General features: G+C 37.9%; 1 protein-coding gene across 13 annotated transcripts; it reads left to right on the forward strand.

The window, feature by feature from the left end:
- The first annotated feature begins 7519 nt into the window (after positions 1 to 7519).
- EDEM3 (ER degradation enhancing alpha-mannosidase like protein 3) lies at positions 7520 to 97669 on the forward strand. Of its 13 annotated transcripts, none has more exons than XM_089909948.1 (22): positions 7520 to 7891; positions 12206 to 12251; positions 25290 to 25390; positions 25919 to 25958; positions 29566 to 29678; positions 30862 to 31015; positions 35703 to 35837; positions 36522 to 36692; positions 38554 to 38659; positions 50911 to 51008; positions 52626 to 52751; positions 52954 to 53037; positions 54116 to 54199; positions 54740 to 54864; positions 58867 to 59032; positions 59291 to 59445; positions 60742 to 60898; positions 63026 to 63217; positions 64525 to 64690; positions 66773 to 66958; positions 93521 to 93951; positions 94549 to 97669. In XM_089909948.1, exons 1-21 carry the CDS (start codon positions 7731 to 7733, stop codon positions 93928 to 93930), a joined length of 2976 nt encoding a protein of 991 aa, XP_089766074.1. In that variant the 5' UTR covers positions 7520 to 7730; the 3' UTR covers positions 93931 to 93951; positions 94549 to 97669. The 13 variants fall into 13 exon arrangements, with proteins under 13 accessions (XP_089766074.1, XP_089766076.1, XP_089766070.1 ...); XM_089909950.1 differs by having other exon boundaries at positions 94572 to 97669; XM_089909965.1 differs by adding an exon at positions 12753 to 12857 and having other exon boundaries at positions 7823 to 7891; positions 25265 to 25390; positions 93521 to 97669.
- The last annotated feature ends 46510 nt before the right edge of the window (positions 97670 to 144179 follow it).

Consider the following 144179-nt stretch of genomic DNA (forward strand, 5'->3'; position numbering starts at 1 on the left):
TACACCTGAAACTAACACAACATTGTAAATCAACTATACTCCAATATAAAATAAAATTTTTTTTAAATTACAAAGTCCATTAATCTTCAGCCGTGGACTAGGAATAGTTCATTTGCACCCTTGAATCCTACTCTGAAAATGGCAAATTTTCTACTCCATAATAATGAGACTATCAATAGCTATTATTTATTGAGCTCTTTCAAACTGTGCTAAATATTTTACACACATCATCTTAACAACACCCTGATAATGAAGGTATTACAACAATTAAACAGTTAAATCCTCCTAAAAAATGCGGGGGTAGGTACTATTATTCCCATTTTACAAATAAGGAAACGAAGGCACAAAAAGTTGTGTAATTTGCATATGATAACATGGCTAATAAGCAGCAGAGCTGGCTCAGAGTCACCATTAAGCTACCAATGCAAGCTGTGCAGAATGTTGTTGAATGGTACTGACTTAAAACCTTGTGGCCAGACTAACACGTGAAGTAGAAACTAAATTGGTAGTACAAAATGTGGACTTAGGAGAGGGGCCAGAGGCAAGATGCACTTGCTTGTGAAGAGCCATGTGACTTGGAGTTGTTTCTGATACATGAAGTACATGAAAAATGGCTACAGAATGAGAGACACAAGCACAAGGGTGAGATCAACCTTAAACATGCCGTAGGAGAAAAACCTCTTCTTGCCTGAGAGAGCTGGTGCAGGTGCCACCGAGAGAAGCGAGATAATAATCTGAAGCTGAAGCAATGTGGAAGATCTCAACTCTGACTGAGAGGCGGAAAAAGCCCTGGGGACATCTCTGGGGGCAGTGAATCATTCAAATTTCCCATTCTCTTTCTTGGAATTTAGAAACCTCAGTCAGAGAGCCAATAATGGAGTCAGGCCGCAACATTCACCGAGTACCTTTTTCATGAAGTACTCTTTGGTTGTAAATGTAGAATAAGTACTGTCTTTATTTATTTAATGTTTGCAAGACTGAGTTCTCAGAAAGAAAAATGTTCTGTAAATTCCATACATTCTCAAATAACAGGAAAAGCAATTTGAAGAATGACAAAATCACCACTCCCAAATTCTACACTAGAGTTTTAGGAGTAATTAGATCTGTCATACTGAAGAATTCAAGCCATTTAGGACCTGCTGCTATAGGTCAGTCTCCCACAACTGGTCGCAGCCTCCTGGGACAATTCCTCAGCCATATTAAAGTGGAGACTCTCCTTTATGTTTGTGAATGCATATGATTCTAACCAGGGCTCCAACCCCTCCCTATTTCCTGATTCTAACCAGGGCTCCAACCCCTCCCTATTATTTCCTGATTCATCCACGCAAGCAAGTAATGAGAACACCAGGTGAGCATACATATTTACATAAGCTGCAAGGCTGTGCAAACAAACTCTTATCCAATTAAAGGGCATTTTATAAATGGCTCTTATTTCCTACAATTTTTAATGGGCTTAATGCATCTAAAATCTCTTCCATAGTCTTTAAAAGTCCTTATCCCTATTCTCTTTAATGCTTTCCACCAGTGTTTTTCCTGTATAACACACCAAAGTCTCTCGTTTAACTCCTATATGCATTTTTTAAAAACATCTTTATTGGGGTATAATTGCTTTACAGTGTGGTGTTAGTTCCTGCTGTACAACAAAGTGAATGAGCTGTATGCATACGTGTATCCCCATATCCCCTCCCTCTTGCGTCTCCCTCCCACCCTCCCTATCCCACCCCTCTAAAGTTGTTGCAAAGCACCAAGCTGATCCCCCTGTGCCATGCAGCTGCTTCCCACTAGCTATTTTACATTTGGTAGTGTATATATGTCCATGCCACTCTCTCACTTCGTCCCAGTTTACCCTTCCCCCTCCCCATGTCAAGTCCATTCTCTATGTCTGTGTCTTTACTCCTGTCCTGCCCCTAGGTTCATAAGAATCATTTTTTTTTTAGATTCCATATATCTGTGTTAGCATACGGTATTTGTTTTTCTCTTTCTGACTTACTTCACTCTGTATGACAGACCCTAGGTCCATCCACCTCACTACAAATAACTCAATTTCGTTTCTTTTTATGGCTGAGTAATATCCCATTGTATATATGTGCCACATCTTCTTTATCCATTCACCTGTCGATGGACACTTAGCTTGCTTCCATGTCCTGGCTATTGTAAACAGTGCGGCAATGAACACTGTGGTACGTGACTCTTTTAAATTATGGTTTTCTCAGGGTATATGCCCAGTAGTGGGATTGCTGAGTCATATGGTAGTTCTATTTTAAGTTTTTTAAGGAACCTCTATACTGTTCTCCATAGTGGCTCTATCAGTTTATATTCCCACCAACAGTGCAAGAGGGTTCCCTTTTCTCCACACCCTCTCCAGCATTTATTGTTTGTAGATTTCCTGATGATGGCCATTCTGACCGGTGTGTGGTGATACCTCATTGTAGTTTTTATTTGCATTTCTCAAATGATTAGTGATGTTGAGCATCTTTTCATGTGTTTCTTGGCAATCTGTATAGCTTCTTTGGAGAAATGTCTATTTAGGCCTTCTGCCCATTTTTGGATTGGGTTGTTTTTTTGATATTGAGCTGCATGAGCTGCTTGTATATTTTGGAGGTTAATCCTTTGTCAGTTGCTTCATTTGCAAATATTTTCTCTCATTCTGAGGTTTGTCTTTTTAATGGTTTCCTTTGCTGTGCAAAAGCTTTTAAGTTTCATTAGGTCCCATTTATTTATATTTCCATTTCTCTAGGAGGTGGGTCAAAAAGATCTTGCTGTGATTTATGTCATAGGGTGTTCTGCCTATGTTTTCCTCTTAGAGTTTTATAGTGTCTGGCCTTACATTTAGGTCTTTAATCCATTTGGAGTTTTTGTTTGTGTGTTTGCGGCACATGGACCTCTCACTGTTGTGGCCTCTCCCGTTGCAGCACAGGCTCCGGACACACAGGCTCAGCGGCCATGGCTTACGGGCCAAGCCGCTCCACGGCATGTGGGATCTTCCTGCAACGGGACACGAACCTGTGTCCCCTGCATCGGCAGGCAGACTCTCAACCACTGCGCCACCAGGGAAACCCCTGGAGTTTATTTTTGTGTATGGTGTTAGGAGTGTTCTAATTTCATTCTTTTATATGTAGCTGTCCAGTTTTCCCAGCACCACTTATTGAAGAGGCTGTCTTTTCTCCATTGTATACTCTTGCCTCCTTTATCAAAGATAAGGTGACCATGTGTGTGTGGGTTTATCTCTGGCCTTTCTATCCTGTTCCATTGATCTATATTTCTGTTTTTGTGCCAGTACCATACTGTCTTGATTACTGTAGCTTTGTAGTATAGTCTGAAGCCCAGGAGCCTGATTCCTCCAGCTCCGTTTTCTTTCTCAAGATTGTTTTGGCTATTCGGGGTCTTTTGTGTTTCCATACAACTTGTGAAATTTTTTGTTCTAGTTCTGTGAAAAATGCCATTGGTAGTCTGATAGGGATTGCTTTGAATCTGTAGATTGCTTTGGGTAGTAGAGTCATTTTCACAATGTTGATTCTTCCAATCCAAGAACATGGTATATCTCTCCATCTGTTTGTATCTTCTTTAAGTTCTTTCATCAGTGTCTTATAGTTTTCTGCATACAGGTCTTTTGTCTCCTTAGGTAGGTTTATTCCTAGGTATTTTCTTCTTTTTGTTGCAATGGTAAATGGGAGTGTTTCCTTCATTTCTCTTTCAGATTTTTCATCATTAGTGTATAGGAATGCAAGAGATTTCTGTGCATTAATTTTGTATCCTGCTACTCTACCAAATTCATTGATTAGCTCTAGTAGTTTTCTAGTAACATCTTTAGGATTCTCTATGTATAGTATCATGTCATCTGCACACAGTGACAGTTTCACTTCTTCTTTTCCAGTTTGGACTCCTTTTATTTCTTTTTCTTCTCTGATTGCTGGGGCTAAAACTTCCAAAACTATGTTGAATAATAGTGGTGAGAGTGGGCAACCTTGTCTTGTTCCTGATGTTAGTGGCAATGGTTTGTTTTTTACCATTGAGAACGATGTTGACCATGGGTTTGTCACATATGGCCTTTATTATGTTGAGGTAGGTTCCCTCTATGCCTACTTTCTGGAGAGTTTTTATCATAAACGGGTGTTGAATTTTGTCAAAAGCTTTTTCTGCATCTATTGAGATGATCGTATGGTTTTTACTCTTCAATTTGTTAATATGGTGTATCACATTGATTGATTTGCATATATTGACGAATCCTTGCATTCCTGGAGTAAACCCCACTTGATCATGGTGTATGATCCTTTTAATGTGCTGTTGGATTCTGTTTGCTAGTATTTTGTTGAGGATTTTTGCATCTATGTTCGTCAGAGACATTGGCCTATAGTTTTCTTTTTTTGTGACATCTTTGATTTTGGTATCAGGGTGATGGTGGCCTTGTAGAATGAGTTTGGGAGTGTCTCTCCCTCTGCTATATTTTGGAGGAGTTTGAGAAGGATAGGTGTTAGCTCTTCTCTAAATGTTTGATAGAATTTGCCTGTGAAGCCATCTGGTCCTGGGCTTTTGTTTGTTGGAAGATTTTTAATCGCAGTTTCAATTTCAGTGCTTGGGATCGGTCTGCTTATAGTTTCTATTTCTTCCTGGTTCAGTCTCGGAAGGTTGTGTTTCCTATATACATTTTATCACTAAGTATATAAGTTCTAAAATACTGTGTGTAGGTTTTGAAATAATGAATGTCAAACTTTCCTGGTGTTCACAAAGTGCCAGTGAGCTAAGAATTTCTATTATTTCCAGTAAGGGGTTTAAATGGGTTCTTTTTTGAAATGCACTTTGTTAATATATTTTTATTTCACTTCCACAGGCTCCACTTTAGATACGTTAACTTGCAATGCTTTTTAGGCCACAGCTTTTATCCTTATGGTTTTGCAGAGATTAGTGAAAAATGGACTCAACCATTGGCTAGAAATTGAATTTCAGTAAGAGAGAAAAAGATGCTTATTATTTAGCAAGTCAACAAAGAATATGTTCTGTGTTATCATTATACACCTTTAAAGTGCAGTGTTAGCTTAAAAACAAATAAGCCAAGGGGAAAAAAATCCCAGAAAATGCTACACATTAAAAGCCAGTACTTTTTCTTTTTGAGAACATTGTTTCTCAGTGACAGTTACTAGTCAATATTGACTTCTTATAAAGGATTGGAACATCAGGAAGGCAAAGAAGATTGACCACATTTCAATATAATTGAAGGTCGCTGACTGTTTTTCTATTTTCTTTGTTTCTAGTTTTCAAATTCTGAATGATTCGTGTTGACCTTTAGCTTGCCGTGTTCTCTGTGCCAGAGCCAAGAACAATTCACAGGTATTATTTACCTAGCTAACTTCATCATTAAAGCTGCCAAAGAGGATCCAGGATGGGACCAACATAGGGTTGCAGGTCTGTACAAAGGATAAAATGAAATATTGTACAGAAGTGACCTCATGTGTTTTCACAGCCTCCATGTAAGTAGATAAGAACTATTATTCCCACTTTATAGATACGGAAACTGAAGGGATAAGGAAACAGGTAAGTATACCCAACATTTATTGAGCATGTGTAATATGAGAGGCACAGTGCTGAGTTTTGGAACATACATATAAATAAGGTAAGGTCAATACCCTCCATGCAGTCACAATGTAGTGGACATGGCTGACTGTGAAAAACACAATAATAAGGACACAGAATACAATGGGAGGATGATGTCTAATGGCTGGAAGGTTTTGGAAGGATTTTGTGGAGGTGGAATCTGAGCAGAGACTTAATGGGTAGTGAGTATTCTACAGACAAAGATGGTGGGACAGCAGAGGGGATGGTAACAGCAAAGGCATAGGAAGGATATAGTATGAGAATCTGTTAGTTTTCTCATAGGACTTGAGTGCAGGGCAGGGGTAGAAGGGAGATAACATGTTCAGAGGGTTTGTACATGTCCTTGAATGCCAACTCTGGTAGCAATGTAGAGAAAAGTTAGGGTGGCAAGGAGATAATTTAGGAGGCTATTGTGATGGTTCAGGAAAGAGGTAATGGAGGCTTGAACTGAGCAGAAGCAGGAGTAGAAAGAAAGGTAGTGATAGCAGAAGTAGAATCTATGTAATTGTCAAGTGATTGGGCATAGACTGTGAAGGAGGAGGATGAGTTGAAGATGATTCTGACATATTGAGTCAGTTAACATTATTATATTTGAGCTTACCCTTGGGCCAGACAGAAGGGAATTTCTATTGGAGAGGTGGAAATGTGGGTCTGGAGATCAGGACAGACACTGAGTTAGAAATCAACCACAGGGATATGATGGTACAAAGAGAAACCGACGAAAAGAAAACCTTAAAATTTTAAGACAGAGAGGGGTAATAAAGGCCGAGGAGTCATTGGTGTCACCTGAATGGTCGGTCTGATTGGGAAGCAGAGGATGTAAGATGATAGAAATCAAGGAAGAACAGCTGAGCTGCTGAGGGTAAGAGTAAGCGATTTCCTGTGGTCACAGAGGTCACGACCAAGCTCCTAAACTCCGCACCTACCTACTGAATTATTACACAAGAAAAACAGTGTGGTTTTTCAAGGGGATTTTACTCCTCATTTTCCCTCGGCCATCAAAATTAATTGCAAGTTCCAATTTTCATTAAACTTTCTTTGCAGCTCACACTAGCTTCCTTACATTGAGCTTTCTAGATGACTATTATTAATCAAGTACGAGGCCCCCCCGTGCCCTCCTTCACTCTTGTGGTTACATGCAAGGGCTTCCAAGTCACAGAGGCTGGTTGGAATCTAACCCAGCAGTGTGACGAGGCTCATTACCTAACTTCTCTGGCCTCGGTTTCCTCGTTTGCAAAATGGGGGCGGTGGTGGTACTCACCTATTAGAGTTGAGAAGAGTGCATGAGAGAATGCAAGTAAAACTCTCAGCACATTGCCGTCAAAGGCTCAATTCATTTTTGCTGTTACAGTATTGAAATCTCCCTGAAGGTAGAAGACTACTCCAATAGGACTACTTTTCCCTAAGGCGTGCAGCACTGATCTGAGGCCGTCTGAGCCTCATCCTGCCAGCCCTCAGCGAAACGCACACGTAGGAAGAGGGATAAAGAGCTGACGGGTTCTCCGGGACTCGGCAGCCCACGGAGTAGGGCGGCTGGCTGCAGGGAGCCGGGGGAGGAGGGATCGCAGGAACCGCCCGAGCCCCTCGGGGGACCACACGTCACAGGGTGCAGCGCGCCCACCCAGAGTGGAAATTTAGCCCGGTGGAGTCGGATTGCGAGAGAGCCGCGGAGGAAGCAGTGCACGCTGGGAGCGGTAGTTTTCAGGCCTCAAGTTCACGGGTCGGAGGATGGCCGAGGCGAAAGGTCCATCCCCGGTCCCGCCTTTTGTCCACGTCTCACTTCTCCCAGCCAATGCTCTCTCCTGTCCCCCGGGCCAGCCCCTCTCCGATCCGGCCCCTATTGGCCTTGAGGCTCAGCGTCTTGGGCCCTACCCGGAAGTAGCGTTTGGGGAGGTGGTTTCCTAGACTACGACACCGGAAAGCTGGGGGAGGTGCTCTGGGCTGCTGAGAGCGGAGGGCGGTGGCAGCGCTGGCGCTAGGGACCGGCTTAGTGGCTTCGGGAAGCAGCTCGGCGACGGCGGACGCTCGCGTTCCTCCGCATCCCGGCCTCGACACGGCTCGCAGCTCCTTTGCCACCGGCGTCCGGCAATGTGTCCCACCGGCCGGGCGTAGCAGCTGCGCGTGCGCGGAACCGCGGGGCCATGAGCGAAGCCGGCGGCGGCCGGGGCTTTGGGTACTCGGTCCCCCAGCGAGCGCCATGGAGCCTGGTGGCGGCGACGGCCGCGCTCTGCCTCGTGTCGGCCACGTCCGTGTGGACGGCGGGGGCCTCGCCCATGAGTAGGGAGGAGAAACAGAAGCTTGGGTAAGGGTGCTTGGAAGCCTGGGGTGGGTTTCCTCGTGAGGCTGACCACGGGCGAGGTGCCTGTCATTGCGACCCGGGCGCCCAGTGGCCTCTCCTGTCGCGATTGGGACGGCTGTTACCTCGAGAGAACCCTGGCGGGGTGGACAGGGTCCGGGAAAGTGGGGGTCGCCGCCCGCGATGCTACCTCGCGGGACTGTCGGGGTGTCGCCCGGGCCGTCTGTGACACGTGCAGGCTCCTTAAGGCCAGCCGCGGTGTGTCAACGCGGCTGCCATGTCACTGGCCCGTGAAGGGGGCTACACACCGTTTCCCTGCGCGCGAGAGTTCCGAGGTTGCCTTTCATCAGAGACGTGGTTAGATTTCTTGCACAAGTGAGCTCCCAGGTGGGAAATGTTGCTGATCTCACAGCAGTTAAGGAAATCATGTTTACACCTGTTACGGAATAGGGGGCGTTCATTGGAACTTGAACTTTACACATTTTACCATTTCCTTGCAGTGGTTTTTTGCACTGCATTTTCATAGTAGAACAATATTTGATGGTAGTATTCAAAAGCCTCAATTAAATATACCTATTCACTTTACTCAAAGTAGTTTTATCAGTCTTGAAAGTCATAAAATCATACGTTATATGTACAGCATTTAATTTAGAGTAAGTGTTCCTAATACACACCAGGTCCCACAAATGAATAAGGAAAAAGCCAAGAACCAGTAGAAAATGGGCAAAGGGTGTGAAGAGTTAATTCACACAAGAGGAAATGCAAATGGTCAATAAACATGAAGTTACTCAACCTCATAAATGTGAGAGATGCTGACTAAAACAATGAAATAGCTGGGTTTTTTGCCATCAGGCTGGTAAATACAAAACACAATACGTGGATGGAGTACTGACTGGATAGTTGAGGTATGAGAAGAAACTTGGTGGGAGTGTAAATTGCTGTAATTTATTGACAGTCTCCTAAAATTTAAATTGTATGTATTCTTTGATTCATTAATCCCATCTCAGGGAATCTATCCTACAGAAATAAAAGCACTATTAAAGTAGAGATAGGTGTACAGGGATGTGCATTTTGAAAGAACAGAGCTGTTCCTTGGAGCATCCATATTATGGAATAATATTCAGATACTAAGGAGGAGTTAGGTCATCGGAAGGCTACCCAGAATATACTCCCAAGGCCAAAAAGATGTAAGCTGTAGAATACTATCTGTAGTATCCCATATTTTAAAAAAAACACAAAAAAACGGAGAAGAAATTGTTTAAGCTCAGAAAAACATGGAAAGATGACTACCTCCTGGAGTTACAATGGAGGTGAGGTCAAACCATCAGGTTTTATTTTATCGACATATACAGACTTCCATATTGTTTAAATTGTTGCAAGAGTCTTGTATTAGTTTTTAAATAAAATAGCAATAAAAGACACTTGTTGGAAAATTTAAAGTGTCAGTTATCAAAACAAAATTACCAGTAAACTCTAATAAGTGTCTTAAATTTTCTCTTTGTGAATTTAATGTATCACTGATAACTGCTTTACTGAATACCCTACTCTGTGCCAGGCACTTTACATATACTATCTCTGTAATCCTCTCTACTTCTTAATGAGGTGGATGCGATCCCCATTTTGCAGATGAGGAAATTGAGACTCAAGGTTGACTTGTTCAACGTTACAGAGCTAAGTAAATGTTGGAGCCAGTATTCAAACCCGGGTCTGTATGACTTCAGAGCCTGTGCTCACTCCACTCTGCTACACTTCCATAAGACTTGGAGAGAGAAGCTTCAAGTCTGTTAAGGACAGCAAGTATTTTTATTTGATCACAACTCCCCTTTCTCCTTTTTTTGTTAAAAATTTTTGTTTGAAGAAAAGTCATTGGATAACTCATTTTTGACCAAAATAAATTTTTAACTCTAGAGCTCCAACCAAATTGGCTTGAGATTTCAGCTCAAATTTTGAGATCATTTATGAAAGTGAAGTTACAGTTATTTAGGCTTGTTAATTTAGATTGCCTTACTCTAAGGTAAGAGTAGAGTAAGAGTCTATAGCTACAAACCACAAATACACGTTGCTTGACTGCTTTCTCATCCAGGAATTTTCAGGAAACGGAACTATGATTTATTAGGTTTACCTGTACAATTTTTTTTGAAAATCCAAATAATGATTTATGATAAAAAACAAAATGCCTATCCCTTTCCCTACCCCCCGCCCAAACTAAACTGATGATAAAGACTGAAATTATCATGAATAGTAAGCAATTGCTCGGTTGCTTGCAGTTTATAGTTTATGGAATTATTTACCTGGTTATATGTAGTCTTATACTTCCTGGAATTCATTTTTTGTTTTTGTGTTTTAAATGTTACAAAAGTTGTTAATGTTTTTACTTAAAAAATGAAGTATAAAACAGTTCAATTTCTGTAGCATGTTGGCAAGCAATGTAACTATAGAAAAAGCTGATTTATAGATCTAATTTCCAATACATTTTTATCCAGTTGTTGAATAGATATAAAACCTTATAGAAAAAAAATCTCTATATAATATAGTAATTATTCTGCCATTCTGTATTTAAATGAGTGTTAGGACTTATATGTGTAATTAGGAAAGAGAGAGAGCTCAACTGGATATTAAATACCTCACTTTGAAGTATTTGTTGTGAAATTTGATGATCATGTGCTGCATGAATGTAAGGATTGGAAAATAATGTGTCCTTGTTTGCAGTCGTGATTTATTCATAGTCTTGAAGCTTGAATGCTTGCAAAGTTGGGTTAACAAGTTAAAGCTTATGTTACCTGTAATACACGTGTCTAGGCCCTACTATTACCAGTTACAGAAATTTACTTCTTGACAACAATTTTGTATTAATTCTATTTCAGGGGAAGGAAAAGAGAATTTCCATATTCCATTTATTGATATCAGTGCTTGAAGGGAAAATTTGGCTCCTTTTTTTTTGGTTTGTTTATTAGCTAATTTGAGAGCTCTTTATCACCTGCAATATAATAAAAAAAAGTCTAGAAGGATTTTTTGAGATACTCTGTAATTTTCTGAGATAACTTGATCCATATTCTATCATACATATAAACATATAAAGAATTAGTGTTTTGGCAAAGTGACTTATCACCTTGTTAATGATTAGGTGTTTTTAAATGATTATTATTTGTAAAAAGTTGTCAGGACTTAGCTTGTTCAGTTCACAAGTTTGAGTGTACTTGATTCTGCTGGTTATTATAGCCAGGATCTGGAAATTAGTCCTTTTCTGTCTGCTAGCTATATTATTACCAGTATTTCATCATCTGTGATTACAATTTTTAAAATGATAATTGCAATATAACAGGAGGTAAAGTAAAAATATATCCAGCCATTTTCTTTAATATTCTCTTCAATTCTTGCCATTAGTGATTGGAACTTTGGGAATAATAGTAAGAATTAATAAAAGATTATTAAAATATTTTTCTTCTGCTAATTATTGAGAGACTTGGCCTTGCCTAGCCATAACATTTTTTGCAGTTTTTCCTATAACCCTCACTCCCCCAATTTGAGAGTGTTTAATTGAAAGACTGATTCCTTGGTCCCAATCTTACAGATTTTGACTTAGTAAATCTGGCGTGGGGATCAGAAATTTCCATTTTACACAGCCATTTTGGGGATTTTGAGAAACAGAGTTAGCCAAAATACACAGATCTCTTTTCGAGAATTAGTTTTCTCATATCAGGGGTAAATATTGTTTATTTGACTTTTGACAAAGTTTTTTAAAGGAGCCAAAGGTACATCATAAAATGTATCTTTTGGAAATATGACAGACATAAACAGAAATGTGTTAAACTAGGCATTAGTGATCTTATTCATTTAAGGGGAAAGGCAGAGGCTTCATAGAGTATCGTTATTTCTTAGCAATACACACACCAACCCCTTTCTTTTGGTAGAATGTATAGTATAAGCAATAAATGATAACAATTATTTCTTTTGGGTCTCTTCAATATTTTCCCCTTTCAAGACATTTATGTTAAATAATTTTGTTAAGAGGTAATTGTTTTTCATCATCAGATTTTCTTCTCTGCATGGCATGTATCATTCAGCAGTTTTCTTAGGAAATATTATAAAATGACTTTTACATAAATTGCTAGAATAGGAAAAGTTTGGCTCATCTCTGCGTGATTCGTGAAAGCTTGCCTACTAACATGGGTGTATTTCCTGACCCTGTTTGTGTTCCTTCCTAACTAAATTTTTCTTTTGTTTTTTATTGGTATATGTTTATGAAGGAGCATTAACTTTTTGAAAGACAATAAATAGAATATACTTAACTTTTTCCCATTTCTGCTCTTTTAAAATTAGGAATCAAGTACTGGAAATGTTTGATCATGCTTACGGTAACTACATGGTAAGTAGAAAGCTTATCTTTATATACCATTTATGAGAGCTGATTATTATGTGAGCACAGTCAACTGGGAATTTTAAAACCTGAATTAATATGTTTTATTTCCTTTAAAAAATTGTTATTAATTTTTTTTAAGGAAGTTTTTAAAAAATAGTACAAACATAGACTAACAGAGTATTCCTGATAGTGGTTCTTAGAGAACCAATTTATTGAATAGGTAAGAATAAATTGAATTAGATTATGAAACTTTGTATTTAAATAGTTTCCTTTGATGCTATCAACAGTGTTTATTAAATATATAGTTAAGGTGGATGTAAACATGAATAAGATGTTATCTCTGGCCTTAAGGAAATTGATTCTCTTAATTAAAAAAAAAACTATTTACAAAATTACTTTATTCACTCTGAAAAAAACAATTGCTTAAGAGAGTCAAACTGTCACCTAGTTTCTGTCCAAATTATATCCTCATAGTATGCCTTGATTTGAATATATTTTGCTTTCTAGATATGCTGATCCATATTGTTTTAAAATGTCTTAGTGCTCACTTGAGATGAAGTAGCAAGTTCAGTTTTACAAGATGAAAAAGTTCTGGAGACCTGTTGCGCCATGGTGAATATACTTAACGCTGCTAAACTTACACTTAAAGATGGTAAATTTTCTGTTACATGTTTTGAACCACAATTAAAAATTTAATCCCCCTATAGTACAGGGGTAGGAGGTGGGGAAGGACATCTGTAGCTGCTCCCCCGCCCTGGCCACCTCTTGCCACTCAATAAAATGATCTTAAACTGCAAAAACATAGTGATAATAATTTTTAAAAGATAACTAGCCAGCAAATTTTAGAGTTCAAAACATAATTTTACATGTAAATTTGTGTAATTTTGAAGAGTTTAATCAAATTATTCTGAGAATTACTTCTTATGCCTTGTTATGTCAGCAGATCTTCTTTTATGATTAAGGCCTATAAAATGTAGTTGGGAAAAGTTTGGCAGAGCACTAACTTTAATTGATTCTGCTTTAAGAATTTTTCAACTGATTCTGAGTCTATTTTTCTATTACCCAAAAATCTTTATATATTGACATTATCTTTATGAACATGTAAGTACCTATGCTTTTATGCATTTTTGTATTTTTTAAACATGTCTTATATTTGATAATTCTTATTCCCTTTTATACTGTACAGTTTTTAAGAGCACATACTGAGTTCTTAAATGTTTTTAGGACATGATGGAGATGAAGTTTCAGGTATTTTTAACCATGTTGAAAACACAGTTTTGAATTCATTTCTCGAGACTCAGCCATTCCCTTAACATTTCTTTCAAAATCATTTATCCCTGGTTAATTCAGTTTGGGCAAAGCATAATTTAACAAATCTAAGCTAGTAGTTTGAAGGTGGCCAAGTGGGTCCAGGATACACCCTCAAACCTAAGCCATGTCATAAATGCATACTTTTCGTTCCAAAGTTGAATGCAGTGGTGTACAGCTGGATTAATTCAATACATCTCACTCTGAATAGGATCCTCTCTTTGTAAAGCACGGTATCTTTAACATCTTGTTCCTTATTAGGTAAACAGCTGAAAGTTATATCAGTACATTTTTTCCTACTATAGAAATGGGTTTCTGACAGAGCAGGTACCAAGGGCAGCCCTCAGAGGACTTCCTGGTCCAATTCCTATTTATTGGACCCTAACTGGGTAACTTTCTATTATACCCACCTGCCTATAAGATCTAAAAGAGAGGGATTTCAATTCCAAAGACTGGAAACTCCTGGAATTAACACCCCTCTCCATTTTTCCAGTGGAGTCACACCCACCTGCAGTCTACTGCAATATGTATTTTAAAATATTCAACTGTTTTACAACATGAGTGACTCTTGCAATGTACTTGTGCTATGTTCAATTTATGTGAGGTTTGTAACCCAAGATTTAGTCTAGAATTCACACTTCCCCTTTTCAAGTTCTCAACTAACATGAAACAGTTCTAAAATATTAAACAGAGACCAGGTGCCCTGTACTTGTTATATGAAGTCAGCTGAAAATTTTTTCTAGTTCCTATACTCAGAAACACTGTTAGCTTGCTGTAGAGTAAAAGTGTATATAGGTTTTATAGTGAGACGGGTTTGAGTTCAAATCCTATCTCAGCTATTTAGCTTGGACCCTAAACAGATCATTTAATCCCCCTGAGCAGTGTCTTCCTATGTAAAATGGGGATAAGTACAAAGGATTATTGTAGATTCTAGGATTTTTGAGAACAAGAGACCATTTTCTTTAATTTTTAATAAATTCATCTTCTGTGCCTGTGCCTAGCTAGCATCATGCCTGGTACATAAATGTTTTATGTTTTGGTTTTTTGGTTTTGAAAGAACTGAACTGAATTCTTGTGAAGGTGTAATCGGATTGTTTTTTGCATTTGATTATTGTGATGTATCTTTGCCTTTTAAAATCAAAGAAATCATTTAGTAAATTTTATTAAAAATACAAGTTAATGGTAAATTTGGGGATCTATAACTCTGTTTACTTTGGTGTAGTCAGTTGCCTCCTATGCTAAAATGTAAAATGCCTGGCACGTGGTAGGCATTTAATAAATGTTGAAAACTTTTCATTTCTTACTAGTTTTTAAAAATATTTCTCTCCAGTCTAGTATACAATTACAGCAATTCCTTTTAACTTTCTTGGTTCCCGGGAAAACACTGTTATTTTCCAAAGACAAGCAAAATAATATGATTAAGAGCAAGAACTCTGGAAATGAAGCAGGACACCCTGAGGTGGCTCTGCCACCTACCAGCTGGGTTACAATGGGAAAGTTACCAGATCTCCCTGTATTTCTTCATCTCTCTAAAATGGTTCACCTGCCTCACAATGTTGTTGCAAGGATTAAACAAGTTAATACAATTAAAGTGCTTAGAACTTGTGTCCAGCAAATAGGAAGCACTGTGTAAGAGTTTACTGCTACCAACTGCTGCTGCTACCATCACTGCTACCAGTAATTCATTCTCTACCTGAGATTGAAATTGCCCTCCTAAAATTTGTCGAGGCTTTAACTCAGAACTCATTCCCCAGATTGTGCATAGAACTTTCTTCAAACACACTCATTCTTTCCTTGTTCTAGGCATGCAGCCTTTGAGCTTTTTTTTTTTTTTAATGACTCCCCAGGTTCTATTAATGCTGTTTTTCAATAACAATGCCCTGCCAGCCTTAGTTAGATTACTGCATCTCTACCATCTCTTGGTGTTACATCCAGGAATTTTCTGATTTTATCAATTAATAGCATAAGTACTGACAATCGTAACAACTGTACTTGACAGATCTCTAGCCCCAGTTAGACTGCAGTTTATCCACAATGAATTGCACAGATGGCTTTCTCTTTTCCCCAAATAGCATGAAATTAGATGTTTGTTTTGGCAGTTCTTGAGTGACCTTATTTACCTTAGACCACAGCTACTTTAGGGCTTCTATTAGCATGTTTTTAGTATTTGTGCTGAGGTCTGTTTGCAGATTAATTTAGATGACAAAATACGTGTATTTAGGCCACCAAATAACCATTTTGGATCTGAGCTCTCTGATCTGATCTTTGTCTTGTAATGTTTTTCCTGTCTACTGTAGATAACTCAATTATTCACTGTTATAAGCAGAAACTACTTTGGTAGAGCCCTAAACATTATAAATAAACTCTAAAATCGTTGGTAAGCACAGTTTCCTTTAACTAGTAGCATCATACCAATAACCACTTTTAAGCTTGATTTTGTGAGTGCACAGTTCAGAGAAAGAGATCAGTCTTTATCATTTAAATAAAAGGAACTGTTTTAAAATGTAACTTTCTTGTGGATTTCTAGATTTATGTAAGTTTTCTTAGAATTATTTTTTTTCTAATTTTTTAAAAACATTTTTTATTGTGGTAAAATATACATAACATGAAATTTACCATTTTAACCCTTTTTAAGTGTACAGTCCTATGGCATTAATTACATTCACATTGTTGTGTAAATATCACCATCCATCTCTAGAACTTTTTCATATTTCCTTTTTGAAACTGTGTACCTAATGTTTCTTTTTGATAGTTTCTTCATCAAAAAGAGTACTTGCTGTAAATAAAGTAGTTTAGAAGTGATATTAATAGTTGGGAGGAGGGAAGATATAAATGTATGTACATTTTTTTGCATAGACGATTGTAGGACTACCTTTTATTAACCATTGTTCCTTGGCCTCTACTTACAGAACATCCTAAAAATCTGCCAAAACGACTTAAGAAATTCTCTAGTATCCTCTCATAGTTTTTGTTTTTTTAAATCACACTCTGATATTCCATGTAGGATTTTAATAGAACCAGGTCTTTCTATTTATTTAGGTAGAATTTATAGAGAAAAAGATTTCCAATTTCAAATGCATGGTTCTGAGTCAGACAGTTGTATATAGTTGTTTAACCACCACCACATTTATGATCTAGAACATTTCCATCACCCCAAAAAGCTTCCTCATGCTCCTATGCAGTCAGTTCCTTTTCTCCACCTCTGACCTCTAGCAACCATTGTGATTGGCTCTTTGTCACTAGTTTTCCCTTTTCTAGGATTTCATATCAATGACATCTTAAAATATGTATGTAGTGTTTTGGTTCACATTCTTTCCTGTAGCGTGCTGTTTTTGAGATTTGTCCGTGTTGTTGGAGATATTGTAGTTCCTATTTATTGCTCAGTAGTATTCGTTGATTTGATAGAACACAGTTTATTTATTCATTCACCAGTTGATAAATATTTAGCTTGTTTCTGGTCTTTGGCTATTACTAAAAGACTGCTGTGAACCTGTGAATGCAAATTTTTATGTGGACATACATTTTCATACTTAGGAATGGGATTGCTAGGTCATATGGGAAGGTTAAGTTTAACTTTTTATAAGAAACTGCCAAACTTTTCTAAAGTGACTGTAACATTTTGCATTCCACACAAGCAATTATAAGAATTTTAGTTGCTCCACACCTTCTCCAACACTATGTATTTTCAGTCTTTTTAATTTTAGCCATTCTAGTGGGTGTGTAGTGGTATTTTGTTGTGATTTTAATTTGATTTTTTTCTGATGACTAATGATGTTGAAAATCTTTCCATGTGCTTAGTAAATCTTTTTTTGGTGAAACATCTGTTCAGATCTCTTGCCATTTTAAAATCAGGTCATTTGTCCTGTTATAACTGAGTCATAAGAGATATATATTTTCTGGATATCAGTCCTTTATCACATCTGTGTTTTGCAGGTATTTTCTCCCTGTCTGTACTTTGCCTTTTAATTTCTTAATATCTTTTGAAGTGCAAATGTTTTAAATTGTGACCAAGCCCAATTTATCCTTTTTCTTTTATGATTCATCTCTTTTATAGCCTACCTAAAAAAATATTTGCCTGGCCCAGGGTCACAAAGATTTTCTTGTTTTCTTCTAGCTGTTTTATAATTTTAGCTTTTTCAATGAGATCTATTACCCATTTTGAGTTAATGTTTGTATATATGATGTGAGGTAAAGGTTTCTTTATATATATATTTTTTCTATGTGGATATCCAATTATTCCAGCACTATTTGTTGAAAAAAGTATTTCCTTGCCCCACTGAATTACTTTGGCACCTTTGTAAAATCAATTAGCTGTATATGCATGGATCTGTTTGTAGACTCTGTATTTTTTTCCACTGGTAAATATCTATTTGTACATCAATATCACCCTGTCTTGAGTTACGTGATATTAAGTCCTGAAATCAGGCAATGTAAGTCTTTCAGCTTTGTTCTTTTTCAAAATTGTTTTGAATATTTTAGGTTCTTTGCATTTCCATGTAAATGTTAGAATCATGTTGTCAATTTCTACAAAAAAAAGCCTATTGAGCTATTGATTGGGATTATGTTGAAATCTATAGATCAATTTGGAGAGATTGACTTCTTAACAGTATCAAGTCTTTCAATCCATGAACATGATGTCTCTGTCCATTTATTTAGTTCTTATTGTTAGCAATGGTTTGTACTTTCCAGTGTACAGGTCTTGCACATCTTTTGTTAAATTTATTCATAATTACTTCACATTTTTTATGCAATTGTAAATGGTAGTTTTTCAAATTTTAATTTCCAATTGTCCATGTTATACAGAAATACAACTTTTTTCTGATAACCTTAGATCCTTGCTAAATTCACTTATTTCTAGTAGCTTTTTTGGTAGATTCCTTAGGATTTCCCACATGGTCAATCATGTCATCTGCAAACAAAGACTTCTCGTTCTTCCTTCCTCCAAACTATGTGCCTTTTATTTCTTATTATAGCAGTGGCTAGGACTTACAGTATTATGTTGAAAAGAAGTGGTGAGATCCTTGTCTCATTCCTAATCTTATGGAGAAGGCAGTTAGCCTTTCACTGTTAAGTATGATATTGGCTGTAGGTTTTTCATAGATGCTCTATATTAAGTTCCTTTCTATTTCTAGTTTGCTGAGAATTTTCATCATCACAGGGTATTTACTGAATTAAGTCAAATGCTTTTTCTGCATTATTGATAACAATCTTCCTAAAACAATCTGTTGGTAGCAGAACTTTATTTCATTATAACATCATTTATTATCATTTATTTCATATAATATTATTTCATAAGTTCAATTAACTTTATCATTGATCAAAACCAAATTGATTAACATATATTGAAGAATTTGGAAACTTTTGTTCTCATCGTATTTTGATTAGAAACTTTTAAAGCATGCTAACACTCTACTCTGTTGTGATTAATTTAAAATTTTATGAGACAACTGCAGTTTTGTTACTTATTTCTCCTCAGCACTGAGAAACATTCCAGAAAATATGTTACCTCCAAGGATCATATGTTCAATGTAGAAGTATTAATAATTTAATAGTTTAGATAAATGGAATCCTTAACACCTGAAAAATGGTTTAATAAGTGAGTATAAATAGTGAACAAAAGGAAAAAGGAAAATTTGACTTGGAGTGAAAAGAGAACTGAGAAATTATGCAAGTTCAATCAGTAATTAGCATATGCTATCAATATATGATACATCTATCTTTTATTAAGTATCATTTAGTTTTTATTTTAGGAAGGAATACCTTACCTGCCTCAAGGAGGGAGGTGTTTAACAATAAGGATCTGGAATAAACCATTTGAAATGTATGTAACTTTATGGGAAATTAAATAGATTTGATATCTTCAATAACTCACTATTATAAATAATACTTTTGTCTTATTAGTAGAATAAAGTCTCTTCCCTTTGCCTAGTTTTTGGGATTGGTTTTACTAAAAAGTCAGTTTTGGATGCCACTTTGATTTGAGTGTTTTGAAGCAGAGTTATATCAAAGTGGCAGTAAATTTAGAATCTGATGTGGAGAGTCTACTATGTTTTGTTTTATTTTATGTTTTTGCTCTTACTTTTAGCTAGGCACCTGTTCTACTTAATTGATATAGGACTCTTTTATCACATGAGTTTTATTTTGAGTGATAATTTTTAAAGGTTTTTTTTTTCTGGCTCTGAGTCATAGCAGTATGAATTTCTTATCCTTTGTTTTGGCAATACATTGTGAAGAGAAGGCATTACTGTAACCTCAAATAGCCAGGATGTTTGAAGTGTAATACAGCTGTTTATGTGCCATGTATGCATTTCTCTGAATTTATGCAAACCAACTGTAGTTAGCTTTGTGGTTAACCCAAAGAAAAGGCTGTGGTTTTGTTTCTATCGTTAATGTTGAAACGGGGACATAAAGTATTTTTACACCTGGTTCAAAACTCCCTTATTTGATTATTCTGGTTTGCAGTTGCTATTAATATTTTTCTTACCTGGATGAGCTTTGGGTTTGAGTTTATTTCAGACAAAGGTGTTTGTGTATGTTTGTGAGTGTTTTGCAAAACCCTAAAAATAGTAGTATTAAGCTTTATAAGCAGCGGTTTAAAAAGTCAAGAGCTCTTTACAATCAGATTAACATTTGAATGATCTCTTACAAAGTACCTTGCAAAATATATCAGCAAGTTTTAAAAAATATTATTTATCTTGAGTTACTTCTAAGTGTTGTTTATATGTGTTAGATATAAAACTATAAAGCAGGTGGGATAGGGAGGGTGGGAGGGAGATGCAAGAGGGAGGAGATATGGGAACATATGTATATGTATAACTGATTCACTTTGTTATAAAGCAGAAACTAACACACCATTGTAAAGCAATTATACTCCAATAAAGATGTAAAAACAAAAACAAAACTATAAAGCAATAAAAACATTGTGCATTCTGATAAATCACGGTTCTATTGGAATTAACTGAAAAAGTAGTTAGGAACTTGACATCTAAAAGACACATGTAAAAGTAATTAGGAATTTATACTAAAAATATATAGTATTAATATTATGAAATATTGAATTCAGAATTTAGTAGCTGCATGTGGATTCTAATTATATCAAAACATTTGTTGCCTGGAATCCTTTCCTCAGGAAATAAATCATTGTAGAGCACAAAACTTTTTAAAATACCTGAAGGATTGCAGTCTGCGGTGCTTTTTGTATTTAGTCTACTTTAATTTAAAAAAAATTTTAATTAATTTATTTTTGGCTGCATTGGGTCTTTGTTGCTGCGCACAGGTTTTCTCTAGTCGCGGCGAGTGGGGGCTATTCCTCGTTGTGGTGTGCGGGGCTTCTCATTGTGGTGGCTTCTCTTGTTGCAGAGCACGGGCTCTAGGCACGTGGGCTCTAGAGCGCAGGCTCAGCAGTTGTGGCACATGGGCCTAGGTGCTCCGTGGCATGCGGGATCTTCCCAGACCAGGGCTCGAACCCGTGTCCCCTGCATCGGCAGGCGGATTCTTAACCACTGCACCACCAGGGAAGCCCTTTAATTTAAAAAAATTATTTTTGATCTTTCCCTTTGTGTTCACCATGTGTTTAGTGTTCCTGACCTCTGTTCTGTTTTTCTGCTGCTAATGTGCTGTGAGTTTGGAATCTAGATAATCGAGTTTAGTGAGAGGCAGTAGGATAGAGTTGGACATTGGGAATCAGGAATATTTTTGCTGAATTTTAAGAATTAAGAATCATGTGGACATACAGGTATAGGAGGAACAAGTCATCTTCAAGGTACAAAAGATCAGACTAGTCTTAGAAACTTTGCCAAGGTGATACTTAATGAACAAGAAGGGTGTGGAATAGTCTTTTCAAATTTCTGAAGGAAAGAACATATGTTGCAGGCATTTTATAACCATTCGATTGTTCTTCAAGTATAAGGCAAGAGCCAGCCTAACCCAGAAGTACCAGAAAAATAACAGTACTGATGACACTATTTTAAAATAACTAAACAAAAATAACTTACATGAGAACAAAGTTCAGACAACCAAGAGATGAATCAAAATAAAAACTCAAGAATGGAGAAGCCAAAGAAAAATGGTGTGTGTTGACTCCATTTAAGTAGAATTCTAACACTAGCAACTGTGGGAATTATAGTTCCAGACCAGAATACAAATGTTATAAACTTTTTAAAATCTTTGTCAAACATTAAAAATTTTCTTTCTGATGAATATAAATGTACAGAGAAATTTTTTAAATAGCTGAAACTATCATTTAGTATACCATAATTCAAAATATTAGAGACTTTGAAATTTAAAATGTTATTTCTTTGCAAAAACTTCACTAAGTTAGAACAGTGCTTGCCTTGCTTGCCTTCTTCTCATTGTATAACTCAAGATATGGACCATACATCTCTGCTATACCTTGTATAGAAGGTATAAAAATTTCAATATTTGGATCAGCTTCAAAAATTTTAGCCTTTGCCCTCTGTGTCATGAAATATCTCTGGGAATTCCTTTAATGGGGAGTTTTCTGCAGGCAATATTTCCTCTGCAATGTCTTTATCCTTTTATGTCACAACCAGTTTTTTCATCTACGTGGATAATTTGGCCTTCACTAAATTCCTCTGGCTGCATATCTAGATACTGTTTGAATGGCAGCAGTATCAACATTCCATGGTCAGCTGTTTCTTCTATAACCCCTTTTATGTTCAATTTGAATTTCACTTACAGTGTTATCACTTTTCATTTCTTTGTGAACTTTCATCCTCGTTGGTTAATTTCCTCTTTTGATTATTTATTTTTATAAATTGTCAAACTGTCATGTAGGATTATCACTAGGTGACAAGGAGGCACATAACTTCATGCTTGCTGTCTGTGAGCTAAACAATAGATACACAGTGATCAGTCACTAATTCCACTTTGAAAGGAGTTGTGTGATTGATCACTGATTATTTACATAGTGATCTGTGGATTGAAGAACAAGCATCAAAGTTTGCATTCTGTGCAATTGCTTAATAATACAGTGGCACCTGAGATTTGAACTATGTTTTCGAGAGTTTATTTAAGTAAATTGTGGATCTCAATTTTTAAGTGTATAATGAAAACATGCAAAGTGAAAACTGCCTATAATAATATAATTGATAAAAATCCTGAGTTGAATTGGGGAAAGGTAAGAGTATATTAATCCTATTATTCTTGTCAAGTAGTCAGTAAATATTGTCTAAAGTTGAAATATGTAAATACAGTGATTCTAGCTTCTAAATGTTTCTCATAGTCACATTTTATTAATTTTAGAAGAATCTTTTAGGGACACTCCCCTGGTGAAGAAAATACAAACTTCAGCAGGTTTTTCTTATTTCCCTCCTTTTCTGTTAAGACCCTCAACCAGTAGGTGGAGATATTCTAGTCCAGTTTCATTGAAGCAACTACCCAACTTAAAGAACCTACTTCACTGGCTTATGGCCATGCATGCAGGGCCAACAGCATCAAATCTCATACCCTTTGGGCATTAACATATTTCCCACTAAGGCCTGTCTTTTTATTCCTAATGCCCATGTTGTGGTCAGTGCAACTTCACCTTCTACACTCAGCTATTCAGTTTTAGTACTTGAACATTTCTTTCCTCATTCTCAAGCTCAGCTATGTATTAAAAAGAATTTTAAAAATTTATACAACATTTCACTGTGTGTAGTAGACAGGAGGGAGGATTCTTGCATGTGCTTCATTATCACCTAGACTAGAAATACTGTGTCATGATCATTCATTAAAAAAATCTATTCAATAGTATGCCAGACTATAAAGTGCCTATTAGTTGAATCACTCTGTTGTACACCTGAAACTGACATAATTTTGTACATCAACCTATTTCAATAAAAAAGCACCTATTAAGAAATATGTGAGACCTATATGAGGAAACTGAATTCATAAAAGAAGATCTGAATTAATACATTGATGTAGTATTCCTAGATTGGAAGATTTCATTGGTAAAGATATCAATTCTCCCCAATTTAATCTCTTCCAATTAAACTCTCAATGGAATTTTAAGGAAATTTTAAAGTTATCCAGAAGAGTAAACTTGAAAAAGTCATTAAGAAAATTTAGAAGAAAATAATTGAGGGGAGTGAACTGCTTAACCAAGTAGCAAGGCATGTTGCAAAGATAGAATGATTAAGATAATGGTTTTGAAGCAGGAAGTAGGTTTGTGGAACAAAGTAGAGGCTACACAACTGTGTGTTTGTGTAGACACTTTTGGACTAATAAGCTGTATTTCAAGCAATTAGGGAAAGGATGAATATTTTAAAAGGTGGTATGTAAGAAATTGGCTATTTGGGGGAACAAATACAGTTACATCCCTATTTCACATCATAAACAAGATTAGATTCCAGGTGGAGTAAAATATCTAGACATAATAAAAATAAAATTATAAGAGTACTGTTTTCAGAGACTCAAGATAGCCTTCTTAACCATACCTGAAATTTAGAAACTATGAAGAAAGAGACTAATAGATATAACTACATATATAAAGCTTAAAGTAAAAAATACCATAAACAAAGTTAAAAGCCAAATGAAAGACAGGAGAAAAATGCTTACTGTGTATAACAGTGTGTAAGGAGTCTCTTGGCTAATAAGACAACCAATAGAAAATGAACAAAGGGTATAAACAGACATTTCAAAAAAAGAAATAGCAATGGCTAATAGAAAAAGATATTTATCCTCATTAATAATGAAACTTGAGATACCATTTTTTATCCACGCTATTGGCAAAATGTAAACTATTGATCATCTCCTATGTTAGAGTATTGTAGGAGTGTAAATAGGTGTCTTCAGTTTGATAGTAGCTATCAAAAATTAAATATCCATACCTTTGACCCATTGGGTCTGGCTTTAGGGATTTAATCCGTAGGAATACAAGCATATGTACAAAAGACATGGGCATATAGCTGTTTATTGAAGCATTTTTTATACAGTGAAAAATTGAATTCAACCTGCACATTCATCAATAGAGGAATAAATAAATAAATTTTAGCATATTCATTCCTTGGAATAGAATATGAGGAGGAAGTACTATGAAGTAAGTGTATAGGCTCTGGGGTCAGGTTGCCAGGTTCTAATTCTGGATCCATCATTTACTAGTTGCATAACATAGGCTTACTTAACTTTTCTGGGCCTCAGTTTTCTCATCTATAAAATGGAAATAATTGAATCTGTTTCAGAGGGTTGTGTGATAAAGTATATAGAACAGTGCTTAGAACATAAGTACTCAATAATACTAACTAATATTAAATTATCACTTTGCAGTTATTAAAAAGAATAAAATACATCTGTAAAATTCCAGCATGGCAAACCCCATAGTGATTTAAGTAAACAAATTTTAGGACAGTGTATGCATATGGCATGAGTACCTATTTGTAAATGAAATTTTTAAATGATATATGTGCATGTATTTCAGTGTGTGTGGATAAATCTGGAAGGATAAATGCCAATTGTAACAGTAATTATCTCTGGGGAGTGAGATTGGGTGGAGGGGAAACGGATTGTCAGATTTTCAAAGAAATATTTTCCTGTATTTTTTTTCCAAGCAGGTATTGTATTTATAGCTAAAAAGTTTTTTTTTTCTTTTAAGGTTCCATACACTGTAAGGATAGTAGAATTTTTGATTAACTTTTATTTTACTTAAAAAAAAAAAACCTGTGAAAAGTTGTGTTATCTAAATGATGGGTGCTTTCTCTTGTTTTCCTTAGTGACTCACTGAGATTTTCCTTGCAGGAACATGCGTACCCAGCTGATGAACTCATGCCTTTGACCTGCAGAGGTCGAGTTAGAGGCCAAGAGCCAAGTCGGGGTGATGTTGATGATGCCTTGGGAAAGTGAGTATTAACAAAGGGATGGCATGGCATCTGAGAGTTCCCAAGTCTTAAGACATCTCAGAGGCAGTGTACAGTTGTGTATCTGGGGATTGGTTAAATTTCAAAGACTGCTTTAAGTATTACATTAAGTTCCTTTATTCCTTTCTGTTATCTTTTGTAAAATATTAATCAGTTTACCTCTTAGATCAGTGAAAAGTTGAGTAGTTAAGATGGATGTAACTTTTAGAATGTATATAAAGTCATTGATGTGTTATAAGATGTTGATGCTTTAGTATTTTTATTTGCTTTTAAAAGAGCTAATGAATATTTCTGTTCATTTTGAAAGATATGTAGTTACGCTGAACATAAATGTGATGTTAAGGCTTTTCAGGTTCTTTCAGTGTTTTACAAGTTACACGGTACTGTAGATGCATGGAAGTACTAGTTAATGGAAACTTCCAGTCAGTAGGATGTAGATATGTCTGCTTATACATTCATGGATAAGATATTCAGAATTCTAATGTATATCTTACTATACTTGTTTCTTAGATTTTCCCTGACACTGATTGATTCTTTGGACACTCTTGTGGTAGGTTTGATTCTTCTTGAATTATTTTATATATTTCTTAATATGTGCACACAAGTATTACGAATATAATCGTTACACAGTAAGTCTGAAATAGAAGCCTTCAGAATTTAAGATGATTTGATCTTTGCTTCTAAATAAATCTTTCACACTCTTGAATTGATAACGTCATGTGAATGTCAAGTGAAATTATGTAGAATCATGGAGATACTCAAATAATTTATAGGTATTGTCAGTTTATGTGATGGCCCCTTAATCAGGAAAGTTGTTTCCCTTTGGACAAGGAGGTTGATGATATTGGAAGAAAGTAATTCTAGAAAATGCCCTTGATATTCTTGTTCCAGAAAGGCGTGCCACAATCATACTAAAATTGTTTAATTAGAATTTTTATGTGTTATGTTCATTAAAAATTAAATTTTTTATCAGAAGTGATTTTTAGCACCAAGTGATCACTACTTGGCACTCCTTTTAAACCTCATGGGATACAAAATCATTTAAATTAATTCTAGTTGGGGACAGTTTGTGATGGCAGAGGGGAATGATTGAATTCCAGATGTCATGATTTCTAAAGGTAGTATCTTTCTAGTTCTTCACTCTCAGATCATTTATGGTATAAAAATTAGGCTTGTTTCAGGATTTTCCTTAAGGCATAGTTCTCAACTTTGAGTTAATGTCTGAAGTATTGATCAATATTTTTTTAAAAAGACAAAAAACCTTTGTGGTGGCAGAAATTTTTCAGAACCAGGGTTTTCTTCCCAGTATTGATTCTACATTCTTCTTTCACTGGGTGATTCTTTTTTCTTTTTCTTTTTTAACCAGAGACTGTCAACTATATCAGCACCTTGGAAATATTACCTGTGAAGTTTTAAAAAATATACTTCTCTCCCAAGTTACTCTGATTTAATTTTCCTGGAGTGGGACTGGGCATTATTATTTATTCCTCTAAAGCTTCTTCTTGCTTATAAAATTCAGCCATGGTTGAGAAGACCTTTTTTGTTGAGAAGACCGTGGTTGTTTAGACCTTTTTAGCTGTATCAGGGTTTTGAAAGTTGTGACTTCATTTTTCAGAGATTAAAGGAATGTGAACCATGTTATAATGGCTATGAGAATGAGAGAGAATATTGTGTACCTTATTTTTGGTTTAGTGGTCTTATTTTTGGTATAGTGTTCTGCTGTAATAGAAGAGAAAAAGATAAACAAGTATCCCAGGAGGCACAAATTACCACCCTGGGAGAAACTAAGTGGTGTTATTTATTTATAAGTATAGCTGGATGATGCACATCAGCTCGATCTTGATATGGTAGGGTGAGTGAGGAGCAGTAGCTGTGTATTAGGAAAGACCATAGGTGGACTTAAGTTTGTTTCTCATTCTGTCATCTTGGCTTTATCCTTATATACAGTAGGTTCTCCATCATCTCTCTGTAAGCTCTTATTGATTTTTATGAACATGGACCTCAGATATTCTCTGTATTTTTAAAATTTTTATCAGAAATGAAGGAGAAAATGTGGTTCTAGGCTGCCTAACTTTCCTATATTTAGAAACCTATTGGTCTCTAATTGAGCAGCCATTATTATAAAGGTTCTATTCTGCTTTGAAGTTATACCACTTCGACATTGGTTCTCAAAATATGATTCCAGCACCACCAGCAACAGCATCACTTGGCAGCTAGTTAGAAATGCAAATTGTAGGGCCTCATCCCGGACATTATTGAATCAGAAAGTCTGGGAGTACGGCCCAGCAGTCTGTTTTTTTAACAAGCTTCCAGATGATTCTAACGTATGCTAAACTTTGAGAACCACTGTGTAATAATGCAGTGCTTTTTAAACTTCAGTGTACCACAAGTCATCTGGGGATCTTACTGCTAAAATAAAATGCAGATTGTGATCCAGTAGACTGAAGATGGGGCCCAAGGACATGTGTTTCTAGTAAGTTGCCACTTGGTGGTGCTGTTGCTGCTGGTCCGTGGACCACACTTTCAGTAATGTTTGGTGTAACTTGAGTTCTAACTCCTCGTAGCCGGGAGTACCAAGAAGTGATCACCTAATATTGATATGTGACCTTGGCCAAATTATTTAGCTTCTCTGGGCCCCTGTTTTCACTTCAGAAGGACCTAGATTAGATATCTAAGATATCTATCAATAGATATCTATTTAAACAGAAGTAGTAGAAGAAATTAAAGTAGTTTGGAAGTTGTTTCCTACGTTTAGAAGGAAAGTTATCTTGTACATTTTATCAATACAACTATTAATATTTCTAATTTACTTTGTGATCTTTTTTTTAGATGTTGGGGGTAGGAGTTTATTAATTAATTAATTAATTTTTGCTGTGTTGGGTCTTCGTTTCTGTGCAAGAGCTTTCTCTAGTTGTGGCAAGCGGGGGCCACTCTTCATCGCGGTGCGCGGGCCTCTCACTATCGCGGCCTCTCTTGTTGCGGAGCACAGGCTCCAGACGCGCAGGCTCAGTAGTTGTGGCTCACGGGCCTAGTTGCTCCGCGACATGTGGGATCCTCCCAGACCAGGGCTCGAACCTGTGTCCCCTGCATCGGCAGGCATATTCTCAACCACTGTGCCACCAGGGAAGCCCCTGTGATCATTTTTTGATTTGTGGTTTGTTTATTTGAAAATCTTAGAGGACATATCACTTGGGACAGGATGCAACCTTATTGTTTTTATTTTGGTCATACCATAATATGTTAAGTAGAACTTCTCTTGTCATAGTTTGATCTTTCAATTTAAACTCTTGTTCATAATTCTAGCCATCTAGTTTCTATTGATTGTAATGAAGTCAAGCACTAAAACTTTAAATTTACCACTAAATTCAACATGGCCATGAAGTCTACAGAAAGAAAGATATTGAACAAATTAAAGATAATGAGTTCTTAACTTAGGATTGTAGACCCTCATGGTAATAATGGTAATAATAGTAATGATATCAAGCACTTAACTAAGTCAGGTGCTCTACTAAAAGTACTTTACATACATTACCTCATTTAGGAAAACAAACCTATGAGAGTAGGTGTTCCCTCTTTTTGTAGATGAAGGAATAGGCTCAGAGATAGAAGTAAGAACCACAATTCACATCAGGGCTTGGTCTTGACCCCAACATTGCACTGCCTCCTTAGTTAGGGGCTGCGGCATCCATGGGTGAAGACGGCAAGTGGTGTATGATTTAGGATCAGCTGAAGGATGTGCTTTCTTCTGAGACTAAGCAACTTTTTAAATGATGTTTGGTGAATAGGGCGGTTTTTGTTTTGTTTTGTTTTGACTTGGAAGCCAAATCCCAGTAGACCTCACCTCTTGTAGCTCTAAGTCACGGGTCATACACACCAGCTAACAGTTCGGATGATGACTGTTTTAAAGTCCTAGTGATATTTCAGTGTGTCTGAAAAAAGAAGTGTGTCTAAATAAAGGTTCCTTGCAATATAAATAAGCATTTAATTTTTTTCAGTTTTCGATAGTATCACATTTTTGTAATAGGTTTAAGAGAAAAGTTTTTTGTATGTGTTACTTTTTAGAGTCTTAAGGTATTGCTATTAGCAGCTCATTTTGAGGGTATTTCTCTATGTCTTGGTCAAAAAGGACTTTGTTTTCAATAATTTTCTTCTCCTAGGTATTAAATAAAACTAAAGAATTTGAAGATGCGGTGAGAAAAGTTTTAAGAGATGTTAATTTAGATAATGATGTAGTTGTATCAGTCTTTGAAACAAACATCAGAGTTCTTGGGTAAGTATGTGAGACACTAAAGCTCTAACTTTAATAACAGAAAAGCCAAGGGTACACTCTTTATTTCTTGATGGTAATAAAGCAAGAAATTTCTTATGTTTAAAAGATAAAAGTTGGGGTATTATATAAACACAGAGGCTGTGGGATGACCCTGCATTATATGAGGCACAGAGAGCAACAGGCTTTGGGAATAGTTGTAGACTCAAATCAAAGGCAATCTTTGTTTGTTGTTAAAAAATGACTGACTATAGGTCGAATATTTGAGTATTAGCTACGTCGCAGGTTTTTCGCCAGATTATCTAGTTTACTAAGCTTAAGCAGCACCTCTTCAAGCCAAATGAAACTGAATTTATAGGATTACCTTTGAACTAAACAGTTTGAAATATTCTTGGAACACAGGAATTACAGGATTTATTAATTCACGTTTCAATATGTAGTTTTATATTTAATGGTTACTTTTGTGTTATTGTAACTCATTTCCTTTTTCAGACAAAGTGAATCTATTCTTCAGTTAAATTTAAGAAATAGCTTTGTAGTTTTTCACAGAGTGTATTAGTCTATTACATTTAATACAGAGTGGGGAGTTGTTTTTTTTTAATGTTATGCTAAGAGTCAGAGATTTCATGATACTATAATTAAATTTAAAATTTCTTAAAATCAAATCTGTTAAATTTGTTAAGATAAATGATTTCTAGGATTTTTTTTTTTTTTTTTTTGCGGTACACGGGCCTCTCACTGCTGTGGCCTCTCCTGTTGCGGAGCGCAGGCTCCGGACGCGCAGGCTCAGCGGCCATGGCTCACGGGCCCAGCCGCTCCGCGGCATGTGGGATCCCCCTGGACCGGGGCACAAACCCGCATCCCCTGCATCAGCAGGCGGACTCTCAACCACTGCGCCACCAGGGAAGCCCAGGATGTTTTTTATTTTAAGAAAATTTAAGGTATTTAAGAATGCCAAACACTTTACAACAAATAAAACATCTGATTTTTTTTTTTTTTTTTAATACTGGCTATGTAATATGGTTTGCCACAAAATGAGTATCCAGAGTTAGGGAAAAAGTTAAGTTCTTCTGTGATCTTTGCTTATGTACTCTAAATTGTTGATAATAAGATACCCACATCTTTTTAGGTGATGATGTTTAAGTATCTGTACAATGTGGCTAATGTTTCACCTCTGTGATTTTAGGGGTCTTTTGGGTGGACACTCATTGGCCATCATGCTGAAAGAAAAAGGCGAGTACATGCAGTGGTACAATGATGAACTTCTCCAAATGGCAAAGCAATTGGGTTACAAACTTTTACCAGCTTTCAATACTACCAGTGGCCTTCCTTATCCAAGAGTAAGTAATTCTGAAAAATATGGCAGTCTTTGTATACTTCTTCACTATTGTAAAAAAATCAATTTTTGTGATCCAGCCATTGTTCCTCACCTGCTTGAGGCTGGAAAAAAAATTCTTCAAGCTATATAAGAAATTTATATTGACATTTCAGTTAGTTTGCATTTGAATGGTGTGAGAATTTAGATTAGTTAAAGCCTTTTATGTGTCATTGCATAACACAATAGATTATGCTGCGGAAGGAAGAAACAGATGCCAGACTGGAATTTGGGCACAGAATTATTTGTGCAGGAGATACGGTGGAAGCGTAAGAGTAGGTGTTAACTCTCCAGAGGAGAGGGTATAAAGAGAATATAGAACAGAGAGGAATGAGGAGGAAGTAGAGCAGTGAAAAGGAGATTGTTTGGAGACTGAGGAGGAGAACCACAAAGTAGTGTAAGGTATTATAAATTCCTAAAAAGAGAGTTTCAAAAGGAGATGTTCCAGCAAACATTAGGAGAATTAGGTGCAAACAGAGCCTTGAAGGATATAATGTGGCAGAATAAAGGGGGAAGAGGGATTCAAAGTAGGTGAAAGGATAGGACCATTCATTTTGAGATTTCCTCTATGTTGGTAGTTAAAGAGAGTTGGCAGCAGAGTCAGTTGAGGGAGTTTTGTTGTTTTCTCCCCAAGAAAATTGTATATTTAAGGCAGAGGGAAAGAAGCCATTGAGATGGAAAGAACGCTCTCCTGGTATATTTCATTCTTTATTAACACTATTACTCTTACCCTCTTATCCAGGCCAGACACCTCAGCCGTTACCAAGCTCTATTAATTTTTTTCTCTTCCTACTGCTGCTGTGCTTGTTGAAACTAATATAATTTTATTCCTAAGCTATTATAAATACCTATTTTACTCTTTTCTCTCTGGTTTTTGCTTCAGAGACTTAAAAAATTAATCTTACTAAAACATAACTTTTATCAAATTACACTACTCTCAGAATTTTACTGACTCTGCCTGTTGCACTGAATGTCCTTTAGCTTTCAGGTTTCTTTATGGTTTGGCAGTAGACTTTCTTTCTGAAGTTCTTTCATACCCCATACTCCAATGAAATGAATGTCCCATTTCAGCCAAAATAATCTATTTGTGTTCCCCAAAGCACCTAGGGATTTTTTGTTTTTGTTTTTGTTTTCATTTCCATGCCTTTTGGCTTGCTGTAGTAACTTCTCTACCAATATAAATAAGACTCATTTCCTCCATCAAGAAATCTCTGACTGGAGATCCAGCATGATATAGCGTGCTTTTCAAATGGGGAGGTCACAGCTCATTCGTTTACCCATTGATTTAGTGGATCGTGACCAACACCATTTTTTATTTTTTTTAAGAAACAGACTAGTATTAAATTTCTTATTTAAATTTCTAGTTTGTGATATTTTTAAACAGCTCTTCTTTGAATATCCTTATATACATCTTTTTAACTTATTTCTCCCTTAGGATAAATTACTAGAAGAGGAAATAATAAGTCATAAAACAGGGAGAGCTTTTTAAGGCTTTGTGTACTTACTGATCAGTTGCTCTCCAGAAAGGTTCTACTTTTATACTTCCTGTGTTGTGTAAAAGTGCATGTGTCCTACTGCTGCCCACACTGTATATTATCATTCTTTTGCCAATTTAAGGAGGAAAAAAATGGAAACATGTTCTAATTTGAAATTTCTTTGCTTGTGTGGTTTAAAATTTGAAATTTCTTTGCTTATTAGTGTGGTTTAAACTTGTTAATTGTTTTGTTTTCTTAGCATATTAAAATTGAAAGCAAAGTTATTTTAAACCATCTGATGTTTATTTAATTAAATTTACTTTTAGTAAATATATTTAGTTTTTGTTATAAATGGAGGCACTGAATTTTGAAGAATCTGGCATGTCTTCACTTTTGCCAAAACATGAGAAGCAGGCAAGAAATTGAAACAGAAGCTACTAAGAGCACTATAGTAAAACAAAGAAAATTGTATTATTTTCTTATCCTCTGAAGTATCAAGAAAAATTTTTTTTTATGAAACTCAATTTATCTTTTTTTATTTTTATTTTTTTTAACACCTTTATTGGGGTATAATTGCTTTACAATAGTGTGTTAGTTTCTGCTTTATAACAAAGTGAATCAGTTATACATATACATATGGTCCCATATCTCTTCCCTCTTGCATCTTCCTGCCTCCCACCTTCCCTATCCCACCCCTCCAGGTGGTCACAAAGCACCGAGCTGATATCCCTGTGCTATGCAGCTGCTTCCCACTAGCTATCTACCTTACATTTGGTAGTGTGTATATGTCCACGCCTCTCTCTCACTTTGTCACAGCTCACCCTTCCCCCTCCCCGTATCCTCAAGTCCGTTCTCCAGTAGGTCTGTGTCTTTATTCGTGTCTTACCCCTAGGTTCTTCATGACATTTTTTTTTCTTAAATTCCATATATATGTGTTAGCATATGGTATTTGTCTTTCTCTTTCTGACTCACTTCACTCTGTATGACAGACTCTAGGTCTATCCACCTCACTACAAATAGCTCAATTTCGTTTCTTTTTATGGCTGAGTAATATTCCATTGTATATATGTGCCACATCTTCTTTATCCATTCATCCGATGATGGACACTTAGGTTGTTTCCATCTCCGGGCTATTGTAAATAGAGCTGCAATGAACATTTTCGTACATGACTCTTTTTGAATTACGGTTTTCTCAGGGTATATGCCCAGTAGTGGGATTGCTGGGTCATATGGTAGTTCTATTTGTAGTTTTTTAACAAACCTCCATACTGTTCTCCATAGTGGCTGTACCAATTCACATTCCCACCAGCAGTGCAGGAGTGTTCCCTTTTCTCCACACCCTCTCCAGCATTTATTGTTTCTAGATTTTTTGATGATGGCCATTCTGACTGGTGCGAGATGATATCTCATTGTAGTTTTGATTTGCATTTCCCTAATGATTAATGATGTTGAGCAGTCTTTCATGTGTTTGTTGGCAGTCTGTATATCTTCTTTGGAGAAATGTCTGTTTAGGTCTTCTGCCCATTTTTGGATTGGGTTGTTTGTTTTTTTGTTATTGAAGCTGCATGAGCTGCTTGTAAATTTTGGAAATTAATCCTTTGTCAGTTGCTTCATTTGCAAATATTTTCTCCCATTCTGAGGGTTGTCTTTTGGTCTTGTTTATGGTTTCCGTTGCTCTGCAAAAGCTTTGAAGTTTCATTAGGTCCCATTTGTTTATTTTTGTTTTTATTTCCATTTCTCTAGGAGGTGGGTCAAAAAGGATCTTGCTGTGATTTATGTCAGAGTGTTCTGCCTATGTTTTCCTGTAAGAGTTTGATAGTGTCTGGCCTTACATTTAGGTCTTTAATCCATTTTGAGCTTATTTTTGTGTATGGTGTTAGGGAGTGATCTAATCTCGTACTTTTACATGTACCTGTCCAGTTTTCCCAGCACCACTTATTAAAGAGGCTGTCCTTTCTCCACTGTACACTCCTGCCTCCTTTATCAAAGATAAGGTGACCATATGTGTGTGGGTTTATCTCTGGGCTTTCTATCCTGTTCCATTGGTCTATCTTTCTGTTTTTGTGCCAGTACCATACTGTCTTGATTACTGTAGCTTTATAGTATACTCTGAAGTCAGGGAGCCTGATTCCTCCAGCTCCGTTTTGCTTTCTCAAGATTGCTTTGGCTATTGAGGGTCTTTAGTGTTTCCATACAAATTGTGAAATATTTTGTTCTAGTTCTGTGAAAAATGCCAGTGGTAGTTTGATAGGGATTGCATTGAATCTGTAGATTGCTTTGGGCAGTAGAGTCATTTTCACAATGTTGATTCTTCTCAAGAAAATATTAAAGATTACTTTTTTAGAAGAGGACTACAGGTAGAATATAACTGCCTTCCCATCCTTTCTTAAACACGCTTAGGAAATACTTCTTTTGCTCATGAAAATTTGTACAATCAACCTCTCGGATATGAATACATAATTGATAGCATTTGCATTAATGGGTTTAACTCAGAAGTGTTTGCTGGATAGAAATGCTACTGTAATTTTCAATAGTCATTTTTAAAACTCACATAAAACCTTAGAGCTAGTTTCTGGTCAGGTTGGTTTTGGTTAATCCAGGTTTATATTGTGGTATTATTTGGCCGGCTGAAAAATTTTTCTTTGTGTTATTTGTTAGTCTATCAGCAAGGTAATATACTCTATATTTCAAAATTATTTAAACCTGTAAATAAAATTTTAATCTCCTTTTAAATATATACTATAACTTAATTAGGTTTTTCTCTGTGAAAGACTATTTAATATAGTACTGCTTTTTCACAAATTCTCAATTAAACCTAATTTCTTTTAGGACTGGTATGGTTTCCTATTCTGGTACTAACTAGTTCAAACTGTCCAGAGAACAGGATTGTAATAGAAGGTATTTCCTCTGTGTAATTATTATAATGATATTGAATTTTGATATCATTGAGGAAGGAGCTAAGTGAAAACTTATTTATCCCATGAATATTATGTGCTTAGAATGTACTTCCCTAGATGTTAATTGGGTCACAGTGATCATCAGATAAAATTTCAGTGTTTAGTTATTTTATCAGTTATTTTCATGACTTGATTAAAAGTCTTGATTGAAAAATGGTTTCTTATCCAGAAGTCATTATCTCTTGATAATTGCTAACGATAATCTTCTGATTTTATTTAGATTAATTTAAAGTTTGGTATCAGAAAACCAGAAGCTCGGACAGGAACTGAAACAGATACCTGTACAGCTTGTGCAGGTACCTTGATCCTTGAGTTTGCTGCTTTAAGTCGATTCACAGGAGCAACGATATTTGAGGTTTGCTTTTCATAGTCTTTGATTTCCTGGGTATTGGGCATAACTAACTTTATAGCTTTTCTTCATTGATCAAGTATTAAGATAATGAACTGGATGATTTCTGTTATTTTAGTGAACTTTTTGTCTAAATTCCAGCACATAGTTTTTAATTTTGAAAAACATAGAAGTTATATTAAGTACAACTTTGCTTTTGTTCACGAACTATAAAGTAAATTTTTAGATTTATTCTTACAAAATGTTTTAGCCATATTACCTATATGAAATTTGATATCACAAATGTCTTACATGAAATACTATCTGTGTTTTATTGTTAGACTTCTAGATGGTCTATTTCATTTCTGAAAACTTACTTATCTTCTAAAACATAGTGAAATTTTTGCACTTAAGTCTCATTGAATTAGTTTTTTGCACTTAAGTCTCATCTGTAAGTTTGTTTACTCCAAGGGGAAATATTATTCATCATCCAAAGACTTAATATCCCCCAAATAGTTTGCTGTGGACTAGGTATGTCTTGCAGTTTTTATTTTAGCTAATTGTTTAACCATGTCATTGGAGTGCAATAGTAACAGCCAATTTTTAAAACATATAACTTAGAAGAATTTCTTTTTTTTCTTTTTTTTCTTTTTTTTTTTTTGCGGTACATGGGCCTCTCACTGTTGTGGCCTCTCCCGTTGCGGAGCACAGGCTCAGGACGCGCAGGCTCAGCAGCCATGGCTCACGGGCCCAGCTGCTCTGCGGCATGTGGGATCTTCCCGGACCGGGGCACGAACCCGTGTCCCCTGCATCGGCAGGCGGACTCTCAACCACCGCGCCACCAGGGAAGGCCTAGAAGAATTTTTTAAAGTTCAGCAAATGGTACACATAGAACAATCAGAAATAGGGACTATATACTAGCATTAGAGACCTTGGATCTGAGTGTAAATAAAATAAGTTAAATGGTCTTTGTGTGGTTGTATGTTCAAAGTATCTTAAGGACAAGTTTATCTTGTTTGGTTTAATTTTTGTTCTCTAACTTGCTGACTGATATTTTCCCTTCATTTACAAAAATGTCACTTTTGCATACTTTCTAATTTAATTTGACCTACAAACTCTGAGATACTGATGCATTTACATGTGAGCAAAGTGAGGTTCAAAGATATTTGACTAAAGGGTGAATGAGTGGAACCAGAATTAGAATCCATGCCTTTCTGAATTCAAAGCCCAACCTTTTTTCACTGGGTTATTTTATATTTTAAAACTGTGATTTTTCTTTAACTTCTTGAATATACAGTGATTTATTATGAGAGAAGCAACCTAATGCAGTTGACAGAGACTCAAGCTAATACAGGGCTGGTAAACTACAGTCTGAGGTGAAATCCACCACTGCCTGTTTTTGTAAATAAAGTTTTTTTGGAACACAGCCATGCTCATTTATTTATTTTTGTCTATGGCTGTATTTTATGCTACAGTGGCAGAGTTAAGTAATTGTGACAGTGACTGAATGGCCCATAATGCCTGAAGTATTTACTGTCTGGCACCTGTCAGAAAAAAGGTTGTTGACTTTTTGGTCTAATATATTGCTATTTAAAGAGATCTGAATTCTCGTATTAGTTGTCCTATAATTCAGTTTTAAACTTTTGTTAATTCTTTGATTTCACTGGGCCTCTTTCCTTAGCTATAAGATAGGAATAGGGAAATGTAATCTTTATGAAACTTTCCAGCTCTGAAATTATACCATTAAGTAAAGTTGCAATCTGCTTTGTTTAAAAAATTCAGCATAAATAGTCAAGAATTAAGACTATTTTACATCCTATTCTTCAATCTGCAGAGTGACAAATTGGTTTAATGATTTCTTTTATAGAAGTACTTCGGCAATGCTGAGTAGATTCATGCTCTGAAATTAATTTTAACTTAGAAACTCTTTTGTACATGTTCTTTGCTTTTGTTTTGTAACATCTTTTCATCCAAAGCCAAGAATTTGACCAGAAATAATTTTAATTTAGTGTCTGAGCAACAAAAATAAATGAAAAAAGAAGAGAAAAATATTATTATAAGGTTATAATTTTGGTATTGTCAAATGAATACTAGTTGATTTACTTACTCTTCACTAATGAAGTTGCTGGCTGTTTAAAATGTAGGATTTGAAATGTCTATTCTGTTTCAAAGATGGCATACCAACTTTGAAATTCTCTTCCAGTTTTGTAAATTAGAGTATCTAAGGAGATTTTTACTTTGCATTTGAAAGATAGAAATTGAGTCTGCCTGCCGATACAGGGGATGTGGGTTCGTGCCCCGGTCTGGGAGGACCCCGCATGCCGCGGAGCGGCTGGGCCTGTGAGCCATGGCCGCTGGGCCTGCGCACCGCAAAAAAAAAAATAAAAAAAAATAAAAGATAGAAATTATTTTAATAAGTTAATTTAATTATGCCAGTTCTTTTTACTTTAATAATACATGTGTGTGAATGCAGACCTGTACTACAAGAGTAGATGAACAAGGATGGTCTCAAAGTGAGATCATTGGCACTAAATAGCATTTTTAGAGTCATTCTTTTTAACTAAACTCAATTGGCTGAAAAAGCCAGTAGTTTTGACTTGCAAGGAAATTTAATGTATGTTATAAGTATCTTTGGAATTTTTCTTAATCCTTGAAATATACTATGGGCCTTTGATTTTTGTTTCGTTTCCTGTTTGCCAAAGATATGCAATTCTTCAAGTATGCTTTTCTTTTTTTGTTATAGGAATATGCAAGAAAAGCTCTTGATTTTCTCTGGGAGAAAAGACAGCGAAGTAGTAATTTAGTGGGCGTGACTATAAATATTCATACTGGAGATTGGGTACGAAAAGGTATGTAAGTTGGGCTTTTCAAATTAAGCCTTGACATCCTCAAAATGGTTGGGAAATAAAGGATTTTTATTTGTTAAAATAGTCTTTATGACAGTATAAAGCATAGTTTCTCAACAAGATTGCTAGAATTTTAACCAGTGTAGCCAAATTTTCTTCCTTGGTGCCAAATAATAATAGCACACTTAATCTAGATGGCTAAGTGTACTATTTTATGCCTTATAGCATTATAGATGAAACAATAGAACTAATTTCTTTGAAGATGAGAGGATCAGAATACCTCAGCCATCTCATATCAAGGTGTAATTAAGTGGAAATCTGTATTTAATAATATTATCACCAACACTTACGTTTTTTCTTCCTACCTCCAGAAATAGTATATAGCGTGGTAGCTAAGATCATAGACCCTGGATTCATATTGTTGGAATTGAAGCCATGTGATCTGGGGCAAGTTATTTAACCTCTGTGTGCCTCTGTATCTGTAAAATGAGGACAATATCATAGAGTTATTATGATTTTTGTTTTGTTTTTTTATATAATCTTTATTGGAGTATAGCTGATTTACAATGTTGTGTTAGTTTCTGCTATACATCAAAGTGAATCAGTTAGAATTATGATTAAATGAGTTAATGTAAAGAACTTATAACAGTGCCTGGCATATGTTACACTTACTATGAAGTAAGTGCTCACGATGTTAGTTCCTTTGATTAATAATTTCACTTTTGGGAATCTAGCCTGAGGAAACAATATAAAAGGTAGAAAATCATTTGTTCCCAAAGATGTTAATCACATAAAATTATTTGTAGTAGTGGAAAACTTGGAAACAGTCTAAGTGATCATCAGTAAAGAATAACATCAGTGTTTGAGAATTATTTCACATCAGTGTTGAAACAGTAAGTTTTTAAATTGAATCGGATCAGGGGACAAAGCATATAACAATGTTTTATGAACAAACAGGATGTAAGATCATATAAAAAATATTTTATCTTTATAAGACACCCCTATAAAACAGGCATAGACAAATGGAAATATACTAGACTATTCCTAATGAGATTTGATTGTCTAATTTACACATTTCTCTGTTTTCCTAAAGGCTTATGTTATATATAAAATAAAAAATAACTGCATATATTTAAATGAATGAAAATGATATAAGTATTAATTTGAACATATTAAAATTATTGCCTCTATTCACTAATAGAGGCAATATTGTCTAAATTTTTCAAAGTGTTATCTAAATGGTCCCTTCCTGAAACTGATCTGAATCCTGGCTTCAGAATTTTATAATTTCTTTTCTTAATTCTTATTTCACTCTCCTCATTGGCCCATGCATGGCCTATTTTATTTAGTCATTTTTAATAATGTAGTAACCACCCACAGATGGACCATCCATTATAAAAGCAACTAACTTGATAACATACTACTTCTGCATATGGTCCTTGACTCTCCATACCTCTGTAATCTCATACCTCTGTCTCCAACTGAAATAACCATCATTCTGATATTGTATTGATCATTCCCTTGCTTTCCTTTTAGTACAGTTTTATTGCATCTATATGTATTCCTTAAAAATATATTTTTTGTTTTGATTTTAACTTATAAAAGGGCATCATGTCATATGAGACATTTTGAGACTTTTCACTTAAAATTATATTGCTAAAATTCTTGCACATTGTTGCATGTAGTTCTTTCTTTTTTGACTGCTGCATAATATTTTATTGTGTGAATAAACCATTATTTATGAGCATTTAGATTGTTTCTACAATTTTACTCTTGTGAACCCTAGTGCCGCCGTGAATATTTTTGTTTCTTCTGTTATACGTGTGTAAACGTTTCTTTTGTCTGTATATCTAGGAGTAGAATTTTTAGGTCATAGGATAAGTTAAAGTTCAACTTCAGGAGACATGTCAAATTGTTTTCTAAAGTTGTTTCACCACTTTACACTTTCACCTGCAACATAAAAGAGATCCTGTGGATCAGCATCCTCTCCCAACACTTTGCATTGTCATACTCAAAGATTTTGCCAATCAAATGGGTGTACAAATGATTTCCCATAGTGGTTAGATTTGTATTTCTTTGATCACCAATGATGTTGAACACTTCTTCGTATTTATTGGCTATATATGTTTCCTTTTTTTTTTTTAATGTGGATGTTCTTATATATTGTCCATTTTCTGTTGGGTTACTTGTGCTTTTAAAAAATATTATTGATATTATATGATACTTACGATCTATGTGATACCTATACCTTTGAAATTTATTAAGGTTATCTTTTTGCCCTAGAACATGGTCAGCTTTCACTTGTGCTTAAGAAAAAATATATATTTTTTCTAATTGTTGGTTATAAAATTCTGTATATGTCAGTTTGTTCAGTTAATAATGTTGTGCAGGTCCTTGCTGATTTTCTGTTTGCTTGACATATCAAGAATTAAAGAAGGTAGATAAAATTTCTGACAATGATTGTGGACCTATTAGTATCTCCTTGTAGTTGTATTTTTGCTTTATATATTGGGTGCATTCATTTAAAATTGCTGTCTCTTCTTAGTTGAACCTTTCATCATTATGCAGTGACCATCTCTAATAATACTGTGTTAAAGTCTATTTAATGTGTTGGTAGTGCAGCTACATTGGCTTTATTTTGCTTAATATTTGCCTGATAAGTCTTTTTCTGTCCTTTTACTTTCAATTTTTGCAGGTGCTCATGCCATAAGTGTAACTTCTGTAAAATTTATAGATTTTACAGATTTACTGACAAAAATCCATTTGTCAGTCTTTGTCTTTTAATTGGTAAATTTAGTCCATTCATGTTTATTGGTATTTTTAATATATTTGGGTTTATTTATACTACCTTATTATTTCAGTGTGTCTCACCTTTTCTGTTTCCTTTTAATCCTTTTGTTTTTAATTGAAAGCTGTATTTACCTTCTAGTGAGACATGAACTTTAGCATGCTCTCCCATCCTTTTGTTTCCCTCTGTTCCAACCCTCATCCTCTGTTATGTTGATATCATATAGATATTTAGCTCTTTTTGATTATGAATGTTTTCTTTTTTTTCTTTTGGTCTTAGTGCTGCCCCCTCCCTCTTTCTTTAAAGATAATAAACTTTAACAAGGTATTTTGTCGCCTGTACTTTGTATATTTCTTGCAGCATCTCTTAGATTTGCCTCTCTTCTTATATAAGTATTTATCCCAAACTGTTTTCAGTAGCTTTTAATAGCTTCTGAGGCCTTACATGTCTAACAATAATTTTATTATGCTTTCTTATTTGAGAGACTGTTAGGCTGTAAATAATTTTCTGTTCAAGTTCTTTCCTTCCAAGTCTTTGAAAATATAACTCTATTGTTTTCTTACATCCTGTCAAAAAATCTGTTATTCTGATTTTTATGCCCTTATTTGTGATCTTTTTCTCTGGAAAATTAAGAATATCAACGACAAAGAGAAATTTCTGAAAATGTCACAATAATTTTATGTGTAGAATTTTCTTTATCTCCCCTTCTGGTATTCTGTGGGCCCTTTCAATTTAAAATCTGTGTTTTTAATTGCTGAAAGTTGATCTTTTTTTAAAAGTTATTTTATCTCTTTCATTTTTATTTATCTCTTTTTGCAATTCCTTTTATTACATGCAGTCTTATAGTTTGCTAATTTGTTCCTCAGCTGTATCCTAGATGCCATGTATCGCATCTATTATGGAATTTTGTTACATTTTTATTCCATAATTTCTTCTCAATTAATGATTTATTTTCTTCTCCTTTTGTGTTGCTGATATCTTCCCTATCTCTTTAGTGTGTTTATTAGACTAATTTTATTCTTTTAATTTATTTTTATTTATTTATTAATTTTTACCTCTTTATTGGCGTATAATTGCTTTACAATGGTGTGTTACTTTCTGCTTTATAACAAAGTAAATCAGTTATACATATGTTCCCATATCTCTTCCCTCTTGGATCTTCCTCCCTTCCACCCTCCCTATCCCACCCCTCTAGGTGGTCACAAAGCACCGAGCTGATCTCCCTGTGCTATGTGGCTGCTTCCCACTAGCTATCTATTTTACGTTTGGTAGTATATATATGTCCATGCCACTCTCTCGCTGTGTCACAGCTTATCCTTCTCCCTCCCCATATCTTCAAGTCCATTCTCTAGTAGGTCTGTGTCTTTATTCCTGTCTTACCCCTACGTTCTTAATGACATTTTTTTTCCCTTAAATTCCATATATGTGTCTTAGTATACGGTATTTGTCTTTCTTTTTCTGACTTATTTCACTCTGTATGACAGAGTCTAAGTCCATCCACCTCATTACAAATAGCTCGATTTCATTTCTTTTTATGGCTGAGTAATATTCCATTGTATATATGTGCCACATCTTCTTTATCCATTCATCCAATGATGGACATGTAGGTTGTTTCCATCTCCGGGCTATTGTAAATACAGCTGCAATGAACATTTTCGTACATGACTCTTTCTGAATTCTGGTTTTCTCAGGGTATATGCCCAGTAGTGGGATTGCTGGGTCATATGGTAGTTCTATTTGTAGTTTTTTAACAAACCTCCATACTGTTCTCCATAGTGGCTGTACCAATTCACATTCCCACCAACAGTGCAAGAGTGTTCCCTTTTCTCCACACCCTCTCCAGCATTTATTGTTTCTAGATTTTTTGATGATGGCCATTCTGACTGGTGCGAGATGATATCTCATTGTAGTTTTGATTTGCATTTCTCTAATGATTAATGATGTTGAGCAGTCTTTCATGTGCTTGTTGGCAGTCTGTATATCTTCTTTGGAGAAATGTCTATTTAGGTCTTCTGCCCATTTTTGGATTGGGTTGTTTGTTTTTTTGTTATTGAGCTGCATGAGCTGCTTATAAATTTTGGAGATTAATCCTTTGTCAGTTGCTTCATTTGCAAATATTTTCTCCCATTCTGAGAGTTGTCTTTTGGTCCCATTTATGGTTTCCTTTGCTGTGCAAAAGCTTTGAAGTTTCATTAGGTCCCATTTGTTTATTTTTGTTTTTATTTCCATTTCTCTAGGAGGTGGGTCAAAAAGGATCTTGCTGTGATTTATGTCATAGAGTGTTCTGCCTATGTTTTCCTGTAAGAGTTTGATAGTTTCTGGCCTTACATTTAGGTCTTTAATCCATTTTGAGCTTATTTTTGTGTATGGTGTTAGGGAGTGATCTAATCTCATACTTTTATATGTACCTGTCCAGTTTTCCCAGCACCACTTATTCAGGAGGCTGTCCTTTCTCCACTGTACGTTCCTGCCTCCTTTATCAAAGATAAGGTGACCATATGTGTGTGGGTTTATCTCTGGGCTTTCTATCCTGTTCCATTGATCTATCTTTCTGTTTTTGTGCCAGTACCATACTGTCTTGATTACTGTAGCTTTGTAGTATAGTCTGAAGTCAGGGAGCCTGATTCCTCCAGCTCCGTTTTTCGTTCTCAAGATTGCTTTGGCCATTCGGGGTCTTTTGTGTTTCCATACAAATTGTGAAATTTTTTGTTCTAGTTCTGTGAAAAATGCCAGTGTTAGTTTGATAGGGATTGCATTGAATCCGTCGATTGCTTTGGGTAGTAGAGTCATTTTCACAATGTTAATTCTTCCAATCCAAGAACATGGTATATCTCTCCATCTATTTGTATCATCTTCAATTTCTTTCATCAGTGTCTTATAATTTTCTGCATACAGGCCTTTTGTCTCCTTAGGTAGTTTTATTCCTAGATATTTTATTCTTTTTGTTGCAGTGCTAAGTGGGAGTATTTTCTTGATTTCACTTTCAGATTTTTCATCATTAGTGTATAGGAATGCAAGAGATTTCTGTGCATTAATTTTGTATCCTGCAACCTTACCAAATTGATTGATTAGCTCTGGTAGTTTTCTGGTAGCATCTTTAGGATTCTCTGTGTATAGTATCATGTCATCTGCAAACAGTGACAGCTTTACTTTTTCTTTTCTGATTTGGATTCCTTTTATTTCCTTTTCTTCTCTGATTGCTGTGGCTAAAACTTCCAAAACTGTATTGAATAAGAGTGGTGAGAGTGGGCAACCTTGTCTTGTTCCTGATCTTAGTGGAAATGCTTTCAGTTTTTCACCATTGAGGATGATTTTGGCTGGGGGTTTGTCATATATGGCCTTTATTATGTTGAGGAAAGTTCCCTCTGTGCCTACTTTCTGCAGGGTTTTTATCATAAATGGGTGTTGAATTTTGTCAAAAGCTTTCTCTGCATCTACTGAGATGATCATATGGTTTTTCTCCTTCAATTTGTTAATATGGTGTATCACATTGATTTGCATATATTGAAGAATCCTTGTATTCCTGGAATAAACCCCACTTGATCATGGTGTATGATCCTTTTAATGTGCTGTTGGATTATGTTTGCTAGTATTTTGTTGAGGATTTTTGCATCTATGTTCATCAGTGATATTGGCCTGTAGTTTTCTTTCTTTGTGACATCCTTGGCTGGTTTTGGTATCAAGGTGATGGTGGCCTCGTAGAATGAATTTGGGAGTGTTCCTCCCTCTGCTATATTTTGGAAGAGTTTGAGAAGGATAGGTGTTAGCTCTTCTCTAAATGTTTGATAGAATTTGCCTGTGAAGCCATCTGGTCCTGGGCTTTTGCTTGTTGGAAGATTTTTAATCACAGTTTCACTTTCAGTGCTTGTGATTGGTCTGTTCATATTTTCTATTTCTTCCTGATTCAGTCTTGGCAGGTTGTGCATTTCTAAGAATTTGTCCATTTCTTCCAGGTTGTCCATTTTATTGGCATAGAGTTGCTTGTAGTAATCTCTCATGATCTTTTGTACTTCTGCAGTGTCAGTTGTTACTTCTCCTTTTTCATTTCTAATTCTATTGATTTGAGTCTTCTTTCTTTTTTTCTTGATGAGTCTGGCTAATGGTTTATCTGTTTTGTGTATCTTCTCAAACAACCAGCTTTTAGTTTTATTGATCTTTGCTATTGTTTCCTTCATTTCTTTTTCATTTATTTCTGATCTGATTTTTATGATTTCTTTCCTTCTGCTAACTATAGGGGTTTTTTGTTCTTCTTTCTCTAATTGCTTTAGGTGCAAGGTTAGGTTGTTTATTCGAGATGTTTCCTGTTTCTTAAGGTGGGATTGTATTGCTATAAAGTTCCCTCTTAGAACTGCTTTTGCTGCATCCCATAGGTTTTGGGTCGTTGTGTCTCCATTGTCATTTGTTTCTAGGTATTTTTTTATTTCCTCTTTGATTTCTTCAGTGATCACTTTGTTATTAAGTAGTGTATTGTTTAGCCTCCATGTGTTTGTATTTTACAGATCTTTTCCTGTAATTGATATCTAGTCTCATGGCGTTGTGGTCAGAAAAGATACTTGATACAATTTCAATTTTCTTAAATTTACCAAGGCTTGATTTGTGACCCAAGATATGATCTATCCTGGAGGATGTTCCACGAGCACTTGAGAAAAATGTGTATTCTGTTGTTTTTGGATGGAGTGTCCTGTAAATATCAATTAAGTTCATCTTGTTTAATGTATCATTTAAAGCTTGTGTTTCCTTTTTTATTTTCATTTTGGATGATCTGTCCATTGGTGAAAGTGGGGTGTTAAAGTCCCCTACTATGAATGTGTTACTGTCGATTTCCCCTTTTATGGCTGTTAGTATTTGCCTTATGTATTGAGGTGCTCCTATGTTGGGTGCATAAATATTTACAATTGTTGTATCTTCTTCTTGGATCGATCCCTTGATCATTATGTAGTGTCTTTCTTTGTCTCTTGTAATAGTCTTTATTTTAAAGTCTATTTTGTCTGCTATGAGAATTGCGACTCCAGCTTTCTTTCGGTTTCCATTTGCATGGAATATCTTTCTCCATCTCCTTACTTTCAGTCTGTATGTGTCTCTAGGTCTGAAGTGGGTCTCTTATAGACAGCATATATATGGGTCTTGTTTTTGTATCCATTCAGCCAATCTGTGTCTTTAGGTGGGAGCATTTAGTCCACTTACATTTGAGGCAGTTATCGATATGTATGTTCCTATTCCCATTTTCTTAATTGTTTTGGGTTCGTTATTGTAGGTCTTTTCCTTCTCTTGTGTTTCTTGCCTAGAGAAGTTCCTTTAGCATTTGTTGTAATGCTGGTTTGGTGCTGAACTCTCAGCTTTTGCTTGTCTGTAAAGGTTTTAATTTCTCCATCAAATCTGAATGAGAACATAGCTGGGTAGAGTAATCTTGGCTGCAGGTTTTTCTCCTTCATCACTTTAAATATGTCCTGCCAGTCCCTTCTGGCTTACAGAGTTTCTGCTGAAAGATCAGCTGTTAACCTTATGGGGATTCCCTTGTGTGTTATTTGTTGTTTTTCCCTTACTGCTTTTAATATGTTTTCTTTGTACTTAATTTTTGACAGCTTGATTCATATGTGTCTTGGTGTATTTCTCCTTGGATTTATCCTGTATGGGACTCTGTGTGCTTCCTGGACTTGATTAACTATTTCCTTTCCCATATTAGGGAAGTTTTCAACTATAATCTCTTCAAATATTTTCTCAGTCCCTTTCTTTTTCTCTTCTTCTTCTGGAACCCCTATAATTCGAATGTTGGTGCATTTAATGTTGTCCCAGAGGTCTCTGAGACTGTCCTCCATTCTTTTCATTCGTTTTTCTTTGTTCTGCTCAGCAGTAGTTATTTCCACTATTTTATCTTCCAGGTCACTTATCCGTTCTTCTGCCTCAGTTATTCTGCTATTGATCCCATCTAGAGTATTTTTAATTTCATTTATTGTGTTGTTCATCGTTGCTTGTTTCATCTTTAGTTCTTCTAGGTCCTTGTTAAATGTTTCTTGCATTTTGTCTATTCTACTTCCAAGATTTTGGATCATCTTTACTATCATTATTCTGAATTCTTTTTCAGGTAGACTGCCTATTTCCTCTTTATTTGTTAGATCTGGTGGGTTTTTATCTTGCTCCTTCATCTGCTGTGTGTTTTTCTGTCTTCTCATTTTGCTTAACTTACTGTGTTTGGGGTCTCCTTTTTGCAGGCTGCATGTTCGTAGTTCCCGTTGTTTTTGGTGTCTGTCCCCAGTGGCTAAAGTTGGTTCAGTGGGTTGTGTAGGCTTCCTGGTGGAGGGGACTAGTGCCTGTGTTCTGGTGGATGAGGCTGGATCTTGTCTTTCTGGTGGGCAGGTCCACGTCTGGTGGTGTGTTTTGGGGGTGTCTGTGGCCTTGTTATGATTTTAGGCAGCCTCTCTGCTAATGGGTGCGGTTGTGTTCCTGTCTTGCTAGTTGTTTGGCATAGGGTGTCCAGCACTGTAGCTTGCTGGTCGTTGAGTGAAGCTGGTGCTGGTGTTGAGAATGAGATCTCTGGGAGATTTTCGCCGTTTGATATTATGTGGAGCTGGGAGGTCTCTTGTGGACCAGTGTCCTGAAGTTGGCTCTCCCACCTCAGAGGCACAGCACTGACTCCTGACTGCAGCACCAAGAGCCTTGCATCCACACAGCTCAGAATAAAAGGGAGAAAAAGAAGAAAGAGAGAAAGAGAGAGAGAGAGGGAGGGAGGGAGAGAGAGAGAGAGAGAGAAAGAGAAAGGAAGGAAGGAAGAAAGAAAAAGAAAGAAGGAAAGAAAGAAAAGGAGGGAGGGAGGGAGGAAGGAAGAGGGCAGGAAGGAAAGAAAGAAAGAAAACAAAATAAAGTAAGATCAAATAAATTTATTAAAATAAAAAATAGTTATTAAGAAATAAATTTTTTTAAAGAAAAAAAGAAAACCACCACAAACAACAACAACAAAAAGGTCGGATAGAACCCTATGACAAATGGTGGAAGCAAAGCTATACAGACAAAATCGCACACAGAAGCATACACATACACACTGACAAAAAGAGGAAAAGGGGAAAAAATCATAAATCTTGCTCTTTAAGTCCACTTCCTTAATTTGGGATGATTCGTCGTCTATTCAGGTATTCCGCAGATGCAGGGTACATCAAGTTGATTGTGGAGCTTTAATCCGCTGCTTCTGAGGCTGGTGGGAGAGATTTCCGTTTCTCTTCTTTGTTCTCACAGCTCCCGGGGCTCAGCTTTGAATTTGGCCCCACCTCTGAGTGTAGGCCGCCGGAGGACGTCTGTTCTTCACTCAGACAGGACGGGGTTAAAGGAGCCACTGATTCGGGGGCTCTGGCTCACTCAGGCTGGGGGGAGGGAGGTGTACGGAGTGCAGGGGGAGCCTGCGGCGGCAGAGGTCAGCGTGACGTTGCACCAGCCTGAGGCGCGCCGTGCGTTCTCCTGGGGAAGTTGTCCCTGGATCCCGGGACCCTGGCAGTGGCGGGCTGCACAGGCTCCCCGGAAGGGGGGTGTGGATAGCGACCTGTCCTCACACACAGGCTTCTTGGTGGCGGCAGCAGCAGCCTTAGCGTCTTATGCCCGTCTCTGGGGTCCACGCTTTTAGCCGCATCTCGCGCCCAGCTCTGGAGCTCCTTTAAGCAGCGCTCTTAATCCCCTCTCCTCGCGCACCAGGAAACAAAGAGGGAAGAAAACGTCTCTTGCCTCTTTGGCAGGTCCAGACTTTTCCCCGGACTCCCTCCCGGCTAGCCGTGGCGCACTAACCCCCTGCAGGCTGTGTTCACACCGCCAACCCCAGTCCTCTCCCTGCGCTCCTCTGAAGCCAGAGCCTCAGCTCCCAGCCCCGCCTGCCCCGGCGGGTGAGCAGACAAGCCTCTCGGGCTGGTGAGTGCTGGTCTGCACCGATGATCTGTGCGGCAATCTCTCCGTTTTGCCCTCCGCACCTCTGTTGCTGCGCTCACCTCCGCGGCTCCGAAGCTTTCCCCCTCCGCCACCCGCAGTCACTGCCCGTGAAGGGGCTTCCTAGTGTGTGGAAACCTTTCCTCCTTCACAGCTCCCTCCCACTGGTGCAGGTCCCGTCCCTATCCTTTTGTCTCTGTTTATTCTTTTTTCTTTTGCCCTACCCAGGTACGTTGGGGACTTTCTTCCCTTTTGGGAGGTTTGAGGTCTTCTGCCAGCGTTCAGTAGGTGTTCTGTAGGAGTTGTTCCATGTGTAGATGTATTTCTGGTGTATCTGTGGGGAGGAAGGTGATCTCCATGTCTTACTCTTCAGCCATCTTCCCCTCATCCCCCCTATTAGATTAATTTTAAATTCTTGGTTTGCCTGTTCTAATATTTTCTTCCTCTGATAAACTCCTACTCCAGTACTTTCTTCTTCTTTTCAAAAAGTCATGCATCTTAAATGTTTTTGTCCTTTAAGTTCATATTCACTTGTCACCTACTTTGTGGGGAGGTCAAATTCCAATCCCTATCAGCCCCAGTTATCTTAGGGATGAATTCTAAGAAGTTTTTTAAAATACCAATGCCTTGACGCCTAGAGATTCTGATTTGATTGGCCTAGAGTGTGCCCTGAGTATAGGGATTTCTAAGGTTGTAATTGTAATTATAATTTAGATTGTGATTCACCAGCCTTAAGAGTTTGGAGGGGAAAGGGTGGGGAAGAGAATGTCTAAAATTAGTTCCCACCTCTTTTTGAGTTCAGTTCCTCACACAGGACTTCTGTGGTGCCCTGATTTTATTCCTGAGGCTACCTGGAGCATAGATCTGAGTTGTAGCAGGCATGGGAGGAGACTTTGTATCTTAAGGTAGTGGTAGGAGAGAGGCAGGAGCAAAGCTCCAGCAGTTTTTCTACTGTTTGAGCCTTCCATAGCTATGCCTGGCTGCTTCTGCTCCAGAACAAAGCCCTCCCCCTCCATCCCCCACCAAGTTCTTAACAGTTTTCTTCTTGTTATTTTCTTTCTTTGGTCCTCTATGATGATCTTAGAGGAAGAAGCCAGCAGTTGTGCTAGCTTCAGTAATTAGAACTGTCATCTCCAAACAGCAGCAGTGTTGTTTTCATATATATTATAACTGTAAAGATTGATGTCTAACTGATTAAGGATCCAGTAATTGCATAATAATACCTGCTAGTGCTTCCTCTTTGAAGTTCCTCATTAAGAAAATAAGCTTTAAAAATATTCTTAAAACTAGTATCTTCTGCTTTTAAATAAGACTTTAAAATAAGACTTCTGTAGCCAATTTTGCAAAGCAAGATTTTTTTTTAACATACAAACTATTGTCAACAAAGGAACTATTATTCATATAGTAAGGTTAATATTTCTGTAAATGTGTAATTTTTACTTTCAACAATTTCATGTTTAGACTAATTTTTCATTCTTAGTGTACTAGTACCTTTACTATATTCTATGAAGAATTTTTAAGACTTGTTTAATAAAAAAGTCACATTTATATGTATTTTCCATAGATAGTGGAGTTGGAGCAGGGATTGATTCATATTATGAATATCTGTTGAAAGCCTACGTCTTGCTTGGAGATGACAGCTTTCTGGAAAGATTTAATACAGTAAGTTGTTCCAATTTTGTATTAAGTTTAGAGCCAATTTAATTTGCCAGATTTTGATAGAAACTCAATCATCTAAGAGACATTCTGAAAAATTATTTTTAAATGTTTAGTAGTTTTTTGGTCAGTATTCCCTGATGATGTTGGACAGGGACAGGGTAAACACTACATACATTGCAAAAACTAGATTACAAAGTAGTTTTATTTTCATCTATCATCAGAAGTTTTCAAGATTTTCCAGTGAGTAATATGTAGATTTGAGTTTTACCTAATCTTTTACACAAGGAAGGGAATTTATTGAAATCCAAAGCCTTCTCCTTTGGATTTTAATTCTTTTTGGAATAGTTTGGAAGTTTGGCCTAGTCCTTGACCACACCAAGTGTGCAGGGCTTTGGAGACTTGAACAAACCAGTGGGTATTCATTTCAAAAGAAGGTCTGTCAAGTCTTAAGTGTGGATCAGACTCACAGGCATGTTTTTAGGGGAGAAGGGAGAGATTATTGAACCCTATTGGATCGCCTTTGTCTGTAATTAAAGCAAATTGAAGTTAACTGTAGTAAACTCATCAGCTGTGTCAGTACATTCTTCTCAAAATAATTTACCATTTCTTTGCACACCCATGAGTTCACCCACATTATTGTGAGATAGTACAGTATAGTGGTTAAAAGTATGAGAGTTCTCCTGTGCGGGTTTAAATCCTGGTTGTGCCACTGGTTTTGTGGCTTTGGGCAAGTAACTTAGATATTTTCCTCTGTTCCTTATCAACAGAATGGGGATGCCAGTACTGTTTATTGGGAGGGTTAAATGAGCTAATGCACATGAGCTGATTAGAACAGTGCTTTGAGATCTACCATGTACTCAGTAATAGTTAACAAATAGTAGATGAGTTAGGGAAAAAACCTGGTAAAAGTCCTAATAAGTCATCACTGAGTACTTTTAGAAACACTATTACATATATCATTTAATATATCATTTATTAGATTATAACAAGATTTTCTTGAGGTGCATGAGGACAGATTTTTTTTTATTGGTTTTTTTTATCAGTCATTGACTCTGACAGCTCAGCCTGTTGTCAAGGCTGAGAAATATCTAGGAGAAGATAAAAGAAGGGGCAAGAGTTTTTAAGACCATAAAAGGCAGAGGTAGTGGACCGTAAGAGTGGCAACAGTGATGGGATGCATTAGTTTAGGTAGACAAGCACCAGAATGTTATGTTAGCTGCCTAGGGAGCAAACTTCCTAGACAAAGGAGAAAATGAATCTAATTCTGTGATATAGAAGCCTGTAACTATATTTCAAGAGGACGTAAGAGCATCCTTGGGTCACAATCCTGCAGGATAGTGATGTTCAGGTCTATACCCTTCAGAAGGTCCCATTTTATCTATAGTTTTTAGTATTCTGCATCAGAGTTTAAGAACACAGGGGAGTATATATCGTATATTTTACAAAGATTTCCATCTAAAGGAATTTAACTATTTCCATAGTTAATTAACAGTTACTTAGTAAATTTATTCATACGTAAATTGGGGTTTCATTTCTTCATATATTTAATGATACGCTGTGTTTAGAATAGTACAGCTTTTTTCATCTACTTTCATGAACACATATTGTGATCTTTTTTAGCACTACGATGCCATAATGAGGTACATAAGCCAGCCACCTCTTCTACTTGATGTGCATATCCACAAGCCAATGCTGAATGCTCGGACTTGGATGGATGCTTTGCTTGCCTTTTTTCCAGGTTTGCAGGTAAAAAAACCTCTTTTATTTCTCTTAATATTAAAGTAAAATGATTATAATTCAGTGCATTTGTGATCTCTAAAATTGAATTACCAAAACAGAGTCACACTTCAAAATTGTATTAATCTACATTTTTCTGTTTATATAATGATTATAGATAAAGTCAACTCATATTTTACTGGATAATTCTGTTGTTATTGTTGGTTTCTAGGTCTTAAAGGGGGATATTAGACCTGCTATTGAAACTCATGAAATGTTGTATCAGGTGATTAAAAAACACAATTTTCTACCAGAGGTAAGCAAATCATCTTTGGAATTCTAATTTACATATACTATAGATTGCTAATTTAAAGGTAGAAAATGCCATCTTCAAGGTTGGTTTGTTCTTTTTCATTTTTCCTGGTTAAATAGCTTATTTAATATATTTTTGGTTTACACAGTATTGTATATGTATTTCCTTTTCCTCGTGTATTAAGAGAAGTCTAGTTTAGGATAATGCTGATAGTTTACTAATTTAATGTTAAAAAAAAATCCCAAATTGGTATTTCTGAACCTTTTCTAATCCATGCCATTGCATAGTGTCTCTTTCTAACTTTTACACTTACCCACCAGCTAGGGAGACTTTTGTACTTTTTATTTTCTAAAGCTTATTTTATGAAAACAATATACATTGAACATACTCTTGCTGATCACTCATGCTCCCTGGAAATTTGGAAATGTTAGCTCTTCTTCACACTGCTTAAGAATTATTCTCCCTGGTTTTTATATGTTAGTAATAAGTATTCTTGCTAGCTTGATACCATAAGATTTTAATAGCATACCTTTTGGCTTTCCAGAAATGCACCATTAAAAATTTCCAAATTCGTGTATGGCCTTGTTCTATCCCTACTTATTGACTACCCTCTGTGAGATATCTAAGCTTCTCACCAATTTAGAAGGCTTCCTAAAGTGTTTGTTTCAAGCCACAGAGGATTTGAGACTCATAAAAAAGCATATGCTAAAATAGAAATAGGAGAGTGAGAGACTTAATAATTAAGAGAAAAAAGTGGAGATAAGAAAAAAGAAGAGAACACAATTATGCAGACAATGAGGACCTGTGTAGTGGCATTACTGAGGTCATAGCTTTTCCTAAGCTTCCTAATAGCCAAAGTGATCACTTAAAAAAGGAATTCCATTTAATTGGTAAAAATAACAGCCTTCACAAAAATGAATTGTGATTTTAAGCAGTGATAATTTTCATTTTATAGATGAAAATTGTTATCAATATTTTAACTTTTTTTTTGTTTGTGATCTAATTTATATACTATATATTCTAGAACTACTTATTTTTTTAAATCACATTTTTATGCCTATTTGTGTGTTGTTTTGTCTAGGCATTTACCACAGATTTCAGGGTGCATTGGGCTCAACATCCTTTAAGGCCAGAATTTGCAGAAAGTACCTACTTCTTGTATAAAGTAAGCTAATTTAACTCTCTTTTTGCTATTTAGCTCCTGTTCTCTGTTGGATAACTCACTATCTTATAGTAATAGTATCGGCTTTTCAAAGTTCTTGTTTAATATTATAATGGTTGGATATATCATGGTTCTTATTCACCCAGTTCATAGAGTTATTGAAAGATGCAAGAATTGACATCTAAGTTTTATGCCTTTTCAAAAGACTTACGAAGCATTTCTTTAAAGAGAAATTTTATATTCTAGAGCTGCTTTCTAAAGCATGTCTCTTGCCTTCCTTTAATCAGGCAACCTTTCTGGGCATTAGAAATTTCATCCAAAGCCTCAGATGTACAGTTGTGCAGCCTTCCAGTTGTGTATTTAAGAAATTCATAAAGCAGATCCATGGCTTACTTTCAGAACTAGGTTCTATGTAACATGTGTTCTAGTGCCTGATATAATGCCTGGCACCTGGTAGGTACTCAATAAATATTTGATAAATAAATGGTTATATGGTACTATGTAAGCTATGTATATGTATACATATATTCTCCTTTTTAATAGGCTACAGGAGATCCTTACTACCTTGAAGTAGGGAAAACACTTATTGAAAATTTAAATAAATATGCTAGAGTGCCTTGCGGATTTGCTGCCATGAAGGATGTTCGTACTGGAAGTCATGAGGACAGGTAAAACAATTCCTAACCTCCCCTTTCCTCAGGGTAACTCTGAAACAACACAAAATGTTATTAGATTTCAGATCAGCTTAATGCTTTTACAAAGGGTATTTGAAGATGCAAACCTTAGTTCATTGTGCTTATTTTTAAAACTCTCTTGAATAGGCTTATTTTAAATTGTTTGAAAAGTCTGTGTTTTTACCATAGTGCCTGACATATAGTTGGTGCTCAAATGATTTTTAAATAGATGAATAAATGATTGTTAAACCTCAGAACCTTGGTCTTTGAAGTATTAGGAAAGTTGGGGTTTTCTTCTTTGTTAATAGTTTTTTATATTATGTAAAATGTTAGAAATTATCAAGATGATGACTAATGATCTGGATTATGATTCCTGTTCAGTCAAGAATTCATCAAAAGGAATATCGTGGTTAATGTGTATATTCTTATTCTGTTGCTGATTTGGAGAGCTGGGGAGACCCATTGGCAGTTTCTATTTCATTGGATACTGGATAGATGTTGTTGACGTGGAGTATTCAAGATATGAAAAGCACCCTTTGGTTAATATGATATTCACTAACATTCCAGTTATTCTGAGATCATTTGATTCTGTTATTTTAACTGTCCAGAACATAGCAACACATTTCTAAATGAACACTAAAGTTTGTTGGTTCATTTGGTTAGCAAGTGTTCATTCCACAAATATTTACTGAGGTGTCTTATGTGCCAGAGTTATACTAGGTTTTGAAGATTAAAGATAAAAAGACATGTCTTTTCTATCATTGAATCACTGGGGCAGGCAGATAAACAGGCTTTAAAGCATTGTATATGTGCTATGAAACATACTAAAGGGACGTGAAATGCAGATTGGGATATGACAGTCACTTGAGCGTCCTGTGTCCTGAAGGATCAGGACTAGAAAACTAGAAAAAGGAAAGTAGTAAAAGGAGTTTCCGGCAGAGGAACTAGGGACAGGTGAAATACAACACTCATTATCTACTCACAGAATTGACCCTCAGTCCTTCTCTTGGAGCATTTAGATAATAGTTAATTAGGCTTGGGACCTCCTTCCCCAACCACAGCTGATAAGAAATGGATAGGTTTCTGGAAGCAGACACACAGAAAACAGCAAGAAATGAAAGCAGATAGCTTTTGTATTTATCTGTAACATTTACTGGCTGCTTCCTACATTTCAGGCACTCTTCTAATTAAGCACTTTCTATGTTTAATTCATTTGATCCTTTACAGCCACCCTCTGAAGTATAATTTCTATTATGATCTTCATTTTATAGATGAATAAACCAAGGCACAGGGAGTTGGGGAGCTTGCCTGAGGTCACACAGTTAGTAAGGTTAATTCTAATCAAGGCAGATAGGCTTTTGACTATGTGCTCTACTGGCAGCTCATTCAAGGAACAGTAAATTAATCGCCCGCTCTGCGCCAGACGCTGCACTTGGGTAAGAGGATGAAAAGATAAATTAGAATCAGTCCCTGCCTGCCTGTGACTTATGGTCAGTGAAGAAGATAGGTATGTAAAGAAGTAACCACAGCCACGTGGTGAGCGCTAGAGCAGAAGGAAACATAGCAGGTGGAGGAATTACAGAGGAAGACATGATTTGCTCTGTTCAGAGAGTTCCGTGTTTCTAAATTCAGCGTCCTTCCTCTTCCTCCTGCTGAGTGTCCCTCCCGCGGTGCTGTTTCTGGATCTCTGACGGCCCGTGCCACACTCTGGTTGCGCAGTCCAGTGTGCAGAGTGCCCCTTGAAGCATCACGTCCAGAGTTAACGATGCCCAAGGTGCACTTGGTGCATCAGCGCTGTTGCCGTCTGGGTCCAGGCGCAAGACGGGTCATCTTCTGAGGGGCTGGTGGGCTTACACCCTTTCTCCACTTGAGGATCACCGCTTGGTCTGCTCCCTGTTCCTCGTGGTAGTGTTGCGTCTCTCACATGCATTTGGCCCAACAAAAGGTTGAGAATTCCTAATCTTTGTCTTACCACGTTCTCGGATGTGCTTTAGCAGCTTTCTTACGTTTAACAGACAGTGAACTTGTGGCCAGTTGACCTCAGATACTTGACAATGACTTGCTGACAAATGGGTGTTCTCTACCCTGCTCTTAAGAAACTGATTGATTTTTTAAAAGTGCAAACTTAGAACTTAATACTCATCCCAGCAAAATTTCGTTTTGTTGGGTTTTTGTGTGTGTGTGTGTGTGCATTTCTAGACCAAAAAGAAGGCTTAAATTTCATCTCAGTCATCTAATGTATTAGCTAAATTACTGTTTTCAGGAATCTAGGGTTTAGATAATTATGCCTTAAAATTTTCCATGTAATGCTCTTTGCATTCGGTTGCTTGTTCCCCTACGGAGCTACCAGTGCTGTTGTCTGGCTCACCAGTGTCTCCATTCCCTGGCCCCCCACACACAGTTTTCAAAAAAGAAATATCTGTATTTTTCTTATAATAAATGATCAGTTAAAGAATTTAAATGGCAAAAAAAATATGAAAATCTTCCCTATGTTACTTTCCCCACTTGCCATCCTAAGATAATCACTGTTGGCAGTTTTAGAAACAGTCTTCCAGACATTTTTCATACCTGTGTGTTTGCATTTGTGTACATATTTATGGTTTTAAAGTACAAAATAGATTATGTGATACGATACCCAAACTTGCTAGCTTTACCCAACTCATACTGCAGTGATCTTACCACGTCTCTAGTCTTTTCTAAACATTTACAAATCATCTGTTTCGTAATCACTTGTGGAATTTGCCAAAAATCAAAATCTTGCACATCAGTTTACAGTTCTTAAGCTAACATTTGCTTATGGTAATAACCGTCAGTCCTCCAGAAAAAGTTAAATTACCGTAAGTGTATTGCAGATTGACAGGGAAGTATTTTATCCGTTATAAAATGATTAACATCCAAAATGTTCAAAGAAGTGTTGAAACATTACAGTTGTTGTTCCAAAATAAAACATCATTTATGTCTGGGAAAAATAATGATAGCGCTGTTTTTGAGCTCATACGCATGCCGGGTGCTATGCTAAATAGTTGACATTATAGTATGTCATTTAGTCTTTGCACCACTGTTAGGCATGTATTGTTATTATGTCCTTTCAGAATAAACTGAAGCTCACCGTCCTTATATAATAATATCCTCCTTGGTCACATAGCTGGTCATCAGAAGTTCTTTTCTATTTCCAAATCCCCAGCTCTTTACCGCTATGTCCAGCTGCCTCTCCAGTTCATTCTTTAGTAATGCTGTTTAAACTTGGATTCGCAAACATTTATCAAGTGCCTGCTGTGTGCCAGGAATTGTGCTTGGCCAGTTGCGAAACTATGCAGCCTGTCTAGTAACTGCTAAAAGCTAGGATGCTTTGGGAAGTAGCACATATAATTAAATTCCTTGTTATTGTAACTCCATCTAACGACTGTGCTCTTTTCCTACCACTTTTTATAAAAGCTTTCCTTTAAAGTGTTTATTAAAACGTTATAACATTAAATCATTTGTAAAGTCACACTGGGCAGGTATTTAAATGTTTACAAAGTTATCATCCTAGTCCATGTGATTCTGTGTTGTACTTTTTTCATGTAACTTTTTGTAAATGATTACTTTTAAGCCTTCTTGATTATCACTTAAATGGCTGCATCAAAATCATATTACTTTATCCAGTTCAATTAATATTAATTGAAGATTCTTATATGGTCCTCAGTAGTAAAGATCATCTGTGTTACCTTCCTGCTATTGGTTCCCTGTAGAAGAAATGGAAAACTCTCCCTCAGAAGGTCCATAGAAAAACCTTGTCTGCAGTACTGACAAGATTTAGTGCACCTGTGTGGTAGGCAGCCCTTCTGGTCTTTTTCATTTCCTTGGAATATGCTTGGAGTCAAGGCTATTACCACCAGGGGATAGATACATTCTATAGTTCTTTGGATGTTTATTGACCTTGATTCTGTGGCTTTCAGAGAGTTGACATTTGGATATTTTTATGTTCTTAGATTTATTTGTAACCTTTTATTTTAGAATGGATTCCTTCTTCTTGGCCGAAATGTTTAAATATCTTTACCTGTTATTCGCGGATAAAGAAGACATTATTTTTGACATAGAAGATTACATTTTTACAACAGAAGCTCATCTGTTACCTCTTTGGCTCTCTACTACAAATCAAAGAATCTCTAAAAAAAACACAGTAGGTTATGTTTTTCAACTAAATGTCTTACTCTCTTTTTTACTCCTATGTGTTTGTTTTGTTTTTCCAAGGAAAAAGTAATCCATGACTAGAATTCTATAAATATAGTGTGGTAGGAGAAGTACCCTTGATGTTTTCTTATTTTGTTTTCTTGTATTACATCCTGTGTATACTTACATTTCACTTAATGTTTCCTTTGAACAAACTATAAAGTAAAATAATTATTTTTATTTACATAACATTCTTTTATATTTTTAGACTTCAGAATATACAGAACTGGATGACAGTAATTTTGACTGGACTTGTCCAAACACTCAGATTCTCTTCCCTAATGACCCACTGTATGCTCAGAGCATTCGTGAACCCTTGAAAAATGTGGTGGACAAGAGCTGTCCTAGAGGCATCATCAGAGTGTAAGATGTCTTATTTTATATTTGTTAATATCAAAATTAATTCTTAGTAAATGACAGAGAATGTAAGGAACATATAACAGCCAAGAAGACATTCATTTAGATTTTAAAAATATTGAGTATGTACTTATCACTGATTAAAATTAAAAATTGGTGAGTAAAGTTAGATAGCAAAGTTTATTCTGCAGTAATGTCTTTTTATTATTATGGAAATTTTCTGTGTATCTTTTGTTTAATGAACCAAGTAATTATGGCAGCGTATGATAGTTTGTAACTTCCACAGCACATTTTTTTTTTAACATCTTTATTGGAGGATAATTGCTTTACAGTGGTGTGTTAGTTTCTGCTTTATAACAAAGTGAATCAGCTACACATATACATATATCCCCATATCTCCTCCCTCTTGCATCTCTCTCCCTCCCACCCTCCCTATCCCACCCCTCTAGATCCAGAGCACATTTTTACACAACAGTTTCGTCAAATATTTCCACGTTTTGTATATGTAGAAAATATTTTTCCTTTCATCTGTAGTTTCTGTATAGGAAAAATAACTGTTTTGATTTGATTTTTTTGATGAGGTACTTATTCTTGGTTGTTGAATAAAACTTTTTGCCTTAATGAGTGCATTTTCTTCCAAATAGTTATGTTAGAAAAACCATTACTAGGAAAATTTAAAAAATTATTTTTTCTTAAGTGAATGTTATTGTTCACTGATACAAGTATTGTTTTGCTTTTAAAATATTGAGAGAAAAAAAATATTGAGAGAAACATCTGGTTTTTTTTGGTGGGGGGGTTGTTGTCTTTTTGCATTACGCGGGCCTCTCACCGTTGTGGCCTCTCCCGCTGCGGAGCACAGGCTCCGGACGCGCAGGCTCAGCAGCCATGGCTCATGGGCCCAGCCGCTCCGCGGCATGTGGGATCCTCCCGGACCGGAGGAACCCGGTCCCCTGCATCGGCAGGCAGACTCCCAACCACTGCGCAACCAGGGAAGCCCCAACATCTGATTTTTGAGGGAGAAATAAATAGTAATAAATCTCTAAGCCAACCTATTGTGTACCTTCAAATAATTGTAATGCTGTTGATTAATACTGCCTTTAGATAATATACAAGCTTTTGTAACTGTAAAGTATATTTGAAAGCTATAACACTTATTAAAAACCTAAGTTATATGTAGGTAAGTAACTCTTTCTAGTTATTCCATTTTTCACTAGTTTAAAACTAGCAATTCGTTTGCCTTATGCTTTTTTTCCCAATTCTGACTTGTGGGTTTTTTTAAGCCTTGCCTATAATTACTTTTAGCAGAGAGGAGAGTTTCAGGAGTGGAGCTAAACCCCCTCTGAGAGCCAGAGATTTCATGGCCACTAACCCTGAGCATTTAGAAATCTTGAAGAAGATGGGGGTGAGTTTGATTCACCTCAAAGATGGGAGAGTCCAGTTGGTTCAACATGCAATCCAAGTAAGACATCGCTGTACTAATTAGCTACCACCTCTGTCCTCTTTGGTCTCAGTAGCTTTAATAAGATAATGACATTTGGCTTTTTAAAAACCTTCAGTGTGTGGTTTAAAGTCAGAGTATCAGAATTTTAGAACTTGGAAGTATTTTGGAAAGCCATCTGATTCAACCCCTTTGTAGTAAATCAATCAAGTCACAAGTAGGTTGAGTAATTTGCTTACGTTAATATGGTCAAATATAGGACTCAGATCTAAGTTTTCTGTTTCTCAGTCGCTTGTCTTTCCACTATTTTATTTAGAACATAATCTTAAAAGCTAATAATTCATTTTAATATTTATATCTCTATTTTACACTATTTTAGTTTCCAAAGAGCTGAATTTAAATACTTTATTCATTATAGAAATCAAAATATGCATTTATTTATCTATGCCTAGGAAACATAACATACCTCTTTGGGAAATTTTTATTGATTTTTGCTTTAAAAGCTTTCATAACCCAAGGGCTTTAAATTATTCACCTTATTACTGCATTAATTCTGAGAAAACTACAGTTTGAGAAATAATTTCAACGTAGAACCATATTCGGATACCCCATAATCTCGGATTCAGCCTTCCCACCACCTTGCCTTCCCCTCACCTTGCCTTCCCCTCACCTTGCCTTCCCCTCACCTTGCCTTCCCCTCACCTTGCCTTCCCCTCACCTTGCCTTCCCCTCACCTTGCCTTCCCCTCAGGTTTCTGTCTCATCCCTATTCTTGCCACATCATCCCTCCTTCCCTAACAAGACTCTGTCTGCTTCCTTACGTTTCCCTCATCCTCACTCCCCAGCGGTGGGAATGACATCCCTGATGACATTGCTTTCACATGGGTCACCAGTGACATAATTGCCAGCCAGTAGCCCCTTAGTCCTCCTCTGATTGAACTTTTATGTAACTATTGGCTGGCCTCTTCTTAAAACCTACCCCTTTCTTGGCTTCCAGGGTATTCCAGCAACACCTTTCCAAATACTCTGTGCAATATTTTGTAGATTCCTTTGCAGCTCTTCTCGGCACGACTCAGTGTAGGCACTACCAAAGAATCTGGATCGTATGTTTTTCTTACTATACTTCAATAGTGTCATCTATTTCTACAAGCTCTGCTGTCATCTTTGTACACGTGATACATGTATGTAATCCTGATTTTACTTTACTTCTTAAACCCAACTTTACTTTACTTTTTAAACCCAGCTATAATCTACCTGTCGTACATTTCTGCATCTCAATCTCAATCTGTCCAAACCTGTTCTCTCTCCCTGCTCCCACTACAGTCTGTCTCTCTGCCCTTTCGTTCTCCATCTCAGTCAACCCTATCATCATTCTCTAAGTCACCAAAACTAAAAATCTCAGAATGGGCTTGCATTTCTTTCTCCCAGCTCCTTTCCATTCTCCTCTATCCTCTATCCCTTGTCAGGTTCCATTGACTTTTTCTATAAGGTGTTAGGAATTCATCCTTTTCCTCCTGTAGTCAGGCACTCTTCAACTTTTCCTCTATTAAGATTCAATTTGAATCATTCCAAATATTTCCCAGATACACACTGACAGAATCAGTCCTTCCTTTGTCTATGTTACTAGTCCACTTTCCCACTTGAGAAATTTTATCATAGCTAATTTTACATGTCTCTCTCCTCTAGATACAAACTTCTTAAAGTAAAAGATTATGTCCCTAGTGCCTAGTCAAGTACTGAGATGTGATAGGTGCCTGATACTTACGTTTTGAATTTAATCTGGTTGTTGGTTCACAATTTCGAAGAAGGAGGGGAATATGGGTCAGTTATGAGGTTTATTTCTTAAAAGGGCAACCAGAGGAGAGAACAAGCAAAGTGAGCATTTAGTGGAAGTGCACTTCTCAATTTGTATCAAAAGTGGTTTATAGGACAGTGAAAGAGACATTAATAAAAATTACAGATGTTATATTCAGAAAATATTTCCAGAAATAATATTTTTGAGAACAAATAAGGCCATAAATATTTGGTAGAGACCAAAACTGATAGGATAAATTTTAGAGTAGAAAACTATAGTGCAGTAGTATTTAAGAAATCAAAAAGTTGAAAGTTTCCAGAAAGAAAGGATAAAATTAATTTGTTTCTTTCCTAGGCTGCTAGTTCAATTGACGCGGAAGATGGTTTGAGGTTTATGCAGGAGATGATTGAATTGTCAAGTCAGCAACAAAAAGAGCAGCAGCTACCTCCACGAGCTGTACAAATTGTTTCTCACCCATTTTTTGGCCGGGTAGTGTTAACTGCTGGTCCAGCTCAGTTTGGGCTAGATCTGTCTAAACATAAAGAGGTATGTACACCTATAATATGCTTGTTGAAATTGAACTCAAATATTATTTAAGTATTGTCTAATTTCTTAGTCTCTTTTCTAATTTAGTAGTTTTAACTTATTTAAAACACCTAAATATTTAATCTCCCAGATTAAAGTAAATTAAAATTAAAAGTGTATCTTGAAAATGTGGAGTCATAATTTATGTATGCAGTATGGTTATAGAATTTTACTTAAAGTGTTCAGATATTGTTCTCTAATTCAATGCCTTTAACTTATCTAAAAATGGTTTTCAAACTTTTTAACTACTGAAACCTTTCTTTGAACAAAAATCTAACTCAGAGGCTTAATGTAGGGAACAGCTAAAGCAGAGGTGCTCCGGACAAGTGGCTGTGGAGAGCATCAGACACTGAGGTTCCACTGAGCAAATTTGGAAGGCCATTAAGCTAGTCTATCGTATTAGTTTTACTGTAGGAAATGAAGTTCACAGGTTCAACTGTCTGACTAAGTGGTAGCAAAGCTAGCCACTAGACCAGAACCCAAGTATTCTGATCATCTAAAGCCAGTGGTCTTTGAACTCTGTTACCCCCAATTTAAACTTTTTCTAGTGTATATTTTAAAGCTATGTACGTTTATAGTTGATTCATTTATTCAATAACTCTTATTCTAGGTAGTATTTTAGATATTTGCTATGTATCAAGTTTACAAAAACCAGTGAAGATTTATGCCCTCATGGAGTTTACCTTCTAAGAGAGAGAAGGATCTTAAAACATCTTTACACTCTCATCTTTATAATCAGTTCTCTGGTGGATTTAATTTTTCTAGGAAGAAGAACTGCTTGCAGATTCATGTAGATTAAATCCATTTTTCCCCTCTTTCAAAAATTTTTCCTGTTACCAGTGATGGTTTAAAAATGGTTCCCAGCTTCTTGTAAGTGTAGGTATGGGTACGTAGTGAGTCAGCCTGAGGTTCCAACTTTACCACTTACTAACATAGTGACTTTGAGCAAATTATGTAAACTGAATCTCAGTTTTCCCGTACGTAAAATGGAAATATTATCTGTATTACTTCACTCAGAGTCATTATAAAGATCTGGTTTAGTAATTTACGTAAAAATGCTTCATAAACTGCAAAGCACAGTAGAAATATTGGTTGGGTACTATAATATACAAAATGTTCAAAACAAAAATTTATGCTAAATATATATTGTATATGTTATCATTAGAAAAGAAGTGAGGTCTACTTAAAGCTCTAGATATTGAATTTTAATGACTAGGTAGTGATTGGAGAAGATAAAAGATTACTTAAGTTACTTTTATTTCTGCCAGACAAGAGGATTTGTTGCAAGCAGTAAACCGTACAATGGTTGTTCAGAGCTTACTAACCCTGAGGCAGTGATGGGAAAGATTGCTTTGATACAAAGAGGACAGTGCATGTTTGCAGAAAAGGCACGCAACATCCAGAATGCTGGAGCCATTGGTGGCATTGTTATTGGTAAGTAAGCCTCCATGTCATTGTGTTGACTAAGACATAATTTTTAGGATTTTTCCTTTCATTTTCCAAACTTTTATCAGAGTTTGGCATTATTTTTACTTCACTAGCCGGCATAATGGATAGGTAATCCAATGACTCTCTTAAGAATGTGTATATATCTCATATCTTGTTTGAAAGTCTAGATTTGGGTTTCTGTATATTAATGCCAATAAAAGTACTTGGGGTCCGGTGTGAAGGTGCAGTAGGAGTGAGTGCTAAAAACACCCAATACCATGGATAAAAAAAATGGGCCCACGAGATCCAAAGCCCCCTAGGAGCAAGAATTACACCCTGCCACCTCCAGTGGGGAGTCACTGAAAGTATCCATGACTCCACATAGGTGCCGGCTTTGGAGTCAGACACGTGGGGTTGTAGTTCCTGGCTCTACCACAAAATCATGGTGTAACCTTGGCCCAGCTTTAGTTTCTTTATCTGTTTATTCCATAGCGTATTTTTTAGCTCCAGTGAAAATGGTAATAAATATCCTTTAGGTGGTTGTAAGGTTTGAAGATAGTATATATAAAATTTCCTAAAATAACTGACATATCATGGGTATAAGCACTAGTTGCTAGCAAGTTTTTATCTCCTTGGGTCTTTTTCCACTGAAATTATAAACTTCAAATCATTTTACGCATGTATTTCAACCAGTGTGTTTGCCTTTTCATTTTCCACAGAAAAATCACTGATATCCTGACAAGCAGGGCACGACTATCAGGGAAAATATAAATTTTTCTATGCTTTAAGTAAATATGAGTTTACATTCAGAAAGAACTGGAAAACCTGAGGTCACATCCTATTTGTGAAGTTAGTTCTTCTGTATAGATTGTCTCCCAGGGGAACTCCATTTTGAATTTGTTCTTTCTAAATAGGATAGATTTCGTTTTTGAACTCAGGGTAAGTAAACGTTAAGAGATTTAAAATAAAACAGTAGGATTTAGTTCAGTGAAACATTATTTACTTTGCAGTTTGCTTATCTCATATCGGCACGCCAGTGTTAATTTAATGAATGCATGAATTTCATTAGTCTAAGTAAGTATTAAGAGAAATTCTGCTTCATAACTTAAATGAGTGGTTGGCAAACTACAGCCTGCAAGCCAAGTTCAGCTCACTGCCTGTTTTTGTAAATGAAAGTTTTCTAGAACACAGCATGTCAGTTTGTTTCCATGTCATCTGTAGCTACTTTCAAGCTACAGTGGTGGAGTTGAGTGGTTGTGACAGTGACAAGCAGCAGAGAGACTGAGGGTCAGGTAACCATCCTTTGTCTAGTCAGTTACTGCTAAGGGGATGGGTTCTACATGGTATTCTCCACTTAGAAGGGCCTATCCACGCAAGCTGCCTGTGAAGGGATGGGCAAGTTCTCCAGGGAGACTGGCATGTAAGATTAGGGCTGGACATAACTGGCATCACCAGTAAAACAGTATTTAGCAGCCGTACTCCTATTATTTAGCCGGCGTAAAGTAACAATAGTGTTTCATTCAACTTACAGAGGAAAAAACAGTATAGTCATAATTATTCCTTGTGAACAGTATATTAAAAAGAACCGTCAATTTGTAGTTTGGTAAAACAATATAATGCCATTCGAAGAAATCCTAAACAACAATAAAATTTCATAGTTCTATCATTGTAATTCAAGTCATTGAATTTTTCCATTTTTAGGCTTTTTCATAAGCATGTGAAATCTTTATAGTCATAATCCTAGAATTTTGTGTTCTACTTTTTTTATGTAATAATAACATTTTGTTTTTCTGTGTGTTCCCTCAGGTAGTTCGTTATAATTTACTTATAAGAGTTTACAGTTGTTGACAGTTACAAAAAGCACTCCAGTAAACTTTTTCAGGCATAGATCATTTTGCTTCTTTTGAATTATTTCCTCAGGATAGATTTCTAGGAGTAGAATTAGTGGGCCCCAAAAGTATGAGTGTTTCTATGGTTCTTGATGCAGAAAATTAATGCTGTCAACAGGTAAACAACAGTAAAGATTGGTAGCTAGACCTTTTTAATGGATGAACGTTTTTATGTTTGCTGTATTCATTTTCTGGCTAGATGACAATGAGGGGAGCAGCAGTGATACTGCCCCTCTGTTCCAGATGGCAGGTGATGGAAAGGACACAGATGACATCACAATCCCCATGCTGTTCTTATTCAGTAAAGAAGGAAGTATCATATTGGACGCCATCCGGGAATATGAGGAGGTAGAGGTCCTCCTTTCTGACAAAGCAAAAGATCGAGGTAAGGGTAAAAAATCATTTGTATTCACCTTAGCATTAATTTTCCTAACTTGATAACAAAAATGAGTTACAAAAAGATTATTTATGGTTCACTGGTAAAAGAAGTAAACTTTTTAGAAGATGGTTTCAAAATATATTTTTCTTTTGGAAAAAAGGGTAGTAAAATGTTTATTTTGCTTTGTTCGCTGAGTTAGAATGTTTCTAGAATTATATTTTTGTATGTAATTTATAATTTTTGCTATAATTCTGCCCAGTGATAAAAATACAAGAGATTACACTGAGTCATTTTTAATATCCACAGATGTTCACATTCAATTTCACTGATACTACATCTTCTATTTTTTTAATAAGGAATAAAAAGAGATTGTATAGAAGGGTGTTGTATACAATATAATAGTAGTGGGGTTTTACCAGGCCACCTATAATCAAATGACCACTGTCTTGATGAAGGCAATAGAAATCTAGCAGCTTCTTTCCATTGAGATCCAAGTTCATCACATAGGTATTTATAAGTTACAAGAGTTATACATGGCAGATGCCTGAAGAACAAGATAGCATGCCTTAATTCATGATATAGTCCTCTCTAGGCCAAAATGTTTGTTAGTAACTTGAAAGCTCTTTGAAACCCAAATTGCTGTATAAATGCAAGGTCTTAACTAGTATTCTTTCATAGTTTCACATCTAGGAATAGGGGAGAAATGAGGGAAAGTGAACCATCAGATATAGACTGAAATCCTGCTTATAACAGCAGTCTTTCTTATCCACTGGAGATACCTATAGAGAGAGCAGTACTCCTCCCACCCCCCCTTAAATGGATAAAGTTGTATAATATGCACAGGGTTGTTGATGTTGGGATGTTTGCTTGGTAGATAGGTAGGAAACTTACTCATTTCAGTTCAGTATATCTTCCAAGTGGAACAATAAAAAAAAAAAGTTTAGCAATAATCTAGTGCTAGCCAAATTAGTGTTTTGTCTTGTCTTCTTGTATTGCTTTATTCTTTGAGATTCATTGAGATGTCAACTATTTAAGGACTGTGGAGTGAGTAGGATGTATGTAAGGATATAAATAGAAACAGTAGAAAGGATTTCTGATCTTCTTAAATCCGCCTATGTGCCTGTTTTTTTTTTTTCTGAGCCCTTTTTTCCAACTCAGATCTTCTTTCCTATATACATGCATTTAAGCACATCAAACACAGGCAAAATATTATTCCATATAACTCTTTAATGTCTTTGCTTTTTTCCCCCCTATTTTGTGCTACCATTGGAATTTCAGCAGCAATATTAAAAGGTAAAATGATTCCGAGCTACATTATTAATAGTAGTAAGTATCTTTAATAAGCCTTAAATTACATATATGTATGTGTATATATACATGTATATACACACATGTGTGTGCACATATATATATTTCAGTGGCTACCATGATAATATCTGGTTTAAAGTAATTAGATTATTTTCATGTCTAGTCAGCTGTCCCATAATGATGATTGTTTTTTTTTTTAATTAATTAATTAATTTATTTATGGCTGTGTTGGGTCTTCGTTTCTGTGCAAGGGCTTTTCTGTAGTTGCAGTGAGCAGGGGCTACTCTTCATCACAGTGCGTGGGCCTTTCACTGTCGCGGTCTCTCTTGTTGCGGAGCACAGGCTCCAGATGCGCAGGCTCAGTAGTTGTGGCTCACGGGCCTAGTTGCTCCGCGGCATGTGGAATCTTCCCAGACCAGGGCTCGAACCCGTGTCCCCTGCATTGGCAGGCAGATTCTCAACCACTGCGCCACCAGGGAAGCCCCCATAATCATGATTCTTTATTGATCTATAAATCAGTTTATTTACGTATAAATGAAATATCTAATAGGTGAATTCAGTAGTCCATACCAACGCAAGAGTCACTCTGACAAAGACGTTGTATGGCACGTGTTATTTTTGATTACTTTTTATTTGAATGCAGTGTAAAATATTTAAAAGATCGACTTGTTTAAAAAACCCGTGTATGTGTAGGAGTGTGTGGGGTGAGGACTGGAAGACTGTGGTAAAGCATGTGCTTCTTATACCAGAGAAAAGATATGAAAAAAGATCAGTTCTACTATTTAAAAAAAGTCTGAACAGCGTAACAGTATTCCCTTAAGGACCTTGAAATAAAAGGGCTTTATTTAAATTATATATTTTTTTTAAGTTTTGATAGTCAATTTTTTGAACTGTATTTCTGTTATAGAGTGATATTTTGACAAAGAGTCTTGAAAAATTGCCCTTTTGGTATAGCTTTTTAAAGAACTGTACGGCATTATGAACTATCAGCAGTGAGTTATAGTATAATTGGTAATATTTATCAGTGTAACTGAAGTCAGTGATAATAGTTTTATTAAATCAACTGCTTTATTCACTTAGGAAAATATTCTAAGTTAACGTCTGTAGTGGTTATCATTAATTTGTCCTTTGCCATTACTGCATGCATCAGTGTTTCTCTTCTGCATCAGAATCAGCTGATGTAGTAGTTAAAAGTGTAGATTCCTGAGTCCTACTCCAGAGTATTGAATCAGACTCTCTGAAAGTGGGGGATCAGAATCTGAAATTTTAAACAAGCATCCCAGTTAATTGCACACAGCTATACTTTGAGAAACACTAAACAAGACCAAGAAGGCACCCCGCGCCCCTCTTTTTTTATCTCCTAGATCTGTATCTGGCCATATTGTGCCATCAAGGGTACTAGGTGGGATTATATAAGTACACCAAATAATAGCAGCCTTAAATCTGAACGATAAAATGTCATCCAGATTGGCTTTTCTAAAAATCTCATTCCACAGATACGTATTTCCCTTAAAAAGTCACACAGTTTTGGTTGAGGCATTCCTCCCACGTATTAAGACAGAAAACAGAAACCCCAGAACAAGCCCCCACTCCCACCTTCGAAGTCCCAGCTATTAATATAGAAGTATCTGCAACAGTCCTATCTGCTAGCAAAAATGTCCAGATAAATTACTACACATTCTTCTTCAGAAATAAAGCATTGGTAATTTATCAAGTGGAAATGCTGCTTCCTCAGATCAAACCAGTCACACTTCTAAAAATTAAGTTATCCATAGGAGTGTTAATGTCATGTCTGTCATGTGTCCGTTTCCAAAATTTCAAGAATTTGTAAAGGTACTTAATAATAATTCCCACCCTGTGCCCACAAACAAAGGACACTGTGTTGTTTACCCTTAGATCCAAATTGAAACAATTTACAGTTGAGATTCAATTGACTTTTCCCAGTAGTATTTCTCAAGGGGAAAAAAAAATCAGCATTTAAAAATTTCAATACATTGTCATACTTATAGTTTATAGTGTAGAATTCCAGTGCCTTAAGAGCTATAGACAGATATTCTCAGGGCTACTCCTGTATTTGTGTCTGTCTGGTAAAGAGGCAGACAGAGAAAACAGGAAATAAAAGAAAGGTCTCATGGTTTGAACTGCTCAAGATTTAAGTGTGGCAGTGTTACTTTTCCTAAGATTATCCTCCACTCAACTTGATTGCAGTGAATCTGTCCTTTGGTTGATCTGTAGAACTTAGATTGCTATTGGAAGGAATTTGATTCTGAGGAGACAAATCTAGTATGCAAACAGATGGCATCTTTGCCTGGAAAGGGGCAACTGAAACATTAGCAGAATCAATACTTACCTACCCCAGCTTCTCTTCTCCAGCCACCGCGTGTTTTCTCATGCACTTTTGCATTTGCACATCTCTTCCCTCTTTCTGGAAATGCCTTGTTAATCCCTATCCCACTCCTACAACCTTTTCCTCTTTAAAAACGTTCAGTCATTCTAAATACCAAGTATTTTAAATGCTATCTTTTCTATGAACTTTTCTCTTATTTTCATAGATAAAATGTATGGACATCTTCTTAATATATGGTTGCACAGATACTTTGACATTTATATTACATTGTACTTCTTTACCTGTGTGTCAGCTCTGTATTCCTTGCTTTCAGTAAATGCTGGTTGTGTGGATGAATGAATGATTGTAGAACATCCAGTCTCGAAGTCTTTGCCAAGGTTCCTTTGTCCTCTCATTATTAAAACTTAGTACTTTTCTTTTTTTTTTTTTCGGTATCTTGAGATTTTCTTCATTCTTTTTTTTCTTTTTGCTTCCTGTGTTTCTGATACACCATTCCTGAATTTGATGATGTATAGTCATTACACTCTTAGGACTATGATACTCCATACTGTGACAGCAGGCACCTTAGAATGAAGATTTGTAGTGGTGTGGTAGATTCTTTCTTCCTTTTTGTACTTCTCCAACTGCCATTTTTATTTAGCTGGTTGTTGCCACTTTGCTATATATCAGATATTCTTATATATTCGATCTGTTTTTGGACTTGCTCTTCTTTTCCACTAATCTGTTTATTCCTGTGCCAATAATAAAAGTTTGCTATTTTGAATAAATTTTAATATCTGATAAGGCAACTCTCCTGTCACTAATACTTTTCAGAATTTCTTGACTTCTCTGTGACGTATACTCTTCCATAGGAATTTAAAAATAATTCTATCTGGTCCCAAAAGAAAAGAAAGAGAAGTAGAATTGGGATTCATTTTGGAATTGTATAATTGCACACCTTACATATAAACAGGAAAATTTTGTTAAATATTGACTTTCCATCAAGGAACATACACTTACCTGTAAATTGAATCAGATCTTGTTTTAAGTTTTCATTGAGATTTTATAGTATTAAGCAAGAAGATTTCTTAATAAATTTAATTCTGTGTTGTAGCTTCTACTTTTATTGGGGTTATTTGTATTTTATTAGCATTATTTGTATTTTATTGGGGTTATTTGTATTTGCCTACTTATTTTTACCCTCCTTATCAAATTCTTTTATCTTGATAGTGTTTTTAAAAATTGAGTTGCTTTGAGTTTAAGTATAAAACACAATCTGAAAATACACTTGATCTTTCCTTTTCCTATATTACACTGTTACTTTTTAAAATTGAAGTATAGCTGATTTACAATGTTGTGTTAATGTCCGTTGTACAGCAAACTGATTGAGTTATATATATTCTTTTCCAATGTCGTTTATCAGAGGATATTGAATATAGTTGCCTGTGCTATACAGTAGGACCTTGTTGTTTCTTTATCCATCCTATATGTACTAGTTTGCATATGTTAATCCCAAACTCTCAGTCCTTCCCTCCACCACCTCCCCTCTCCCTTGGCAACCAGAACTCTCTTCTCTGTGTCTGAGAGTCTGTTTCTGTTTTGTAGATATGTTGATTTGTGTCGTATTTTAGATTCCACATGTTAAGTGATATCATATGGTATTTGTCCTTCTCTCTCTGACTTACTTCACTTAGTGTGATAATCTCTAGGTCCATCCATGTTGCTGCAAATGACATTATTTCATTCTTTTTTTATGGCTGAGTAATATTCCATTGTGTGTGTGTGTGTGTGTATACACACACCACATTTTTTTTTTTACATCTTTATTGAAGTATAATTGCTTTACAATGGTGTGTACATGACATCTTCTTTATCCATTCATCTATTGATGGACATTTAGGTTGCTTCCATGTCCTGGCTATTTTAAATAGTGCTGCAGTGAACATTGGGGTGCATATATCTTTTTTTTCTCTTAACATCTTTACTGGAGTATAATTGCATTACAATGTTGTATTAGTTTCTGCTTTATAACAAAGTGAATCAGCTATACATATACATATATCCCCATACCTCTTCCCTCTTGCATCTCCCTCTCTCCCACCCTCCCTATTCTACCCCTCTAGGTGGTCACAAAGCACTGAGCTGATCTCCCTGTGCTATGCGGCTGCTTCCCACTAGCTATCGATTTTACATTTGGTAGTGTATATATGTCCATGCCACTCTCTTACTAAGTCCCAGCTTACCCTTCCTCCTCCCCATGTCCTCAAGTCCATTCTCTAGTAGGTCTGCGTCTTTATTCCCATCTTGCCCTTAGGTTCTTCATGACCTTTTTATTTTTTTAGATTCCATATATATGTGTTAGCATGCAGTATTTGTTTTTCTCTTTCTCACATAACTCTGTGTGACAGACTCTGGATCCATTCACCTCACTACAAATAACTCAATTTTGTTTCTTTTTATGGCTGAGTAATATTCCATTGTATATATGTGCCACATCTTCTTTTTTTCTTTACATCTTTGTTGGAGTATAATTGCTTTACAGTGGTGTGTTAGTTTCTGCTTTATAACAAAGTGAATCAGTTATACATATGTTCCCATATCTCTTCCCTCTTGCTTCTCCCTCCCTCCCACCCTCCCTATCCCACCCATCCAGGTGGTCACAAAGCACTGAGCTGATCTCCCTGTGCTATGCAGCTGCTTCCGACTAGCTATCTACCTTAACGTTTGGTAGTGTATACATGTCCATGCCTCTCTCTCGCTTTGTCACAGCTTACCCTTCCCCCTCCCCATATCCTCAAGTCCATTCTCTAGTAGGTCTGTGTCTTTTTTCCTGTCTTACCCCTAGGTTCTTCATGACCTTTTTTTTCTTAAATTCCATATATGTGCATTAACATCCGGTATTTGTTTTTCTCTCTCTGACTTACTTCACTCTGTATAACAGACTCTAGGTCTATCCACCTCATTACAAATAGCTCAATTTCGTTTCTTTTTATGGCTGAGTAATATTCCATTGTATATATGTGCCACATCTTTATCCATTCATCTGTTGATGGACACTTAGGTTGCTTCCATATCCTGGGTATTGCAAATAGAGCTGCAGTGAACATTGTGGTACATGACCCTTTTGGAATTATGGTATTCTCAGGGTATATACCCAGTAGTGGAATTGCTGGTTCGTATGGTAGTTCTATTTTTAGTTTTTTAAGGAACCTCCATACTGTTCTCCATAGTGGCTATATCAATTTACATTCCTAGCAGCAGTGCAAGAGGGTTCCCTTTTCTCCACACCCCTCCAGCATTTATTGTTTGTAGATTTTTTGATGATGGCCATTCTGACTGGTGTGAAGTGATACCTCATTGTAGTTTTGATTTGCATTTCTCTAATGATTAGTGATGTTGAGCATCTTTTCATGTGTTTGTTGGCAATCTGTATATCTTCTTTGGAGAAATGTCTATTCAGGTCTTCTGCCCAGTTTTGGATTGCGTTTTTTGGTTTTTTGCTATTGAGCTGCATGAGCTGCTTGTAAATTTTGGAGATTAATCCTTTGTCAGTTGCTTCATTTGTAAATATTTTCTCCCATTCTGAGGGTTGTCTTTTCATCTTGTTTATGGTTTCCTTTGCTGTGCAAAAGCATTTAAGTTTCATTAGGTCCCATTTGTTTATTTGTGTTTTTATTTCCATTTCTCTAGGTGGTGGGTCAAAAAGGATCTTGCTGTGATTTATGTCATAGAGTGTTCTGCCTATGTTTTCCTCTAACAGTTTGATAGTGTCTGGCCTTACATTTGGGTCTTTAATCCATTTTGAGTTTATTTTTGTGTATGCTCTTAGAGAGTGTTCTAATTTCATTCTTTTACATGTAGCTGACCACTTTTACCAGCACCTCTTATTGAAGAGGCTGTCTTATCTCCATTTTATATTCTTGCCTCCTTTATCAAAACTATGGTGACCATATGTGTGTGGGTTTATCTCTGGGCTTTCTATCCTGTTTCATTGATCTATATTTCTGTTTTTGTGCCAGTACCATACTGGCTTGATTACTGTAGCTTTGTAGTATACTCTGAAGTCAAGGAGCCTGATTCCTCCAGCTCCGTTTTTCTTTCTCAAGATTGCTTTGACTATTCAGAGTCTTTTGTGTTTCCATACAAATTGTGAAATTTTTTGTTCTAGTTCTGTGAAAAATGCCAGTGGTAGTTTGATAGGGATTGCATTGAATCTGTAGATTGCTTTGGGTAATAGAGTCGTTTTCACAATGTTGATTCTTCCAATCCAAGAACATGGTATATCTCTCCATCTATTTGTATCATCTTTAATTTCTGTCATCAGTGTCTTATAGTTTTTTGCATACAGGTCTTTTGTCTCCTTAGGTAGGTTTATTCCTAGGTATTTTAGTCTTTTTGTTGCAGTGGTAAATGGGAGTGTTCTCTTGATTTTACTTTCAGATTTTTCATCATTAGTGTATAGGAATGCCAGAGATTTCTGTGCATTAACTTTGTAACCTGCTACTTTACCAAATTCGTTGATTAGCTCTAGTAGTTTTCTTGTAGCATCTTTAGGATTCTCTATGTATAGTATCATGACATCTGCAAACAGTGACACCTTTACTTCTTCTTTTCCAATTTGGATTCCTTTTATTTCCTTTTCTTCTCTGATTGCGGCAGCTAAAACTTCCAAAACTATGTTGAATAATAGTGGTGAGAGTGGGCAACCTTGTCTTGTTCCTGATCTTAGTGGAAATGGTTTCAGTTTTTCACCATTGATGATGATGTTGATAGTGGGTTTATCATATACGGCCTTTATTGTGTTGAGGAAAGTTCCCTCTATGCCTACTTTCTGCAGGGTTTTTATCATATATGGGTGTTGAATTTTGTCAAAAGCTTTCTCTGCATCTATTGAGATGATCATATGGTTTTTCTCCTTCAGTTTGTTAATATGGTGTATCACATTGATTGATTTGCATTTATTGAAGAATCCTTGCATTCCTGGGATAAACCCCACTTGATCATGGTGTATGATCCTTTTAATGTGCTGTTGGATTATGTCTGCTAGTATTTTGTTGAGGATTTTTACATCTTTGTTCATCAGTGATATTGGCCTGTAGTTTTCTTTCTTTGTGACATCCTTGTCTGGTTTTGGTATCAGGGTGATGGTGGCCTCATAGAATGAGTTTAGGAGTGTTCCTCCCTCTGCTATATTTTTAAAGAGTTTGAGAAGGATAGGTGTTAGCTTTTCTCTAAATGTTTAGTAGAATTCGCCTGTGAAGCCATCTGGTCCTGGGCTTTTGTTTGTTGCAAGATTTTTAATCACAGTTTCACTTTCAGTGCTTGTGATTGGTCTGTTCATATTTTCTATTTCTTCCTGGTTCAGTCTTGGCAGGTTGTGCATTTCTAAGAATTTATCCATTTCTTCCAGGTTGTCCATTTTATTGGCATAGAGTTGCTTGTAGTAATCTCTCATGATCCTTTGTATTTCTGCAGTGTCAGTTGTTACTTCTCCTTTTTCATTTCTAATTCTATTCATTTGAATCTTCTCCCTTTTTTTCTTGATTAGTCTGGCTAATGGTTTATCAATTTTGTTTATCTTCTCAAAGAACCAATTTATAGTATTATTGATCTTTGCTATTGCTTCCTTCATTTCTTTTTCATTTATTTATGATGTGATCTTTACGATTTCTTTCCTTCTGCTAACTTTTGGGTTGTTATGTTCTTCTTTCTCTAGTTCCTTTAGGTGTAAAGTTAGGTTGTTTATTTGAGATGTTTCCTGTTTCTTAAGGTAGGATTGTATTGCTATAAACTTCCCTCTTAGAACTGCTTTTGCTGCGTCCCATAGGTTTTGAGTCATTGTGTTCTCATTGTCATTTTTTTCTAGGTATTTTTTGATTTCCTCTTTGATTTCCTCAGTGATCTCTTGGTTATTAAGTAGTGTATTGTTTAGCCTCCATGTGTTTGTATTTTTTACAGATTTTTTCCTGTAATTGATATCTAGTCTCATAGCATTGTGGTTGGAAAAGATACTTGATACAATTTCAATTTTAAGTTTACCAAGGCTTGATTTGTAAACCAAGATATGACCTATCATGGAAAGTGTTCCATGAGCACTTGAGAAGATAGTGTGTTCTGTTGTTTTTGGATGGAATGTCCTATAAATATCAATTAAGTCCATCTTGTTTAATGTATCATTTAAAGCTTGTGTTTCCTTATTTACTTTCATTTTGGATGATGTCCATTGGTGAAAGTGGGGTGTTAAAGTCCCCTACTGTAGTTGTGTTACTGTCCATTTCCCCTTTTATGGCTGTTAGCATTTGCCTTATGTACTGAGGTGCTCCGATGTTGGGTGCATAAATATTTACAATTGTTATATCTTCTTTTTGGATCGATCCCTTGATCATTATGTAGTGTCCTTCTTTGTCTCTTGTAATAGTTTTTATTTTAAAGTCTATTTTGTCTGATATGAGAATTGCTACTGCAGCTTTCTTTTGATTTCCATTTGCATGGAATATCTTTTTCCATCCCCTGACTTTCAGTCTGCATGTGTCCCTAGGTCTGAAGTGGGTTTCTTGTAGACAGCATATATACTGGTCTTGTTTTTGTATCCATTCAGCCAATCTATGTCTTTTGGCTGGACCATTTAATCCATTTACATTTAAGGTAATTATTGATATATATGTTCCTATTACCATTTTCTTAATTGTTTTGGGTTTCTTATTGTAGGTCTTTTCCTTCTCTTGTGTTTCTTGCCTAGAGAAGTTCCTCTAGCATTTGTTGTAAAGCTGGTTTGGTGGCGCTGAATTCTCTTAGCTTTTGCTTGTCTGTAAAGGTTTTAATTTCTCCATCGAATCTGAATGAGATCCTTGCTGGGTAGAGTAATCTTGGTTTTAGTTTCTTCCCTTTCATCACTTTAAATATGTTCTGCCACTCCCTTCTGGCTTGCCGAGTTTCTGCTGAAAGATCACCTGTTAACCTATGGGGATTCCCTTGTTTGTTATTTGTTGTTTTTCCCTTGCTGCTTTTAATAGTTTTTCTTTGTATTTAATTTTTGATGGCTTGATTAATATGTGTCTTGGTGTGTTTCTCCTTGGATTTATCCTGTATGGGACTCTGTGTGCTTCCTGGACTTGAGTAACTATTTCCTTTCCCATATTAGGGAAGTTTTCAACTATAATCTCTTCAAATATTTTCTCAGTCCCGTTTTCTCTTCTTCTTCTGCGACCCCTATAATTTGCATGTTGGTGTGTTTAATGTTGTCCCTGAGGTCTCTGAGACTGTCCTCAGTTCTTTTCATTCTTTTTTCTTTATTCTGCTCTGCAGTAGTTATTTCCACTATTTTATCTTCCAGGTCACTTATCCGTTCTTCTGCCTAAGTTATTCTGCTATTGATTCTTTCTAGAGAATTTTGAATTTCATTTGTTGTGTTGCTCATCATTGTTTGCTCTTTAGTTCTTCTGGATCCATGTTAAATGTTTCTTGTATTTTCTCCATTCTGTTTCCAGGAGTTTGGATCATCTTTACTATCATTACTCTGAATTATTTTTCAGGTAGACTGCCTATTTTCTCTTCATTTGTTTGGTCTGGTGGGTTTTTACCTTGCTCCTTCGTCTGCTTTGTGTTTCTCTGTCTTCTCATTTTGCTTAACTTACTGTGTTTGGGGTCTCCGTTTTGCAGGCTGCATGTTCGTAGTTCCCGTTGTTTTTGGTGTTTGTCCCCAGTGGCTAAGTTTCTTTCAGTGGGTTGTGTAGGCTTCCTGGTGAAGGGGACTAGTGCCTGTGTTCTGGTGGATGAGGCTGGATCTTGTCTTTCTGGTGGGCAGGTCCACGTCTGGTGGTGTGGTTTGGGGTGTCTGTGACCTTATTATGATTTTAGGCAGACTTTCTGCTAGTGGGTGGGGTTGTGTTCCTGTCTTGCCAGTTGTTTGGCATAAGTTGTCCATCACTGTAGCTTGCTGGTCCTTGAGTGGAGCTGGGTCTGTCATTGAGATGGAGATCTCTGGGAGATTTTCGCCATTTGATATTACATGGAGCTGGGAGGTCTCTGGTGGACCAATTTCCTGAACTCGGCTTTCCCACCTTAGCGGCACAGGCTTGACACCAGCCAGTGCACCAGGACCCTGTCATCCACATGGCTCAGAATAAAAGGGAGAGGAAAAAAAAAGAAAGAAAGAATAAATAAATAAATAAAATAAAGTTATTAAAATAAAAAATAATTATTACAAATTAAAAAGTAATTTTAAAAAAGGAAGAAAGAAGAGAGCCACCCAACCAAAAAACGAAATCAACCAACGATAAGAAGCACTAAAAACTATACTAAAAAAAAAACGGACAGCCAGAACCCTAGGACAAGTGGTAAAAGCAAAGCTATACAGAGAAAATCACACACAGAAGCATACACATACACTCTCACAAAAAGAGAAGAAGGAAAAAAATATGCATATCATTGCTTCCAAAGTCCACCACCTCAATTTGGGATGATTTGTTGTCTATTCAGGTATTCCAGAGATGCAGGGTACATCAAGTTGATTGTGGAGATTTAATCCGCTGCTCCTGAGGGTGCTGGGAGAAATTTCCATTTCTCTTCTTTGTTCCCACACCTCCTGGGATTCAGCTTTGGATTGGCCCCACCTCTGCATATAGGTCACCTGAGGACATCTGTTCCCACTCAGACAGGATGGGGTTAAAGTAGCAGCTTATTAGGGGGCTCTGGCTCACTCAGGCAGGGGGTAGGGAGGGGTACGGAATGCAGGGTGAGCCTGTGGCGGCAGAGGCCGGCGTGACGTTGCACCAGCCTGTGGCACGCCGTATTTTCTCCCAGGGAAGTTGTCCCTGGATCATGGGACCCTGGCAGTGGCGGGCTGCACAGGCTCCTGGGAGGCGAGGTGTGGAGAGTGACCTGTGCTCGCACACAGGCTTCTTGGTCGCTGCAGGAGCAGCCTTAGTGTCTCATGCCCATCTCTGGGGTCCTTGCTGATAGCCACGGCTTGCACCTATCTTTGGAGCTCGTTTAGGCGGTGCTCTTAATCCCCTCTCCTCACGCACCGCAAAACAAAGAGGCAAGAAAAAGTCTCCTGCCTCTTCGGCAGTTGCATACTTTTTCTCGTACTCCCTCCCGGCTAGCTGTGGCACACTAGCCCCCCCCCAGGCTGTGTTCACGCAGCCAACCCCGGTCTTGTCCCTGGAATCTGACCTCGGAAGCCGGAGCCTCAGCTCCCAGCCCCCACCTGCCCCGGCAGTTGAGCAGACAAGCCTCTTGGGCTGGTGAGTGCTGGTCAGCACCTCGGGAATCTCTCCCTCTCCGCTTTGCCCTCTGCACCCTGTTACTGCACTCTCCTCTGTGGCTCCGAAGCTTCTACCCCTCCCCGCCACCCACTGTCTCCACCAGTGAAGGGCCTTCCTAGTGTGTGGAAACTTTTCCTCCTTCACAGCTCCCTCCCACTGGTGCAGGTCCCGTCCCTATTCTTTTGTCTCTGTTTTTTCTTTTGCCCTACCCAGGTGGTACTTGGGGAGTTTCTTGCCTTTTGGGAGGTCTGAGGTCTCCTGCCAGCATTCAGTAGGTGTTCTGTAGGGGGTATTCCACATGTAGATGTATTTCTGATGTATTTGTAGGGAGGAAGGTGATCTCCACATCTTACTCTTCCGCCATCTTGAAGGTCTCCCCAGGGTGCGTATATCTTTTAGAATTATGGTTTTCTCCAGATATATGCCCAGGAGTGGGATTGCTGGATCATATGGTAGTTCTATTTTTGTTTTTTTAAGGAACCTCCATACTGTTCTCCATAGTGGCTGCAGCAATTTACATTCCCACCAGTAGTGTAGGAGGGTTCCCTTTTCTCCACACCCTCTCCAGCATTTATTGTTTGTAGACTTTTTGATGATGGCCATTATGACCTGTGTAAGGTGACACCTCATTGTAGTTTTGATTTGCATTTCACTAATAATTAGCAATGCTGAGCATCTCTTCATGTGCCTGTTGGCCATCTGTATGTCTTGTTTGGAGAAATGTCTGTTTAGATCTGCCCATATTTTGATTGGGTTGTTTGGTTTTTGGTATAGGGCTGCATGAGCTAGTTGTGTATTTTGGAGATGAATCCCTTATCAGTAGCATCATTTGCGAATATTTTCTCCCATTCTGTGGGTGGTCTTTTCATTTTGTTTATGGCTTCCTTTGCTGTGCAAAAGTGTTCAGGTTAAATTATGTCCCATTTGTTTATTTTAGTTTTTATTTTCATTACTCTAGGAGGTGGATCCAAAAAGATATTGCTACGATTTATGTCAAAGAGTGTTCTGCCTGTGTTTTCCTCTAAGAGTTTTACAGTATCCTGCTTTACATTTAGGTCTTTAATCCATTTTGAGGGGTTTTTTTTTGGGTCGTGTTAGAGAATGTTCGTATTTCATTCTATTATGTATAGCTGTCCAGTTTTCGTAACACCACTTATTTAAGAGACTGTCTTTTTTCTGTTGTATATTCTTGCCTCCTTTGTCATAGATTAATTGACCATAGGTGTGTGGATATATTTCTGGGCTTTCTGTCCTGTTCCATTGATCTGTATTTCTGTTTTTGTGCCAGTACCATACAATTTTGATTACTATATCTTTGTAGTATAGTTTGAAGTCAGGGAATCTGAATCCTCCAACTCAATTTTTACTTCTCAGGATTGCTTTGGCTATTTGGGGTCTTTTGTATTTCTATACAGATTTCAAATTTTTTTGTTCTAGTTTTGTGAAAAATGCCACTGGTAATTTGATAGGGATTGCACTGAATCTGTAGATTGCTTTAGGAAGTATAGTCATTTTGACAATATTAATTTTTCCATTCCGAGAACATGGTATATTTTTCCATTTGTTTGAGTCATCTTTGATTTCTTTCATCAACATCTTATAGTTTTCAGAGGACAGGTCTTTTGCCTCCTTAGGTAGGTTTTTTCCTAGGTATTTTATTCTTTTTGGTGTGATGATAAATGGGATTGTTTCCTTGATTTCTTTTTCTGATCTTTTCTTGTCAGTGTATAGGAATGCAAGAGATTTCTATGTTTTAATTTTGTATCCTGCAATTTTACTGAATTTATTGATGAGCTCTAGTAGTTTTCTGGTAGCCTCTTTAGGATTTTCTATGTATTGTATCATGTCATCTGCACACAGTGACAGTTTTACTTCTTCTTTTCCAATTTGGATTCCTTTTATTTCTTCTCTGATTGCCAAAACTATGGACTTCCAAAACTATGTTGAATAAAAGTGGTGAGAGTGGACATCCTTGTCTTGTTCCTGATCTTAGAGGAAATGTTTTCAGCTTTTTACTTTTGAGAGTGATGTTAGGTGTGGGTTTGTCATATATGGCCTTTATCACGTTGAGGTAGGTTCCCTCTATTCCCATTTTCTGGAGTTTTTATCATAAATTCGTGTCGTATTTTGTCAAAAGCTTTTCTTGCATCTATTGAGATGATCATATGGTTTTTATTCTTTAGTTTGTTAATGTGGTATATCACAATAATTGATTTGCATATGTTGAAGAATCCTTGCATCCATGGGATAAATCCCACTTGAACATGGTTTCTGATCCTTTTAAGGTATTGTTGGATTCAGTTTGCTAGTATTTTGTGGAGGATTTTTGCATCTATGTTCGTCAGTGATATTGGCCTGTGATCTTTTTTTGTGGTATCTTTATCTGGTTTTGGTATCAGGGTGATGATGGCCTCATAGAATGAATTTGGGAGTGTTCCTTCCTCTGCAGTTTTTTGGAAGAGTTTCAGTTTCTAAATGTTGGATAGAATTCGCCTGTGAAGCCATCTGGTCCTGGACTTTTGTTTGTTGAAAGTTTTTTAATCACAGTTTCAATTTCAGTACTTGTGATTGGTCTGTTCATATTTTCTATTTCTTCCTGGTTCAGTCTTGGAAGGTTGTACCTTTCTATGATGTCAGTTTCTTCTAGGTTGTCCATTTTATTGGAATATAGTTGCTTGTAGTAGTCTCTTATGATCCTTTGTATTTATGTGGTATCCATTGTAACTTCTTTTTCATTTCTTATTTTATTGACTTGAGCCCTCTCCCTTCTTTTCTTGATGAGTCTTGCTAATGGTTTATCAATTTTGTTTATCTTCTCAAGGAACCAGCTTTTAGTTTCATTGATCTTCTCTATTGTTTTCTTCATCTCCATTTCATTTATTTCTGCTCTCATATTTATGATTTCTTTCCTTGTAACTTTTAGTTTTGTTTGTTCTTGGTCTAGTTGCTTTAGGTATAAGGTTAGGTTGCTTTTTGGAGACTTTTCTTGTTTCCTGAGGTACGATTACTATAAACTTTCCTCTTAGAACTGTTTTTGCTGCATCCCATAGGTTTTGGATTGTCTTGTTTTCATTGTCATTTCTCTTGGTATTCTTTGATTTCCTCTTTGATTTCTTCAGTGATCCATTGGTTGTTTAGTAACATATTGTTTAGCCTCCACGTGCTTGTGTTTTTTAGTTTTTTTCTTGAAATTGATTTCTAATCTCGTAGTGTTGCTGTTTGAAAAGATGCTTGATATGATCTCAGTTTTCTTAAATTTACTGAGGCTTGATTTGTGGCTCATGATGTGATCTAGTCTGGAAAATTTTCCATGTGCACTTGAGAAGAAAGTGTATTCTGCTGCTTTTGGATGGAATGTTCTGTAAATACCAAGTCTGTTTGGTCTAATGTGTCATATAAGGCCTGTGTTTCCTTATTGATTTTCTGTCTGGATGATCTGTCTGTTGATGAAAGTGGGGTGTTAAATGCCCCCACTATTATTGTGTTACTGTCGATTTCTCCTTTTATGGCTGTTAGCGTTTGCCTTACGTATTGAGGTGCTCCTATGTAGGGTGCATATATATTTACAATTGTTATATCTTCTCTTTTGATTGATCCCTTGATTGTTACTTAGTGTCCTTCTTTGTCTCTTGTAATAGTCTTTGTTTTAAAGTCTATTTTGTCTGATAGGAGTATTACTACTCCAGTTTTCTTTTGATTTCCATTTGCGAATATCTGTTTCCATTACCTCCCTTTCAGTGTTTATGTGTCTCTAGATCTGAAGTGGGTCTCTTGTAGACAGCATATATAGGGGTCTAGTTTTTGTATCCCTTCAGCCAGTCTATGTCTTTTGGTTGGAGCATGTAATCCACTTACATTTAAGGTAATTATTGATATATATGTTCTTATTGCCATTTTGTTAATTGTTTAGGAATTGTTTTTGTAGGTCTGTTTTCTTCCCTTCCTCTTTTGCTCTCTTCTCTTGTGATTTGATGACTATCTTTAGTGTTATGTTTGGATTGCTTTTTTTTGTGTGTGTGTGTATCTCTTGTGATTTGATGACTATCTTTAGTGTTATGTTTGGGTTGCTTTTTCTTTTTTGTGTGTGTATATATTGTAGATTGTTGGTTTGCGGCTCCCATGAGGTTTTGATATAGGAGTCTATATATATATGTTTACACACAAGACTTTTTAAAGTTGCTGGTCTCTTAATTTCAAATGCATTTCCAGTATCCTGCATTTGTACTCTCTTCTCATGATTGCTGGTTTTGATATCATATTTTTGTGTGGATGATTTCCTACCTTTATGTTTGCCTTTACTGGTGAGCTTTCCCATTCATAATTTTCTTGTTTCTAGTTGTAGGCCTTTTCTTTTCCACCTAGAGAACTTCCTTTAGGATTTGTTGTAGAGCTGGTTTGGTGGTGCTGAATTCTCTTAGCTTTTGCTTGTCTGTAAAGCTTTTCATTTCTCCATCAAATCTGAACGAGAGAGAGCCTTGATGGGTAGAGTATTCTTGGTTGAAGGTTCTTTCCTTTCATCACTTTAAATATATCATGCCACCTTTCTTCTGGCCTGCAGAGTTTCTGCTGAAAAATCTGCTAATAACCTTATGGGGATTTCCTTGTATGTTATTTGTTGCTTTCCCTTGTTCCTTTTAATATTTTTTCTTTGTCTTTAATTTTTGTCAGTTTGATTAATATGTGTCTTGTCTTGTTCCTCCTTGGGTTTATCTTGTATGGGACTGTCTGCGCTTCCTGGAGTTGAGTGAATGTTTCCTTTCTCATGTTAAGGAAGTTTTCCGCTATCATCTCTTCAAATATTTTGTCAGGTCCTTTCTCTCTCTCTTCTCCTTCTGGGACCCCTATAATGCGAATGCTGGTGTGTTTAACGTTGTCCCAGAGGTCCCTTAAACTGTCGTCACTTCCTTTCATTCTTTTTTCTTTATTCTGTTCCACGGCAATGATTTCCACCGCTGTGTCTTCCAGCACACTTATTCGTTCTTCTGCCTCATTTATTCTGCTGTTGTTTCCTTCTAGTGTATTTTTTCATTTCAGTTATTGTATTATTCATCTCTGCTTTAAGTCCTCTGTGTCTTTGTTAAACATTTCTTGGTCTGTGCCTCCATTCTTTTTCTGAGATCTTGGACCACCTTTAATGTCATTACTCTGAATTCTTTTTCAGGTAGATTGACTATCTCTAATTCACTTAGTTGTTCTTCCGAGTTTTTATCTTGTTCCTTAGTTTAAAACATATTTCTCTGCCGTCTCATTTTGTCTAACTTACTGTGTTTGTGGTCTCCTTTCCACAGGCTGCAGGATTGTAGTTCCTCTTGCTTCTGGTGCCTGTCCCCTGGTGGATGAGGTTGGTCCAGTGGCTTGTGCAGGCTTCCTGGTGGGAGGGACTGGGGCTCTCCACTGTTTGGTGGAGCTGGGTCTTGTCCCTCTGGTGGGCAGGACCGTGTCAAGGGGTGTGTATAGAGGTGGCCGTGAGCTCAGTACAACTTCAGGCAGCCTGTCTGCTGATTGGTGGAGCTGTGTTCCACCCCTGCTGATTGTTTGGCCTAGGCGTTCCACCACTGGAGCCTGCAGGCTGTTGGGTGGGGCCAGGTCTCAGTACCAAAATGGCGACCTCCAGGAGAGCTCGGCTGACCAATATTCCTTGGAGCCTCCACCACCAGTGTCCTTGCCCCCACAGTGAGCCACATCCAACCCCCACCTCCCCAGTAGACCCTCCAAGATCCTCATGTAGGTCTAGCTCTGGCTCCTATGGAGTCACTAGTTTGTGCTGGGTTCTAGTGCACGTGAAATCTTGTGTACACCCTCAAGAGTGGAATCTCTGTTTCCTTCAGTCCTGTGGAGCACCTGCACTCAAGTCCTGCTGGGCTTCAAAGCCAAATGCCCTGGGGGCTCCGTCTCCCAATGCCAGCCCCCCAGGCTGGGGAGCCTGACAAGGGGCTCAGAACTTACTGCTGCAGGAGTACCTCTGCCATATAATGATTTTCCAGTTTTGTGGGTTGCCCACCTAGTGACTATGAGATTTGATTATATTGCAAAAGCTCCTCCTACCATCTCATTGTAGCTTCTTCTTTGTCTTTGGATGTACCTTTTTTTTGTAGGTTCCAGTCTTTTGTTGATGGTTGTTCAGCAGTTAGTTGTGGTTTTAGTGTTTTCATGAGAAGAGGTGAGCTCAAGTCCTTCTCCTCCACCATCACGTCCAGAATCAAGGGGTGCTTTTGGTTTGGATGCTTGCTGCTTCTTTCCTAAGCGTGTGCTGGCCGTTACCCCGTGATATGGGATGTTTAGGTGCGGTGGCCTGTGTGCATTCCCTGTACAGTGGGGCAGCAATTCGTGCCCACCTGCGGGACTCCCAGCAGTGGCAGTGGGCTGTGAGTGCCCAGAACAGCAGGGGCAAGTGCTTGCAGTCTGCTCGTGGGTCCCCTAACTGTGGCGGCGGCCCACGCACCCCTGGGACAGCAGGGGCAGCAACTGGCGCCTGCTCCTGGGTCGCCTAGCGTCAGCAGCTGCCCTTGCACTCCCAGGACAGCAGGGGCAGTGCTTGGCACCCACTGCGGTGTCTCCCAGCAGTGGTGACGTCCCGGGGCAGCTGGGAAAGTGATTGGCGCCTGCTTGCAGGTTTCCCAATGGTGGAGGTGGCTGGCACACTCCCGGGACAGCTGGGGCAGCACTTGGTGCCTGCTCACAGGTTGTTTAGCTGTGGCAATGGCCCATGCCCATCTCTGGAGCCCACAATGGCAGCAGTGGCTTGTGCCTGCACCTGGAGCTCGTGTAGGTGGCATCCTGTTGCCTGAGAGCCCACATGCACAGAAAGAAGCTCCTATGGCAGTCCTGTACCTCTCCTCGTGTGCCCCCCAACAATGGTGCCTTGCCTGTCTGTCAGGCCCAGACCTCTTCCAAGTGTATTCTCAGGTGCCACACTCCAGCCTCTTCAGGCTGTCTCCCTGCAGCCAACCCTTGGTCCTCTCCCTGGGTCTGACCTCCAGAGCCAGAGCTTCAGCATCCAGCCCCTGTCCATACCAGCAGATGAGCATCTCAGGCTGGGGAACGTAGGGTGGTGGTACCAACCACCTGTGCAGGTCTCTGTCCGTTTTGCCTTCTGCAGACTGGTTGCTGCACTTTCCTCTGAGTCTCCAAAGCACCCCCTCTGTCCAGGCTGATCTCCCCACTGGTGAAGGGACTTCCCAGGGTGGGGGAATGTTTCCTTCTTCACACCTCCCTCCCTGGGGCACAAGTCCCATCGTGATTCCTTTCTCTCTTTTTTTTTTCCTTTCATCCCACTTGTTTACGTGGAGGTTTTCTTGCCCTTTCGGAAGTCTGGGTTCTGCCAGCATTCAGTAGATGTTCTGTGTGAATCGTTCCACTTGTAGATGTGTTTTTGATGTATTTGTGGCAGAAGGTAAGCTCCACGTCCTACTCCTCTGCCATCTTGATTCCTGCCTGATTATTTTTTTTATTGTTTTTTTAATCTCTGTTTATTTCCTCTCTGATCTTTATTATCTCCTTCCTTCTGTTGACTTTAGGTTTTGTTTGTTCTTTTTCTAATTCTTTTAGGTGGTGGGTTAGGTTGTTTATTTGAGACTTTTCTTGTTTCTTAAAGAAGGCCTGTATCACTATGAACTTCCCTCTAAGAGCTGCTTTTGCTACATCCTATGTTATTTGTATGGTTGTGTTTTCATTGTCGTTTACCTCAAAGTATTTATTTTTGGCTGTGTCAGGTCTTAGTTGAGGCACGCGGGATCTTCATTTCAGCAAACGGGCTTCTCTCTAGTTGTGGCACACGGTCTTCTCTCTAGTTGTGGCGTGTGGGTTTTCTCTCTGTAGTTATGACAATCAGGCTCCAGAGTGTGTGGGCTGTGTAGTTGTGGCACAGAGGCTCTCTAGTTGAGGCCCGTGGGCTCAGTAGTTGTGACACCCAGCTTAGTTGCCCCACAGCATTTGGGATCTTAGTTCCCTGACCAGGAGTTGAACCCACGTCCCCTGCATTGGAAGGCAGATTCTTTACCACTGGACCACTGGGGAAATGCGTCAAAGTATTTTTAAATTTTTTTTCATCATTGTCCCATTGGTTTTGTAGTAGCATGTGGTTTAGTCTCCATGTAATTGTTTTTTCTCATTTCTTTTCTTGTGATTGTTTTCTAGTTTCATGCTGTTGTGGTCAGTAAAGATGCTTGAAATAATTTTTATACTCTTAAATTTGCTGAGGCTTGTTTTGTGGCCTAGTATGTGGTCAAACTTAAGAGAATGTTCTATATGCACTTGAAAAGAATGTGTATTCTGCTTTTTTGGGGTGTAATGTCCTGAAAATATCAATTAAGTCTAACTGTTCTATTGTATTATTTAGGATCTCTGTTGCCTTATTGATTTTCTGTCTCAAAGATCTTTTCATTGATGTGAGTGGGGTGTTAAAGTCTCCTACTATTATTGTATTCCCATCAGTTTCTCCCTTTATGTCTGTTAGTGTTTGTTTTATGTGTTTGGGTGCTATATTGGGTGCATATGTGTTGATAAGTGTAATATCCTCTCCTTGTATTGATCCTTTTATCATTATATCGTGTCCTTCTTCATCTTTCTTTATAGCCTTTGTTTTAAAGTCTGTTTTGCCTGATAAAAGAGTATTGCGACCCCTTCTTTCTTGTCATTTCCGTTTGAATGAAATATCTTTTTCCATCTCCTCATTTTCAATCTATGTGTGTCCTTTGCTCTAAAGTGGGTCTCTTGTAGAGAGCATATTTTAGGCCCTTGTTTTTCTAATCTAATCTGCCACTCTGTCTCTTTTGATTGGAGCATTTGATCCATTGACATTTAAGGTAATTATTGATAGATATGTATTTATTACCATTTTAAACCTTGTTTTCCTGTTGATTTTATATTTCTTCTTTGTCCCTTTCTTTTTCTTTTTCCTTTTGTGGTCTGATGATTTTCTTTTGTTTTATGAATCTGTTGTGATAGATTCATAAAATCTGGTTTTGGTTTTTGTGTATCTATTGTATGTTTTCGATTTGTGGTTACCCTGTTTTTCAAGTATATTAACCCCTTCCTATATCTGCTTGCTTTAGACTGGTAGTCATGTAGGCTCAAATACATTCTAGAAAAAAAAAATCTACGTTTTCTTACTCTCCTCCCCCACATTTTATGATTTTGATGTCCTCTTTTATATCTTCATCCTTTTGCTGTTCGTTGTGGTTATCATTGCTTTCACAGAAATTTTTTTTTAATTGTGATTTTTAAAAATCTGTGTATTGGCTTATTTAAATGATTTACTTTCCATTTATGATTTTTTCCCTAAAGATTCTAACTTTTTTTCTATTTAGAGAAGACCTTTCAATGTTTCCTTTAGGATAGGATAGGTTTAATATTGCTATATTCCTTTGGTTTTTGCTTGTCCAGGAAATTCTTTCTCTGATTTTAAATTTGATAATCTTGCTGGACAGAGTATCCTACGTTTCACATTTTTCCCTTTTAGGACTTTGAATGTACCTTGCCACTCCCTTCTGACCTGCAACGTTTCTGTAGAGAAAGCAACTGATATATAGCCTTATGGGGGTTTCCCTTGTAATTAACTCTGTTTTTCTCTTGCTGCCTTTAGAATCCTCTTTAACTTTTGCCATTTTTATTATAATACGTCTTGGTGTAGGTCTGTTTGAGTTTATCTTGTTTGGGACCCTTTGTGCTTCCTGTACCTGGATATCTGTTCCCTTCGTTTGGTTTGGGAAGTTTTCAGCCATAGTTTCTTCAAAGACATCTTCAATCCTGTTTTCTGTCTCTCCTGGGATCCCTACTAAGTGTACATTGGCATGCTTTATTTATTCTTATATTGCTTTCTTACATTGCTTTCATTTTATTTTTCATGTGGCTTTCTGTTGTTCTGACTGGGTGATTTCCATTATTCTATCTTCCAAATCACTTATTTGTTCTGCATTTTTTCTGCTATTCATTGCCTTTAGCTCAGCTTTTGTCTCAGTGAATAAGTTCTCTAATTTTTCTTGGTTCCTTTTTATAGTTTCTAGTAATAGTAATCTGCATTTCTATCAATAGTCCTTCTTATCTCCTTTTTGAACTCGATGTCTGTTAGACTGAAGAGGCCTGTTTCATTGTTTGTTCTTTCAGGGGAATTCTCTTGATCTTAATAATTGGGAGTGGTTCCTCTGCTTCTTCATTTTACTTATACTTCTGTTGCTCTATGAGTTTAGGAGAAACAATTATCGATGTGGTCTTGGAGGGCTGTTTTTATGTGGGAGCATCCCTGTATAGCCTGTGTGGGTTTAATATTTTTTGGTGTGAGGGCTGTTTTTAGTGTGGATGCCTGTTGCCTCTTTCCTGTGTATGCTGGCTGTTATCCCCTTGATAGGAGGTGTGACTGGTGTTGTGACCAGAGCCTGCACTGGATATTGATCGGGGCCTCCTCTTTTGCTCTGTGGTTGTTACTGCCCTGTCAGGGGCTGGGTCTGTTCCCTAGCTGTTGGAGTAGAAGCCCCCAGATCCGTTTCTGAGCTGCAGTGTGAGGTAGGTGGGATTGGAGTGTTCCCACAGGGAGAGGAGCCACTGAGTATTTCTCTACCAGAGCTGTTCACCAGTGAGTGTGCTCTGTTGTGTCACCTGTCACCCATTGTGTGGGCTCACAAAGTATACTGCCCTCAGCCCCGTCTCAACCTTGGGAATGCTGGCAATCAGCCCTGGTGTCCCTCAGGTGTTGTTTTCACAAGGCCACCAGCACAGATCCACTAAAGCCGGGTCCCAGGACTGTAGTAGTTGCACACCTGGACCTGCTGTGGGAGCCATGGAGGCAGCTCAAACCCAGGCCCAGCCCAGCCCCCATGTGCACGCGCCCACAAAGCCCACAGCTGCAAGGCCAGACCCATCCCAGCATGGGAGCACCTGTCGTCTACTCGGATGCCCTGCAGATGCTCAATTTACACAGCCAGCAGCGAAGGTGTAAGTACACGGCTCACACGGCTGCAGGGAGAGATTGCAACCCTGCATCCTAAGTCACGCGGCCCCTGGGGCTCAGCTGTGGTTTCAGGCCTGCTCCTGTGCGTGGGCAGCTCACTGGTGTCTGCTCCTGGGGCCTGCCGAGGTGGTGGTTGGTACAGGTGCCAGCCTAGGCGGTGGCTGGGACCCCTGAGCCGGCCCAGGTGGGAGCCCGAGGTGGCAGCTGGGTTGCAGGAATCTGCTGAGTCTGGAGCCCCTGAGGCTGTGGCTGGTGTGCAGTGTCCCGGAGTCTGTGGAGGCAGAGGCTGGCATGTGGAGAAAGGGGCTGCCATGGCACCCTTCCCTTTGTGCCCCACTTAACAATGGCTCTCCAGTTCTGTGGCAGGCCTGGGCTTCTGCAGACACCCCCGGCTGTAGCCGTACCACACTCCAGCCCCTTCAGGCTTTCTCTGCACATCCAACAGCAGTCCTCTCCCTAGGTCTGTCCTCTAAACTCCGAGTATCAGCACTAGGCCCCTGCCCGTACCAGCGGACACACGTCTCAGGCTGGGGCGCGCAGGGTAGCGGTACAGCAGCCTGTGTGGGTCTCTCTCCTGCCTGCCACAAACTGGTTGTTGCACTCTCCTCTGCGCCTCTGAAGCTGCCTTTCTGTCCCAGCTGATCTGAGGGGGCTTCCCAGGGCGCAGGAGCCTTTCCTCTTTTCAGCTCCCTCCCAGGGGCATAGGTCCCGTCCCACTTCCTCTTTTTTTTCCCCCTTCGTCCTACCCGGTTACGTAGAGCTCTTTCTTGTCCTTTCAGGTGTTTGAGGTCTTCTGCCAGTGTTCAGTAGGTGTTCTGTGAGAATTGTTCCATTTGTAGATGTATTTTTGATGTATTTATTTGTGGGAGGAGGTGAGTTCCACGTTCTTCACCGCTACCATCTTCATTGGAGCCTATACTATTGTTTTCTTATTCCATTTTATTAGCTAGATTTCCAAAATATTATATAACCCTAGAGTGATTTTTTGCCAAAATTACAGTCTTTATTACTAGAAGAAATAACCTTACACTTTTTCCTATTCTTCTAAGCTAGATTAATGCAATCGAGAAACAAAGTTGAAGGTTCTTCTTTCCCTTCTCCCTCGAATTTAGGGTAGCCTAGCATAAATGAGCCCTAAGCAGCCAGACACTGCTTTCTCTTCTTTGGGCCCCACCATAGTTTGCCTTGATGTCAAATTAAAATGTACCCTTTCCACAGCTGAGAGAATGTGTGGGGACTCCTCCCCCTTGCCCTCCTTCCCCCTGACAAACCCCACCTAAGAACTATCTTAAACTTCCCTAGTCAGGTAATCCTACCTAATTAGGGTATATGTATACACACCCTCCTCTACCTCCCTGAATGCCTGTATTTTGCTTCAGTTTTTCTGGTTTTATAATAAGTCCATCTTCCCTTTCTTCTTTGACTAATTAACTCTGATTATCTTTTATATCACAGTTAAGTATCACTTTCTGAAGGAAGCCCTCAAATCTCCATATTCTTTCCTAACACCATGACATGTGTCACAGAGTTTTCTATTGTGTGATTATTCCTAAACGTTGTTCTCCCCAGCTGGACTGTAAGATTCAGAAGGGCAGGTCAGATGTTTGTTTTCACCTCGTTTTATCCCTAGCACCTTACACAGTGTCTGCCACACGGTGGACACTCGGGAGAGCTTTACCAACCGCCTGCAGAGCCTGAGAATGCAGCATGTGGGTGTCGATGCTAATATTTAAGCACTTTCTTGTAGGAACCCTAAATAAAATGCCTCTAGTGGTTTTATTTTATATTCATTACAAGAAGTTTAAACTGCTTTTCATCTTTCCAGTGGATTTGATGATTATATCTTAGAATTCATAGATCTCCAATAATGAAATAGAAGTTTTGTAAATAATCTGGTTTTGTGTTTATGAAAATATTGCATTTGATCAATCACATTGATATCCATGAATCATTCAAAGTTTTGTATTATCTGCATTTTCATGGTTTACTGAGTGGGAATTTCACTTTTCAAAGAATATTATCTTAAAATACAGCAATGTCATGTGCTGTTTAAAAAGTATTCTATTTATAAAGACGCAGATGTAGAGAATGGACTTGAGGACACGGGGAGGGGAAATGTAAGCTGAGACAAAGTGAGAGAGGAGCATTGACATATATACACTACCAAATGTGAGAGAGGAGCATTGACATATATACACTACCAAATGTAAAATCGATAGCTAGTGGGAAGCAGCTGCATAGCACAGGGAGATCAGCTCGATGCTTTGTGACCACCTGCAGGGGTGGGAGAGGGAGGGTGGGAGGGAGATGCAAGAGGGAGGGGATATGGGGATATATGTATACGTATAGCTGATTCACTTTGTTATACAGCAGAAACTAACACAACATCGTATAGCAGTTATACTCCAATAAAGATGTTTAAAATAAATAAAATAAATAAAATGTATTCTATTTAATATGTTCTCATGTGCAGGCTTTCCTGAACTTAAATATTTAATCTGAGACATAATACAAATTTATATGCATTTTCATAGTATTATTATTTAGTATATTTCTTGGCATTTACTAATACCCATTGAAGGCAGTCTTATTAGTTATTAGAGTCATTCTGCATTAACATGATTTTCTTTAACTTTTATTATCAAAACCAGTATGGTTTTGAGAATGTGATAGTACATGTTTTGTGGGGAAAGTAGCATGAAGTTTGTTTCTTTCATATACAGATCCTGAGATGGAAAATGAAGAACAACCATCCTCTGAAAATGATTCTCAGAATCAGAGTGCTGAACAGATTGCATCAAGTTCTCAGGAGGTTGATTTGGTTGATCAGGAGTCTCCTGAGGAAAGTTCTCTAAACTCTCACCCAGAATCTTTGTCTCCAGCAGATACGGACAATGCTGCAAGCATTTCTCCTTCTGAACAGAATTCTAATCCCACGGAAAACCATGAGACTACAAGTCTTGATGGTGAATGTACAGATTTAGATAACCAACTTAAAGAACAATCAGAAACTGAAGAGGATTCCAATCCTAATGTTAGCTGGGGTAAAAAGGTCCAACCTATAGACTCCATATTAGCAGACTGGAATGAAGATATAGAAGCATTTGAAATGATGGATAAGGATGAGCTCTGACTCACTAAAGTCTACCTGGTGGTAGGTATTTCAAAAGAAAAGGTAAACTGTGGATAATAGGTACCCTGATACTAAGCAGGCTCTCTCATGGGAGGCTCTAAGTATGGTGATGAACAACCACGTTCTGACTGGGAGAGTTAGTTATCATAGGAATCTGGAACATGCTGTGTTAGAACTGACCTTGTTTATAACTGTCCCATCAAAAATGCAAACTCACAGTTTCCCCTTCAGGTGACAGCATTGCACCATCCTGCTGCATCTCAGGCCAGGAAAAGATTATTGGGCGTTTCTAGGAACCAGATTTCTGCACTCTCTAGACGGTAGATAAGAAACAAATTCAGTTAACTGTGAGGTGGGGAATACGAATTTGTACAACTTTCTAATTGAAGGAAGCTCTCGGTTTTCTTGGTTCTGGGGTTAGAGGCTCTTTGGGGAAAACACATAGGAGTATTTTGGGCATTCTGGTTATGCTGCCTTCACAGAAACACTCAAAAGTGACCTAAGTGGTTATGAAGCAAATACATTCATGGTGAAAACAGTCTTTGCTCATCATTTTCACTTGCTTCATTGTGTAACATGATCAAGATGACTTGATTTTTTTTTTTCCCTCTTTAACAGTGTCCTTTTCATTTAAACCAAAGGTGAAGCCAGTGTACTTTCTCAGTGAGTTCTCTGCATAAAGACTAATCATTGGGACCAGGTAAAAAGGTCATATATCGTGGAAATTGGTTACTTAATACTTTTGAAAAATGGAGCAAGGGAGAAACTATAATGTTGCAATATGAACTTGCCATTGGGCCTTCCGTAAGGAAAGCTGTGACTACTCTGAAATGGAACTTAAAGTTATATCTTTGTAGGGTAAATTATAAATCTTTTCCAGTTCATTTCATTAGAGGTGATTACCTCTAGCCATCAGCCTTACTCCATCCCATGTTTAGAATGCATTTTGAGCCACAAGGCCTATGTTGCCAATAGCTGAATACATTTTGTTCCATTTTTCTATCTTAGGAAGCCATGATAAAACTGTGGTAGTGATCTAAAAATTCTGGAGTAACTACTATTTTTCCTCCTTTGAAACTAGTTTCTAAAGTTGCACCTAAGGAGTCTGTCACATTTTCTGTTGAATCATGGTTTTTTTAAGTTTGCTTTTTTTTTTAAACAAATATTCCTTTTGATATGGACTTGAAAATTAGTCTACAGTAACCTGTGTAAAACACACAGTAGCAACTAACATATAGCCATATAGCTTAATGAGAATTTTTTTTCCTTTGTGTGAGTGTGGGGGGGGGGGCAGTCTGGTGCTGGCCACATTTAAGTTTTAAAAACTTTGTTGTTGATATCTGTAGACAGCCCTGTAATTGAAATCATGGCTTTACTCATTTTATTTATTTTTTTAAACTTACCTGAACCAGTTCTAAAGGAATATTTGAGACTTAATTTCTTTTTTCTGTACCATGACATTGTATAACGACCCTTTTTCTTAAAACACAGTTTTTGAGGTACTGATGAACTTAAACTGTATATGGAGCTGTTAAAAGAACAGCAGTGCTGTATTGTAGTTATGTATATTCATGTACAGTATGTCTTAGATCCCAGGTAAACATGTTATTTTATAAGGGGATAAATAGCTGCTTTCAAAAATTCCAGCTAAACTTAATTGGGTCAGTGAGTAATAAACCTAATAGAGAATTCACTTTGAGGGGGGGGAAAAGAGGAGTATACCGGACCTTATTGGCCCTTAATTAAACCTGACACCAAAATGGATATTTTTAGTCTCTCTGCATGTGAAATTTGGTGTAAGAAGATAGAACTATAATACATATAGTATACAGAAGGATAGACATAGTGCTTTGTTCATCTTAGTTGCAAAGCTGCCAAAATAGCTGAAGCTTAATTACTTGACTTGCCTTGATTTATAGGACTGGGGCTTGGAGAAAAGGAGATGTTCCTTTAAGACTTGGATTACAGAAGCCGTATATACATTGATTTGATTTTCTTTTTGTATCTCAGAGCCATTGTTGTCTAAATCTAAATTTTCTAAGTTATCAAAGCAACATAATTTTATTTCCAGCAGAGATCTTGTGGCATACAAGGAAAAGCCAGCTTACTGCCACTTACCCTTTCTTTGGCCATTAGGGGGAGTTGTTGCAATTCATTGTGGTTTAGAAGCAAATTGCTGGCTTGTTTAGAAAAATGAATCCTTAAAAAAAAAAGGAAAAAAATTTAACAAATTATACTTAATACCCAGAAGGAATTATATGTGATTTTTCCCTAGCTAGGAAAAGAAGGTATAGTGTTCAGCTTCAAAACTCCAACATTGTCATTGACTCTCCATTCTTTTCGTGGATTTTTTTTTTTTTTTTTGGAGTACGCGGGCCTCTCACTGCTGTGGCCTCTCCCGTTGCAGAGCACAGGCTCCGGACGCGCAGGCTCAGCGGCCACAGCTCACGAGCCCAGCCGCTCCGCGGCATGTGGGATCCTCCCGGACCGGGGCACGATCCCGCGTCCCCTGCATCGGGAGGCAGACTCCCAACCACTGCGCCACCAGGGAAGCCCTGACTCTCCATTCTTAATTGACATACTGCCACAGAGTTTTTTATTTCATTAAAAAATTTCAACATCATTAGGCATTTTTAAAAATGTTTTGTTTTTAAATCTTTTATAGCATTTTATTTACTTCCTAAAGATTCAGGGGATTCTATGTAACCCTGAATTTTAGAAACATCTGGTCTACCTCAGTTAGATGTTGACTGCATAGAGATAGAGCTGAAGTGATCACCACAGCCATAAGATTGATTGACTAAGAAGGATTTATACAATGTTTACAAACCCGGAATCAAGTAAGGATTTTATCTGAAAGTTAAAAGTTAGATATTAGAGAAAGTATTTAATTCAGGTATTTTCAAGTTTTAAAACTTCACTTGTTTACCTACTAAAAATAGTTATAGTTTTTTCTGCTTAGGAAGGTCCATTAAAATGATATACCCTAATTTGCAGTGCTTTTCCCATAAAGTTTTAGATGTGAAAGAATTGTAATTTACCAGATATGTTTGGGATGGGATATTTTGTTGGGTAGGTTTTCTTTTTAACTTTTAACAGGCTTCCAACAAGAATACAGTTGTTTCAGAACAATTAACATTATACTTTTCCCTTTTTCTTCACAGTGTTAAGAGGGTAAAATAAAAAATTGTGCACTCTGTGATTTTAACTTCTCTAATATGCTCTCGAGATTTTTTTAATTTAAATTACCATCTCACAGCCCTTATAATAGTAAAACCAGCATTTGTTCCCTCACCAAACCCCATGCCAAATTCATTATAAAGAAAGCTCAGCGTCAGTAATTCAAATAGTGCTTATAATTGTAGAGGCGAGGGTGGGGGCATTTAATAAATATTCCAACCGGTCGTTTTATGCACAAGGCTTCAGTCAGAACATAGAAAAAAATAACATTCTGTGAATGAAATATTGTATGTTCAGATTTTATAAAAGACATTTTTAAAAGCCCAATTTACAGCCGTATATTTTCTTATGATGTAATTTATGAAAAAGATGTCTGTACTAACAGGTGCTGTAACACTACTGTTGTTGGATTTTATTGTTTGGTGATAAATGTATACAATATTTCTAAGGGAAACTATGTACTGTGATGTAAAAGTCTGGGCAAAATGTATATAATCCTTGTATATAATTGTGTATTTGATTATAATGACTGTAAAGATTAATAAAATATGTAAATATCCTGGTCTAGTTTTAATTTTAATTTTTAGCATCACTTTGCATATCTTTAATATCTTTAAACTTTTTTCACCACTGTCTTCCCTTTAATTTTCATTTTACCCTACGAGAGTAAATTTGGGGGACAACTTAGAGTATAGACATGCAAACATATGTTGAACAGTTCCACAACTCAACTAGGACCCTCAGAGTGGAGTTAGTTAGTAATTCACAGTGTCAATATTGGTAACGTGTTTATTTTTTGAGTTTACTAATATTTAATAAAATCATTTGTCCTTTTAATATTGTCATCAAGAGTAATACTGACCTCTCTTGTTAATTCCAGTGAGACCATTTCATTTAGCAGCCACTTTCAGATACTGTGATACTATGCTTTTCATCTGTACTGTTCCAGGGTTTCTGAACACAGATATCTTGAAAGATCTGATAATAATCACTATTATTTATTGATAATTGTTTTAAGATCAGCAAACTGAGAGTTGAACAAGTTCTAAGCATCTTACGTGAAGTCCGACATTTTGTGCCTGGGCAATGGAACAGGAGCCCTGGTTTATTTCCAGGGCCTATGCTCCTTCCGGTGTGCCACCCTCTCCCTTCCTTTCTCAGTCCTTCTCACCCCTCCTTCCACCCCCATTTCAGTTTCTGCTCACCTTTTGCTCAGCCACTCCCTTCCCACCTGACCACTTTCTCCCCACCTGGGATTGAAGTTTAGAAATGTTAGCATCCATTCTCAGGTTCTCTGGGCATTAATTCCAGTCTCAGCGTGCCTCCATTCCTCTAGGACAAAGCACTGCTATTTCAGGAAGAGTTAAAGGATCCAGGAGTATCTCTTGGAAGATTTCAAAGGGGAGGTTGCTTCTTCTTTTCTGGGTAAAGCAAGCTTTAAGAGGTCTGTCTACTAAGAGAAGCTAAGTAATTTAAGGGTTGAAACGAGTAAGTGTCAGCATCTACCTGCTAGGAAGGCTTATACTTCTCAAAGCCTTGCTCTTAACTTAGCCTAATAAGCCTGGAGGTCTATAGTTTCTATCTATCCTTTACAGTGAAGTAGTCAATGGGAGGCCACTGATTGGTAGAACCCTGGTGATTCTCTCAATCCATAAAAGAATGCACTCATCATCCCAGATGATAATGGGAGAAATAACTTTAGAAGTCCTATGGTGTTAGAGTGCATTTCTATCCTTGTTTCAGTCTCAGCTGTCTAAGAAGTGGTATTGTCTTAAGAAATAGCAGCAGGTAATAACGAAAAAATACTTTGGATGTAATAGTAGGATGGGGTTTCTTAAAATGAAAAGATTGAAAACCTTCCTCACAGGTTAAGGGAGAGAACCAAAGTCATTAAATAGAGGAAGAAGAAATTAACACCAAGGGACTGACTGCTACCCTCCCACCACCATCACCACCACCACCACACTGGTGTTGGAGTTGTGCAGCAACTGGAGGCACATCCTACACAAGAACCCCCTACTTTATCTTTTCCCAATTTCTGGGAAAAGCCATTGACCTTGGGTCAAGAGGCAGTCTGACAAACACTGCCAGCTAGCTTGTCCTAAACTCTCTTTCCCCACTCTCCCAATCCAGCTTCCTCCACTGTAGAGTAGATGAAGTTCTCAGGGCAGTCCTAGACAGCTGCTACCTTTAGAAGGACTAATCCCTTCATTAGTCCTTTATTACCTGAAGTCTTAAGCTAAGAGAATTCCAGCCCCAATTGTCTTATTACATTAATATTAATATTTAATAAAATATGTAAATATCTTTAAGCCCTGTGATCTCAGTCTCTAATCATTACTTTCAACTCAGTCTTGTCCACTCACTTGGATAGTTCTTCAGGACCTCCAATCCACTGATTCTTCCAGTTTCTCAGAATCCATCACGCCTCCCCATGACCTCACTTCCCAATTTACCCACCATTAATGTCTCTTCTTCTTTTGAACAAACTTGGCAAAACTTTAAATCTTATTAAATCCAACTACTCACTGATTTTCACCTAAACTTAAGTAGCTGTTGGAACTGGATGAAATCACACCACCAGTGCTGACTGGCCTGACTTTAAATCATGAACACAAATCTCAAATGAGATTCAATACTTCCCGCAATTCCAACCACATTTCTCTAGCTAATTTATTTTCCCACTCTGAGACTACAGTTTCACACCACCTTTCTTTTCAAATATCCTATGCTCCTCCCGTCACTCACGTGATGACCTCACCACATATATTTCATTGAGAAAATAGATGCAGATGAGAATGACTTCAACTTCCACCAACTTCTCTACCTACTGAATCCACATGACTTTATTTGCATTTATTTTGATGGAAATTTCCCTACACATATTCTAGGACAATCATGCACTTTTTCTACTTTGATAATTGGAGAGCAGGAACCCCCAGACTCGAACTAGAGGTACTGAAAAATAGAAGAATCAGGCCGCTAGACTCGAACACAAAGGTGAAGGAATTCCGACCCATCCCCGCCTTACTATTCCCTCCCATATGTATATTCTAACACTGAAGGGAGCATTAAATTATCTCCATCACTGGGAGTTGTGAAAATAAATATCAGACACCATACATACACAGGGATGCCTCATTCAAGATCCAGAAATCTAATTCTCCCCCAAACCTACAAAACACAGATTTACATTCCTTTCTGAGAAACTGGGCAATAAAATATTCACCAAAATTTTATGTAACAAGCTCTTTTCCATATACTTTTCATCAGTTTGTGCTTATTTTTACTGCTAACAGAAGTATTAAGTTCGTTCAATCTTCAGAAATCAACTCAGCAGTATACATTAAAGCCTTAAAATGGTTTATTTCCTTTTAACTCAGTTTACCTATTACTAGGAATCTAAGGAAACAGAGGGGCAGATACAGATTTCCATCCTAATATTGTGAATAAGAGAAAAAATTTGGATATAATATAGATGTCTATGGGGTAAATACTAAGAACAGTAGGGCCCATCAATAAAAATAATGTGCATTCATTAAAACAATGTTTATAAAAAGTTTTTAATATCTAAGAGCATGCTCTTCAGTTTGGATTAATTGAGCAAAGATTTATTGCCCTTCCTATTCACCATGCACTGAAGTAAGCTCTGGGAAGAAGGTGATGTTCACAGTTCCAAGTCTTGTTCTCATGTATTTTATAGTCGAATCCAAAAGGCAGACATGGAACAATTAATTACAAATGTGATGAGGGTTGTGTTTTTTGTTTTTTGTTTTTTTTGTGGTACGCGGGCCTCTCACTGTTGTGGCCTCTCCCACTGTGGAGCACAGGCTCCAGACACGCAGGCTCAGCGGCCATGGCTCACGGGCCCAGCCGCTCTGCGGCATGTGGGATCTTCCCAGACCGGGGCACGAACCGGCGTCCCCTGCATCGGCAGGCGGACTCTCAACCACTACGCCACCAGGGAAGCCCGTGATGAGGGTTTTAAAAGGGGATGACACTGATGCTATGGGAGCATATAAAGTGGGGACCTAGTCTGGTCGCTGTCATGGAAAAGTCTGAAAAGTGAAATTTAAGCTGAGATCTCAAATAAGAGGAGAGACAGAAGGAACAACTAGTTCAAAGCCTTGTGTTATGGGTTGAATCATGTACCCCAAAATCTTATGCTGGAGTTCTAATCCCAAATACGTCAGTCTGTGACTGTATTTGGACACAGGATCTTTAAGGAGGTAATTAAGGTTAAATGAGGTAATTAGAGTGTCTGGTGTCCTCATAAGATGGGGAGATTGGGACACAGATACGCATGAGGAAAGACCATGTGAAGACATGAAGAAAACAGCTATCTATAAGCCAAGAAGAAAGGCCTTGGAAGAAATGAACCCTACCGACACCTTGGTCTTGGACTTCTAGCCTCCAGAATTGGGAGAAAATAATGTCTGTTGTTAAGCCACCCAGTGTAATTTTGTTACAGCAGCACTAGAAAACGAATATGCCCCAAGACAAGAGAGGGTATGGTGTGTTGGTGGAAATTATAAGGAGCCCAGCATGGCTGGAAGGGAGAAAATGGGGAGGAAAGCCTAGAGCTGGGCTATGTTGATTCTGAGGATTTGAGATGCTGTAGCTCCAAAGATAAGGATTGTGTGTCTTTCCAAATACCAACATCTTTCAGGATATAGTAAGGATTTTAGGCTTTGTTCTAAGGGCAATGGGAAAGGGTTTTAAACCCTTCACTGAAGGGTTTTAAACTAGTCAGTGGCATGATGAAATATAATGTTAAATGAATAAAAATTTAGACCTGTATGTAAAGTATGACCTCAGCTCTGTTCTATACATAAAAAGAGACTCATTTATTCAACAGAAACTTACTGAGCACCTCCCATGTGCCAGTCATTATTATAGGGCCTGGGGTTTGCAGCAGTGGGCTAAACATAGTAAAGAAGATAGAAAAAGTAGTAAATAAATATGATAATGAGCTCATGAAGAAAAAGAACTTACGGTGAGAGGATAGTGATGGATATCAGCATAGCAAACAATTCTACTTTAACCAAATAACCAAATAACCAAAATATTAATAATGGTTATCTCCAGATTATAGGCAATTTCTGTTTATTTATAACTATCTGTGTTTGGATAAATTTCCAAAATGAACATTATGGTCTTAAAAATAGAAACAGTCTAGGTCAAAGAGATGAAAGACATATGCTGAGAACTATAGAATATTAATAAAGGAAACTGAATATGATTCAAAGATGTGGAAAGATATCTCATGCTCTTGGATTGGAAGTGTTAATATTGTTAAAATGGCTATATTACCCAAAGCAATCTACACATTTAATGCAATCCCTATCAAATTACCCATGACATTTTTCACAGAACTAGAACAAATAGTCCTAAAATTTATATGAAATCATAAAAGACCCAGAATTGGCAAAGAAATCCTGAGGAAAAAGAACAAAGCTGGAGGCATAACCTTCCCAGACTTCAGACAATACTACAAAGCTACAGTAATCAAAACAGCATGGTATCGGCACAAAAACAGACAAGGATCAATGGAATAGAATAGAGAGCCCAGAAATAAACCACTCACCTATGGTCAATTAATATTCAACAAAGAAGGCAAGAGTATACAGTAGAGAAAAGACAGTCCATCACTAGCAAGCAGTGTTAGGAAAGTTGGACAGCTGTATGTAAATCAATGAAGTTAGAATACACCCTCACACCATACAAAAAATAAACTCAAAATGGCTTAAAGACTTAAAGACATGACACCATAAAACTAGAAGAGAACATAGGCAAAACATAAACTTACATAAATTGTACCAATTAATTCTTAAGTCAGTCTCCCAAGGCAGTAAAAGCAAAACTAAACAAATGGGATCTAATCAAACTTACAAGCTTTTGTACAGTAAAGGAAACCACAAACAAAATGAAAAGACAACCTACAGAATGGGAAAAAATTTTCAAATGATGCAACCAAAAAGGGATTAATTTCCAAAATGTACAAACAGCTCATACAGCTCAATAACAAGAGGTGGAGGAGAAGATGGCCGAAGAGTAAGATGCGGAGATCACCTTCCTCCCCACAGATGCATCAGAAATACATCTACACGTGGAACTGCTCCTACAGAACACCTACTGAACGCTGGCAGAAGACCTCAGACCGCCCAAAAGGCAAGAAACTCCCCACGTAACTGGGTAGGACAAAAGAAAAAACAGAGACAAAAGAATAGGGATGGGACCTGCACCAGTGGGAAGGAGCTGTGAAGGAGCAAAGGTTTCCACACACTAGGAAGCCCCTTCACGGGCGGAGACTATGGGTGGCGGAGGGGGAGCTTCAGAGCCAGGGAGGAGAGTGCAGCAATAGGGGTGTGGAGGGCGAAGCAGAGAGATTCCCGCATGGAGGATCGGTGCCGACCAGCACTCACCAGCCTGAGAGCTTTGTCTGCTCACCCGCCAGGGCGGGCGGGGGCTGGGAGCTGAGGCTCCGGCTTCGCTCGGATCAAAGGGTGAGGAATGGGGTTAGAAGCGTGAACAGAGCCTGAAAGGGGCTAGTGCACCACGGCTAGCCAGGAGGGAGTCCGGGGAAATGTCTGGACCTGCCGAAGAGGCAAGAGACTTTTTCCTCCCTCTTTGTTTCCTGGTGCACAAGGAGAGGGGATTAAGAGCACTGCTTAAAGGAGCTCCTGAGACGGGTGTGAGCCGCAGCTATCAGCTCAGATGGAAGAGACGGGCATGAGACGCTAAGGCTGCTGCTGCCGCCACCAAGAATCCTGTGTGTGAGCACAGGTCACTATCCACACCTCCCTTCCAGGGAGCTTGAACAGCCCGCCACGCCAGGGTCCTGTGATCCAGGGACAACTTCCCCGGGAGAACACATGGCACTCCTCAGGCTGGTGCAATGTCACGCTGGCCTCTGTGGCCAAAGGCTCGCCCCGCACTCCATACCCCTCCCTCCCCCCGGCCTGAGTGAGCCAGAGCCCCTGAATCAGCTGCTCCTTTAACCCCATCCTGTCTGAGTGAAGAACAGACGCCCTCAGGCGACCTACACGCAGAGGTGGGGCCACATCCAAAGCTGAACCCCGGGAGCTGTGCGAACAAAGAGAAAGGGAAATCACTCCCAGCAGCCTCAGAAGCAGCGGATTAAAGCTCCACAATCAACTTGATGTACCCAGCATCTGTGGAATACATGAATACACAACGAATCATCCCAAATTGAGGAGGTGGACTTTCTGAGCAAGATATATTATTTTTTCCCCTTTTCCTCTTTTTGTGACTGTGTATGTGTATGCTTCTGTGTGAGATTTTGTCTGTATAGCTTTGCTTTCACCATTTGTCCTAGGATTTGTTCTGTCCGTTGTTTTTTTTTTTACTTTTAAAATATTTTCATAATAATCATTTTTTATTTTAATAACTTTATTTTATCCTACTTTATTTGATTTTATTTTACTTTATCCTCTTCCTTTCTTTCTTTCTTTCTTTCTTTCTTTCTATTTTTCCTCTTTTTTAAACTGAGCTTTGTGGATGAAAGACTCTTGGTGCTCCAGCCAGGAGTCAGTGCTGTTCCTCTGAGGTAGGAGAGCCAACTTCAGGACACTGGTCCACAAGAGACCTCCAAACTTCACGTAATATCAAACGGTGAAAATCTCCCAGAGATCTCCATCTCAACACCAACACCCAGCTTCACTCAACGACCAGCAAGCTACAGTGCTGGACACCCTATGCCAAACAACTACCAAGACAGAAACACAGCCCCATCCATTAGCAGAAAGGCTGCCTAAAATCATAATAAGGCCACAGACACCCCAAAACACACGACCAGACGTGGACCTGCCCACCAGAAAGACAAGATCCAGCCTCATCCACCACAACACAGGCACTAGTCCCCTCCACCAGGAAGCCTACACAACCCACTGAACCAAACTTAGCCACTGGGGAAAGACACGGAAAACAACGGGAAATATGAACCTGCAGCATGCGAAAGGGAGACCCCAAACACAGTAAGATAAGCAAAATGATAAGACAGAAAAATACACAGCAGATGAAGGAGCAAGGTAAAAACCCACCAGACCTAAAAAACGAAAAGGAAATAGGCAGTCTACCTGAAAAAGAATTCAGAATAATGATAGTAAAGATGATACAAAATCTTGGAAAAAGAATAGACAAAATGCAAGAAACATTTAACAAGGACCTAGAAGAACAGGAAACAAGCAATGATGAACAACACAATAAATGAAATTTAAAATACTCTAGAAGGGATCAATAGCAGAATAACTGAGGCAGAAGAACAGATAAGTGACCTGGAAGATAAAATAGTGGAAATAACTACTGCAGAGCACAATAAAGAAATAGGAATGAAAAGAACTGAGGACAGTCTCAGAGACCTCTGGGACAAAATTAAATGAACCAACATTCGAATTATAGGGGTTCCAGAAGAAGAAGAGAAAAAGAAAGGGACTGAGAAAATATTTGAAGAGATTATAGTTGAAAACTTCCTTAATATGGGAAAGGAAATAGTTAAACAAGTCCAGGAAGCACAGAGAGTCCCATACAGGATAAATCCAAGGAGAAACACGCCAAGACACATATTAATCAAACTATCACACATTAAACACAAAGAAAACATATTAAAAGCAGCAAGGGAAAAACAACAAATAACACACAAGGGAATCCCCATAAGGTTAACAGCTGATCTTTAAGCAGAAACTCTGCAAGCCAGAAGGGACTGGCAGGACATATTTAAAGTGATGAAGGAGAAAAACCTGCAGCCAAGATTACTCTACCCAGCAAGGATCTCATTCAGATTTGATGGAGAAATTAAAACCTTTAAAGACAAGCAAAAGCTGAGAGAGTTCAGCAGCACCAAAACAGCTTTACAACAAATGCTAAAGGAGCTTCTCTAGGCAAGAAACACAAGAGAAGGAAAAGACCTACAATAACAAACAAAACAATTAAGAAAGTGATAATAGGAACATACATATCAATAATTACCTTAAATGTAAATGGATTAAATTCTCCCACCAAAATACACAGACTGGCTGAATGGATACAAAAACAAGACCTGTATATATGCTGTCTACAAAAGACCCAATTCAGACCTGGGACACATACCGACTGAAAGTGAGGGGTTGGAAAATGATATTCCATGCAAATGGAAATCAAAAGAGAGCTGGAGTAGCAATTCTCATATCAGACAAAATAGACTTTAAAATAAAGACTATTACAAGAGACAAAGAAGGACACTACATAATGATCAAGGGATTAATCCAAGAAGAAGATATAACAATTGTAAATATTTATGTACCCAACATAGGAGCACCTCAATACATAAGGCAAATACTAACAAGCATAAAAGGGGGAATCTACAGTAACACATTCATAGTAGGGGACGTTAACACCCCACTTTCACCAATGGACAGATCATCCAAAATGAAAATAAATAAGGAAACACAAGCTTTAAATGATATATTAAACAGGATGAACTTGATTGATTTTTATAGGACATTCCATCCAAAAACAACAGAATACACATTTTTCTCAAGTGCTCCTGGAACATTCTCCAGGATAGATCATATTTTGGGTCACAAATGAAGCCTTGGTAAATTTAAGAAAATTGAAATAGTATCAAGTAACTTTTCTGACCACAACGTTATGAGACTAGATATCAATTACAGGTAAAGATCTGTAAAAAATACAAACACATGGAATCTAAGCAATACACTACTTAATAACCAAGAGATCACTGAAGTAATCAAATAGGAAATAAAAAAATACCTAGGAACAAATGACAATGAAAACATGACGACCAAAAACCTATGGGATGCAGCAAAAGCAGTTCTAAGAGGGAAGTTTATAGCAATACAATGCTACCTTAAGAAACAGGAAACATCTCAAATAACAAACCTAACGTTGCATCTAAAGCAATTAGAGAATGAAGAACAAAAAAACCCCAAAGGTTGGAAGAAGGCAAGAAATCATAAAGATCACATCAGAAATAAATGAAAAAGAAATGAAGGAAATGATAGCAAATATCAATAAAACTAAAAGGTGGTTCTTTGAGAAGATAAACAAAATTGATAAACCATTAGCCAGACTCATCAAGAAAAAAAGGGAGAAGACTCAAATCAATAGAATTAGAAATGAAAAAGGAGAAGTAACAACTGACACTGCAGAAATACAAAGGATCATGAGAAATTACTATAAGCAACTCTATGCCAATAAAATGGACAACCTGGAAGAAACGGACAAATTCTTAGAAATGCACCAACCTGCCGAGACTGAACCAGGAATACAAAATATGAACAGACCAATCACAAGCACTGAAAATGAAAATATGATTAAAAATCTTCCAACAAAAGCCCAGGACCAGATGGCTTCACAGGCTAATTCTATCAAACATTTAGAGAAGAGCTAACACCTATCCTTCTCAAAATCTTCTAATATATAGCAGAGGGAGGAACACTCCCAAACTCATTCTATGAGGCCACCATCACCCTGATACCAAAACCAGACAAGGATGTCACAAAGAAAGAAAACTACAGGCCAATATCACTGATGAACAAAGATGTAAAAATCCTCAACAAAATACTAGCAAACAGAATCCAACAGCACATTAAAAGGATCATACACCATGATCAAGTGGGGTTTATCCCAGGAATGCAAGGATTCTTCAATATATGCAAATCAATCAACGTGATACACCATATTAACAAATTGAGGAATAAAAACCATATGATTATCTCAATAGATGCAGAGAAAGCTTTCGAGAAAATTCAACACCAATTTATGATAAAAACCCTCCAGAAAGTAGGCATAGAGGGAACTTTCCTCAACATAATAAAGGCCATATATGACAAACCCACAGCCAACATCATCTTCAATGGTGAAAAACTGAAACCATTTCCACTAAGATCAGGAACAAGACAAGGTTGCCCACTCTCGCCACTATTATTCAACATAGTTTTGGAAGTTTTAGCTGCCGCAATCAGAAAAGAAATAAAAGGCATATAAATCAGAAAAGAAGAAGTAAAGCTGTCGCTGTTTGCAGATGACATGATACTATACATAGAGAATCCTAAAGACACTACCAGAAAACTACTAGTGCTAATCAATGAATTTGGTAAAGTAGCAGGATACAAAATTAATGCACAGAAAACTCTGGCATTCCTATACACTAATGATGAAAAATATAAGAGTGAAATTAAGAAAGCACTCCCTTTTACCATTGTAACAATAAGAATAAAATATCTAGAATAAACCTAGGTAAGGAGACAAAAGACCTGTATGCAGAAAATTATGACAGTGATGACAGAAATTAAAGATGATACAAATAGATGGAGAGATATACCATGTTCTTGGATTGGAAGAATCAATATTGTGAAAATGATTCTACTACCAAAGCAATCTACAGATTCAATACAATCCCTATCAAACTACCACCGGCATTTTTCACAGAATTAGAACAAATAATTTCACAATTTGTATGGAACCACAAAAGACCCCGAATAGCCAAAGCAATCTTGAGAAAGAAAACGAAGCTGGAGGAATCAGGCGCCCTGAACTCAGACTATACTACAAAGCTACAGTAGTCAAGACAGTATGGTACAGGCACAAAAACAGAAATGTAGATCAATGGAACAGGATAGAAAGCCCAGAGATAAACCCACACACATATGGACACCTTATCTTTGATAAAGGAGGCAAGAATATACAGTGGAGAAAAGACAGCATCTTCAATAAGTGGTGCTGGGAAAACTGGACAGCTACCTGTAAGAGTATGAAATTAGAACACTCCCTAGCACCATACACAAAAATAAACTCAAAATGGATTAAAAACCTAAGTGTAAGGCCAGACACTGTCAAATTCTTAGAGGAAAACATAGGCAGAACACTCTATGACATAAATCACAGCAAGATACTTTTTGACCCACCTCCTAGAGAAATGGGAATAAAAACAAAAATAAGCAAATGGGACCTAATGAAACTTCAAAGCTTTTGCACAACAAAGGAAACCATAAACAAGATGAAAAGACAACCCTCAGAATGGGAGAAAATATTTGCAAATGAAGCAACTGACAAAGGATTAATCTCCAAAATTTATAAGGAGATCATGCAGCTCAATAACAAAAAAACAAACAACCCAATCAAAAAATGGGCAGAAGACCTAAATGGACATTTCTCCAAAGAAGATATACAGACTGTCAACAAACACATGAAAGAATGCTCCACATCATTAATCATTAGAGAAATGCAAATCAAAACTACAATGAGATATCAACTCACACTGGTCAGAATGGCCATCATCAAAAAATTTAGAACAATAAACGCTGGAGAGGGTGTGGAGAAAAGGGAACATTCTTGCACTGTTGGTGGGAATGTAAATTGATACAGCCACTATGGAGAACAGTATGGAGGTTCCTTAAAAAACTAAAAATAGAATTACCATACGACCCAGCAATCCCACTACTGGGCATATACCCTGAGAAAACCATAATTCAAAAAGAGTCATGTACCAAAATGTTCATTGAAGGTCTATTTGCCAGGACATGGAAGCCAGGACATGGAAGCAAGCTAAGTGTCCATCATTGGATGAATGGATAAAGAAGATGTGGCACATATATACAGTGGAATATTACTCAGCCATAAAAAGAAATGAAATTGAGTTATTTGTAGTGAGGTGGATGGACCTAGAGTCTGTCATACAGAGTGAAGTAAGTCAGAAAGAGAAAAACAAATACTGTGTGCTAACACATATATATGAAATCTAAGAAAAGAAAAGAAAAAGGTCATGAAGAACCTAATGGTAAGATGGGAATAAAGACACAGACCTACTAGAGAATGTACCTGAGGATATGGGGAGGAGGAAGGGTAAGCTGTGACAAAGTGAGAGAGTGGCATGCACATATATACAGTACCAAATGTAAAATAGATAGCTATTGGGAAGCAGCTGCATAGCACAGGGAGATCAGCTTGGTGCTCTGTGACCACCTAGAGGGGTGGAATACGGAGGGTGGTAAGGAGGGAGACACAAGAGGGAAGAGATATGGGAACATATGTATATGTATAACTGATTCACTTTGTTATATAGCAGAAACTAACACACCATTATAAAGCAATTATACTCCAATAATGATGTTTACAAAAAATATATATATTTATATATATATATATATATATACACAACTGAAAAACAACAACAAAAAACCCAACTCAATCAAAAAACGGGCAGAAGCCCTAAATAGACATTTCTCAAAAGAAGACATACAAATGGCCAATAGGCACATGAAAAGATGCTCATCATCGCTAATTATTAGAGGAATGCAAATCAAGACTACAATGAGGTACCACTTCACACCACACTATCAGTATGGCCATCTTTAAAAGTCTACAAATAACAAATGCTGGAGAGGGTGTGGAGAAAAGTGAATCTTTCTACACTGTTGCTGGGAATACAAATTGGTGCAGCCACTATGGTCAATAGTGTGGAGGTTCCTCAAAAAACTAAAAATGGAAGTGCTATATGGTGGAGAGGAACCAAGATGGTGGAGTAGAAGGACGTACTCTCACTCCCTCTTGCGAGAACACCAGAATCACAACTAGCTGCTGGACTATCTTCAACAGGAAGACACCGGAACTTACCAAAAAAGATACCCCACATCCAAAGGCAAAGGAGAAGCCACAATGAGATGGTAGGAGGGGTGCAATCACAGTAAAATCAAATCCCATAACTGCTGGGTGGGTGACTCTCACACTGAAGAACACTTATATCACAGAAGTCCACCCACTGGATGGAAGGTTCTGAGCCCCACGTCAGGCTTCCCACCCTGGGGGTCCGGCAACAGGAGGAGGAATTCCTAGAGAATCAGACTGTGAAGCCTAGTGGGAATTGATTGCAGGACTTCAACAGGACTGGGGAAACAGAAATTCCACTCTTGGAGGGAACAAACAAAGTAGTGTGTGCATTGGGACCCAGGGGAAGGAGCAGTGACCCCAGGGGAGACTGAAGCAGACCTACCTGCTAGTGTTGGATGGTCTCCTGCAGAGGTCGGGGGGTGGGGGAGGGCTGTGCTCACTGTGGGGACAGGGAACTGGTGCCAGAAGCTCTGGGAAGTACTACTTGGCATGAGCCCTCCCAGATTCTGTCATTAGCCCCACCAAAGAGCCCAGGTAGTCTCCAGTGTTGGGTTGCCTCAGGCAAAACAACCAACAGGGAGGGAACCCAGCCACACCCATTAGCAGTCAAATGGATTAAAGATTTACTGAGCTCTGCCCACCAGAGCAACAGTCAGCTCTACCCACCACCAGTCCCTCCCATCAGGAAACTTGCACAAGTCTCTTAGATAGCCTCATCCACCAGAGGACAGACAGCAGAATCAAGAAGAACTATGATCCTGCAGCCTGTGGAACAAAAATCACACTCACAGAAAGAGAGAGAAGATGAAAAGACAGAGGCCTATATACCAGATGAAGGAACAAGATAAAACCCTAGAAAAACAACTAAATGGAGACAGGCAACCTTCCAGCAAAAGAATTCAGAATAATGATAGTGAAGATGATCCAGGACCTCGGAAAAAGAATAGAGGCAGTGATCGAGAAGATGCAAGAAATTCTTAAAGACCTAGAAGAATTAAAGAACAAACAAACAGAGATGAACAAAACAATAACTGAAAGCTACACTAGAAGGAATCAGTAGCAGAATAACTGAGGCAGAAGAACGTATAAGTGACCTAGAAGACAAAATAGTGGAATTCACTGCTGCGGAACAGACTAAAGAAAAAGAATGAAAAGAAATGAAGACAGCCTAAGAGACCTCTGGGACAACATTAAATGCAACAACATTCACATTAAAGGGGTCCCAGAAAGAGAAGAGAGAGAGAAAGGACCCAAGAAAATATTTGAAGAGATTGTAGTCGAAAACTTCTATAACATGGGAAAGGAAATAGCCACCCAAGTCCAGGAAGCACAGCAAGTCCCATATAGGATAAACCCAAGTAGTAACATGCCGAGACACAGAGTAATCAAACTGGCAAAAATTAAAGACAAAGAAAAAATTCTGAAAGCAGCAAGAGAAAAATGACAAATAATATACAAGGGAACTCCCATAATGTTAACAGCTGATTTCTCAGCAGAAACTCTATAAACCAGAAGGGAGTGGCATGATACATTTAAAGTGATGAAAGGGAAGAAACTACAACCAAGCTTACTCTAGCCAGCAAGGATCTCATTCAGATTCGATGGAGAAATCAAAAGCTTTACACATAAGCAAAAGCTAAGAGAATTCAGCACCACCAAACCAGCTCTACAACAAATGCTAAAGGAACTTCTCTAGGTGGGAAACACAAGAGAAGAAAAGGACCTACAAAAACAAACCCAAAACAATTAAGAGAATAGTCATAGGAACATACATATTGATAATTACCTTGAACGTGAATGGATTAAATGTTCCAACCAAAAGACACAAGCTTGCTGAATGGATACAAAAAAAAGACCCATATATATGCTGTCTACAGGAGACCCACTTTAGACCTAGGGACACATAGACTGAAAGTGAGGGGATGGAAAAAGATATTCCATGCAAATGGAAATCAAAATAAAGCTGGAGTAGCTATATTCATATGAGATAAAATAGACTTTAAAATAAAGAATGTTACAAGAGACAAGGAAGGACACTACATAATGATCAAGGGATCAATCCAAGAAGAAGATATAACAATTATAAATATATATGCACCCAACATAGGAGCACCTCAATACATAAGGCAACTGCTAACAGCTCTAAAAGATGAAATCGGTAGTAACACAGTAATACTGGGGGACTTTAACACCTCACTTACACTAATGGACAGATCATCCAAAATGAAAGTAAACAAGGAAACAGAAGCTTTAAATGACATAATAGATCAGAGAGATTTAATTGATATTTATAGGACATTCCATCCAAAAACAGCAGATTACGCTTTCTTCTCAAGTGTGCATGGAACATTCTCCAGGATAGATCACATCTTAGGTCACAAATCAAGCCTCAGTAAAATTAAGAAAATTGAAATCATATCAAGCATCTTTTCTGACCATAACACTATGAGATTAGAAATGAATTACAGGGGAAAAAAGTAAAAAACAGGGCTTCCCTGGTGGAGAAGTGGTTGAGAGTCTGCCTGCCGATGCAGGGGACACGGGTTCGTGCCCCAGTCCAGGAAGATCCCACATGCTGTGGGGCGGCTGGTCCTGTGAGCCATGGCTGCTGAGCCAGCCGTCCGGAGCCTGTGCCCCGCAGCGGGAGAGGTCACAACAGTGAGAGGCCCACGTACCAGGAAAAACAAAAAACAAAAAAAAACGTAAAAAACACAAACACATGGAGGCTAAACAATACGTTACTAAATAACCAAGGGATCACTGAAGAAATAAAGGAGGAAATCAAACACGATGATACAACACATATGGGATGCAGCAAAAGCAGTTCTAAGAGGGAAGTTTATAGCTATACAAGCCTACCTCAAGAAACAAGAAAAATCTCAAGTAAACAATCTAACCATACACCTAAAGGAACTAGAGAAAGAAGCACAAACAAAACCCAAAGTTAGCAGAAGGAAAGAAATTATAAAGATCAGAGCAGAAATAAATGAAATAGAAACAAAACAGTAGCTAAGATCAATAAATCTAAAACCTGGTACTTTGAGAAGATAAACAAAATTGATAAACCATTAGCCAGACTCATCAAGAAAAAGAGGAAGAGGACTTAAATGAATAAAATTAGAAATGAAAAAGGAAAAGTCACAACAGACACCGTAGAAATACAAAGCATCCTAAGACACTACTACAAGCAACTCTATGCCAATAAAATGGACAACCTGGAAGAAGTGGACAAATTCTAAGAAAGGTATAACCTTCCAAGACGGAACCAGGAAGAAACAGAAAATATGAACAGACCAATCACAGGTAATGAAATTGAAACTGTGATTAAAAATCTTCCAACAAACGCACGCCCAGGACCAGATGGCTTGACAGGTGAATTCTATCAAACATTCACAGAAGAGATAACACCCATCTTCTCAAACTCTTCCAAAAATTGCAGAGAAAGGAACACTCCCAAACCCATTCTATGAGGCCACCATCACCCTGATACCAAAACCAAAGATACTACAAAAAAAAAAAATTACAGACCAATATTACTGATAAATATCGATGCAAAAATACTCAAAAAAATACTAGCAAACAGAATCCAACAACAGATTAAAAGGATCATACACCATGATCAAGTGGGATTTATCCCAGGGATGCAAGGATTCTTCAATATATGCAAATCAATCAATGTGATACACCATACTAACAAATTGAAGAATAAAAACCATATGATCATCTCAACAGATGCAGAAAAAGCTTTTGACAAAATTCAACACTCATTTATGATAAAAACTCTCCAGAAAGTGGGCATAGAGGGAACCTACCTCAACATAAAAAAGGGCATATACGACAAACGCACAACAAACATCATTCTCAGTGGTGAAAAACTGAAAGCATTTCCTTTAAGATCAGGAAGGAGACAAGGATGTCCACTCTCACCACCATTATTCAACATAATTTTGGAAGTCCTAGCCATGCCAACCAGAGAAGAAAAAGAAATAAAAGGAATACGAATTGGAAAAGAAGAAGTAAAACTGTCACTCTTTGCATATGACATGATACTATACATAGAGAATCCTAAAAATGCCACGAGAAAACTACTAGAGCTAATCAATGAATTTGGTAAAGTTGCAGGATATAAAATTAATGTACAAAAATCTCTTGCATTCCTATACACTAATGATGAAAAAATCTGAAACAGAAATTATGTAAACACTCCCATTTACCACTACAACAAAAAGAATAAAATACCTAGGAATAAACCTACCTAGGGAGACAAAAGACCCTTATGCAGAAAACTATAAGACACTGATGAAAGAAATTAAAGATGATACCAACAGATGGAGAGATATACCATGTTCTTGGATTGGAAGAATCAATATAGTGAAAATGACTATACTACCCAAAGCATTCTACAGATTCAATGCAATCCCTATCAAATTACCAATGGCATTTTTTACGGAACCAGAACAAATCATCTAAAAATTTGTATGGAAACACAAAAGACCCCGAATAGCCAAAGCATTCTTGAGGGAAAAACATGGAACTGGAGGAATCAGACTCCCTGACTTCAGGCTATACTACAAAGCTACAGTAATCAAGACAATATGGAAAAAAAGACTAAGGACCAAGATGGGGAAGATGGCGGAAGAGTAAGACGGGGAGATCACCTTTCTCCCCACAGATACACCAGAAATACATCTACATGTGGAACAACTCCTACAGAACACCTACTGAACGCTGGCAGAAGACCTCAGACCTCCCAAAAGGCAAGAAACTCCCCCACGTACCTGGGTAGGGCAAAAGAAAAAAGAACGAACAGAGACAAAAGAATAGAGACGGGACCTGCACCAGTGAGAGGGAGCTGTGAAGGAGGAAAGGTTTCCACACACTAGGAAGCCCCTTCGCGGGCAGAGACTGTGGGTGACGGAGGGGGAAAGCTTCGAAGCCGCGGAGGAGAGCGCAGCAACAGGGGTGCGGAGGGCAAAGCGGAGAGATTCCCACACAGAGGATCGGGGCCGACCAGCACTCACCAGCCCAAGAGGCTTGTCTGCTCACCTGCCGTGGTGGGCGGGGCTGGGAGCTGAGGCTCAGGATTAGGTCGGAGCGCAGGTAGCGGACTGGGGTTGGCTGCCTGAACGCAGCCTGCAAGGGGTTAGTGCACCACGGCTAGCCAGGAGGGAATCCAGGGAAAAGTCTGGACCTGCCGAAGAGGAAAGAGACCTTTTCCTTCCTCTTCGTTTCCTGGTGCGCGAGGAGAGGGGATTAAGAGCGCTGCTTAAAGGAACTCCAGAGACGGGCGCGAGCCACAGCTAAAAGCACGGACCCCAGAGACAGGCATGAGACGCTAAGGCTGCTGCTGTCGCCACCAAGAAGCCTCTGTGCGAGCACAGGTCACTATCCACACCTACCTTCCGGGGAGCCTGTGCAGCCCGCCACTGCCAGGGTTCCGGGATCCAGGGACAACTTCCCCGGGAGAATGCACGGTGCGTCTCAGGCTGATGCAATGTCACGCTGGCCTCTGCTGCCGCAGGCTCGCCCCGCACTCCGTACCCGTCCCTCCCCCCGGCCTGAGTGAGCCAGAGCCCCCGAATCAGCGGCTCCTTTAACCCCGTCCTGTCTGAGCAAAGAACAGACACCCTCTGGTGCCCTACATGGAGAGGCAGGGCCAAATCCAAAGCTGTGTCCCGGCAGCTGTGTGAAAAAAGAAGAGAAAGGGAAATCTCTCCTGGCAGCCTCAGAAGCAGCGGATTAAAGCTCCACAATCAACTTGATGTACCCTGTATCTGTGGAATACCTGAATAGACAATGAATCATCCCAAATTGAGGAGGTGGACTTTGAGAGCAAGATTATTATTTTTTCCCCTTTTCCTCTTTTTGTGAGTGTGTATGTGTATGCCTCTGTGTGAGATTTTGTCTGTATAGCTTTGCTTTCACCATTTGGCCTAGGGTTCTATCCATCCGTTTTTTGTTTTTTTTTTCATTTAGAAAAGTTTTTTTCCATAATAATTATTTTTTATTTTAATTATTTTATTTTTTCTTACTTTAATTTTCTTTTATCCTCTTCCTTCCTTTCTTTCTTTTTCCTATCTTTTCTTTCTTTATTTCTACTTTTTCTCCCTTTTATTCTGAGCCATGTGGATGAAAGGCTCTTGGTGCTTCAGCCAGAAGTCAGTGCTGTGCCTCTGAGGTGGGAGAGCCAACTTCAGGACACTGTTCAACAAGAGACCTTCCAGCTCCATGTAATATCAAATGGTGAAAATCTCCCAGAGATCTCCATCTCAACACCAACACCCAGCTTCACTCAATGACCAGCAAGCTACAGTGCTGGACAACCTATGCCAAACAACTACCAAGACGGGAACACAGCCCCACCCATTAGCAGAGAGCCTGCCTAAAACCATAATAAGGCCACAGACACCCCAAAACTCACCACCAGACGTGGATCTGCCCATCGGAAAGACAAGATCCAGCCTCATCCACCACAACACAGGCACTAGTCCCCTCCACCAGGAAGCCTACACAACCCACTGAAGCAACTTCAGCCACTGGGGACAGACACCAAAAACAACGGGAACTACGAACCTGCACCCTGTGAAAAGGAGATCCCAAACACAGTAAGATAAGCAAAATGAGAAGACAGAAAAACACACAGCAGATGAAGGAGCAAGATAAAAACCCACCAGACCTAACAAATGAAGAGGAAATAGGCAGTCTACCTGAAAAAGAATTCAGAATAATGATAGTAAAGATAATCCAAAATCTTGGAAATACAATAGAAAAAATGCAAGAAACATTTAACAAGAACCTAGAAGAACTAAATGTGAAACAAGCAATGATGAAAAACACAATAAATGAAATTAAAAATACACTAGATGGGATCAACAGCAGAATAACTGAGGCAGAAGAACGGATAAGTGACCTAGAGGATAAAAGAGTGGAAATAACTATTGCAGAGCAGAAGAAAGAAAAAAGAATGAAAACAACTGAAGACAGTCTCAGCGACCTCTGGGACAACATTAAACGCACCAACATTCGAATTATAGGGGTTCCAGAATAAGAGTAAAAGAAAGGGACTGAGAAAATATTTGAAGAGATTATAGTTGAAAACTTCCTTAATATGGGAAAGAAAATAGTTAATCAAGTCCAGGAAGCACAGAGAGTCCCATACAGGATAAATCCAAGGAGAAACACGCCAAGACACATATGAATCAAACTGTCAAAAATTAAATACAAAGAAAACATATTAAAAGCAGCAAGGGAAAAATAACACACAAGGGAATCCCCATAAGGTTAACAGCTGATCTTTCAGCAGAAACTCTGCAAGCCAGAAGGGACTGGCAGGACATATTTAAAGTGATGAAGGAGAAAAACCTACAACCAAAATTACTCTACCCAGCAAGGATCTCATTCAGATTTGATGGAGAAATTAAAACCTTTACAGACAAACAAACGCTGAGGGACTTCAGCATGACCAAACCAGCTTTACAACAAATGCTAAAGGATCTTGTCTAGGCAAGAAACACAAGAGAAGGAAAAGACCTACAATAAAAAACCCAAAACAATTAAGAAAATGGGAATAGGAAAATACATATCGATAATTACCTTAAATGTAAATGGATTAAGTGCTCCCACCTAAAGAAACAGACTGGCTGAATGGATACAAAAACAAGATCCATATATATGCTGTCTACAAGTGACTCACTTCAGACCTAGAGACGCATACAGACTGAAAGTGAGGGGATGGAAAAAGATATTCCATGCAAATGGAAACCAAAAGAAAGCTGGAGTAGCAATTCTCATATCAGACAAAATAGACTTTAAAATAAAGACTATCAGAAGAGACAAAGAAGGACACTACATAATGATCAAGGGATCGATCTAAGAAGAAGATATAACAATTGTAAATATTTATGCACCCAACCTAGGCACACCTCAATACATAAGGCAAATGCTAACAGCCATAATAGGGGAAATCGACAGTAACACAACTACAGTAGGGGACTTTAACACCCCACTTTCACCAATGGACATAATCCAAAATGAAAGTAGATAAGGAAACCCAAGCTTTAAGTGATACATTAAACAATATGGACTTAATTGATATTTATAGGACATTCCATCCAAAAACAACAGAATACACATTATTCTCAAGTGCTCATGGAACATTCTCCAGGATAGATCATATCTTGGGTCACAAATCAAGCCTTGGTAAATTTAAGAAAATTGAAATTGTATCAAGTATCTTTTCCAACCACAACGCTATGAGACTAGATATCAATTACAGGAAAAGATCTGTAAAAAAATACAAACACGTGGAGGCTAAACAATACACTAAATAACGAAGTGATCACTGAAGAAATCAAAGAGGAAATAAAAAAATACCTAGAAACAAATCACAATGGAGACACGACGACCCAAAACCTATGGGATGCAGCAAAAGCAGTTCTAAGAGGGAAGTTTATACCAATACAATCCCACCTTAAGAAACAGGAAACATCTCGAATAAACAACCTAACCTTGCACCTAAAGCAATTAGAGAAAGAAGAACCAAAAAAACCCCAAAGTTAGCAGAAGGAAAGAAATCATAAACATCAGAAATAAATGAAAAAGAAATGAAGGAAACGATAGCAAAGATCAATAAAACTAAAAGTTGGTTCTTTGAGAAGATAAACAAAATTGATAAACCATTAGCCAGACTCATCAAGAAATAAAGGGGAAGACTCAAATCAATAGAATTAGAAATGAAAAAGGAGAAGTAACAACTGGCACTGCAGAAATACAAAAGATCATGAGAGATTACTACAAGCAACTCTATGCCAATAAAATGGACAACCTGGAAGAAATGGACAAATTCTTAGAAATGCACAACCTGCCAAGACTGAATCAGGAAGAAATAGGAAATATAAACAGACCAATCACAAGCACTGAAATTGAAACTGTGATTAAATATCTTCCAACAAACAAAAGCCCAGGACCAGATGGCTTCACAGATGAATTCTATCAAACATTTAGAGAAGAGCTAACACCTATCCTTCTCAAATTCTTCTAAAATATAGCAGAGGGAGGAACACTCCTAAACTCATTCTATGAGGCCACCATCACCCTGATACCAAAACCAGACAAGGATGTCACAAAGAAAGAAAACTACAGGCCAATATCACTGATGAACAAAGATGTAAAAATCCTCAACAAAATACTAGCAAACAGAATCCAACAGCACATTAAAAGGATCATACACCATGATCAAGTGGGGTTTATCCCAGGAACGCAAGGATTCTTCAATAAACGCAAATCAATCAATGTGATACACCATATTAACAAACTGAAGGAGAAAAACCATATGATCATCTCAATAGATGCAGAGAAAGCTTTTGACAAAATTCAACACCCATTTATGATAAAAACCCTCCAGAAAGTAGGCATAGAGGGAACTTTCCTCAACACAATAAAGGCCATATATGATAAACCCACTACCAACATCATCATCAATGGTGAAAAACTGAAACCATTTCCACTAAGATCAGGAAGAAGACAAGGTTGCCCACTCTCACCACTATTATTCAACATAGTTTTGGAAGTTTTAGCTGCTGCAATCAGAGAAGAAAAGGAAATAAAAGGAATCCAAATTGGAAAAGAAGAAGTAAAGGTGTCACTGTTTGCAGATGTCATGATACTATACATAGAGAATCCTAAAGATGCTACAAGAAAACTACTAGAGCTAATCAACGAATTTGGTAAAGTAGCAGGTTACAAAGTTAATGCACAGAAATCTCTGGCATTCCTATACACTAATGATGAAAAATCTGAAAGTAAAATCAAGAGAACACTCCCATTTACCACTGCAACAAAAAGAATAAAATACCTAGGAATAAACCTACCTAAGGAGACAAAAGACCTGTATCCAGAAAATTGTAAGACACTGATGACAGAAATGAAAGATGATACAAATAGATGGAGAGATATACCATGTTCTTGGATGGGAAGAATCAACATTGTGAAAATGACTCTACTACCCAAAGCAATCTACAGATTCAGTGCAATCCCTATCAAACTACCACTGGCATTTTTCACAGAACTAGAACAAAAAATTTCACAATTTGTATGGAAACACAAAAGACCCCGAATAGCCAAAGCAATCTTGAGAACGAAAAATGGAGCTGGAGTAATCAGGCTCCCTGACTTAAGACTATACTACAAAGCTACAGTAATCAAGACAGTAATGTACTGGCACAAAAACAGAAAGATAGATCAATGGAACAGGATAGAAAGCTCAGAGAGAAATGCACACACATATCATCACCTAAACTTTGATAAAGGAGGCAGGAATGTACAGTGGAGAAAGGATAGCCTCTTCAATAAGTGGTGCTGGGAAAACTGGACAGGTACATGTAGAAATATGAGATTAGAACACTCCCTAACACCATACACAAAAATAAGCTCAAAATGTATTAAAGACCTAAATGTAAGGCCAGAAACTATCAAACTCTAGAGGAAAACATAGGCAGAACACTCTATGACATAAATCACAGCAAGATCCTTTTTGACCCACCTCCTAGAGAAATGGAAATAAAAACAAAAATAAGGAAATGGGACCTGATGAAACTTAAATGCTTTTGCACAGCAAAGGAAACCATAAACAAGACGAAAAGACAACCCACAGAATGGGAGAAAATATTTGCAAGTGAAGCACCTGACAAAGGATTAATCTCCAAAATTTACAAGCAGCTCATGCAGCTGAATAACAAAAAAACAAACAACCCAATCCAAAAATGGGCAGAAGACCTAAATAGACATTTCTCCAAAGAAGATATACAGACTGCCAACAAACACATGAAAGAATGCTCAACATCATTAATCATTAGAGAAATGCAAATCAAAACTACAATGAGATATTATCTCACACCAGTCAGAATGGCCATCATCAAAAAATCTAGAAACAGTAAATGCTGGAGAGGTTGTGGAGAAAAGGGAACACTCTTGCACTGCTGGTCGGAATGTGAATTGGTACAGCCACTATGGAGAACAGTATGGAGTTTCCTTAAAAAACTAGAAATAGAACTACCATATGACCCAGCAATCCCACTACTGGGCATATACCCTGAGAAAACCAGAATTCAAAAAGAGTCATGTACCAAAATATTCATTGCAGCTCTATTTACAATAGCCTGGAGATGGAAACAACCTAAGTGTCCATCATCGGATGAATGGATAAAAAAGATGTGCCACATATATACAATGGAATATTACTGAGCCATAAAAGAGACGAAATTGAGTTATTTGTAGTGAGGTGGATGGACCTAGATTCTGTCATACAGAGTGAAGTAAGTCAGAAAGAGAAAGACAAATACCATATGCTAACACATATATATGGAATATAAGAAAAAAAAATGTCATGAAGAACCCAGGGGTAAGACAGGAATAAAGACACAGACCTACTAGAGAATGGACTTGAGGATATGGGGAGGGGGAAGGGTAAGCTGTGACAAAGTGAGAGACTGGCATGGACATATATACACTATCAAACGTAAAATAGATAGCTAGTGGGAAGCAGTCACATAGCACGGGGAGATCAGCTCGGTGCTCTGTGACCACCTAGAAGGGTGGGATAGGGAGGGTGGGATAGGGAGGGAGACGTGAGGGGGAAGCGATATGGGAACATATGTTTGTGGGTGACTGATGCACTTTGTTATGAAGCAGAAACTAGCACACCATTGTAAAGCAATTATACTCCAATAAAAATTAAATAAATTCATTAATTAATTTAAAATTAAAAAAGACAATATGCTACTGGCACAAAAACAGAAACATAGATCAATGGAACAAGATAGAAAGCCCAGAGATAAACCCACGCACCTATGGTCAACTAATCTATGACAAAGGAAGCAAAGATATACAATGGAGAAAAGACAGTCTCTTAAATAAGTGGTGCTCGGAAAACTGGACAATTACATATAAAAGAATGAAATTAGAACACTCCCTAACACCATACACAAAAATAAACTCAAAATGGATTCGAGATCTAAATGTAAGACCAGACACTATCAAACTCTTAGAGGAAAACACAGGAAGAACACTCTTTGATATAAATCACAGCAAGATCTTTTTTGACCCACCTCCTACAGTAATGGAAATAAAAACAAAAATAAACAAATGGGACCTAAAGAAACTTCAAAGCTTTTGCACAGCAAAGGAAACCATAAACAAGACGAAAAGACAACCCTCAGAATCGGAGAAAATATTTGCAAACGAATCAACAAAGGATTAATCTCCAAAATATATAAATAGCTCATGCAGCTCAATATTGAAAAATCAAACAACCCAATCCAAAAATGGGCAGAAGACCTAAACAGACATTTCTCCAAAGAAGACATACAGATGGCCAAGACGCACATGAAAAGCTGCTCAACATCACTAATTATTAGAGAAATGCAAATCAAAACTACAATGAGGTATCACCTCACACCAGTTAGAATGGGCATCATCAGAAAATCTACAAACAACAAATGCTGGAGAGGGTGTGGAGAAAAGGGAACCCTCTTGCATTGTTGGTGGGAATGTAAATTGATACAGCCTCTATGGAGAACAGTATGGAGGTTCCTTAAAAAACTACAAATAGAATTACCATATGATCCAGCAATCCCACTACTGGGCATATACCAGAGAAAACCATAATTCAAAAAGACACATGCACCCCAATGTTCATTGCAGCACTCTTTACAATAGCCCGGTCATGGAAGCAACCTAAGTGCCCATCGACAGACGAATGGATAAAGAAGTTGTGGTACATATATACAATGGAATATTACTCAGCCATAAAAAGGAATGAAATTGAGTCATTTGTTGAGACGTGGAGGGATCTAGAAACAGAGTGAAATAAGTCAGAAAGAGAAAAACAAATATCGTATATTAAGGCATGTATGTGGAACGTAGAAAAATGGTACCAATGAACCGGTTTGCAGGGCAGAAGATGAGACACAGATTTAGAGAAGAAACGTATGAACAGCAAGGGGGGAAAACCGCGGTGGGGGTGGGGATCGTGGTGTGCTGAATTGGGCGATTGGGATTGACATGTATACACTGATGTGTATAAAATTGATGACTAATAAGAACCTGCAGTATAAAAAAACAAACAATACTAAACTTTCTTTGGGTTATTTGTATGGAAATATGTTAATATAAATGTTTCAGACATTACATGAAATTTCTAAAAATCTCATATGTTCTGGTATAATGTTATAAGTCATAATTCTAGTTATTACTTTAAAATGTGTATCCCAGAAATAACTAAATTTCCTTGTCAGTTACATTATTATGAACTTTCATCAAATCTTTAACCGTGGTCATTTTTAAGTCTTTTGTCATTTACAGACAGTTCTGGGTGCACTCTGATGCTTTTGCAAAAATGTTCCTATAAAAGGGTTTCATCTTCAAGGAATTCATGGACGAGACTCTGACAAGTACAGGTTTCTGGTAACTGATTTTACTGCTGAACTGAATGAATAAGCATTTTCAGAACTCTAATGGAAAACTGATGAATTCATAAAAGTGCTAACAAAAGGTTGAGATGAAAAAAAATTAATTACATGGGACTGAGTGAACTGATGAGGGTGATTTTAATTTTTGTGACTTTCTGTTTGAATAAAAAAAAAATCCCACAAGGACTGAGAGGCAAAAAATATACAAATCAATTTTCACTGCAAAGTAAAGGAGCTGTTACAGTGGAGGATTACTGGACTGAATGTCAATATTATGATATAGTATGAGTGTGTTTCGTGTTTGGTAATTGCAGTCATTGCTTTTGCTGTGGTCATCCATTTACAATGCTTGGTGACAGTTTATTTATCTCTTGTAAAAATAAAATACAGTGTGTGTGAAAAAAAAAAAACCCAAAAAACTAGTGTTTACAGAACAGAGCCCAAGAGATTGGCATGGCATTCAAGGTCCCCACGGTTTAGTTACTGCCACGTTCCTTAGACTCATCTCTCACTCTATGGCTGCCCCGACCCCACCCCATGTCTGTGCTGTAGCCATGCACTGGCTGTCATAAATGGTCAGGTGACCAATGGGCTTATGACCAAGGCTGGTCCTCACCAGTAGTCCTCAATGTGCCCTGAAGTTTCTGGCCTCCATGTCTTTCCCCAGGCTGTTCCCTCAACCCAGAAAGCCCTTCCCCATCTGCCACATGAAAATTCTACTCAAGCCTCCAAACATCGACTTAGAGGCCATCATATCCATTGCCAGAGCAGAATCCCTGTTCCTTGCGGGCACCCCTACAGCACCCGGCCATACTGCTCTCACCACCTCTCACGCTCCGCCTCATGTAAAGACATTGATGAGTTATGTGCACCCACCCTTCCCCAGCTTCCACTCACATCTGCTCAGGTGTGAGATCCTGAAGACAGGGACCAACTCTTATTCATCTTTAGATCCCCTCCCAGCACTTGGCAGTGTCTGACACAGAGACGTGCTCAGTGAATATCTGTATAATCAAATGGATGCACAGATGTGTAACACCTGTCCTTATGGAAGGATTCTGTGATCACTCCAGCCAGGGCCAACAGAGAGCCTCGTACCTGCTTTGGCTGCTGTCCCATTACCTTGGGCTATAACTATGTATGTGTTGGGTTTCCTACGTCCTACCTACCTACCTCAACTCCTGGCAAGAGAGTGTGAATTCCGAAGGTAGTGATGATGCCTGATTTATCTGTGTGTGCACAGCACAGACCCCAGCATGGAAATGATAAATGAATGAAGTCCATTAATGATAATAAATTAATCTATGTGGACAACTGTAAGAAAAAACAAAGTGCTATATGATCCAGCAATCCCACTCCTGGGCATATATCCAGACAAAACTATAATTCAAATAGATACATGCACCTCTATGTTCATAGCAGCACTGTTCACAATAGCCAAGACATGGACACAACCTAAATGATATACACACACACAATGGAATACTACTCAGCCACATAAAAGAATGGATTTATGCTATTTTCAAGAACATGGATGGATCTAGAGATTATCATACTAAGTGAAGTAAGTCAGACAGAGAAAGACAAATACCATATGATATCACTTATATGTAGAATCTAAAATACGACACAAATGAACTAATCTTACAGACTCACAGACATAGAGAACAGACTTGGGGTTGCCAAGAGAGGGGGGGTTGGGGAAGGGATGGATTGGGAGTTTGGGATTATCAGATGCAAACAATTGATATACAGAATGGATAAACAACAAGGTCCTCCTATTGTATGGCACAGGGAACTATATTCAGTATCCTGCGATAAACCATAATGGAAAGGAATGTGAAAAAGAAAATACATATATCTGTAACTGAATCACCTTGCTGTACAGCAGAAATTAAACACAACATTGTAAATCAACTATACTTCAACAAAATAACATTTTTTAAAAAACAGTCTAGTGCTTCCCTGGTGGCGCAGTGGTTGAGAGTCCGCCTGCCTATGCAGGGGACACGGGTTCGTGTTCCGGTCTGGGAAGATCCCACATGCCGCGGAGCGGCTGGACCCGTGAGCCATGGCCGCTGAGCCTGCATGTCCGGAGCCTGTGCTCCGCAACGGGAGAGGCCACAACAGTGAGAGGCCCGTGTACCGCAAAAAAACACAACAACAGTCTTGGTCAGTTAAAGGATGAAAGGGAAAAAGAAAAACATAACACCAGAATCCTCCTATCTTGTGCTTTTGCACAATTCAAGTCCCCTCTGTACCACATGCTACTGTGGACATCAGCAATGAAGGGGAGCAGAATATTCCACCCCATAATATGCTGCTTTGGCATATTGATTATTTTGAATTAAAGTCACTTAAGAAACAGTCAGTGCAAGGACACTCTGACCCTCCTTTGTCCTCCTGAAAGCAGGAAATAAATCTCCCATGTCAAAGCTACCCTCCCTGTACCAGGGGGGCACAAGACATCTTTATCGCCAAAGTCAGGCAATTTAGGGACAAGAAAGGCTATATAAGCAAATCTTTTATTTTGTCACTAATTTGCTAACCCCAAGCCCAGACCACTTTGTCTCGTCAATTCTTCGCAAATTTGTTTCTGAGTCTAAAGGGTATAAAAGCTGCCTACTTTGGTCACTTCTTTGAGTCTCACATTTTTATGAGTTCCTGTACATAGGAATTAAATTTGTTTTCTCTACTGTTAATCTGTCTTATGTCAATTTAATTATTAGACCAGCCAAAGAACCTAGAAGGGAAGAAGGTTAAGGTTTTCCTTGCCTGTAGCATCATATAGCTGGGATTCAAAACACTGGGAGGAGATGAGGTTTATCAAGAAAATCATGTGGACTGGGGAAAAGAAACGAGGATCTGAAACAGAGCCCTGAGATTGCCGGCATTTAAGGATTAGCAGAGGAAGAAGGGCTTGTATGAAACAGAATGGAAAAGCAGTTGGAGAGGGCAGAGGAAGATGAGGACAAAGCAGTGTTATAAAAACCACAAGAAATAATCATTTCAAGGAAGAAGCTGTGAATAACCTGAAACCCCAAAAGAGTTGGTGTCAGTGAACCTCTGGTGTACCAGAGTGTAGGTTCGGTGTGGCTCCATCTTCTAACATTTGAGAAAAGCCAGAAATCCCAGTGAAATCTTATTTTAAACACTGTTCAAGTCAAAACAGATGTGACAACAAAAGCCTCCAGTTTGCAACCTCTGAGCTGGCAGACCCTTACCTCCACCTGTCTAGGTGGAGAGAAGACTTCATTTTCAAGGGACCATTTGCCAATATCCAGTTCTATATCTATTAGGGACACTGAAGGCCTCCTCCAACTGTTGAGATTTTCTGATGGCTTAACATCTCAGATGGTGATTATGTGGCTTGCCAAATACTATAGGTGACTGGCTTAATCAAGTAAGTCAATGGAAAAATGTGCCTCATCCATTCACCTTCCTACAGTTCTAATGTCAACCATGGAGGCACCAGTTCAGACCTTGCCTCCATCAACTGCTCTGGCCAGAATGCTGACTCAGCTTCACCTCAACTTCTTCCTTCTGTTGTTCCTGGGAGTTCCCCATCTCCAGGAGCCCCATCAGAGTCACATACCCACCTAGGATCCCTTTATAAGCCTCTGCTCAGCTCAATGGTGATTCCCTCAAGTTCCAGCAACACTAAGAGAACTGATCCAGGTCAGCTTTCCTCTCACAGGCAGTGTGATGACTAATGCCCTCCTTGCAGACCTGATAATAAGAACGGCCACTTTTTTTTTTAAAACATCTTTATTGGAGTATAATTGCTTTACAATGGTGTGTTAGTTTCTGCTGTATAACAAAGTGAATCAGCTATATATATACATATATCCCCATATCCCCTCCCTCTTGCGTCTCCCTCCTACCCTCCCTATCCCACCCCTCTAGGTGGTCACAAAGCACCGAGCTGATCTCCCTGTGCTGTGCAGCTGCTTCCCACTAGCTATCTGTTTTACATTTGGTAGTGTATATATGTCCATGCCACCTCCACTTTTTGAATCCTCACTAGGTATTAACATATAGTGGGCACTCAATAGAGGTGATTCCTTATCCATTTGGCAACATTGTGAAATGTCTGTAATTTCATTTTATAGATAAGGAAAAATCAAATTCAGCAAAGTTAACTGGTTTGCCCAAAGCCCCAAAGCCAGTTAGATGGATCTGGGACTTGAGCCTAGATTAATCAGATTTCTATTACACAGGTTGCCTTTCCTATCTCTGTACAATGATCCATTTGAACCAAGTGTAATATGGCTGCCAAACTAGGCTGATTTAGAGATCCTTGTAAACAATGTTTTACTGCCAACCAGCCAGCCACCAAAAGGATCTGGGAATTGAAGGTATTTTGCACTTACTGAAGGGGTGGGAATAGAAGAAGGCACTGCTTACAGATTCAGGCGTTATGGTCTCTGAGCTAGAGGATATTTATAAGAAACCCTTCAAAATGGTAGACACGAGAGATAGCTCTCCCTCTTTCCAAGGCAACTACTCGTTTCTCTAATCATTGGCTTAAACATTTTGTCTTCTCTAGTCAGAATGGCCAGAACTAGGAGACATCTATAAACCACAAAAGAAATTAATACAAGTGGGTTTCACCAGCTCACCACTGGACTGGGACCCCCTTGAGAAAACAGAAAAGTCTGGCCTATTCACCTTTGTCTCACTTACACCAGTACCTGGCTCTTGAAAGGTACTCACTAAACACTTGTGCAGAACTAAATGAAATACTTTGTTGATGAAAAAATTAATCAGTCAATCTAAGAGAAAGAAATATAAAATTTTATTCGAGCCAAATTGAAGATTATCACCCAGGAAGAGCTCAGAAAACTCAGAGAACTGTTCTGCCCATTACAAGTCAAAACACTGTTATATAAGTTTGAGACAGAGGATTATCCATTAAATGGTATATTATTGACAGTTTACACAATCTAGCGGGTAGTGGGTTCTGGGTCATTGTGGCCCCTTACAAGATTAGAAGGGAATGTTATCTTCTAAGGAGTTGTCTTGTCGATGCTAGGAGAATGTTGCTCTTTATGGATGAGCAGATATTTCTGCCAGTGGGGAGGTTTGGTTGATGCATAATGCAGATACACAATGCACAGTAGAGGGGAAAGAGGAGGCCAAAGGGCAGAGAAATCGTTTTATGTTTAAATTTTTCCTGTCTTGCCATAAAATATGAATTTCACAGTCTTTCTGAAATTGTGAATGTGGGGTTTTTTTGTTTTTTTGTTTTGGGTTTTTTTGGTGGTGTTGTTTGGTTTTGTTTTGGTCAGTTCCAAAAATCACATTTATCCTGAATGAGCTAGGATTTGCAATCACTGAGAAATGTCAAAGAAATGATGTACCAGCTTTGAAGAGAGTTGTATAAAGATAATCCTAAAAATATTTTTTGCTAGAAGTAGACGTTGAAGAGAACAGGTAGTGGTCTCAGAGCTTTAGAGCCAAAAGATCTTTGTGATCATCACATCACTGATTCTCATCCTTGGACAGAAAAAAAACAGAAGCTAGAGGTGGGAAGTGACTTGACCAAGGTCACACATATCTAGGACTGATGTTGCCTTTAGGATGCAGGAAGGTTCTGCTTCTTCTGTTTCAATGACATTCCACATGCTTTATAGCCTCAGTATATTCGTTTCTTTGCAAGTTAACATTCAGCCGGTAAGATAATTACTAACTTCAGCTCTGCCCCTGAGGTGCCTTTGCAAAACTCCAGGGCTCCACTGAACACAGTTTGAAAACTACCAACTTAGATAATTTATCGCTGGTTATTTAAACTTTTAGCACATTCAAGCTAAAATGTCTTTTAATTCCCTGAAAACTGGCTATTCTCATTGGCAGCATTTATTCTTCTCTTCCTTTCCTGATGAATAAACCCATTAATGAAAGAATGTGCTTTGTACTTTCTTTTGTGCTGTTATCCATCTGAATTAACATGTGTGTGGGCAGAGCTCAAGTTGTGAGACCAACATCCTCTGCTGGGAGGACCCTCTTGTGGGTCTCAAACCCAAGGGAGCCCAAGCTTGCTTTGCGGTGATGGCAAAACGGTGCTCTTTAGACCTGAATCACTGAGTCTGAAATTTCTAAGTTTGAAATTCTGAGTAAGACAGAGAGCTGCAGGAAAGAATGATAAACAACCTGATTATCTCTGTATTGGTAAAGCAGTGATGGAGAATTCTAGACTAATGAAGCCAGAGACATCTCATTTTAAGCCAGTATTTTCTGTAAAACTTCCTAATAGCTTGTAATAACAAGGATCATTTATTGGATGTTTACCCCATGCTTAGAATTTACACAACCATATGAGACAAGTACCATTGTAATTCTCATTTTACCAATGAGAAAACTGAGGCTTAGCAGTTGGAGTTCTTAGCTCAAAGAAACATACTCTGGCTAAATAAAGCAGAGTTGGGGTGGAGAGATACTGGAGAGGAGAGATATCTTGAAGGGTTTTAGTGGTGACACCAAGGGGAGCTGGGGGAGGGAAGATTTTCTCAATCTTTATTATGTAGGATGTGGAAGTTGAGTACAGACTCTGGAGCCAGACTGCTGAGATTAGAATCCTGGCTCCACCCCTTACTCTATGTGACCTTGAACTGGGTCTCTCAGTTTCCCCATCTGTAAAGTGGGTATAATAATAGAACCTATCTCAAAGAACAGCTGTGTTTAAAAGCAGTTAGCTCAGTGCCTTACTCACTGTGGGATCTCAACATGAGAGTTATCATCAGCTAATGTATAAAGTGCTATGTACTGGGTTGGCCAAAAAGTTTGGGTTTTTCATAACATCTTGCAGAAAAACCTGAACAAATTTTTGGCCACCCCAATAAATGTGCTTTCAAGTCCCCTCCTTGCGTCAGCCTCTCTCCCAGCAGATTGCTGCCCTTGAATTCCACCTATAAACTCTAACCGCATTCATCAGTCCTGGTCATCACTAGTGGCAGCTGTGGCCCAATGATATGTCCTCCAACCTCTGATTGGTCCAGGCAGAGATGTAGGGAGAGCATCCCACCAATGGAAACAGACCTAATCATCTCAGTCTCTCAAAAAACACCAGAAAATATTCCTTGAAATCATAAGGATCTTTCAAAAGACAAGTATTTGGAGGATAAACAATAAGGAATGGCCTGGATTGTTTATACAGATCTCCTGTGATTGGAGACTGGAGTCATAAATTGAATCCTGGCATGAAACAAAGTACACACGAGGGAAGGCTTGAACTGGGACATCAGCTTTTGTTCTCCAGTGCAGTTGCTACACCACAAATCCCCAGGAGCAGGCCTGCCAAGCAGGAACACTCACTAGCTCTCCAATGCAGTCCCTAAGGCTGCCTCCTAATAAGTCTGGCAGAGATAAACAGGGTGACCGCCCAGGCAACTGCATTATAGGGGAGAAGCTCCACCATGTAGAGAGGGTGGTATGACCACTGCCAGAGTGTCTGAGCTGCAAAATGCTGGCCTCTTTGCACAAGCTCTAAAGCCAGAGAAAGAGCCCAAATCTGCCAAAGAGCTATATGGGAACAGAGGAAGAAGAGACTTTTAAAAAAAGATAATTATTCTAATAAAACACTAAATTTACAAGGAAAAAAAAAAAACAAAGGTACTTTCCTAGGAATTCTAATCTCACCATCAAAAAAGGACTTTGCACAACTCATCTCCCTGGAAAAGGTAGGGGAAAGCATCTCCCTGGCATAGCCTTGGGCCTTATAGATTCAGATTGGGACATCATTTTTCCTTGGTTCATGAGAGCTGCATCTTTTTTGTTTTTGTTCCTGAATTTCCTCTTACATAAAAGAACCAAAATTCCTTCCTGAAGCCCCTGGTTCCCAGAACTTGCTTAGGAAGAATTTGATGTTATAAATGCAGAACCGCTTGCTTGCTTCATGACCTTGGCAAGTCACCAAACTTTGCTGAGACTTGGTTTCTCCTCTATAGAGTCCTGGCTTTCTCTGCCCAACATGCCTTCCTCCATTTTCTCTGTTAGGTGGGCTCCATCTCACAAACCATGGCGTTGCCGCTGTAGAAATAAAAGCTCTCCGATACAGTCTTGCTTCTGCAGCCTCTCTTGCAGCCATGGGTGAACTTATAGCTTAAATTCTGTGAGTTGGATCTTTGAATTCAAGGCAGGATCTACCTGGAATCTGTTCACATGAGAGTGGTGTCAGCCATTAAATTCAGTCTCTGGAGACACAGTGACAACAACTGGGCCCAGGGATGCTGGGGAAAGTGGTGATGCTGGGAGGTCTATGCCCAGTATGTGTGTGTGTGTGGCAGGGCGAACACACATTTTCTACTCCATGTGTTTCCATGGGGAGGAGCCTCCCTAAGGTAACACCGGTCTTGCCTCTCCATGTCACCAGATCACTGAATTGCGAGCCAACTTATCTATGGAAAACATGATTCCCAGTCTACTTTCTACTATGTAGTAAAAGGAGTCTAAGCCTATGAGGGGAGAGGTGTGTGGATGAAGGGAAATCTGGGTTTTCCTGCTGTGCCAGTCCTGGGGCAGGTAATTCTGCCTAATTCTGAAATGAGGTGTTAGCATTCCCGTATTAGTCCTAAAATCCATCTGCTTTTTTAAAAAATTCAATTTATTTCAGAAGGAAACTTTATATGATCACTAATGGAAAAAGATTCTTCTTAACATTAAGCATGCATAAACTTTAAATACATGACTGTTAAAAATAAATATACTTGTCTACCACTTAAAATCATCTTCAGATCAGTGGTATGTGAGTTTTATTTTGAAAAACACTCCATTATGCTATACTGCCTCCTTTTTTTTGTTGTTTTGTTTTTTAAATAGAGATAGGTCATTTTTGTCCTGAGGTAAGAAATGATAGACTGCACAGAAATGAGCCTTAAACAATACTTATACAGTCACACTAAATAGGTTCTTATGGCAATTATGCAAATTTCACTTTCTCTTTAATAATGTAGCTTTCTAGTTAGTGTTGGAATTAGGTAGTGTGAATCCTCCAGCTTATTTTCAAGATTGTTTTGGTTATATTAGGTCCTTTGCATTTCCACATAAATTTTCGAATAACTTGTCACTTCAAAAAACAAGTCTGATGAGGTTTTGATTGGGATTGTACTGAATTTAGAGATGAAATTTTGGGAAAAATGGACATTTTTAACATTGGGTCATCTTTTCTATGAACATGGCATATCTGCCCATTTAATTAGGTCTTTAATTTCTCTCAGCAATATTTTGTAGTTTTTAAAGTTTTTGCATTTCTTTGATTAAATTGATTCCTATTTTGTGTTTATGATATAAAATTGTCTTAGTTTTATTTACATTTAAAAAATTAATGTTATATATTGGTGCTAATATGTAGACATATGATTGATTTTTGTATATTGTTCTTATATCCTAGAGCCTTGTTAGATTCACCTATTAGTTCTAGTAACTTTTTGTACATTCCACAGGAATTTTAATGTAAACATTCATGCTGTCTGTGAAAAAATGACAACTTTTCCCTTTTCAATCTTGATGACTGTATTTCACTGTTTGGCCATATAAAACTGGCTAGTATCTCCAGTACAATGTTGAATAGAGGCCGTGAGAGTTGACATTATTGCCTTGTTCATGAAATTAGGGAGAAAGTACTCAATATTTCATTATTATATGTGATGTTAGTTTTTTTTAAGAGAGGCCCTTTTTCAGGTTGAGTAACTTCTCTCTATTTCTAATTTGCTGAGAATTGTATTGTGAATAGCTGCTGAATTTTGTCAAATGCTTTTAATGCTATTTAAATGATCATGTGGTTTTTCTCTTATATTATTAATGGTGAATTACATTGATTGATTTTTGAATATTAAACCAACCTTGTATTCCAGGGATAAACCTCATGTGATAATGATGTATTTTTCTTTTTGAATTTGACTTATTAATATTTTGATAAGACTTTTTGTGTCACTATTCATGAGATATGCTTTTTTCTCTTTTCTTGTATTGTCTTTAAAAAACTTCTGTGTTGGGATTATTTTGGCCTCAAAACAAGTTAGGAATATTCCCTCTTCTAATTTTGGAAAGAATTTAAGATTGGTGTTATGTCTTCCTTCACTGTTTGTTTGATAGAATTTACTAGTGAAACCGTTTGGATCTGGAATCCTTTTTGTGGAAAGGTTTTAATAAAAAATTCAATTAAAATAACAGATATATGGATATTCAGAGTTTCCATTTCTTCTTTTGTCAGTTTTGGTGAGCTGTTTTTCAAGGAATTTGTGCATTTTATTTAAGTTGTCAAGTTTATTGACAGTTGTGTACCATAATCCCTTATTATTCTGTTACTGTCTGTAAAATCTGTAAGGATACTCCCTCTTTCATTTTCAGTATTCATAAATTGTTTCCTTTTTTTTTTTGTATCAGTCTCACTAGGGGTTTAGCAATTTTATTAAATTTTTCAATTAATTTTGGGTTTTGTTAAATTTCACAGCTTTTTTTCTGTTTGATTTCTGTTCTTATCTTGGTCTCATCTCTTCCATGTCTTTTGAGTTTAGTTATTTTTTTAGTTTCTTAAGGTGGAAACTTAGGTTATTGGTTTTAAACATTTCCCTTTCAGTTTCTGCCTGCTTTTAGTTTTTCTCTGGTGCCTCTGAAACAACTAGGTAAAATATTTTGTCCATAGTGTATAAGTGTTATCTTCAGAATAGTCATTCAGTATAAGCCCTTCTGCCACTGCTGAAACTGGAACTCAGTTTTGTTTTGTTTTTTAATTTTTGGCTGCACACGGGCTTCTTCTAGTTGCAGCGAGAAGGGGCTACTCTTCACTGCACTGCACGGGCTTCTCATTGTGGAGGCATCTCTTGTTGCCGAGCATGGGCTCTAGGTGCATGGGCTTCAGTAGTTGTGGCTCGCGGGCTCTAGAGGGCAGGGTCAGTAGTTGTGGTGTATGGGCTTAGTTGCTCCGTGGCATGTGGGATCTTTCTGGGCCAGGGATTGAACCTGCGGTCCCCTGCATTGGCAAGTGGATTCTTAATCACTGGGCCACCAGGGAAGTCCCTGGAACTCAGTTTTAAGCTTCATCATCTTGGGTAAGTATTCTAACCCATGTGTCAGCTTCCTCATCTGTAAAGTGGGGGTGATTTAACATACCTTAGAAGATTGTCATGGAAAGCAAATGAGATGATGCATATGAAAACATTTTTGAAAGAATAAACATGATATATAAATTATATTACCATTAATGCAACATAAAGTTAATAAACTCCCATGGCATGTAGTTGTATTTCCACTAAAAGTTAAGAAACAATACTAAGTCTTCTAATTTTCATAGCCTGGTAGATGAGGAAGATATTCGTTTATCCTTTTCCAATATATTCTAACTAACCTTGTAATTATATGTAGCTTCATATCCAACGGATATTAAAGGTCTATCATGTATATATTAGGCACGTTTATGTGCACTATCTTATTCAATTTCTCACAGAAATAGTGCCCTCCAATTTATCAACATGTGACAATAACTAAAAAATTTTCACACCTTGATTTTCCTCTTAAGAGTCTTAATGAAATCAGAGAAGGCACCTAGATTTATGTGCAAATTGCTTATTGCAGCTTTACCCATAACAAAAAAAGTGGAACCAAAATAAATGTGTATAAAGGATTTGTTAAATTATGAGGCATACATATAATGTAATACTATTCAGCTGTGAAAAACATTCAGATTATTTTATCACATGGGAAAATGTATATAATATTAAGTGTAAAGTATAAGATTACTGTTTAAACATGATTACAATTTTGTTCAAAAATAGGAATTAGAAAAAAGTAGCCAAAAGGAAATATACCAGCAGAAGCAAAAAGAACTACAATCCTGCAGCCTGTGGAAAGAAAACACATTCACAGCAAGATAGACAAGATGAAAAGGCAGAGGCCTATATACCAGATGAAGGAACAAGATAAAACCCCAGAAAAACAACTAAATGAAGCGCAGATAGGCAAACTTCCAGAAAAAGAATTAAGAATAATGATAGTGAAGATGATCCAGGCCCTCAGAAAAAGAATGGAGGCAAAGATCAAGAAGATGCAAGAAATGTTTAACAAAGATCTAGAAGAATTAAAGAACAAACAAACAGAGATGGACAATACAATACCTGAAATGAAAACTACACTAGAAGAAATCAATAGCAGAATAACTGAGGCAGAAGAACGGATAAGTGACCCGGAAGACAGAATGGTGGAATTCACTGCTGTGGAACAGAGTAAAGAAAAAAGAAGGAAAAGAAGTGAAGACAGCCTAAGAGATCCCTGGGACAATATTAAATGCAACAACATTCGCATTATAGGGGTCCCAGAAGGAGAAGAGAGAGGAAGGACCAGAGAAAAGATTTGAAGAGACTATAGTCAAAAACTTCCCTAACATGGGAAAGGAAAGAGCCACCCAAGTACAGGAAGCACAGCGAGTCCCATACAGGATAAACCCAAGGAGAAACATGCTGAGACACATAGTAATCAAACTGGCAAAAATTAAAGACAAAGAAAAATTATTGAAAGCAGCAAGGGAAAAATGACAAATAATATACAAGGGAACTCCCGTAAGGTTAACAGCTGATTTCTCAGCAGAAACTCTACAAGCCAGAAGGGAGTGGCATGATATACTTAAAGTGATGAAAGGGAAGAAACTACAACCAAGCTTACTCTAGCCAGCAAGGATCTCATTCAGATTCGATGGAGAAATCAAAAGCTTTACACATAAGCAAAAGCTAAGAGAATTCAGCACCACCAAACCAGCTCTACAACAAATGCTAAAGGAACTTCTCTAGGTGGGAAACACAGGAGAAGAAAAGGACCTACAAAAACAAACCCAAAACAATTAAGAGAATGGTCATAGGAACATACATATCGATAATTACCTTAAACGTGAATGGATTAAATGCTCCAACCAAAACACACAGGCTTGCTGAATGGATACAAAAAAAAGACCCATATATATGCTGTCTACAAGAGACCCACTTCAGACCTAGGAACACATACAGACCGAGAGTGAGGGGATGGAAAAAGATATTCCATGCAAATGGAAATCAGAAGAAAGCTGGAGTACCTATACTCATATGAGATAAAATAGACTTTAAAATAAAGAATGTTATAAGAGACAAGGAAGGACACTACATAATGATCAAGGGATCAATCCAAGAAGAAGATATAACAATTATAAATATATATGCACCCAACATAGGAGCACCTCAATACATAAAGCGATTGCTAACAGCTATAAAATAGGAAATCAACAGTAACACAATAATAATGCGGGACTGTAACACCTCACTTACACCAATGGACAGATCATCCAAAATGAAAATAACTAAGGAAACAGAAGCTTTAAATGACACAATAGACCAGACAGATTTACTTGATATTTATAGGGCATTCCATCCAAAAACAGCAGATTACACTTTCTTCTCAAGTGCGCATGGAACATTCTCCAGGATAGATCACATTTGGGTCACAAATCAAGCCTCAGTAAATTTAAGAAGATTGAAATCATATCAAGCATCTTTTATGACCACAACGCTATGATATTAGAAATGAATTACAGGGAAAAAACCCGTAAAAACCACAAACACATGGAGGCTAAACAATACGTTACTAAATAACCAAGAGATCGCTGAAGAAATCAAAGAGGAAATCGAAAAATACCTAGAGACAAATGACAATGAAAACACGACTATCCAAAACGTATGGGATGCAGCAAAAGCAGTTGTAAGAGGGAAGTTTATAGCTATACAAGCCTACCTCAAGAAACAAGAAAAATCTCAAGTAAACAATCTAACCATACACCTAAAGGAACTAGAGAAAGAAGAACAAACAAAACCCAAAGTTAGCAGAAGGAAAGAAATCATAAAGATCAGAGCAGAAATAAATGAAATAGAAACAAAGAAAACAATAGCAAAGATCAATAAAAGTAAAAGCTGGTTCTTTGAGAAGATAAACAAAATTGCTAAACCATTAGCCAGACTCATCAAGAAAAACAGGGAGAGGACTCAAATCAATAAAATTAGAAATGAAAAAGGAGAAGTTACGACACTGCAGAAATACAAAGCATCCTAAGAGACTACTTCAAGCAACTCTATGCCAATAAAATGGACAACCTGGAAGAAATGGACAAATTCTTAGAAAGGTATAACCTTCCAAGGCTGAACCAGTAAGAAACAGAAAATATGAACAGACCAATCACAAGTAATGAAATTGAAACTGTTATTAAAAATCTTCCAACAAACAGAAGTCCAGGACCAGATGGCTTCACAGGTGAGTTCTATCAAACATTTAAAGAAGAGCTAACACCCATCTTCTCAAACTCTTCCAAAAAATTGCAGAGGAAGGAACACTCCCAAACTCATTCTATGAGGCCACCATCACCCTGATACCAAAACCAGACAAAGATACTACAAAACAAGAAAATTACAGACCAATATAACTGATGAATATCGATTCAAAAACCCTCAACAAAATACTAGCAACCAGAATCCAACAACACATTAAAAGAATCATACACCAAGATCAAGTGGGATTTATCCCAGGGATGCAAGGATTCTTCAGTATACGCAAATCAATCAATGTGATATACCATATTAACAAATTGAAGAATAAAAACCAGATGATCATCTCAATAGATGCAGAGAAAGCTTTTGACAAAATTCAACACCCATTTATGAGAAAAACTCTCCAGAAAGTGGGCATAGAGGGAACCTACCTCAACATAATAAAGGCCATATGACAAACCCACAGCAAACATCATTTTCAATGGTGAAAAACTGAAAGAATGAAAGAATGCTCAACATCATTAATCATCAGAGAAATGCAAATCAAAACTACAATGAGATATCATCTCACAACAGTCAGAATGGCCATCATCAAAAAATCTAGAAACAATAAATGCTGGAGACGGTGTGGAGAAAAGGGAACCCTCCTGCACTGTTGGTGGGAATGTAAATTGATAAAGCCACTGTGGAGAACAGTATGGAGGTTTGTTAAAAAACTACAAATAGAACTACCATATGACCCAGCAATCCCACTACTGGGCATATATCCTGAGAAAACCATAATTCAAAAAGAGTCATGTACCAAAATGTTCATTGCAGCTCTATTTACAATAGCCCAGAGATGGAAAAAATGTAAGTGTCCATCATCAGATGAATGGATAAAGAAGAGGTGGCACATATATACAATGGAATATTACTCAGCCATAAAAAGAAACGAAATTGAGCTATTTGTAGTGAGGTGGATAGACCTAGAGTCTGTCATACAGAGTGAAGTCAGAAAGAGAAAGACAAATACCATATGCTAACACATATATATGGAATTTAAGGGAAAAAAATGTCATGAAGAACCTACGGGTAAGACAGGAATAAAGACACAGACCTACTAGAGAATGGACCTGGGGATATGGGGAAGGGGAAGGGTAAGCTGTGACAAAGCGAGGGAGAGACATGGACATATATACACTACCAAACGTAAGGTAGATAGCTAGTGGGAAGCAGCCGCATAGCACAGGGAGATCAGCTCGGTGCTTTGTGACTGCCTGGAGGGGTGGGATAGGGAGGGTGGGAGGGAGGGAGACGCAAGAGGGAAGAGATATGGGAACATATGTATATTTATAACTGATTCACTTTGTCATAAAGCAGAAAGTAACACACCATTGTAAAGCAATTATACTCCAATAAAGATGTAAAAAAAAAAAAAGAAAAAAAAGAAAAACTGAAAGAATTTCCTCTACGATCAGGAACGAGATAAGGATGTCCACTCTCACCACTATTATTCAACATAGTTTGGAAGTCCTAGCCACAGCAATCAGAGAAGAAGAAGAAATAAAAGGAATACAAATTGGAAAAGAAGAAGTAAAACTGTCACTGTTTGCATATGACATGATGCTATATATAGAGAATCCTAAAACTGCCACCAGAAAACTACTAGAGCTAATCAATGAATTTGGTAAAGTTGCAGGATACAAAATTAATGCACAGAAATTTCTTGCATTCCTATATACTAATGATGAAAAATCTTAAACAGAAGTTATGGAAACACTCCCATTTACCATTGCAACAAAAAGAATACTATACCTAGGAATAAACCCACCTAGGGAGACAAAAGGCCTGTATACAGAAAACTATAAGACACTGATGAAAGAAATTAAAGATGATACCAACAGAAGGAGAGATATACCATGTTCTTGGATTGGAAGAATCAACATCGTGAAAATGACTATACTACCCAAAGCAGTCTACAGATTCAATGCAATCCCTATCAAATTACCAATGGCATGTTTTATGGAACTAGAACAAATCATCTTAAAATTTGTATGGAGACACAAAAGACCCCGAATAGCCAATGCAGTCTTGAGGGAAAAAAGTGGAGCTGGAGGAATCAGATTCCTGACTTCAGACTACAAAGCTGCAGTAATCAAGACAATATGCTACTGGCACAAAAACAGAAATATACATCAACGGAACAAGATAGAAAGCCCAGAGATAAACCCACGCACCTATGGTCAACTAATCTATGACGAAGGAGGCAAGGATATACAATGGAGAAAAGACAGCCTCTTCAATAAGTGGTGCTGGGAGAACTGGACAGCTACATGTAAAAGAATGAAATTAGAACACTCCCTAACACCATGCACAAAAATAAACTCAAAATGGATTCGAGACCTAAATGTAAGACCAGACGCTATAAAACTCTTAGAAGAAAACATAGGAAGAACACTCTTTGACATAAATCACAGCAAGGTCTTTTTTGACCCACCTCCTACAGTAATGGAAATAAAAACAAAAATAAACAAATGGGACCTAATGAAACTTCAAAGCTTTTCCACAGAAAAGGAAACCATAAACAAGACGAAAAGACAACCGTCAGAATGGGAGAAAATATTTGCAAACGAATCAACAGACAAAGGATTAATCTCCAAAATATATAAACAGCTCATGCAGCTCAATATTAAAGAAACAAACAACCCAATCCAAAAATGGGCAGATGACCTAAATAGACATTTCTCCAAAGAAGACATACAGATGGCCAAGAAGCACATGAAACGCTGCTCAACATCACTAATTATTAGAGAAATGCAAATCAAAACTACAATGAGGTATCACCTCACACCAGTTAGAATGGGCATCATCAGAAAATCTACAAACAACAAATGCTGGAGAGGATGTGGAGAAAAGAGAACACTCTTGCACTGTTGGTGGGAATGTAAATTGATACAGCCACTATGGAGAACAGTATGGAGGTTCCTTAAAAAACTAAAAATAGAATTACCATATGATCCAGCAATCCCACTACTGGGCATATACCAGAGAAAACCATAATTCAAAAAGACACATGCACCCCAGTTTTCATTGCATCAGTATTTACAATAGCCAGGTCATGGAAGCAACCTAAATGCCCATTGACAGACAAATGGATAAAGAGGTTGTGGTACATATATACAATGGAATATTACTCAGCCATAAAAAGGAACGAAATTGAGTCATTTGTTGAGATGTGGATGGATCTAGAGACTGTCATACAGAGTGAAGTAAGTCAGAAAGAGAAAAACAAATATCGTATATTAATGCATGTATGTGGAACATAGAAAAATGGTACCAATGAACCGGTTTGCAGGGCACAAGTTGAGACACAAATGTAGAGAAAAAATGTATGGACACCAAGGGGGGAAAGCCGTAGGTGGGTGGGGATGCTGGTGTGATGAATTGGGCCATTGGGATTGACATGTATACACTGATGTGTATAAAACTGATGACAAATAAGAACCTGAAGTATAAAAAAAAAACAATCAAAAAAAGGAAATATACCAAAATGTTAATAATGATTATCTCTGGAGTGATACAATTAGGGATGAGTCTTTCTTCCATTCTTTGCCGAGGTTCTAAATTCTTCACAGGAATGTATGAGTTTAGCTTTCAGTTTCTCTTTTGGATGCAGAGACACTCTGAATTGGGTTAATCTTAATCAATTCAGTAAACAGTCTCCTCATTGGTCCATGCATAGCCATTATTTATTCATTTGTTTATTACAGTGTAGTAAGTACTCATATACACAATGCTAAATCTAAAAGCTAGGACTAAAATAAAAATTTGCATCTAGGCATGAATCGTCTCCTATCCCACTCACTACTTCTCTTTACTCAAGATAACCACTTTCCTAAATCTCATAATTCCCTTCTTTTCCTTTTAATAAAGTTGTATATGGATACATGCTTTTGAAAAGCTATATAAGCCATATATTTTTTTATCTTGGTGGCTTCAACTTTAAGAGCGTAGTATGTTATATATTATCTTCTAGGACTTTATTCACTTAATATTGCTGAAATTCGTCTGTATTGATGTGTATGCCACTGGAGATCATTTATTTTGATTACTATGTAACATTCTATTGTGCAACTATATTACTGTTCTTTCTGTATTTTAGGTTATTTCCAGACGTTTCCTGTTATGAACAGTACTATGGATATTCTTGTACATGTCTTCCCAGTGTCCCTGTATACCAATTTGGATATAAACCTGTGAGTGGAAATGCTTGTCATAGGGTATGTGAAACTTCAAACTGTTTTTTCCAAAGCGGTCACATCAGTCCATACATATTCCCACCAGCAGTGTATGAGATGCTATGAATCTGTATCCTTACCAGCATTTGGTATTGCCAGATGTATTGCTTTTATATTCAGGAAAAGAAGGTTTCTAAAACAAACTAAGAACAAAAACAAAACTGCCTTGCCCTCCCTTCCCCCAAACTCCAGGAAAGATTCGGGGCACAGGAAGTGGTATATAAAACTATTCCTCCACTAACAGCTTTTCACCTTCTTCTAGCTCTAGAAACCCTCTTCTAGCAATGAGTTGGAAACAGTGTGGGGGTGTGAGAAGTAGGAAAACTGCAGAATTTTGTGTCATGAGGACTCTTTCCAGCAGATGGTGAAATTATTCTGAATAATTAGAATTAGAATTCTAATTAAAATTAGAAACCTCTTATTCTCTCTCTCTTTCTTTTTGTCTCTGTCTTTCCACCTCTTCCTCTTTCTCTCCTGAAATATGAACACTGGACCAGACATATCATTTTTATTCTCTGCAGTATGTTCCTAAAATACTCACCTTGCAATCCTCTGCAAATATCAGAGAACTGACCTGCTATCTAGTGTTTTCTTTTTTCTTGGCTACAGAGTAAGAACCTGCCGGTTACACTAAGTGGGGTGAGGGGTTCCCTGAACAAGCATTGCAGAGAATGAGAAATTCAGAACCATAAGAATTGGAAAACCTATTTCAACAGCAGCACTGCTTGCCTCTCCTTTCAAAATTGAGTCCTAGTTTCTATCACTTTGCAGTAGCCTGTGACATGATACAGAACACCAGATGGACATGAGAATCTGTGATTTTGCCCATTGATTCTGAGAAAGGTAGGCAGCCCACTTTTAAATATACAGAAAAACAACCAGGATAAGCTTGAGGGCCAAACTGATTCTCAGCCTGGAATTATCATTCAGCCTAGAGGGCAGACCCCAGAGGCAGAGCTCCACAGCAATTTTACAAGGTAAATCAGCCTGCCTCAGGACAGTGGTTTTCCAACTAGGTTTAGCAGGGTCCTCTCAGCGCTCTGGAGAAAGAGTCAGGGAGGCAGTTAGAAACCCACTTTGAGATAGAAATAGAGTAGCTTCAAAAAGTCTTTAACATATTTGGTCAAAATCAATTATCTTATGAAAAAAAAATTTTTTTTTTTTTGGCCATGCAGCTTATAGGATCTTAGTTCCCTGACTGAGATCAAACCTGTGTCCCCCTGCAGTGGAAGCACAGAGTCCTAACCACTGGACTGCCAGGGAATTCCCAATAGTCCTCTATTTTAAAGAAAGTTTAGAGACCATTGACAATGTTTAGATCTTAAGGTCTAAGAGTAACAGAGGTATAGATCTGAAACACACTTTGGAACAGCAGAGTTATATGAGATGAAGTTAGATGTGGATTCTATGTTGCAGAA

This window comes from Delphinapterus leucas, chromosome 1, assembly GCF_059928025.1.
Source record: "Delphinapterus leucas isolate spDelLeu-1000000601 "Yukka" chromosome 1, BTC_Dleu_Yukka2, whole genome shotgun sequence".
NCBI classification, from domain to species: domain Eukaryota; kingdom Metazoa; phylum Chordata; class Mammalia; order Artiodactyla; family Monodontidae; genus Delphinapterus; species Delphinapterus leucas.

Excerpts from the sequence above, each read along its gene's own strand:
- EDEM3 (XM_089909948.1), top strand. The coding sequence starts at position 7,731 with ATGAGCGAAGCCGGCGGCGGCCGGGGCTTTGGGTACTCGGTCCCCCAG. Across the intron at positions 7,892-12,205 it reads GAGGAGAAACAGAAGCTTGG|GAATCAAGTACTGGAAATGT; the intron begins GTAAGGGTGCTT and ends TTTTAAAATTAG. Across the intron at positions 63,218-64,524 it reads ATCTGTCTAAACATAAAGAG|ACAAGAGGATTTGTTGCAAG; the intron begins GTATGTACACCT and ends TATTTCTGCCAG.